The sequence below is a fragment of the Cavia porcellus genome, unplaced genomic scaffold (genome assembly GCF_034190915.1).
Source record: "Cavia porcellus strain 051 isolate PalLab524CR breed Dunkin Hartley unplaced genomic scaffold, mCavPor4.1 scaffold_15, whole genome shotgun sequence".
NCBI lineage: Eukaryota > Metazoa > Chordata > Mammalia > Rodentia > Caviidae > Cavia > Cavia porcellus.
The window spans coordinates 67,619,999-67,757,345 of NW_026947498.1; the positions used below are offsets into that span (position 1 = coordinate 67,619,999).

General features: G+C 35.7%; 2 protein-coding genes and 1 non-coding gene across 13 annotated transcripts; 1 reads left to right on the plus strand and 2 right to left on the minus strand.

The window, feature by feature from the left end:
- Window positions 1-7,707: 7,707 nt before the first annotated feature.
- On the minus strand, window positions 7,708-62,319 carry Iqcb1 (IQ motif containing B1). 7 transcript variants are annotated; one of them, XM_013151812.3, is made up of 15 exons: window positions 62,205-62,313; window positions 61,662-61,755; window positions 60,410-60,520; window positions 60,037-60,199; window positions 56,377-56,506; window positions 47,566-47,659; window positions 42,383-42,482; window positions 34,522-34,700; window positions 32,490-32,599; window positions 30,820-30,929; window positions 23,914-24,056; window positions 22,217-22,365; window positions 15,964-16,095; window positions 8,765-8,921; window positions 7,708-8,207 (listed from the first exon to the last, which is right to left on the minus strand). In XM_013151812.3, exons 3-15 carry the CDS (start codon window positions 60,507-60,509, stop codon window positions 7,978-7,980), a joined length of 1,797 nt encoding a protein of 598 aa, XP_013007266.1. In that variant the 5' UTR covers window positions 60,510-60,520; window positions 61,662-61,755; window positions 62,205-62,313; the 3' UTR covers window positions 7,708-7,977. The 7 variants fall into 7 exon arrangements, with proteins under 7 accessions (XP_013007266.1, XP_013007265.1, XP_013007267.1 ...); XM_013151811.3 differs by having other exon boundaries at window positions 62,195-62,304; XM_013151813.3 differs by having other exon boundaries at window positions 61,714-61,755; window positions 62,205-62,293.
- Window positions 47,030-47,135, minus strand: LOC111756654 (U6 spliceosomal RNA). The gene has a single exon (XR_002791080.1). It is a non-coding gene; the product is annotated as a U6 spliceosomal RNA (small nuclear RNA).
- A 101-nt stretch (window positions 62,320-62,420) lies between the features above and the next one.
- On the plus strand, window positions 62,421-103,290 carry Eaf2 (ELL associated factor 2). Of its 5 annotated transcripts, none has more exons than XM_003469235.4 (6): window positions 62,421-62,603; window positions 79,292-79,386; window positions 82,832-82,968; window positions 85,128-85,276; window positions 101,815-102,069; window positions 103,125-103,290. In XM_003469235.4, exons 1-6 carry the CDS (start codon window positions 62,498-62,500, stop codon window positions 103,169-103,171), a joined length of 789 nt encoding a protein of 262 aa, XP_003469283.1. In that variant the 5' UTR covers window positions 62,421-62,497; the 3' UTR covers window positions 103,172-103,290. The 5 variants fall into 5 exon arrangements, with proteins under 5 accessions (XP_003469283.1, XP_013007149.1, XP_063081141.1 ...); XM_013151696.3 differs by lacking the exon at window positions 62,421-62,603 and adding an exon at window positions 62,628-62,646; XM_013151695.3 differs by lacking the exon at window positions 82,832-82,968 and having other exon boundaries at window positions 62,502-62,646.
- Window positions 103,291-137,347: the final 34,057 nt, after the last annotated feature.

Below are 137,347 nucleotides of genomic sequence, written 5' to 3' on the forward strand. Positions count from 1 at the left end.
CTTAGACAATCCATGTTCCTGACTTCTTCAAACTTCTGGGGTCTCAACTGCACTTTTAGCTTTACATTCACAGCTTCACACACAGCCCTCTCAAGCGCATACTGCCCCGCCTCCCAAGCCTCCTCCTGAAATCTAAGTGGAAGCCTTTTAAACCCCAGAACTCTTGCATTCTGCATGTGCTTAAAATCAACACCATGAGGATGATACCAAACCCTGCTGCCAGCTGGAGCAGTAGCCAGCCTTTCCTCTTTTGGCTGAAGGGGTCGAGTGCCTGGATCCCTCAGCACTCTGAGATTGATTCTGAGGAACAAATTCTCTATGCCACTGCCATTGTGGAACCTGGTGCAGCTGCTGCCATTTTGAAACGTTGTGCAGCCACTGCTGTCATCCTGGAACATGGTGTGCCTGCTGCCATTCTGGAACATGGTGCTCTGCAGCTTTCTCCTCCAAAGTCTTTCACTTTTGTAGTTTTGAGACTGCAAAAGGTAGGGACTTGATGCTTTTTGCAATGACCTCAGGTCATCTTTTATATTCTCCTGTTCCTTGTCGGCAATTAGATCTTTCAGCTCTATCGTTGCAGTCCACAGCTCTACTGAAGCTTCCTTTCTGGCCAAACTTACATTTTAAATCATCCTGCTGGGCTCTGTGCTCTTGATTCAGAACATAAATCTAGCTAAAATCTCCTAACAATAGCCATGCCCTGTGCCCCAACATTAGACTGCCTTGAAATTTCCTCTGCAAGATTAATTAGTTTGCTGCCCTTAATTTTAGTGTTGGGAAAAGTCTCTGGACACAAATGAAATGCAGACAAACTTTCTGCCAAGCCATGACATACACAGTTTGAATTCCAGCTACCAATGCAGTCCTTCTTCCCATCAGACATCTCCCAACCCAGGTCTTTAGTGGCAGAAATTCTATCAGTTTTTGGTCCTCCTGAGCTCTGCCCAGAATCTACCTGTACAGAAAGGCTTAATACATTCCAGCGCTACTGTTTCAGACAATATCTCCAAACCTTTCCAAACTCTTCCCACAAGCCATTTCTAAAGGCTTTCACTCATTCGTTCTGTTTCTTCTTCTTCTTCTTTTTCTTTTTTTTTTAAATAGGATCTCATTACATAGTTTAGGCTGGCCTTGAGCTTACTTTGTAGCCCAAGATGGGTCTGGAACCTGGCAACCATCCTCCTGACTCAGGATTGTGCTGGGATTACAGGTGTGCATTACCATACCTGGCCTTCCCAAAGGCTTTTGAACCACATGGTTAGGCACTAGTCACAGCAATACCCCACTTCTGGTACCAAATCCTGTGTTGGTTTTCTCTTGTTGTTGAGACAATACCTGACATCCAAAATGAAGGAAAGAAAAGTTTATTTAGCTCACAGTTTGTGGAGGTGTCAGTCCACAATCAGCTGACTCTAAGGCATGGTGACTCATGGCAGAGGGTAACAGTTTGTGGCAGCAGAAAACAGCAAAAGCTATAAGACCAAAAATGGGGGACCATGGAGGGAAGACTCTGTTTCTTATATTGTAGATGGGTCACATCCACCCGTAGGTGGATATAGCACTCACACCCATAATCACAGCATTGGAGCATGAATCAATCACAAATTCTGTAAGCCTGCCCTATATGACTGCATGAGTCTTTGGGGGACATCCAGACTCAAACTATAACAGTAGGGGAGAAACGAGGAAGGAAAAACACTAAACCAGTGTTTTTCACAGATCAGAGAAAGAGAAACAAAACTGTCCAAAGGACTTTTCTTCCCAGATGGCTTTGCCAAAATGGTTACCAGGGTTCTTGGGGTGCTATGCACTTCTTCTAGAGATTATTTCAAGGTTTTTGTTCTAAACAAATTGGTAGGAAATGCAAAAAGATAGTGAAGTTTTATATTTATTAAAGGTAGAATTATTACACTGGGGAGAGTGAATGTGGGACAATTAAAGTAGGAAAAGAAATATGATCTGCAGGGTGTTATCATATCACTATTAAAGAGAGCACACAGGGGAAATAAAGTTAATGTAGGAGGTGTTTTGTATCCCTCATCCCTATGGCTGACATGAGATCTAGGTTGTCCTATCAAAAATTTGCTTGATCTCACCCCAGAATTTAAGATAGCATTTTCTGATTGGACCCAGGTTTAGGGCTTGGGAACTATTTTTCTGCACATGTCTCCTGGATCTTCACGAAGAACAGTCCATACCCACTAGCCATGCCCTGATCTTCTACATCAAGTATTAAATTGCCGCATGTTCTGCTCACTGTTCATCTTTTAGACCTTAATACTCTAGTCATTTGAGTGTTCTCTCTGATCTCTTTTCTTTCTATTTTTAATTTGCACTGGAACTTTCCAGAACGGGGTTACTATGGTACAGAACAAGAAGTTTGGTATTCTCAAAATTGAATGATACTAGCTGACAATTGATAGGAACCTTAGGATAGTATAGGAAGCAATCATACAACTAACACTAAGTGAATTTGTCTTTGAAAACCAGGGAAAAGGAGTTCACTAGTCAGATATTGCTGGAATACTAGTGTTGTAGTCAGGGGTTGTGAGGAAAACAATTGCAATCAGGACACAGAATTTATAACATTTTATGATGGCCACCCAGAGTTAAACACAAGAAAGTGCAGGAAAATCTACCCATAACACTAAAGACCCAAAAAATTCAGCCAAGGGCCTGGATCCCGCAGCAGTGTCCTGCATGAGTCCAGGTAAAAACCTAGAGCCTATGACAATGCTTTCCACGAGTCCAAATGGAGTTCTAGAGCCCATGAGAAGGACTCACACCAGTCTGTTTTATGGGTCTGCACTGGGAAGGCCCAAGGGTCAGCAGTGGAAGCTAGGAAGTCTGTGCCAGCGAGGTGAAGGAGCTGTGCTGGTAGGTTGAGGGTTCTACACTGGAGTCAAGAAGTCATGTACAAAATAGGGACCACAGCGTTCCTGAAAAATACCACAGGCACCCTCAGTGACATGGAGGTTCCGAGCTTCCCCGATGATAAGAACAGTCAAGTACATGTTCAACAGCCAGTGTGATGAGTTTCTCCTGGAGATTAAACAACACACATCTTCCCCTCCGGAGCCAGGAAGCAATGGTTGATGTAAGGTCCAGAGCTCCCCAAAGTGAACCACAGCCACTCTCACCAACAAGGTTCCGGGCTCCTCTGATGATAATGGTCAAACTCACATTGAGAAAGCTAGTCATGATGAGCTCCTCCAGGAGAACCAACGGCTCAAAACAGCAGAGAGCCCATAATGCCTAACTCTTCTTTTTCTCATCCCTATTTATGCTGGCAACTTTCCTCAGGTAGGCCATCTACACTCAGCACCATGCTGATTTCATTCAGCTGGCATTAAGCTGACCATCAGTTTTTATCTGTAACAACTGAGAACATAACTGACAGTGTGTTGGACATAACAAAATATAAAAACTCGTCTTTGCCCTCAAGTTGTTTGCAACTCAGTGACAGATATGCTATTGATATAAACAAAATACCTTAAAATAATTTCTAAGCAGTGTATGTGTAAGTTTAAAGAAATGTATATACATGCTCAAAGTATTATAGAATTAATAGTGAATCTATGTGCTTAAATGTAAGTGTAGTGAATCTATGTGCTTACATATAATGTAAAGAAATTTTCAAAAAGAAACATATGTGGGAAAGATGAGGAGGAAAGGGCACTAAGTATTGTGGAATAACTTAGACAAAGGAATTTGGCTGTTTGCCTCTTTTATAATTTTGAGGTCAATTTTGATTTAGCCCTGTGTTCAGGTCATGTATTTCCAGATTAGATGCTTCTTCATCTACTTGTAACTGAAGTTGGTTAGAGATAACTCAGCTTCCCATCTCATTACTTTAAGTTCGCTGAGATGTCAGAGATTTACTGAATTCTGACACGACCCCACCTCTGAAGGCTCTTGAGAAAGATTCAAAATTGAGGAAGCTCATTTATTTGTTTTTTAAGAGGCATGAAAAAGATTTATTTAGAAGAAAAATGTACATAATCAGAAGAGAGTGGGTTGAAGAATGAGATGCATAATCTTCTGGAGCTGGGAATATTTTTTGTTTTTCTTGAAGGTTTAGAATTACAGGTTTAGAATTAAATTATTAGTAAATCTATAAGAAGTAATATCTTGGCTTGTAGAAGAAAAAGATGGACCACCCACAGAAATATAATAGCTCATTTTACAGTTGAAAGGCACGAGCCCAATCTATTTTTGTAAAATTGATGATCTAAGATGCTTTGCCTAAAAAAAGTTCTTTGAGCTTTCTCAATTACTCCATTTTAATTTCTTCTGTTACCCTTTCAACTGTTTTGGGTATGTGGCTTGTGCTGTTTTACCCATCACTGTCCCCTGGATTGGCTTTAAAGGAATTGGGAGGAGTTTTGGGAGGCATTTTGTTGCCCTGTCTTCTATTGTTTTTCTTTTACTCGTTAGTTTTATTTTCTGCTTAAGTTTGTGGAGGCTTATAATGTAAAGACTTTGGTACTACTATAGAGATCTCTTTAGTTGCTTTTCAGTGTGTACTTTAGGCTTGGCTATAGTCCTTTGCCAAAGCCCCAAGATCTAATCACCTGGGTTAATATGGAAGAAGAGGATGTAGCATAATTAGTCCATAATTAGTCCAAGTTCTCTGGGAATGTACTCTACAGTGTTGCTAATGTTACAAAGGTAATCTGAATGCTGGCTTACAGAGAAATAGTGACAATTACATGACACTGGAAATATCAAGCAAATAGGCTATAGCATTGTCCTAGACATATTGAATAGGAACACACCATAAAAAGCAATTATGTACCACCTTTAACCCTAGAGAAGAAACCCACAATTGTGGCATAAACATTAAGATAATTCAGATAATGACTTACAACTCATATGTACTAAATGTGACAACTATATGTGTTAGTGGTAGACAAGAATTCAACTGCATTTTTACATAGTAAGCTATCAAAAGGTTAACCAACCAACAATGCTTTATGGTTTTACTATTAAAGATCCAGGGTTTGTAATGGGAGAATGCAAGAGGATGGATTTGAAACCTTAAACTATATGATAAGGGGGAGAAAAAGTGGTACAAAGGATCCTTCTGGGGAGGAGGAGGATGTTTATAGAATTAGGCAAAGGTAACAGAAAAAACTGATGAGAGATAGCTAAAAGAAAAAGAGGGAAAGAAGAAACTAATAGGGAATAAAAATGAGAAAATTAAAGGGAGAAAAATTTAAAGTGAGAATAAAAAGAAGAAAGAGATGAGCAAGGAAGAAAGACAAAGGAAAAGTTCCCCAAGACCAAATAAACTGATGAAGAAGAAATAAGGGAAGGAAAGAAGGAAAAAAGAAAGAAAGAGAACCAAACTAAAAAGACATCTCTCTGTGATTTTTTTTTTTTTGTCTTTTTCCTTTTTATCGGTACCCGGGATTGAACTCACAACTGCCTGCTTGTAAGGCAGGCGCTTATGCCGCTGAGCTAATTTCCCAGCCCCCTCTCTTGATTTTTATATGTGTGATTTTCTTCCTGGATCTACAACTTTGGAGCAGTGTCCAAATTGCTGGTAGATAAGGCAGTCAGATCCATGCTGAACGTGGTCAGCGGGCAGTAGGATTAATCAATTCTGTGGATTTCAAAACCAGAGCTACTCATGCTGAGTGTGGTCTCCAACTGAGGAGTTAGGCCTGTGACCTTTAGCTCAAACCCCTCGTGTGGCTTTCCAGCCTGACAGTAGCTCCCAGAGGATTCAGTTGCTGTGGGAATGTAACAATGGGAATCCTGAACGGAAGCTATCCAATAGCAGAGTGTCAGTTTCAAACAATCTTTCCTGGAATCATATTCAACCAAGCACTCTTCAGGATATACGGTAGGTGCTTGAACTGGAGTCACTCACCAGCTGTTACCTGTCATGGACTCACATGGGAGTGGAATCCTGTGCTGTCTGCAGCACACAGTACCCACTAGTTTGTTCCACTGCTGTTACTTCCTGAATTTCTATGGAGCCCCAGTTTTCGCTTTGTCTCTATACATTTATTTGGTCTCCTTTTCCTGTGCGCCACAAGCCAGGAGCCATGGAGGAAGTGCAGACTGTTCTTTCCCCAGAAGCGTTATGCCCTGTCTCTTCACTTTCTCTGTGTTTTTATTTGCCTGCTGGTGTTTTTTCTAGTTTCTAGGGATCTACTCCTGTTTTTTTACTTCTCCAAATTGTTATTTTCCAATGTCTGGATTCCAAATCTCAAAGAGGATGAACTGTTGTTCACTGCTCTGCTACTTGGCCCAGACTGCATTCGTCAGGCTTCATTATCCCAGCAGTGCTGTGGGTGCCTTGCTGTGGCTGCTCTCTGCTTTGTATGTTTCAGTTTATTCTTTTATCTTAACACCAGATTCCTGCCCTTACATCATCAAGTAAGCTAATTTATGGACTTAACATTATCTTTCAGGATGTTGCTGGGGATATAGCTCAGCAGCACAGCTCCTGTCAGGCAAGAGCAAGGTCCTGAGTCCGATTCCCTAGTACTAAAAAAAAAAAAAAGTTTAAGGGAATTTAAATAGGATCAGCTTGGAGAGAAAGAATGAACAAGTCTAGTGGGGAGATATGGGTGACCCTGGATAAACTTGATTTGTGTCCTGATGTTGATGTCTTTTTAAAAGTACAATTTTTAAGGTGGGCGTGGTGGCACATGCCTGTAATCCCAGCACCTGGGAGGCTGAGGCAGGGGGATCACCAAGAGTTTGAGGCCAGCTCAGGATACAAAGTGAGCTCGAGGCCAGCCTGAACCATATAGTGAAACCCTGCCTCAAATAAAGACCACCAAAAAAAGTAGTCTTTAAATTATGATTTCCATGTCTCCTTTCTATTTTAATTTTTTTCTCTCCCCTAGATTTGATTCTTTATTTTTAAAGGTTGGAGAGGGGCCAAAAGCCTATCTTGTGATGTATGCTTTAGGCTAGGTTGGTTGTGTCACTTAATCCTAGCCAGCCATCAGGAACCGAAAGGCTCCCTTTGACTGCTCTACAGAAGATACGAGAGGACAAGAACATTAACAAGGCATTGGCTTTTAAACTTCATCTTACAACCAGGTTAAACAAGCAAGGGCCAAAAACTGAAAGAATATTGGTGAACTATGGCTCCAAAAATGGTACAATTCAAAAAAAGTGAGGCAACATTTGTCATAAGCCTTTAACTTTTAATATTTATTGCTTTTTAGATGTTTACCCTGGTACAACAACTGGAATTTAATATTTTTGCCATACAGGCAGACCTTATACAAGAAACCAAATCTTCACCTGCAGGATACTTTAAAGCACACTAAAATAACGTAATGCCAATACACTCCACTAATGGAATTTTAGCTGGAGAAATTTTCTTACATTGAGTCCGAGAGTTAGATTTGTGTGTGTAGCTTCTTTTAAAAGTAATAGGATAGAATTAAGTTCAATTATTGTTATACGAAACAGTAAGTCCTTCAACAGACCTCTTTTCCCTCACCTTAATAATGATCAAAACATATCTATGAAAGTAATAATAATAATGATAATACAGGAATTTTAAGTAAAAAATGTGAAAAATTAAAATAATCCCACATTTTGCAGAATTGTTAAAAATATTTATTTAAAAATTTTTTCATGCTCAGTGGTATAAGCCTACCTAGAAAATATGAGGTCTTAAGTTCCATCCCCAGTACCAAAACAAAAAAACCCAAAAAAAACCTTTCACTGGAAGATAGTAAAATGAAATAACTTTATTATTTTATCAACAACACAATGCCATGATCAGTTTAGTTCCACAGCCAAAGCAGCATAGACTGTGTGTATGGCCAGAGACAGGGAGGCGGAGAAAAGAAAAAGAGACTTGAGAGGTAGGTGCTAACTTTGTGCTTACTCCCTGAAAGTCTTTTTTTGGGGGGAGAAATCTCTGGAAAAACATGAGGTAGGAAAGTCTTAGGCTACCAGTATAACGAGCAGAACCAATATAGTTTTCAGGGTAATTCCCTAAGGGGATTTGGTCCCACCAATGAATAAGGTTTCTAATTCTATAGTAAGCTCATCCTTGGGAACATCAATCTCATTGCCTGGTTCTTCCCCAAGCTTCTTCCACCAAGGTGCCTGAGTGTGCTTCAGAGTGATGAGGTGGGCCTGCTTGGCCTTGGCTGCCACAGGCCTGGATCTACTTAAGAAGAGCTCAGGTTCTTTCCCTTCTGCCTCCTTCAGACTTGGTGCCTCTGTAGGAAACAGATAGTAAACAGGTAACTGGAGGAGTCTCATGCCAAACATGTAGGAACTTAGAAACCACACAGCTACAAACTTCACTATAGCAGGAAGAGAGAGGATTCTAACTCCTTGGCCTGCCTGGCCAACTGCCTGGCCATTTCTGTGTTTAAAAGATACAATTTTTGTTAAACGGCTTAAAGAATAGAAAATTTTGTGAAAGTACTTTACTAAAAATTGTAAGACGCTTTACAAGTGAATGGCACTGTAACTACTTCTAAACTATGACTAAATGCTTTGGGGATTTTGTAGTAGAAACTGGTTAATGGATCACCATCTTTGAAATCTGTAATTCCAACCTAAAACATATGAGTGATAGCAAGGCTAGAGAAAGTACACAAGGAGCACAATGGAATCTGTATCATTTGAAAACAGGATTAGATGCAGAAAATCCTTTAGGATAGAAGTTGGAAAAGATTATTAGTAGTATCTTCCTTTTGAAGATTTTTAGATGTCATATATCTTGCAAAGATTATTCCTTTTATGAAACAAAAATGGAAGGAGTACATACTCATTAGCTGTTCAATATTTGTGCTGATTTGAGCCATCAGAGCCTCTCTGTGCTGCTGGGCTTTCTCTTCTAGGGCTCTGCTCATAAAGTAGTGTTGTAGCCGTTCTTGAGCTTGGGCATGGAGCTCCCTGCTGGCCTCATCTGACATCTGAGAGCTCTGGGAACACAGGACAAAATAGCTTGTCATACAAAGGACATACATAACAAGTATATTTTGCTTAACATTAGCAGAAATTTAAGGTACTTAGTGTCATTTTATCAATACAATCTTGTGATTGATGTCCACCTGATACTCTTGTGAATGTACTAAATAGTCTCCTAAAAACAGCCTTAGATAAAAACACAGAAAGAGAAGCTTATTTTGGCATGTTCCCATATATTGCTTCTTTAGATAGTATGAATTATGGGGAAAGGGGTAAGACTGAAAGACTACAGTGAAAATTATGAATTGTTTGATAAAGACAGTGCCCCGGAAGAGGAATAATAAGGCAGACCTGTTTTTCCTGGACCCATTTGAAAAAACTGTCTTACTTCTTAACCGATCCCCACTCCTAAACTTATCTAAGGGTTTCACAGAATGCGAGAGAAAATCAGCTAAAGGATCATATTTCACTTGGGAGTGGTGCATACCTGTAATCTCGGGACTCTGGGAGGATGAGGCAGAAGATCACAAGTGAAAGCTTAGCCTGGGAAACTTCCCTATTTAGCGAGGCCCTTCCTCAAAATAAAAATAATAATAGTAATGATGAAAAGGGCTGCGGATGTTGCTCAGTGTGAAGACTCTGGGTTAAATCTCCTGTACTACAACTAACTACCCATATTCCTTTGCTAGTCAGCTAATTTAAGAGAAAGTAAACTGATTAGATACTAAAGATGAACTATTCTTAGCTTGGGAGCTAACAGTTCTGATACTACAGCATTCTCAAATACTCAAGTTTCTGGATCTTTGCTGTAACTGTTTCTGCTAATGCCTTCCTTTTCAGTCACAGGTGCTTAAGCAAGTGCACTAAAGTATGGCTAAAGCAGCACTTAAAAGCAAAAACAAAAAACTAGAGTATGCATCAGAATCACAGTTGTCTCTTCCTGTCTGTGGGTACCCCTGCATTCAACTAACTGCAAATTGAAAGTACATATTAAAAAAACTGAAAACATACAAATTTTTTTCTTAGCATTGGTTCCTAAACAATATACCATGACAATATTTTATATACCTTTTATACAGTATTAGATATTAGAAATAAACTAGGGATGATTCATAGTACACAAAAGGAAGTATATAGCGTTTGAAATACTATGCCATTTTATATAAGGGCCATGCGCATTTGTGAATTTTGGTACACATGCAGGTCCTAGAGCTAATCTCCTGAAGGTAATGGGGACAACTGCATATATAGGTACTTGAGGAGGGGGGAAGGAGAGAGAGAGAGAAAGAAGAGAGAGAATACTAAACATAAGAGCTACACTGATAAAACTCTTGAAATAAAATGTAGGAGTAGACTCACAACACTGGTTTGTGGGTAATGTGTTTTTGGACCACAGGCCCAGGCAATGAGAAAAAAAATAGACAAATGACCATCAGAATAACTTTAGTGTATTAAAGGACATTATTAAATAAAAAGGCAGCTCACGGAATGGCATGAAATATTTGCAAATCATATATGCGCCAAGGGATTAGTATCTATAATATACTCCAAGAATTCTTAAAACTCAATGACAACAACAAAAAATAACCTAATTCAAACATAGGCGAAAGACTTGAGCAAATATTTCTGTAAAGCAGACATACAAATGATCAACTCACATATGAAAAAGATAATCGAAAAATCACTAGTCAGTCATTACAGAAATTCAAATGTAAACCACAATTAAATACCACGTCACATCTATTATCCATTAAAAAAGAACAGACAGTAAGTGGTAACAAGAACATGAAAAAATCAAAACCTCTGTATGCTGCTGCTAAATGGATGAACAAAATGTGGTATACATATACAGATATCCAACCTTTAAAAGAAGGATATTCTGATATAAATTAATTTTAATAAATCTTATAGCCATCATTCTAAGTGTTATACATCATATATCAAAGAACAAACACCACACATGAGGTACTTAAAGCAGTTAAATTCATAGACACAAATATAGAATAATGCTTTCCAGGAGTTGGGCAAAGGGAGAATGGAGAGTTTCTTGATTAATGAATATTGAGTGTCAGTTTTTCAAGATGCAAAAAGTTCTAAAGATGAACTAGAGTAAGGTTAAATGTTGTAATGACAGACACTATGTTTTACATATTTTCAGTTAAAATATTGATACAAGAAGCTGTGCTGATCTTACTGAATCAGAGTTTCTTGGAGTGTATTTATAATTTTAATAAAGATGATTAAACTTATAAATGATTAAAACTGCTAAAAGCAAGACTGTCTGCTCTCTACAGAGGTGAGGAACTGGTCATAGATTTGGTGGTATGGAGGAATGTTTCTGTGTCTCTTTACTGTTTTTGCTCACCAAGAACTGTCACTTGTACTTCTCCTACTCTTTCCAATTCAATTCCAGCTCCTGGTTAATTGAAGAGTTAATATGATTGATTAGAACCTAAAGGATCTTTTTTAGTCACCAGGCTAATTACATTTTAAAAGCTCAGGACTCTGAATTTCATTTAAATATTTAGGTTAAGTTTTTAAAAATAAAGTCATCCATAGGTAAAAGTGACATAACTTGCAAATATTAACAGGGAACAATATGTTAAGCTTTGACATACATCTGTGAAATAATCACCACAATCAAAATAATAAACACTTATCAAAATCCACTTCACTTGTGCCATTACTTTTTCCCCTTTCCTCATCTCCTAAGCAACCACTGATACTACAGTTTGTATTTCTAGGGCTTGTACAAACTGAATAATATAGTACATATACTACATTGTTTGGTCTATAGTAGTTAGCATAATCATTTTGAGGCTTATCTGTGTTGACATGAGCATAATTTATTCTTTTATATTGATGATATACAATGGTTGATACACTATTGGACATTTGGGTTGTTACTGATATACTGTTGGACATTTGGGTTGTTTCTAGTTTTTGGATGTTACAATTAATCTATAAGTGTTCATATGGAAGTATATTTGCTTCTTTCTTGGCCAAATACGTAGCGCTGAAATGACTGAATTGTGGTAGACATATATCTCACTTTTTAAGGAAATGCCAAGCTATTTTCCAAAGCAGTAGTACTATTGCACATTCCCACGAACAGTGTCAGTCACAGTTTCTCAATATTCTTGCTAATCTCTGATGTGTTCAACCTTTTATATTTTAGTCATTCTAGTAGATGTAGAATACCTTATTTCTATTTTAATTCATATTTCCTCCAAAGACTAATGCTGCATTTTTCCATGGGCTTATTTATTGTCTATTTCTTTGGGTCAAAAGGCTGTTTAAATCTTTTGTCCAAAACACTTGGTTCGTATGTTTTCTTATTATTGACTTTTAAAAGTTCTTTATGTATCATGAATAAAGAACTTTTATTAAATATATGCTTGGCAAAGATATTCTCCCAATCTGTCCCTTCTCTTTTTATTTCCTTAAACAGCATCTTTTGAAAGGAAGCTTAAATTTTGACAGTCAATTTATTAATTTCTGTCTTCTTTGCTTCTAGTGTTGTAATTAAGAAATCTTTGCCTAACTCAAAGTCACCATTTTTCTCCATGGTTTCTTCTATAAGTTTTATGCTTCAGGTTTAAACATTTATTTATTTGCAGTACTGGGGATTTAAACCTAGAGTCTTCACACATGGAATAGGTCCAGCTCCTTTTAAAATTCTGAGATACAGTCTCACTAAGTAGTTGATTTGCTCAAGCCGGGCTCAAACTTCTGATTCTTCTGCCTTTGCTTCAGGCATGTACCATCATACCGGGCTCTTATGATCCATTTTTGGTTAAATTTTGTACGTGCTGTGATGTATATATCCAGGTTCACCTTTTTTTAAACATATGGATCCAACTGCTTCTATTTCTTTACTGCTTTAATTACTACATGTACCTCTGGTCATGCAGTTTAATTATTTGGTTATGTATGTGAATTTATTTCAAATTATTTCTCCAACTTTCAGCTCCTAGAAATCATTATTCTACTCCTTACCTTCTTCTCTCTCTCTCTCTCTCTCTTTCTTTCTTTCTTTTTTTCTTTCTTTCTTTCTTTCAGACAGGCACCATGTCGCTGAGAGATATTCCTGACTCTACTCTTTCTAGCAATAAGACTATTTTAGTCTCTGATAAATGGAATCATACAAAATTTGTCTAGTTTATTTTACTTACTATTTCTTCAAGGTTCATCCATGTTAGCTTTATGTATTTTGAAGCTCTGTTACTAGGAACATAAACATTTAGAATACTTATAGCATCTTAATGACTCTTTTATCATGAAACTTATACTAAATTTTTACTTTTCATATAAATTTTTTTGATATCAACATATTCTCAGGTCTTTTTTTTGACATTGGTACAGAACTTCAAAGCAGGAAAATGGGATAGTAGTAACAGGTACTATCATATATCTTGTTATCTTCACAATAGTTGTCCAGTCAATTAGGTATAGCAAAATCAAACCAATAACAGAACATTGTAAAACCAATTGAAGGAGAATATTGAATAGAGCAAAACAATCATTACAAAACATAAGAGTGAAAATAACCTTTGCCTTCAAACAGAAGATAGAAGGAAATCCCCTTTATTTGCTATACTGCATATGGGCATCCTCCCAAGAGATGCTCAGAACTCTGACTCTGGTTGCTGACAGGGTGGGGGTAGGGGGATGTTTGATTCTCAGCCGCGCGTCCTGTAGGCTCACAGGAACAGCTGACTGGTTCTCCTCCCGGCTGGCGCCAGAGGTGCTTACCAAGAAGGTGAGCAGACTGCTTCCTTGTGCAGCCACCTAAGTCCCAACATGGCCGGGTCTTGGGTAGCCACTGGTTCTCCTCCGGGCCAGCCCCAGGGGCACTTACCAAGAGAGCGGGTCAGGTATTATTTTTAATTTGACTTTTTTTTTCATTATTAAAGAATGAACCCAAGGCCATCACATTGAGTTATAGCTTACTTGGAGACAAAGTTTTACTAAACTGCTAAATTGCAAAGGCTGGCTTATTTATGTGAATGCTCACATTAAGAAAAACTTGGCTGAAAAAATAAATCTAATCATACAGTTCAAGGTCCTAGAAAAACAAGAACACTTCAAATTCAGAATTATTGTAAGGGAAGAATTCATAAAGATCAAAAAAAAAATAATGAAACTGAGACAAAAGAATCAATGAATCAAAGAGCTAGTTCATTGAAAAAGTAAACTAAATAGACAATGTCTTGGCCAAACTTATTCAAAAAAGTGAAAGAAAAGAATCAAAAAGTACAATTAGAAGTGAAAAAATTGAAGTCACAATAGATACTGCTGAAATCTAGAAAATTATTAGTAACTGCTATGAAAAATTATACTTCAACAAATCAAGAGAATCTAGAAGAAACATTTTTCTAGACTCATAAAATTACCAGAACTGAAACAAGGAAGTATGAAAACTCCAAATAATTCAATAATAGGCAATGAAACTGAGGCAGTAATAAAAACTACACCAACTAAGAAAATTCCCAGGACCTGATGGCTTCACTGCTGAATTCTGCAAGAACTTCAGGGAGGATACACCACCAATGTTTATCAAACTCTTTAAAGAAATTGAAAGGGAAGGACTATTTTCAAACTCATTTCTGGAAGTTACAATATCCTACTTCTAAAATCAGACTAGAATTCAGCTTAAAAAAAAAAAAACTGTAGGCTTATCTCTTTAATGAATTTCCTGATCCTAAAATATGTCACATAAATAGAAGCAAGGATAAAATTAAGATTATCTTACTTAAAAGTCTTTTTTAAAAAAAATCTAACATCCATTCATGATAAAAACCCTGAAAAAGCTACTGTAGATATAGAAGGACTTTACCTCCATCTGACAAAAGCCATTTATGACAAACCTACTGTTAATATCATATTAAAAGGGGAAAAACTGAAAGGCTGACCCAAAAATCAGGAACAAGACAAAGATTTCCATTATTACAACTCCTGTTTCATATAGTACTCAAAACATCTGTCAGTAGAATCAGGCAAAAGAGAGGACAAAATCAAAACACAAAAGTCAGCTGCATTCCTGTACATCAATAAAGAATCCACTGAGAAGTGAATTAGGGAAACAGTACTGTTCACATCCACAGTTCTATGAAAAAGGAAATTGAAAAGGACATCAGAAAATGGAAAGATATCCCTGTTCTTGAACAGCCAGAACCAGTATTGTCAATATGGTAGAAAAGTGATACACAGACTTAATGCAATCATAATCAAAATGCCAACAGTATTTTTCATAGAATTAAGAAAAAAATATCCTAAGGTTTATACGGAACCAAAAGAGACCCTGAGTAGCAAAAGCAATCCTTGGTAACAAAAACAAGGCATGAGGCATAATAGTCCCAAGTTTCAAGTGATACTACAAAGCTACAGTGATTTAAAAAACAACAACAACAAAATGAAACAAAACAAAACAGTATGGCATTGGCACCAAAACAAACATACAGATCTAAGAAACAGAAGACAAGATGGAGAAACAACCCCAGGCACATTAAAAGTCATCTGACCATTATGAAGGGGCCAAAATTATATGCTGGAGAAAACACAGCCTCTTTAACAAATCGTGATGGGGAAATTAGTTATACTCACGCAGAAGATTGAATTTAGACTCCTATCTATCACTTTATGTCAAAGTAAAATGAAAATGGATAAAACGGTTACTAAAACAGAAACACTTTTAGATACAATAGCTGAACTCTTGAATACATGGCCACAGGAAAGGCCTTTCTAAACAGAATCCCAACTGCAGAAGAAATGCCATCAAAAATCAACAAATGTCATTGTATCAAATTAAAATGGTTAGTATTGTAAAATGAGCAAGTCTTTCTGAAGTATGAGAAGTGAAGTCCTCTTCACCATTGACTATACTTCAACAGTTACATTATAAAGAGACCCTAAATCATTAACTATATGGTAAAGCCACTGAATTATCTTATGTCAGCAATAAATAGGCTGAAGAATATGAGTTACTGCTTTGTTAGTGATTATCATGCAATTAAGTAATGTAATGTAGATATTATGGCACAGAAGCCTACATACTGGATGCCTTCTGACATAGTCATCCACTTGTTGCTTCAGTTGAACTCTGCGTGCATCTGTGAGTTCCTGGAGTCCTTGCCAAGGGACAAGTACTTTCCTTTTCTTACGGCACTTTGTTAGGAATTTAAGAACCTGAGGTGGGAGTGGAGGGAGAGAGAAAAGAAGGTTTGTGACTTTTCTCCCCAATACAGCTATTATTTCTCTACAATATACAGCAGTGACACTGTGGCAACAGTGATTCACAGAGTAAATGAGGAGGGGGACCGATGGAACTGTGGTAGAGTAAGAAAGGGCAGTCAGTGACTTTTTAACTTTACAGATGGGCCTCGGTTTATGAGGGGTTATCTCCTAATAAACCCCCTGTAAGTGAAAATACACTTACTATGTCTACCTCATCTCTCTTATACCTCTTATCATCACACTGTGGTTTCTGCTGCATGCCTATCACTTTAGCACCATGTAACACAGGGACCATCTGGCTATTCCTCTCTAGTGCTTTCATTTTTTTCTTTTATAAGAATTGTTATGGTATGAATCTTAAATGTTCCTAAAATGCTCATGTAGTAAAGGTTTAGCTCCCTGCTGATGACACTTGTGGGAGGAAGCACAACTTTTAAGACAAGGGACTTACTGAAAGGAAGTTAGGTCACTGCCAGTATGCCTTACCCTTTCCTTCTCCCTGCTTTCCATGGCTTGGAGGTGAGCAACTTTGCTATTGATGCTTTGATTTCCCACAGGCCCTGGACTGGAACCTCAGAAACTTGGGTCAAAATAAATCTTTCTTGTAAGCTTATATTTTAGGTATTTCTGTCACAGCAATGGGAATCTGACCACAAGGATACATTCACTTTTTTCTATACAGTAAGTAATAAAGATTGACAAAGGAATTAAGCATTGAGTTCTAATCTCAATTCTTTCTTATAAACTGTATGATTCTGGGCAAGTTACTTGATCCCTATAGAACTAATTCTATGTCTTTAGGAAATTTGGACCCTACTTCTACATGGCCAACAGTATTATAAACATCATAGAGTACCTAAAAAAGCACTGGTAAATGAGAAATTATTGTAAAACAAGGTGCAAGGCAGCTGACAACATATGAATGTACTTTATGTTTTTCAGAACAGACTTCTAGTAAAATTTTAAAAATCTCATAACAGCCTTGATTTGGGACATATTTGAAATTACTCTTCCCATTTTTTCACTCTTTTTCTTTCTTTGTAGTTTTTTGTTGTCATCAAAGTTGCACATTCATACTTTAGAGCAATGGTTGGTAAATTATGGCCCATAGACCAAATTAAGTCTACTGTCAGTTTTTCCACGGCTTGAGAGTTAAAAATGAAGTTTTTTAAAAACATGGTTAAAAAGTAAAGAATATTTTGTGACGTGAATCTATATGAAATTCAAATTCAGTGTCTGTAGCCAGGCATGGTGGTGTGCCTCTAATTCCAACACTCAGGAGACTGAGTGTCTTGGTTACTTTTACTTTCCTCCCCTTGCTAAAATAAAATACCCTATGCCCTAAATGAAGGAAGGGAAGGTTCATCTAGCTCACTGTTTGTAGAAGTTTCAGTCCATAATCAGCTGGCTCCCAGGCAGGGTGGACGGCACAGGGGCAACACTTCAAGGCAGCAGCCAGAGCAAAAAAGACAGCCAAAGCAAAATTGATTTGCTTGATATTGTACACAGGCCACCTCCCCCACTTCAGGGCAGGTGTAGCACTCATAAAAATCTCCTTGCCCTCCTTTGCACAGGATGGAGGGCATTTACAAAGTAAGAACTCTGTTTCCTGCTGAGTTTCTCAGCTAAATTTGTGAACCTCTCAAGTTGTCACAATGTATCAACCATAACACTGAGGCAGGAGGATCTCTGCAAGTTTAAGGCCAGCCTGGGTTACATACTGAGCAAGCCCGAACTATGCAGTGACACCCTATCTCAAAAACAAACACACAAACCCAAATTGAAGGTCTGCAAACAATGTTTTTTTGGAACATGGTTATGCTCAATTGTTTACTATTATTTATGGCTTTAATTTGAGCTGCAAGTGTTGAGGAACTCTAACAGACTACAGGGTCTGCAGAGCCTCAAATATTTTATATCTGACCCTTCCCATTGAAGTTTGCTGGTATAAAATTCTATTGTTTAAAGTTTATTATACAGAATTAGTATCAAAATAATTATACTGGTCCCCAGTTAACACCATTTCCAACCCCAAAGAGGACAAAATTAACTTTTTCAGGTTTTTCCACACTTAGCTTTTTGAATATATGATTTTCAAATATATGCATTATCTACTGATTTTCTCGAATTGAAAACAGGATTTAGCTCTTTCACTGCTTGTACTTTTTATATTCTAACCATCCAATATCACTGTATTATAGTTTTAGCTGGTTCCCTGTTTTTGGTACCGGGGATCAAACTCACGACTTTGCATTTGCCAAACAGGTACTTACGCCACTGAGCTAAATCCCTGGACCTGCCGGTTCACTGTTTACATAATTATTATTGTATGAAGACTTTAGAATCATATATTATGAGTGCTTTTCCTTCCCTGCATACTTATTTTCTCTGGAATTAATACTTATTCTTGTGCTTAGTGGAATTTTTTTGAGACAAGACCTTGCTATGTAGACCAGGTTGGCCTTGAACTCATGGCAATCCTCTGCCCTCACTCCCAAGTGCTGTGATTACAGGTGTGTACCACCAGCTCATTTGTATGTAGTTTCTGTATATTTAATACTGACTCTACTTCTTAAACTATGCCTTGTCAAGACAGTAGAAAATATCAGGCCTTCTACCAGACTAATTTTCCTAGATATCTGTTTTCTGGGGTTTTCTGATCTGACTATACTCTATGCATGTAGCTTAACTGTCTCCCTATGGTACATTTAACATCATCTAGTTAACTTCTTTGCATCTATTTGTTTCTTGGATTCCATGCTATCTTCTTTCCTGAGTCATTCCTAAGACATTTTTGTTGGGAGCTGTTGAAGCTTGAAGTTGACTATGTGTACAAGACAGGAGCATGCTCATTCCGAGAACAAAGAATGCCTGGGGCAAACCACATGAAGAAGCTGCTTCAGCCCAGAGAACACCTGGCCCCAAAACAATCTAAACAGTGGGTTGCTAGGACAACAGGGTGTCATGTGACATTAAGTTGCTAAAAGGTTTTAATAAACTGCCACTGCAGTGAGAAGCCAGCAGTTTGCTCCCATCAGGAGGATAAGGACTCCACCTGACCCCAGCTTTGTCTTTTCTTGTATTTCTCTCACTTTAACCCTAAGAACCTCGGGAGCCACCTGGGTTGTGGTAGATTTTTAATGCCTAAAAATGTCTTTGGTAAAGAGTAACATAAAAGATTATAGAAAACAAGGAGATAGATCTTTTGCAAATGGGAATGAGACTAAGAGATGGAGAAGGGTGATGGAAGAAGAGGGGAAAAGGATATAAAAAGAATAAATTTGTGCTATGTGGACATCCAGGAGTATGGCAGAATGATGAAAGCAGAGAAGAAGCCTCTGAGATCTGGTGTCCAGATGCTGGATTACAGTAATGTGAGGAAGAGGAGAGGGAGGGAAGTACGTCTTTGGGACAGGCAAAAGATCCGAAGCAAGAGTGGAAGACCACTTAGAGTGAAGAGAGACACTTCAACGCAGCAGGAGGAGGCAGCAAATGGCACTTTCTCCCTGAGCCCTGATTCACAGAGTGGGAGGGTGGCTCAGACCTAGAAATAAATGCTGACTATGGTGACCCACAGGCCATCTGATGTTTCTAAAATCTGGTGGGTATTTTACATTTAGAGCGCTTTCAATTTGGACTGGTTAACATGTCAAATACTCCATATTCACACGTGCTTAATGGCTACTGTATTAGTGCAGGTGCAGAGTGTGCTTAGAAAATAATGCTTTAATATGGCAAATTAAATGCTTTAATGTGGCAAAATGTGTCCTTTACTGAGCATTGCCCTGTTCTAATTTTCTCTACTACTTTTCTTCTTCTTCTCTCTACATGCTTACATTTTCTTTCTCTTTTCCTCCTTTGAAAGTAATCCTCGTATTTCCTTTTCCATTTTGCTAGCTTTGCTTTGACTTAACAGTTACTTCTACTAGTGAGAGGCAAAAATTATAAATAAGGCCTGTATCTTTTTGTTCTTACTTTGTGGACAAATACTCCCCTTTTGTGGATTTGTTTGAGTAGACATGAGGCAAATGCAACTAATTTTTTCCTTAGGTACCAATGTAAATTGTGGAAGTCAAAATAATTTTGCCATCATAGCCCCTGAAATATTGTTACAATGATCACTGCTCGTCTAGGGAATGATAGACAAACTGGGGTATCACAGAGGATGCCTTTTCCAAGTGTTGAGCTCATCTAAATCAGATAACGTGGTCAGTCAACATAATAAAGGCCCAGCTAATTCCCTGACAGGACAGTCTTTAGAAAGGAGGTAGCTAGCTGGGTACTGTGGTGCACACCAGTAATCCCAGCACTTGGGAGGCTGAGGCAGGGGGACTGCTGTGAGTTTAAGGCCAGCCTGGGCTACATAGTGAGTTTAAGGTCAGTCTGAACTACATAACAAAATCTTGTCTCAAAAAACAAAACAAGGCCTTCCTGTGAACCAGGCCCTGCCAGGCAGAACAGGAAGAGACTCAGCCAGAAGACAAAGCATGCCTTCCTACGAGCTATGGGGGATTTTCTCCTGTCTTATTTTTGAAACCCAGTATTTTATTCTGTTTTACTTTTGTTTTATTTCTGTATCTGGTAAGATAAGCAACTATTGTGAAGATAACAATGTTCAACCATTGTTAAAATCCTATCATCTGTTTTGAAAACCTATATAGCTGTTCTTGTTTTTTTTTTGTTATTACTGTTGTCGTTTTGCTTTTGTTGTTGTTGCTTCTTGATTTTTTTCCTCTTTAAAATAAAAAAAATCAAACAACAACAAAAAAGAGGTATCTGCAAAGTAAAAGTATTAGAAAGAAGGCAAAGGTCCCTCTACAGGAAGGAAAGTCGCCAATCTTGATATTAACGGGTCTTAAATATCCTTATTTGGTAAAGGGTAAATATCAGGAGTATGTGTGATTCAGTGATTGTGCAGCCCTTTTTGCTACCTTTATAGGCTAAGATTCTCAGAAGAGCCTGAAGCAGAAAGAGTCAGATATCTCTTCTAATTTTTCTAGTAGTTATTCTAATGTGTTGTTAGATGATTTTATTAATATACTATAAACTATGAACCCACAGAAAATATTTAAAAGCTACTATGAGGGCCGAGGATTTAGCTCAGCAGCGTAAGTGCCTGCTTGGCAAGTATGAAGTCATGAATTTGATCCCTGGTACCAAAAAATAAAAATAAAAGCTATTATAGTGAAAAACTGAAAACTGACCAAAAGTTCAACAATAACAGGTTGTTAAGCTAAATGCATGAATATCTGAAACATGTTATATTATACTACTTTATAGCCATATATAATAGAACAACTGAATATTGGAAAACTGGTCATTTAACTTGAAAAAAAGCAGCCTATACTATGCTTCACCAGGTCAATAAAATATTACTCTGCTATTTTGCTCATTTAAGAACAGTATTTCACAAGTCAAGAGTTATATACTTGTCTAATTATATCAAGTACTTAATTTATACAATTAAAATTTAATTTATACAATTAAAAAATTCAAAAATGATATGCTGCATTTACATAAGATGTTGGAATATTAAAAAAAAACTATTTCCACAGGTTAGGGCATCTGATCCACACAACTGAGTAAAACGATAGAGTCGACCTCTACTCATACATCAAGCACACCCTGAGAGCTGATGACAACATTAAATAAGAAATAGTTTCTTATTCTTATTGAGGAACTAGCAGCCCCAGTAGTAGAGGAATAAAGTTAACAGTAACAGTATTGCAATTTGGCAAATGATGTGGTGAAGGTTCTACAGTAGTCCTAAGGACTGAGTGCTTATGAGCTTTATTTTCCTGAGGAAAAAACTAATGCTTAAGAAATCTAATTAACTAGGGGCTGGGGATTTAGCTCAGCGGCATAAAGCACCTGCCTTGCAAGCAGGCAGTCGTGAGTACGATCCCTGGTACCGATAAAAAGGAAAAAGACAAAAAAAAAATAAATAAATAAATAAATAAATAAAAAGAAATCTAATTAACTTGACCAAGTTTTTCAACAGGTAAAGAGCAAATTCAGATCTGAACCCATGTTGGCTCCTTAGCTACAGCAGTTCTTGCTATAGCAGACTCACTGCTCTTTGAAGTATGACAGCTGCTTTATGCTCTGTGAGACATGGCCTTTGTTGGTGGAACTTTTTTCTTTGTCTGTACCCTCTCCAGTGCTTCTGGATTATCAGTGCTGATTTCTCTTCCAGCTTCTGATTGTATTTCTCCACTTGACCTAAACAAGATAACAGATGCTACTGTAACATTTTCACTGCTATGTTTTCTCAAGTTCTAGAATCAGGACAGAGGTAATAGTAACAACCTTGTCTTTTAAAAAAATTTTTAATACTATCTCTGATTTCCTCAATCTTATTATTTTATGGTTCTAAGATTTAAAAAAAAAAGTTTTCCTAGATTATGCAAACTTCTTTAGAGATAATAGTCCTAAAAACATTTTTGTGGTAGGGTGGTGTAAAAAGGACTGAAAATTCAATCGTAAGAACATTTTTGAGGAAAAAAGTCATTAGTATATCGTTAAGAAATCATTTGGTACCACCAGAAGGAAAGGGCAAGGTATGAATATGTTATTTATTCTACCTTGTATGCTTTTAAGTGTTTCTTTAGTTGGTTCCACCCATGACTTTCTTTTTACTTTCTGAGAGTTGGCTCATTTATAGCTCTAGGTTCACAGCTGCTAAGAAATACGGTAGTACCAGTGGAATTTAACAGGGATATATTTGAAAGACTATAAAAAACTGATAGTGGAGGTGAAAGGGAAAGCATTTTAGGGCCTTTCAGATGGAAAAAAGAGTAGATGGTTTGCACCACTGTCTGAAATGAGAAATAAAAAATCTGGGAGCAAGATGACTTTAATTTTAAGATGTCTTTGAATATTTAAATAAAACTATCCAACAGGCAGTTGGCTACAGAGCTGTGCTGACTAATAGAGTATACAGTGACAACCAGTGTCTACTTAGATTTACAAAAAAAAAGTAAAAGTCCAGGTCCTTAAATGCATTAGAGAAATTTGGAATACTGAATAGTGATCTTAGCCACTGGCTACTATATTACATGGTGCAGACCTTTTGTTTATGTAAAAGGTTCTATTCAGTGGTCCTTCTAGATGGAGCTTTAGGTGAGGGGGTGAGATATAAAATGCTAAGCACTCAGCTAACCAAATCTATGGCTATGGATGGGATATACCAGGCAGCATATGAGAATAACTGGATATGGAGGAACTCTGGAATGTAACTCGATTTAAAGTAAAGGAAGAGAAATAAGGGCCCAGTGAAGTGTTCTGAGAATGAATAATAAAGAAAAGAAGTAAAATACCAAGGAAAAAAATCTTGTAACCAACTAGCCATCCCAAATCACACTTTATTATTAATTTTAGCTTAGTCTTCACAGGAGGCAGGTGCTGCTGCAAGGCTTGTACTACAGAATAAGTAAAACTCTGATGGCAGAATGTAGCAATGCTCTAACTTTTCAACTAAATTCAAGAGTTTATGTCCCAGACACTAATTTTTAAGTATAAATTTTTGTTTCACTAATTTATACTTAAAAGAAGAAAAGAAAACATGGGAAATAGCTCATCATTAACTAATAGGTCTGACTTGGAAAAAATTGTAACTTGTTTTTTTTATTCAAGAAGTTTAATAAGCTTTATCTAGAGACAGAGAAAGAGAGAAAAGAACAAGGGAAAGATAAAAACAAACATCAAGTAGATAGGAAAAATGTTTATTTACATTCTTATACTTGTAAGGTTGATACTGCACTTACTCACCTGGATGAACTATTTCAAGCATACTCAGCCGTAATTCTCGGGAATGTCTCATGGCTCTCTGCCTTTCAAGTTGCAACTGCAATCTGAGATTCTTTTCTTCTTTCTGCCTATTTAGCTTTAGCAACGCCTTTGTTCGTTTAGATCTGTGATGGAAACAGTGATTTTTAAAGTTACATACAATGTCACAATCACATGTCCATTCAAGAAATGTAGGAAATGCTTATCTATATAAGTAATCAAATAAAAGTAGACAGAAAAAGTTTTAAAAAGATGATTCCTGATGTTGTTTGGGGTATAATGAAATATACCATCATGTACTTCAGCTGTGCAAGTTTTCTAGAGAAATACTTGGATATATCCTTCAAAAATCTGAAAAAATAGTTTAAATTTTCTAAGGAAATAATGAAATACATATTCACAGATTTATGTTCAAGGATCTCTCAGCATAGTTTTACAACAAGTTGAAAACAAATTACTTTTTCTATGACAAGCAGTTAGATATATACTGATTCATCATCTGGTGCAATTCTATGAACCATAACTAAATAAATTTTCAAAGAATATTTAGTGACATGCAATGGACTGTCAGGTGAAAAGTCAAGAATGAGATTCAAATTGTGTTAAAAACTTGTATTTTCTTACACAGAAAAATAAATGATTAAAAAATTAAAAATTTCAGTAGTCACTGCACGGTATTTATTTTCTTCTTATATTTATCTATCTCTCAATAGTGACTAATAATAAACATTTTTATCACTAGTTAGGAAACTTTTCATATGACCACATTTATCATTTTTATATTCTCTGCTATTACTAAGTTTTTTAAAACCATTCAAACTCAGTTTTTGTTTCTTACACCATTATTATAAGAACACAAAGAACCAACAGCATCAAAACACTTTGACTCTCCTTGGAAAGAAAAACCAGGAAGATGAGAGAACAGATTATACTACTTATTTTACTTTGATCCTTCATTCTTTTCTCCCTCCTCTTCTTCCTTTCCTTCACTCTTCTCTTTCTTCTCTCTCTCTCTCTCTCTCTCTCTCATTCTCGCTCTATTTCTCTCCTAATGCTAGGGATCAAACCCAGGGCCTGTGCCTCCTAGACATGTGCTTTACTATTGAGCTACACTCTCCTAGTCCCCATAGAATTAATTTGTATGTGTTTCCTTCAAGAGCATCTTCTTGTATCTTTTTCCTTTCCTTTTTCCAATCGTGGTAACTTGGTTAGATCTCATATAGTTGTAGTTAGGCTTTTGTTTAGAAAACAGAAACACAATGAAGTGCAATAATTCTAATAACAATTATAACTTAAAAAGAAACCTTTAAAAAAAACCAAAGCACCCATTTTGCAGCCCAATGTGGTGGGGCATGCCTGTCATCCCAGCACTTGCCAGGCTGAGGCAGGAGGATAGCTACAAGTTTGAGGCCAGCCTGGGCTACACAGTGAGTTTAAGGCTGGTCTGCCAGGCAGGTGCTGTGCCACTGAGCTACATCCTGGGCCTATGGGAAATAACTTAGGTACACAGGCTATGAAATGTAGAAAAAGGAAGGAAGGAAGGAAGGAAGGAAGGAAGGAAGGAAGGAAGAAAGAAAGAAGAAGAAAGCAAAAAAAAGAAAAGAAAGAAAAAAATGTAACATGAAGATGGATGTGAGATACAAACTAAGAAAATAAAAGCGGGGTCTATGATTGAAATAATAGCTGTAAATTGTGTGCTTCTTGGATCCATATACTTTAGTTTCATGCTTGAAAACATTTACTAGGAATTGAGGTGATTTAAAGAGTTGTTTCTTCCATTTAATTACATTCTAATTATTCTGCTATAAACTCCTATAATCACTCAAAACTGAAAAATTATTTTCCATCTGATTTCTCCATAAGAACAAGTAGATATCTGACCACATGGTTCATGTATTGCAATTCTAAAAAGGAAGTATGATGGGCAGTTAAGTTAGAAAAAAATTATCATAGTCTTGTTGGGGACTACAAATTCACAATGGTTAATTTTGCATATTTCCCTATGTGATAAAAGGGAGGTTTGGGATTATTGGTACAATCCATCTGAGATTTCCCATTAACTCTTCTAAGCATAAGGTTATCTATGCCTCCTTAAGTCATCTCAGGATTGTACTCCAGGACAAGGTATTTCTACCATAAGATCATCTATGAACTCTTACATCATCTCAGGATTATACTTCAGGACAAGATCCTTCTTAGCATATGATCATCTACACCCTTTTGAGTCTGAATCTTCTGATGAATTGCAATCTTTTACTAGCCCACTTACCACTGTACACACCTAATAAATAGTGGTGGCTCTGGGAGAGGAAAAAGTACAATCCAGGGGACACTGACTTCCCAGCCACTGATGCAATCCTACACTTGTCCCTGTTTTTTATTTTTCTTGTGATATTCTTAAGACAATTAGGACTCTTGGCTGGGCTCCTGAAATAGTTTGAGGGACTAGGCTTTCAAGGAAGTCAGTGGGAAAATGAAAACATCAGAATTGTGGTTGGAGCTGCATCCGAACAAAGCTGTGCCTCAAAATGAAGGCGCAATGGTTAGTCCTACATGCCTCCTAATGTATAAGCAGTAATTTGGAATTATACTGTAATTAGCACCAGGAAGTTCAGCTAGGAATCAGATACCTAGTTGACTGACCAGAGGATGCATTCCTTCCCCAAAACTCCATTGTTTTTGCTTTGTACCATTGCTATGTGTTTATTTCTCTATTGGATCAATATTAGCTAAGTAGCTATACTTGTAATCCTATAGATTGATTATAGTTTGACCAATGTTGTACCCACATTGTAATTTTGCTGTATACATTACCCCCCACAAAGGGGCTTGGTGGTAATTCACTTGCAGGACCCCTCCTATCTCTCAAGAGCTCTCTCTCAATAAATGTTTCCTATTCTTAATTTCTACTGTTCTTTTAAAATTCATTTTTTGATTTCATGGGACACGAACTCAGTACATCTGATACCTAACAGGTTGGGAGCTATATTTGCCCCACATCAGAAGGAAAAGATCAGATATTATATCAATAAATACTGAGTGACTGCTGCCTGCTCAGTACCATGCCTCTGTCAGAAAAGCACTACACTCTTAACAGTTTAGTTTCCAGGAGAAATCAAACAACTAAAATATCTAAATATCAGCAGCATGATAAAGGCAGGTAAATGAGGGGTTGTTTTCAAGATTAATGGATTTCATTTAGCTATTTCAGAAACAACTGCTAAGGAATAGAATGCTTAATAGAAAATAAAGTTTCTAATTGTAAGAAATGACTAAATAAAAAAGAACCTCCGAGAAAGTACCTTAGCAAGAATTTAACTATAAATGAGTGCCTGTTGCTCAATCTAAGGAACACTGATCAATCTTGTCACATAAATATGAGCGGTAGGTATTCTCTCTCCCCTAAGAAAGCAAAGAAAGAGAAATAACTCAGGCAATAACCTGTCAGACCACAAAGATGCAGAAAGCCCAATTTAAAAGGAAGTAAAAGAGATTTACATAAATTTTTAACTATAGATTCTAAGGATAGTAAAGTCTAGAGCAAACTTGCAATTAAAAAATTAAATATAGCCCAATAGATGAAACTGTACCACAGTGTACTCCAAACTCAAAAATACTGGACAGGAGACAAACATATAATGTGAAATAAATCACTGTGGATTTAGAGTTTATCTTTTAAAATGCAACAGCTAATAACCAGTCTGGTTTTGTTATAGGAAGAAGGAAATGAAATATCTGTTTTAACATAATGGGACATTAATTAGAATACCACAGATATATTTCTAAGTGGATAAAAGTTGTAAATCTGGAATACTGGTTCCTAGTCTCTCTTTTTCTGTGTGTGTGTATTTGTGTGTGTGTATGTGTTTGTTGAGTATTTAACAAAGGGCCTTATCTTGGTTACTTTTCTCTCATTGCTGAGACAAATTAGCCCATACCCAAAGTTAAAGGAGGAAAGATTTATTTAGCTCACAGTTTGTGGAGGTTTCAGTGCACAGTTAGTTGGCCCCAAGGCAGGATGGCATGGAAGAGGGCATTGCAAAGGAGAAACATTGCAAAGGAGAAACAGTTCACGGCAAGCAGGCAGGTGACAGCAAGTAGCAGGTCTAAGAGACTTCAGCAGCTTCTCTGTGCCCCTTTTAAGTTCCATCTAGGCTACTGAGATTAGGGCAGGTCTCACTGCCTATACACCTGGAATTCTTTTATTATTGTTGTATTGTTTTGGAAATAGGTCTCCTTATATAATTTACGTAGGCTTTGAACTCACTATGTAGTCCAAGCTGGCCACAAACTCACAGTGATCCTTAGGCTCAGCCTCCCAAGTGCTAGGGATATAGGCATGTACCACCATTCCTGGCTCTGGGATACTTTTAAATTGAAAGAGAAAGTAAACAAATTGGCAACTACTATAGGACTAAACATTAATGGTCTGAATTCTTGGTGTATGGGAACATTTAAATGTAAGAGGACAGACAGCTGAGGATGACAGCAACTAGAATTATAAGAAGGCAATACCCAGAACATCTCAGACTTGTTTTTGTAGTAGGGATCAAACTTATGATCTCATACTTACCAGGTAGGCACTTGAGCTGCTGAGCTAAAGCCTCGCCCTTTAGTCACTTTCTAATAAAGTAATATATACTTGTGGTTCTGAAATTATTCATTCTTTATTTGACCACAAAAATGCTTTTAAACATTTAAAAAAAAAATCTTGTTAAGATACGTGGCAAATTTCAAGCAATGCCAGATGTATAATATTTGCCTCTCATGGGTGCAATTTATTTAATGCTTCTATTTGTCTAGATTTGATATTCAAGGCAGAGAATGTATCAAATGCACTTTCATCTTCACATTTTCTAAGTTCTAGGTGATATGCTAAAAAACTACCATTTCAAACATCATCTCAATCTTGTAAGGCTAACAACCTACTATCTCCATTTTATAAATCATAAAGGTAACTAAGGCTGAGTGATGTGGAGCAACTTGTCCAAGGTCCCTGGGCCAATAAGCTGCTGAAGTTGGACACAAATGCAAGTGTCCTAAACTCTCCCCACACCTTGGTCTCTCCCTCCTCATTCATCCTTTTGGATGTATTAACCATTTGATACATGTTTAAAAAACTATACCAACCAGGGCCAGGGATTTAGCTCAGTGGCTCAAAGCACTTGCCTGGTAGATGTAAGGTCATGAGTTCGATCCCACGTACCAAAAACAAACAAACAAAAAACCTACACCAAAATCATATTCATGCCAAATAATATAAATAAGCAACTTTCAGTCTTCCCTGAAGAAAACTTTCATCAACAAATAGGACATCCACTAAGGGACATAGTCAAATGACTTCAGTGTTTTTAATTCTATGACAAAATAGTATTGTGAACCCCAAAGCTATTTTTAAAATGTTTTTGTAACTGAAAAATGCAGCTGCAGGTACCATAAAAGTAGTTTCTGTAACATACCAGTTTCATTTTAGTGAACTAAAACTTGACTACATGAAAATACCACCTTTGGGATGGCTCTTCTTTATCATAAATGACCTACAAGCTAATGCTGAATGTTGCATTCACTGTTTCCAAAACCTGTGAGAACTTGGATGAGTTACTTATATCAGAAAATGGGCCTGTGGTGACCATGAGAGTTTCTTTCAAGTGTCTTGGCAAGTTAGTCTCTTTGAAGCCTGGGGTGAGAGGAGGGATTGCCTTACTAAAGTCACTGTGAATCTCTCAGCTATTTCAAAGGGAGACCAAAGTGCTATCCCCAATGCCTAGACAGCTGGTTGGCCCTTGAGACTCCCTTTTAAACCACAGTGATAAGTCAATAGCTGCTATCCCATGGGGTTCCACTAGACAGAGCTTAGAGGACTTAACATTTGAGTGTTTCTTTCTACACTGTATTTTACTTTTTTAAATTTTAAAATGAAAGAAGAATAAAAACGATGACACAGAATTTCAAAACAACATAATTGGAACATAACTGGAGATTAACAATGGTTAATATATTACATATTGTTATCTTCAAAGTACTTGCTCAGATTACAAGATATAGGCATAAAAATGATCAAATAATTAAACATTGGAAGCACAAACCATTTTTTGATGAACTAACAGAGATTAGTAGTATAGTTATCTAACTGATATGTATATAATCTTTTCCCTTCTTTTTTTTTTTTTCTTCTTTCCCCTATCCCAGCTGTTCTTTCCTTTTGAGCAGTATTTTCCCTTTTAACTATTTGAATATTTTAATAATGTTAAATTCTGGACATTCTTTGAAAGTGCTGACTGCATTGAAAAAAATAGGACACTAATTTTAAAAAAGTAGGCCATAAATTCAGTATTTCATTTTCAGACAACTTAAAATAAATGACAAACTGTCATATCTCTAGGTCTATATCAATCTACACTATATGCACACAGGAAAATCAAGTTAGCACATTTAACTTTTACATATTCATACATTTTTTATAATAATTATATATGAACACACACAAATTATTGATTTTGAGTGTTTAATAACATAAAAATCATTGGCTTTGTCTATAGACTTAGCCCACAAACTAATCTTAAAAAGTAGACAGGAAGGGCCGGGGGTTTTGCTCAGGGGCAGAAGCACCTGTTTGGCAAGCTCAAGAATATGAGCTCAATCTCCAGAACCAAAAAAAAAAAAAAAAAAAAGTATACTGGACATGTCAGATGCCTGCTTTATATTATCCACTAGTTCTGACTGGAGTGCTGGTACTCTGGAACATATGGATTAGAATAAATGCAAGAAAAAAGGGGAACATTAGGAAGTTGAAAAGCAAAATGGAAAAAAAAACAACGAAAACTTAAGGTTTCAACTGTACTTCAGTAAGACTTACAGATCACCAGTCCCACCAAAAAATGTTTTTACCTAAAACTCCTCTGCAAAGCAATCACAGCAGATGGAAGCTTCTTAAGTCTCTTTCTAGTCTGGAAGCCCTTCCAATAAGCTTGAATCAAGCAAGCTGCTTGATGTAGTTTCTGAAATAATTCAACAGAAGTAAGTTAGAGGAATCTCTGGAAAAGCTTTTAAAATATATAGTTTACTTCTTAAAATATCAGGCAAGTATCAATCAAATCCCACCTCTAACAAGATGGGTAGGGAAGCAACACTAAGATCCCAGGCTCAGGACAGGGAAGGCCTAAGAACTACAGCTCGTCACCCAAGAGAGGTTTGTTAATGTTCAGTTAGACAACATCTAAAACATACTCAAAATATCATCATGTTAGCTCCAAATTCGGTCTAATTTTACTTCCTTTTCAAAGATTGAAGAGCTTTGCCTAATCTGTCATGGTTTTAGATAAATTTTTATCGCCTCAGCAACTCCGATGACCTTTTGTGGGTGGTTATTCAAATCTGTTTAGTTCTCTATATTTTTGGTATGCTGTTTTGTGTCTGTTCAGCCCTTGCACAGTGTGGAGATTAGTCTGAGCATTGTAAAGGATCACACAGGAGGGATCTCTTTCTCTGCTCTGTTCTTTCAGGTTGCCCCATCATTCTCCTGCCTAACTAGATTTCTTTCTTTCTTTTTTTTTTTTTGAGATATGGTCACACTGTGTAGTTGAGACTGGCCTTGCATTCACTATGCAGCACAGACTGGCCTCAAACTCATGGTGATCTTCCTGCCTCAGCCTTCCAAGTGACAGGATTACAGGCATGTGTCACCACACCCAGCTACCTAACGAGATTTTTTTCATGGTTTCTACTTATAGTCTTAATTGTATTAACTTTTTGGTTTGGGATTTTAGATAAACACCTTTTATTACCTTTGATAAATATCTTTTATTATTTTAGATTTAAATGTGTTTTTCCCTATACGTGTGGGAAAATAGTAACTTGCGGACTCAAACTTCTAATTTTTTTTCTTTTTTTTTTTTTTTTTTGTCTTTTTCCTTTTTATCGGTACTGGGGATCGAACTCATGACTGCCTGCTTGTAAGGCAGGCGCTTATGCCGCGAGCTAAATCTCCAGCCCCAAACTTCTAATTTTTATTAATACAGTTTCTTACATTGAGGCAAACCGCATTATTGTTGTACCTCAAAGAATAAGACAAGGCCATAAATACAGTTTTCTATAATTAGACATTTTTTTAAAGGATTGTTTTTGAGTTTTCTTTTTTTTCTTCTTTGAGACAAGGTTTCACTATACAGTCAGGCTGTCCTGGAACTTGCAGTGATCCTCAGCTTCCTGAGTGCTGCGACTATAGGCACATGCCATGACATCGGCTACATGTCTTATAGACAAAAGAAGAGAAATATCAGAGATGTGGATTTCATGAAAAATTCTAAAAATTGATGTGGTTGAATCTATAGTAGTTATAAAAGAAAGACTAAAATTATGGGAAGGTTGAATGGAAGAAAAATGAAAAATCTTATAGATGCTTTTCTAGGAAAGCATTTTGCTTAAGTATTAATAAAAAGGAATATTTAATGAAAAGTGAGGTTCAATACAATCAATTGGCAAGTACTGCATAAATCATGATTTTTAAACTTTCGCAGGTGTACTGCCAAAGCAAGCACATTATTTTTAAAATTTAATACCTGTTCTTCTACTTCCTGATAGATCTTAGGGTTTAAAAGGCCAATGAGCTGTTCAAATTCTTGACTGAATTCTGTCCTAATTCCTTGTGCGATTAGTTGATTTCTGAATCCTGAAATAGAATAATAAAAAGTACAATGATTAATAAAAAAATACCGTTTTCTCATCAAATCAGTATTAATTTGAACTTTAAGAAGTCTGGTTTAGAAATAAATGAACACAACAACAATCATATGATCTCTCTTTTTCTCTATAAAGACTTTGAGGTTGAGGTCCTTTGTATAATCCTCAGTCCTGAGAATTCTCATGTGCTTGCATGTAAGACTTGATATAAATACATATCTAAATAACCTCTTTAATAGAACAAAAACAAAAATATAAAAAACAAGAGAGGCAGTAGAATCACTGTAGTGAATTAAAGAGTACAGATAATTTTTTTCTTGACAATAAATACCTTAAACTGAAACATTTTTTAAAAGATAGATCCTTATGAACACATATACATACTCAGTATATGCCTACCCTATAAATGCATTTAAACAGGACAGTAGACATTTTAATTAAGATAAGCTACTATTAAATAAACAAATACACTAACATATAGTTTTGGGGCAAATCATTAGGTTTCTGAGCAAATACAGAAGTGCCCTAGAATCCTACATTTTTATCCCAAAATAACAGAGTAGTAAAGGAAGAAAGTAAGTACTATTTCTAAGACATGTTAGAACAGTATATGATAATATATTTATTAAATATAAATAAGTAGATAAAATGATCTTAATAGTGTACAGTTGGGAAAACTGCTATATGAGCTTTTCTACAATATCTTCTTTTTAAGATCCAAGCTCTTAACAGTATTGATAACCTCAAGAATCTTGAATAACCTGAGTAAGTTCTTCTATAGAGATATTAATCAAAGAAAGAAAGAAGGATTAGGTAAAAGTCCTTTGAAATGAACTCTTTTGGACATTTACCTTCAGTTGTAACTGCAGAACTGAAAAATGTTTATCTGGCATAATATCAAATAAGAGTCCTACTACTGGTATTTCTCTCCCTTTATTTCTAAATGTGTATGATAATCACTGATGCAATCTAAGTTACTAAAATGCCTTTAAATCATGAGAATGATTAAATGGCCATTCTCAATGTTTAGGTATTAAATATGTCATATAATTTTTTAAAGATATATAATATATTCCCTTAAGTATAAGAAATATATTTCCTGATAATGCTTAGTAAAAAATGTATTACAATTAATGCAAGGCTCCAGTCAGCAAATAAATAAAACAAATATATAATTTTGCTTACAAGTTGGAATAAATAACTACTTAAGTGATCTTGGGTAAGTTCTGTTTTTCCATGCCTCTTATTTTATATCTACTAAATCAGAGAGTCAGAAGTCAGAATATATGCCATAAGGGTTTTTATAAGCATTAAATATCTCAATACATGTACAGTATGGAGAACAGTGTTTTAATACATAGGAAAGGCTCGACTAAATAAAAGCTGTTGTATAATAGTAAAGCAATGGATCTTTTCATCCTCAAAATTTCTGACCTTTTTTGCATATGTGTTTGATTCTAAAGGCAAGGAACATTTTGTTAATTTTTACTTTTTTTAGGAAAGGCAATGAAGAATTAAAGAATAATTTAATTGATATAGACTGTAAGGTTACCCAACTCTTAAGCACAGTTTTATTTTAAACTATCTTGATAAGGTCACTGATCTGTTTGGTCCATGTTGTTTTTCCCTTTTGGTCAGTATTTTACTGTAACATATGGTATATTCATATACAACCTTTTTATCAAAGGGGGGTAAATATTTATTACAACTTCATCAACAAAGTACCACATGCTTTCTGTTGAGACATGAAGATAGATGTGCAGTCTTTTTTTAAAAAATGGTATCTGTTGTAATATGTTTTATCTCACAGTTCAGTGACTCACTCTTCAAAATATAACACTTTTGTGTCATAGAACACCAGTAAAATTTTTCTTTTGCGAACCCCAAGAAGAGAAAGTATGTGTATACTACCTTTGTAGCGGGTACTTAGTCTCAGCGCAACTAAAATGTCCTGATGGGATCGAGCTATCAACAGTAGCAGCTTCACAGCAGTGCTTCTTATGAACGGACTAGGGCTGAGTAAAAACTTGGAAATAACTTCATCTAAAATTGAATGCAGGATGTTCCCTTCTATTCTGAGTAGATCACCACTAATGGAACAAGGAAAAAAGTATCATTATTAATTATACAGTTATCACAACAAATTCAAAATAAAAGATTCAGCAACTTGATGCCTCCCTGTGGCCTGATCCAAAAAGGCAGCCACTTTTAAAAATACAGTTTGGTTGCAAAAATACATCATATTAAATAGTTAATACTTACTGAATTCATACTGTGTACAAGGTGCCATGCTAGGTACAACAGAGAATACAAAGCAGCCAAAGAAACTCCTCAGGAAAACTCTAAAGTATTAACAGCAAGTGATTTAAAGCGTCAAGGTGCTGACTGTGACACACATTTATAATCCCAGCACTTGGGAGGCTGAGGTAGGAGGATCGCTGCAAGTTTAAGGCCAGCCTGGGGAATATAGTAAATTCAAGGCCAGCTTGAACTACATAGTGAAATTCAGTCTTGAAAAAACAAAAACGAAACAAAAAGCTTCAAGGCAACAATAAGTAAAATCACAAGCAAATATAGAGTTGATTATTAACGATGTACAAAGATCATATGCTTAGTTTAGGAAGAACTTCACATTTTCTTCACTATTTTCTTCATTACATTAACAACTTTGTCTTACATTATTGAAGTCATAAAAAATTACCAAACACACAAACTGAGTGTTCTTTCACTAACTCCCTTACGAAGTTATGTGAGTGTACCTTTGGCTATTAAGATATCATACGTTAAGTTTGACAGTACTCAAATTAGTTACTGACAATGACAGGTAGAACAAATACAAATAGACCTACTCAACAGGAATGCAAATGATTTCTGTGCAGTAGAAAAGGTAATTCTAAAGGCTATTATAGGTTAGCCTTTTTTCTATGACTAAAATTTTAATGTCTATGAAAAAATTCATTTCTACAGTCCTATGATAAACCAACTCTATCAATCTCCCTTTTCAAATTCTTTTGCACCTGTATAAGTATCTTACCAGTCTCATTAACCAATAAATTGAATAAGAATTTTGACCAGTTAGATTTAGTATTTGCATGAGCCATACTGTTAGCTTTTTGAAAGTTATACCTTAGCAATGACCAACATGAATTTAAGAGAAAAAGAGATCAGTATCCTAACCTAAATTTAAACATCACAGAATTGAACGACTTTAAAAGTTATCTAATCAAAACACATGGGAAGCTCCACAACTGTTTCTAACACCTTAGTTTTAATGCTAGTCCACAGGCCACAGATTTTCCTGTCTTTTGCATGATTTTGTGTCATTATACTATTCAACACTCATGTAAAAAATATGTCCATTTCAGAAAGCCTTCCATACATATCCCTATCATATTACTTCTATTCTCCATATACTAGTTTATTTTATATTGTAATATATAATGTATATAATAATTAGCTTAAATATTTTTCAATGCCCTGCACTTCCTAATCCTTAAAAAAATATCCTCTTCAGGACACTAACTACCATCTTAATTGTTTGCTGTCTTCTGATACAAACTTCCCTGTCTTCATTTCCTTGCTTCTCATTCAGTTCTCAAATGACTGCATTCTTTATTACTATTTCATTTAACTGCCTTTAATAAGCTCACTTCCTTTATATATCTTCTCCAACATTAAGGCATCTACTTACCATTAAGTGCTAGTCTTCTGGGACCTGTTTCTACCAGATCTCTACCCACTCTGCTTTGTGATACACTGTTTTTTGGTTCCCTTTCATTCTCTGCCCATACATTTCTGACCATTCTTTTCAGTTTCCTTCATGGATGCCCCTTCTCTGGTACAATATTTAAAATTTATTCCCCAGCACTCTATTTTCAACATATGTATTTTCATATTCAATTCATATTTCCCATTGTTTATGTTCTTAACTATCAATAAGCTCCTAATTTGGAAATCTGTAACTCTAGTCCAGATGCCTTCTGTAAGTCAGTTACTAACTCACCTGCTGAGGGACATCTGAGTGATTTCCAGACTTTAGGTATTACAAATAAAGTGAAAATGAACATTTATGTACAAGTTTGTGTATATACTCTTATTTTACTGCCTGCTTGAGTGTCTTTCTCAACATGACACTGAATTCATCACCTGTCTCATAAAACCAAGTCTTTATACAAACTACATACTACAGTCTGTTGAATCACCTATAAAAAAACCTGCTGTCACTCTTGACTACACATTTCATCTTATTCCATATCAGGATGCCATTTTTAAAAATAGCTTTATTAAAGTATATATAACAAACTGAAGATATTTAAAGGATACAATTTGATCGGTTTGATATTTTAACCAAAATACACTAGAAAATGAATGTATCCAAAACATTCTTTAGGCTTCTGTGAAGTTCATTATAGTTTTTCCCTCTGTGCCCTAATACTCCCCTCCCCACTCAGGCAACCACTGACCTGCTTTTTTTCACAACAGTTTGTAATTTGAGGAATTTTACATAAAGGGAATAATACAATATGTATACTTTTTGTCTAGCTTCTTTCAATCAGCATTATTTTTATATTTATCTGTGTTGTCAAACAAATAGTTTACTTGTTTATTATTGGATAGTATTCCATGATATGGATATGTACACTTCATTCACCTACTGTTTGACATCTGAATTGTGTCTAGTACCTAAGCATTATGTAATAAATAAAGTTACCATGAACATTTGTGTGCAAGTCTTACGTGGCTATTTTCATTTCTCTGAGGCAAACATGTAAGAGGAGAACACAGATAATATGGTAGGAAACTGTAGGCTACTAATAAATGGCCAAGGTATTTCCCATAGTGACTGCACATCCCCACCAGCAATCCTTCATTTCCTAGTCAATAGTTGATTTGGTGTTATAAATGTTAGGCACTTAATGAATGTATAATGGTATTTCTTTACTAATGATCTTGCCAAAAATCTTTTCATGCTGAGTATTTACTATCCATGTATCTGCTTTTATTTAGTATCCAAATATTTTGCCCAGTTTTCAAATTGCCTTTTAGTAAATTTTGACAGTGCTGTATATTTTCTAGATTCAAGTACTTTCTGGTTCATTACAGTGTCTTGGAAGAACAGACTTTCAAAGTTTTGATGAAGTCTAATCATTTTTTTATTTTGTGAATTTTTACTCTGGTGTACTTTGGATATATATTCTTTCCTAAGAAGCCAAGAAATTTTGTTCAAAGATTACAAGGGTTTTTAGACTATTTTTCTGCAAAAACTTATATTTTATATTTTACATGTAGATCTTTGCATATTGATAGCCAATTGTTTCAACATCTTTTCTCCACTGATCTTTATACTTCTCTTGAAAACCACCTGTCTGTGTAAATGTGAGTCTATTTCTATATTTGGTTTCACCGATATATTTGTAAGCCTTTGTGCCAATAATACATTTAAAAATCTTTATGCCTTTATAAATAAGCATCAAAATTAGGTAGAGTTCTCTAACTTTGTTCTTAATTTCAAAGTTGGTTAGGCTATTTTAAAATCATTTGATTTTCATATGAATTATAGAATCTGCTTGTCAATTTTTATAAAAATGTGATTTTGATTGGGATCATGTTTATCATATACATTGTATCTTCCAATTTACATGTTATTTCATTCTATAAATGTCTTAGTTTCTAGTGAATAACTCATATTTTATACTATATATTTTATATTTCATTGTGTTAATTATAATTTTAAAAACTTTAATGTCTGAGTGTTAACTGATACAAAAATATTTCTGTATTGATCTTGCATGCTACTGCTCTTTTCAGATTCACTCACTTTTTTTAGTACTGAGAACTGAACTCAGAACCTTGTGCTTGCCAAGCAGGCACTTGTTCTGCTGAGCTATATTCCAAGCTGAACTCATTCACTTTTAGAAGTTTCTTTAAAAAAGAAAAAAAAAAAAAAGGAATGGATGTTAGAGTTTGTTAAGTTTCTTCCATCCCTAATGATACAATGATACGGCTCCTTTTATGATTTGTTGACATAATGAGTAACACTTACTTTAGGATATTAGACCAGACTGAATTCCTGAGATTATCCTACATTATTCATGATGTATTAACTTTTTAAAATATTGTTGGATTTGACCTGCTAAAATTTTGTTGAGAATGTTTTCATTTACATTCATCTGTATGCTATTTCTTACAATGTCTTTGATTTTGGTGTCAGTGGGCAATTTTAGAATCAGCCAAGTACTTTTTCCTCTTCAATTTTTCTAGAACAAAACATTAAATTATTTCTTCCTAAGTGATTGGTTGTACTCTTTTTTTTTCCCTATCATTCTCTCTATAGGTCTATTAATTTCATACATCTCCTCAAAGATTTATTTATCTCATTTATTTTTTGTAATTTTCATTTGCTATTCTGTATGCGAATTGATTTTAGTTTCTTCTTTGTATATGCTGGTTCTTGGGGTCTTTGGGGTATTCTACCAATGAGCTACATTCCCAGCCCTTTTAAAAATTCTTTTACTTGAGATAGGGTCTCAATAAATGCCTGAGCAGGCAAAATTCCAATTTATAAGCCTCTGATTCAGCCTTTCAAACTACTGGGATTACAGGTGTGCACCACTGGGATTGACTTCTGCTTTGATTTTTACCATTTTCTATGGTTTAGAATTTAATTTTTCCTTCTTTTCGTAGTTTCTTAAAGTAGAAGATGAAGTCAATGATTTGAGTTTTTAAAACTAGTTTAGTGATTAAAAAAAAGAAGTTCCCTTTGTTTTAATCAAAATGCATCCAAGAGGGCTGGGGATATAGCTCAGCAGCACAGCGCTTGCCTGGTAAGCAGGAGGTTGTCTGATCCCTGCTACAAAAAAAAAAAAAAAAAAAAAAAAAGATGCGTCTCTTGTTTTCTCCTGCTGTTTTCATTTCTGTCTACTTTCACTGCTGTTTTCATCTTTATCTTATTGGTTATGCAGATGTATGTTACTATTTTCCATATATCTGTAGGCAATTTCTATAACCCTGTTCAGTTGCGATACTTTGAAATGGTTTAATCCTTTCAGTCTCGCTTTTAGGATTGGTTTGCTCTGGAATGGGGCTTGGTTTAATGCTAATAATCCCCAGTACCAAAGTGAAACCTTCTTGAATATGCTAGCCAATGCCCCCATGATGTTTTCAAGTTTGGCAGTTGCCAACAGGCACTACCTCCCAGTCTCGTGTGAGCTGCTGGCACCGTTACTTTTATCCTTTCTGATGAATGTTCTCCTACATTGAATAGTTTTTTTTCACACATATGTGCTCATTTAGTACTCTACTGCATATATACTTCAAGTGAACCCTTTGAAGATCTCTGGTATAGTCCTCTCTTCTCTAGTATTTCATCTTGTGAGCTCTAGAGATCTTATTCTCCTAGATTCTCAGCTGTCTCTCTCCAATTTAAGCTGGGACATTCTTCACTATATCCTAGCCTAGAAATGCTTTCAATACTCTGTCAAGGCAATTGTGAGCTTCACTTTTGCTATAGTTTGGGTCTTGACTGTCCTTGGTTCCCAGGATGGTGCTATTGGGAAGTGTGGGAACTTCTGAGAGATCAACTCTGTTAGAGGTCCTCAGGTCTTTGTTCTTGAAGACAACTGTGGGACTTGGCTCTTTTTCTGTCTTTTGTTTCCTGACCATGAGGTGATTGGTTTTGTTCTATTATGTACTTCTGCCTTGATGTGCTTCTTACCACAGACTGAAAGCCATGGGGCCAACGGATCAGGGACCACAGCTTCTAAACTTTGAGCCAAAGTAAATCTTTTCTAAGTTTCTTATCTCAGGTATTTTGTTATAGTGCCAGAAAGCTGGCTAATACAACCTCATTCATATCTCTTCTCTGGGATCATTTTTATTCATTCATTGATATTCAGTACTTTGAAAACAGATATTTTTGGTTCCCGTGAGAGTAAATCCACCCCTATTATTACATCTTAATAAAAACTGGAAATCAGGGCTGGGGATTTAGCTCAGCCGCATAAGTACCTGCCTTGCAAGCAGGCAGTCGTGAGTTTCATCCCCGGTACCGGAAAAAAGAAAAAAGAAAAAAAAAAAAATTGGAAATCAAGTCATGATGATTTTAATTCATTGTTTAAAAAAAAATCCATTCCCCAGGTGCCTACCCGGGGCCAAGATTTCATTTCTTCATTTGCATTGTTATGGTTGCTTCCTCTAACTGCTGCTTTTGTCTAGAGTTCTGTTCTCCTTGCCTTTTCTCCACAATCACCACAGTAACAAAATTGAATGTAATCTGACCATTTTCAAATACTTAAAAAATCTCCAATGCCTACAGTGTAAGATGCTTTTTTGTTAATATGCACATAAATTCTTTATGACTTAAGTATCTGCAGAACTTGCTAGCCACCTCCAACACTGAACCTTTCACCCAAGCAATGGTAAACTATCTCTGCCTTTCACCAGAAGCTTGGTGTTTCCTATCTTTGTACTTTTATTTATATTATTGTTATGCTCTATGCTTATTGCCCTAGTAACCTGAAGCACTGACCACATTGTTATAAATTAGTTATAAATTAACTGAAGCTTCGCCATACTGTTCTGTATGCATCATCACCTTAGTAACCTGTTTGCTGTGTCAACCATTGTTCCCTTTGTGAGAGACAAATGTTCCTGGAATTAGCAGACCAAGGGCTGTAACTTAAAAAAAAAAGGGGGGGTGGGTGGGCTAACCACCAACTGCAAAACATCTCTGACCTCAAGCAAAGGGAAACAAAGGCCTTCCTAATTCCTGCTCTGTCACGTCACTCGGTTACTGTGCTATAAAAACCTGTCAAAATTCTGACTCAGATGCACAGCTTTGCAAACTCCATCTGCTCTGTGCCGCTGGGTACCAGCTAAAATAAAACACTCTTTTACAGATGTCTTGCCTCGTCCTCCCCCCCCCCCCCGCCTTCTTGGTAACAGACAACATCACAGGGCTTGTTTTTTTTGGGGGGGGTACAACAATTATTATTTCTGCCTAGAAATTATACTTTCCCTTCATCTTCTCTAGCTAATTTATCTTCCTTAAAGCTTCATCTCAGGTGTTACCTTTTCAAAGGAAGCACCTCCCCTCACTTTGGGTTGGAAGTTCCTGTAATACTTGTGGACAACTTTAGCACTGCAATGAGATATACTATAACTATGTTCATGTGCTTATCTCTTCCATTCTATTGTAGGATCTTTAAGGTTTATAGCACAATCTGCTTTGTAAGTGCAATGACAAACAGTGCTTGGCACTTAGTAATTACTTAATAAATCCATATTGAAGTGAAAAAATGAATTATTTCATCTGTGTACATTATATCTTTCAACTTTCATCTGAGCAAGTATTCTTTTATACTCTTCTTTAGTACTTATCATAATACTGAGCCTGTTGTCTGTTAAATAACTATGCAAGCGTTTTTATAGTGATCCCAGTATTTTTCTTCAGATATCATACCAGTTCACAAAGTCTCAGATTTAGCTTAAGATCTTTTTAATTTTACTGATATATGTTCACAATACATAATAATTACATTCATCCTGGGGAACTGTTATGGCTTTTTTATAAGATATGATATAAGATATCATATTTGAATAAGATATCAATTTGATATTTCTAACTCTTTTACAATATTTTACACAATTATTTTTTTCTGAAAGATAATGGTAATAGAACTTAAATACCATGTACAAGTCATATGCAATTGCTTTTAGCAAAATTAGAATAAAACTGCTTAGGTTTCTAAACAAAAATAAATAACCAAGTCACCTGTTGATTTGTAATATATTCTGTAGCAGAGTCATGACTGCAGATCCTATTTGAACATTGTCAGTTTGCAGTAAGTGTAAGAAATGATCACTCTGTAATACTAAAAGAGGAGATAAAAGAGATTAAAATAAAATTCCTATAATAACACAAGTGGGATTTTCTCCTTTTAAAACTAAACCAAAATATGACCATTTCTGCTAGATTTCCTTGTTTTGTATGCCATACAATTAAAGATTTTTAAGATATAGGCAGTTTTAAATAACTATCATTAAGAGTTATTCTATCTTACAAATGTAGTCAAACAAGCGTCTATAAATACCAAGGAAATAACTTATCTGTCTTTAAATTGAAAATAAAATAACTTATTCATCCAATCTCTAAATTTATCTAGCAATGAATTTTAGTGTAAAAATAATAATGAGCCAGACCCAAGCCTCACTCCGTGAGTCAGTGCCATCTGCGGACTGCAGAGGGAGAACCTGGCCCCACAGGACGGAGATCACACTCCAGAAATCATATTTTTATTTTTGGAGGGGGATTTGGATTTTTCTTTTTTTTTTGGTTATGTTAACTCTGATGGTACAAATAGCTAATTAAAAGATAGCAAGACACATTATGGAAGCCATTATGTAGTTACTACTGGCTTGTTTTTATCTTCTTTATTGCATTCATTATTTTGTTTTTATTGTTTGTATTCTATTCTGTTCTGTTCGACTTTAAAATGTCCAAAGGTGGTATCTGCAGCTATTTTGAAGACAACAAAGGAACTGTGGTAACTATTATTGATTTCATAAGGTTTGGAAGTCCTGTATCACTTATTCTGGTTTATTTCGATTGATTTTATTATTTTATTTTCCTTGTTTTCCTGTTTAAAAATTAAAAAAAATGAAAACATTAAATACAAAAATTTCATTCTAATGATTTATAGCTTGTATGCTTTGAGCAACCAAATATGAATACTTGCCATTGGCTGCTGAAGCAACTTGCTTAACCTCTCAGAATCTTCATTTCTTTAACTGGAAAACTAGAAATAAATGGCTCTTGCACAGCCCAATGCATAACTTCCTAGAATAGACTACATTCCCAATAAATGCCAGTGTTTATTTCCACCCTACCAACCAAATGAGATTAAAGTGCGATCAGGCATACTGGCAGCCCAGCTCTGTGGATCGTATCTTAGCTTCTAAAAAATCATTTTATTCTTTTTCCCTTTTTATCTCCTGAGAGAGTATAGTACTTGATTTCTTTTCCATAATTTCTGTTCTTCAATTTCTATGTATATAGTGCAACATTTCACTATACAATAGGTTTAAATGAAATAAATCAAACACGTGTAAATACTCGTCTCTCTGGTGTGAGAAACTGAAAGTATAAATTAGAGCTAAAAAATGGAGACTGGGGATTTAGCTCAGTGGCATAAGCGCCTGCCTTGCAAGCAGTAGTCGTGAATTTGATCCCTGGTACCGATAAAAAGGAAAAAGACAAAAAAAAAAAAAAATTAGAGCTAAAATATATAATAGGTATTATGAAATAGGAAGAAAGCCTTCAAAAGGAAACAGGAACTGGGGAGGGGAGTAAAATGAGAACAAAGCTTTGTAAATAAGGAGGGCAAGATGAGTTGAAGGGAGGGAAGAACAATAGGAAAAAAAAGAGGAACCAAGATATATCATTACAGGTACAAGCTCCTATGATGAATGTGATCATTATGTATATCTAAATTATATCAGTAAACTTAATTTAAAAACTCAAAAAAACCCATATCATTATTAAATATTTCTACAGCTTTTTATGTTCTGCTACTTTGGTAGGAAAAAACATTCTGTGCACTTACATGTATTTTCCATTTAAGACTGGGTACTCTTACAATTTTTTTAATCTATAGACTACTTTTCTGTATTTTTGAAATTTGCCTTGCAACCTCTTTGTTGAGAACTGTATCAATTGTCCTATGACAGGAGTGGCAAACCTATGGTACGTGTACCACAGCAGGCTATTTGTATCACTGAAAGCTCTAAAAGGTTCACCATCACTGCTCTATGAGATTCTCACAGTCTGGTTTTGTTAAATGCATTCCTAAGTATGAAGGGTTCCTCTGATTTTCTATAAATTGGCAGTTGGGGTTAGATGACTAAAATGATTCAGGTTTGAATTTCTGGCACGTATATTTTATCTGTTAAATTAATCCACCAGAAGAAACTTAATGTCTGGTTATCTTTTTTTGAGATGTTGACAGTCACAGTGAATCTATTCTTAAATCTGTTAATTCATGAAGAGTTATGAATACTACCCCATCATACATCTTTCACTTATTTTGCATAGAGAAAATTTTCCTCACCTATATGTAAGAAAATGCAGGTTAAATGGTTGGATTCTTTATTTACTAGTTTTAAGAAATGAAAACTAGTTCCCTAGCTGACACCAATGATGATTTATTTTTAAATCTCACTGTATTTGGTGTGTTTTAATCTACTATAGTTATTATCCTAATTACCATTCACATTGCCTTTATTTGTCTAATAGAATCATCCTTATTTTGGTTCCTGAGTTCCTGTGACAGAATGCTAACAGACTGAATATTTCTTTTATACTGGACATTTAAGACACTTCAGGTTCACCTTGTAAACTATGTATTCCATGCCAACATCTTGGCATTTCTCCAAGGAAGTGCTTCATTTTATAGGGAAAAGGTTGTAGGAAACCATGATTTTAATGTACTCATTTATTTTTTGCATATAAATTTTAGTCATTTAATATAATTTTAATACCTATTTTATGGATGCTTTACAGCTATAGATTAACTCCAAGAACAGTATTCCTTTTTCTATCACTCTTTTCAAAATGAAACATGGTATATTTCTGAAATTATTCAAGTAATTTTCTCTCTTTTTACTAGGTCTTTATAGACATAGTCCTAAGTACAAGGTTTAGTAAAGAATACTAAACCTTGGTTCACAAATGCTTCTATTCATGAAAAATTTGTGGAAAACCACTTGGATGGCTCTCCTTGAATGCAGAATAATTACCTCCACATTAGTTAAACCAGGCCCTATCTCCATGTACTGATATATATAGAGCTGGCTAAGCTATTTCCTAATCTCTTCAATTGGCTCTAAGCAATGTAAATAGGGTAGCTGAGGTAGCTAAGTGATCTTGAAGTCACCTGACAGTTTCTCATTTCCTTGCCTCATGTCTACCTATAAAGGGTTGAATGCATCAGGATAGCAGAGCCACACAGTCCCAGGAATGTCAACTGGGTTTGAGCTCAAGATGTGAGGCTATGACTTCCTAGGGTACTCCAGTTTACATATCAGGGGGCTGGGGATTGAGCTCAGCAGCTTAAGTGCCTGCCTAGAAAGTGCAAGGTCATGAGTTCGATCCCCAGTACCAAAAAAAAAAAGTTTATGTATCAGAAACTGAAGCAACAGCTTCCTAAACGTTCAAATGCTACCCCAGTTCCCAGTTGAGTTATACAAATTGATCTTTCTGCACACTTTACTCTCTGCATTACTGTAGAGGTGCTTTCTGGCCATCTCAGCTCACATTACTTACATAATTCCTGCCATTCTCACCAACATTCATCTTTGAGTCACTCCCTTCTTCATGAAGTAATAAATTCTGGGTGAGGCCTTGCGTTGAGGCCTTTGTCCCATGAATCCTTACCTAGATCAGACTCAGGACTCCTCTGCTGCCTGTTAACTATGAATATGTTTTAGTGTCTTCATTCTCCCCGTGGGTCACAATGGAGATGGTAGATTGGAATTAACTCACCAGAATTCCAATAACGTTTCCATCGAATTACAAATATAAACTTCCCAAACCATGAGGAGGACAGGAAAAGGGATTACAATATTTGAATTACAACACAATTCATTTCATAAACAAAATCACTGGGCACAATTTTGCTTTTGTTCTCCAACTCTGCATTGGGTAATGAATAAGACAATCTCCCCTGCCATGAATACAAATGCTGCCATCTTCCTAGAATTGTAGAACAAATTAAGTTTGTGAACTGAAGTAACACTCTACTTTATTATTGGTTAAATAGTCCTTTAGACTGGGAAGCTTATAATAATAATAATAATAATAATAATAATAATAATAATAATAGTACTTGTTCTATAATGAGAATCCAATAGAAAATGCTTTAAAAAGGTATTTAGGATTAATACTTAGATTTAACCACCCAGAGTATAAGTTATACTATTGAAAGCAGTAACCCTTAATAGGAATTGAAATAAGTCTGAGGGTCAGGATTGTTTTTCTTAATGATACTTATAGAAATATTTGACTCTTGCATGCATGCATGATTCTGAAAAAAAAAAGAATTAAAAACAGAAATTCAAGTGCTACTTCCTTTTTAAAAAGTTTTAGTTTTACATTTATGTTAGGAAAGATTTTTTAAAGAGAATAGGAGTTATACCATAATTATCATGAAAGATCTGTCTTTAAGAAATTAATATTAAAAACTAAAACATACTTATATTTCTCAGTGTAAATGTCATTATATAAAACTTACTCTTTTCTGTAACATCTTATTTAACATATTTAATACACTATTTCCTTCAACTGTTTTCATATTTGGAACATAGTTATTATATAAAAACCACAATTTTATAATTTTTCAGACTTACTTTGCAACTATTCACAAAAAATATGGAACACTGCCTGAATCTATATGTCATTTTTACACAGGGCTATGCTAATCTTCTCTGTATGGTTTTAATTTTAGTATATGTACTTTTGAAGCAACCACTGTATAAATCTAGTCTTACAGCTAGACTATGACTAAAATATTATTTACTCCATATACAGGGATTTCTCTCAGAGTTTACAGATTTATCTAAACCACTAAGTGTAATCTTTGAAACTTAAATTTTTCTTAGACTAAACTGTTCAGTTATTCCTTACTACAAATTGCTACATAGCAACAACTAAGAAGAAAGTTATGTCTTAGCAAATTCCTTTTCATACATCTATCATACTAATTCATGCTAATCAGTGCTAGTTATTTAAATCTGTGATACCCAAATGGTTTTTATTTTTTTTTCATGGGTTTATTCAAACATGGTTTTACTTCACAGTGGTATTGTGTATAATTTATAAGACACTTCTTTTTTCAAAAAAGGTCAAACTGTTAGCATTTGATTTTACAATGATTATCTGTTAAAAACTTTTCATCTTACCATTCTGTATGAGTTGAACATGACCTCCCAAAAGCCATAAGAAAGAGTCAGTCACAATTTGGAAAAAGTGCAGTAATTCATCTTTTTCTTCACCCTTAACACACACAAAAATCCAATTTACTTTTATGTAACTTGTTTAAATTTAGAAAAATAGACTTCTCTCTTGGGAGCCAGAGAGAAGAAACTTATTTCTAGACCTAACATAAAAGAACATAAGGCGGAACTAGATTTTATAGATTTTAGTGTTTTTATTTATGAAATTTGTGGTTATAGTATATTAATACTTACTCTACCTTTTATCTATGGTTGTCATTCAGATAAAATAAGTAGCTGACGCAATACCAGTTTACACAGTAGGAATTATTACCAATTGCCATGCATAAGAAATACCCATAGAGTTTTAAAATATACTTGTGCAGAAGTGTCAGTCAAATATGTTGAATTTGAATCTCCAAAGGTACAATGTAAACATCTGTATTGTCAGAAAGTAAGGTGTGTGATTTGATTATGTGACCAGGGCTGAAAACCACATGCAAATGTAGATGTCTCAAGAATTTCAGATAAAGTATACCTACTAATTAGATAACATATTAATATGTAATTTAACAACTGTAATATATGCTATATAAATGAAAAGAAATAATTATCAATGGCCTTAAAGGGGGAACATTAAGTACAAGTGCTTGGAAGAAAAGTTTATATAATAGTCTGCGCTATCCATGAAACAAGAATCATTTCATACATGACAAAAATAAGGTAAAGTTGGGGCTGGGGATTTAGCTCAGTGGCACAAGCATTTGCCTGGTAAGTGTGAGGTTGTGAGTTCAATCCCTGGTACCAAAAAATAAATAAATTAAATTAAATTAAATTGAAATAATGTGACTTGCCTAAAGGAATTTGAGTTAGTTTTCAGTACAGTTTAAAAAAAAAAAAGATTTTCCAAAAGAATTGATTGTTCAATACTATCTCTGATTGTTTATGTTGCTTCAATTGACCTGAATTAAATTAAATCTAAATAAATGTAAATGTTTATTTACTGCTAGTGTTCCTCAGATGCCAGTGGAGATGCCAAAAGTAGAATCTGTGACCAATGAGCTAAATTCTCTGCTAACAATATTTCTTATACTCAAATCAGCATGCTGTCCATGTTATTTGTTGCTCACTCAATCCTACTCATAATTAGCCTGGAAATTCCTTAAGTACAAGACAGTATCTATTCTCCATACAATCAAAGCTCACAAAATGGAGCATAACATAACATAGTGACTATAATGGACTGTTTGTGTCCTCAAAAATTCATGTGATGGTATTTGGAGGAGAACTGATCAAAAGACAAAGATAGCCAATACATACTGGTAAAGTGAACAATTCAACAGGAAGAGATAACAATTGTAACTATTTACACACCAAATATGGACACACACAATTTCATAAAATGAAATCTTCTGGAATTAAAAATAAAGATAGACATCAATACAATCATGGTAGGGGACTTCCATATTCCACTTTCACAACCACAAAGGTCCCAGACAAAAAAAACAGCAAAAAAAATCAGAGTTAAATCATGTTGACAAATGGAATTAACAGATACCTACAATGGTTCATCCAAAACCAACAATGTACATTTATCTCAATAGCACACAGAACTTTTTCCAAAAAAATACAAAAGAATCAAAACACCATCAAATCAGTGAAATCAATAGTATACAAAACCACAGAAATTATGCAAATATATGGAGAGTGAAAAATACATTTCTGAATAATCAATAGATCACAGAAGAAATCAAGGAATAAATAAATAAGTTCCCAGAATCAACTAATGAAAACACAACATACCAAAACCAGTGAGACACAATGAAATCAAAGGTTAAATCAAAGGTTATAGCTATAAATGTACATATTAAAAGAACAGAACAGGTCTGGGGATGTGGCTCAGTGGTAGAGCTCTTGCTTTGAATAAATAAGGCCCTGGGTTTGATCCTCAGAACTATAAAAATTTTTTAAAATTAAAAATAAAGTAAAAGAACACAGAAATCTCCAATAAATAATGATGCATCTTAAGGTCTAGAAAGACACGAACAATTCAGTTCTGAAGTTAATAGTAAGAAATAACGATCTATACAGAAGTAAATGAAATTGAGCCTTGAAAAAAGAATAGAAAGGGACAATAAATCAAAGAGTTGATACTTTAAAAAAGATCTGAGAGGACTTCCGGGAGAACATGGCGGACAAATAACAGCGGCCACGGAGGCTCTCTGAGATTACCAGTTTAGAATCCAGGAGTGGTGCCGCGTGAGGAGTCCTACGCGAGGGGATACGTACTCTGCCGACCCAGAAATGAACTAAGCTGAGAGAAACCAACTAGAAATGCAATCCTGATGCTATAACAGGAACAGATAAAATCTCAGTGCGGAAGCTGGATCCTGTGCCATTGGAAGCCGCGATTTGAATTTCCTGCTGCCGATACTGTGTCCCAATCCACACGGCAGGGAGAGAGACGTGCGAAAGCTCTGAGAGCTGGAATCAGCGAACCAAACGGCCTTGAGAGCGGGACTGGCAGGGAGCCCTGCATTGACCTGCGGTGAGTAAGAGAAATGGGGACCCTTTCATAGACTAGGAGGCTCCAACAGAGGACATTCTGGGAACGGGCAGACAAGCCGGAACAGGGCCCTGCAGTGACTTTAGTCGCATATTCCCCTCTCAAGCAGGAATGGTGGGGAGCACTTGACCTTGTGACACCACGGACTAAGATCCAGTAGGCTAGCCCAAATCAGGTCCCTGCGCCTGGCGGTGCACCCTAGCAGTGAAGCATTCAGTAGGTTGACTTGAAGGGGTGGGCCCAGCAGAGGCTGCCCAGGTCTGTGTCTCCCTAGTACACTGCAGTGGGCGGGAACAGCTAGCCGGCAGATTCAAACAAACTGTAACAGACAAAAGAGAAAAACAAAAAACAAAAAACAAAAAAAAACAACAAAACTGGGCCTCTTACATATGCTTGTATGGAAGGAACAAAAAGTATGGCAAAAGGGAGCAACAAGAAAGGGTCCTCAGTCCCCAATCCTGAGAACACTGATCCAGGAAAGGTAAATGCAAAAGAGAATGAAGACAGAAAACATGCAATATCAGACACGGCACCTATAGACATAGAGCGGTATCTCCAGAGCCTCATAGACGAGTTCAAAAATGAAGTATTTAATGAAATAAAGCAAGAAATAAGTAGAATAGTTAGAGAAATGCTAAGCACTGCCCAAGAAAAAAACAGATGGTGGAATGGAAGAACAGAAAAAAAGGGGATAATTGTTTGATGGAGAAAACAGAGAAAACACAGGATACGTGAAGCAGGTTCAAAGAGATTACCAGGTGGTAATCTCTTTGAATAGTTTTTAGGAAACTAAAAACTCTATTGAAAGCTGGCATAACAGCTGGAAAGAAACTAAGGATAGATTATCAGAACTGGAGGACAGATTTGTAATGTGGGAGCATGAAATGAAAAACTTCTTAAAAATAACAAGAAAACAAACAGCAATAATACAAAGACTAGAAGATGATAAGAGGATCTATAACTTAAGAATTAAGAACATAAAAGAAGAAGTAGGGACTCAAACAAATGAACTACAAAAGCTATTCACAGAAATAATCCAGGAGAATTTCCCTAATTTAGCAAAAGGTAAAGATACTCAGATGTATGAAGCATATAGGACTCCAGCTACCTACAACCCTAACAGAGCTACACCCAGGCATATAATAATCAAAATTCCAGAAATCCAATATAAGAACAGAATATTAAAAGCCGTCAAAGACAAGAAACAGATCACTTACAAGGGAACACCCATCAGAATTACAGCAGACTTCTTGGCACAAACCATCAAATCACAAAGAGCATGGGGGGAAATAATTCAAGCTTTGAAAGATAATAACCTCCAGCCAAGATTGATATATCCTGCACAACTGTCCCTAGAAATTGATGGAAAAACAAGGTGCTTCCAGGATAAAGAGGAACTAGGGGAATTTGCAACCACCAATTCAACTCTACAGAGATTACTGCAGGATATTCTAAAAATGAAAAATACCAAGATTCCAGAAACAGTGGCAGAGCGGCCACAATAAATGGAGCAGAAAGCGAAATGAAGAGGACAAACTGACAACTAATGACAGAAAAAGAGCTCAACAGAAATGAGGCAGAGAAGGTTGGATGGTAGGAACAGCCATTTTGGAGAAAACAAGACATCATAATAGGTAGTTTTTCATTTCATGCTCCCACATTACAAACCTGTCCTCCAGTTATGATTTAATATCCTCTTGTTTTGAAGTCCCATCAAGCTTTTGTTCTTTTGTCTCCATCGGTTTTAACGTGTTGTATCTTATTGGATTTTATTATATGTGATAATATAAATAAAAACTTTTATAGACAAGGAGATTATACAGAAACCATTGTTCATTTTCTGTTAGTTGACTCTAAATACCCTGTAATACTGTCATTCTCTTGAACGGTTTTACATTGTCTTGATACGTTTGACACTACAGTATACGAAGTTATACCCAAAGATTTTAAGGGAAGAGACACTATGGTAACTACTATTATGTTGAGATTATCTTGTGGTGAAACACTATTTTGCTTAAATGGCTTTGTTTTGACCTGTACTGTTTTGTTGTTATGCCCTCTTTTTTTTTAATCTCAATCTCCTTTTTATTATCTACTTTTTCATTTTTATCCTTTTAATTAAGGGAAAAATAAATAAAAAACAGCAGGATATATGATAGTAACCCACTTTGATTTCCTATTAACTTGATTTAAAACTCTATATTGCTCTCACCATCTTGTTTTGACTGATCTTCCTCTATTCTGTTATGCTTGATAGTACCAAGTTTGAAAGTATAGGCAACAACTATGAAGACAATAAGATTCATTGTGACACCCATTCTGGTTGACTATTATCTTCTTTTGAAATCCTCTAATGTCTCCAATGTTTTGGTTTTATTGGTCTTATTCTTTACTGTTTTGTTCAATTTTATTATAACTGATGATATAGGCAATTCTTTTTAAGATAACAAGAGGCATTGTGGTAACCACTGCTGATCACCTTGTATTTTGTTTTTACATTATGTATTATGTCCATCCTTTTGATTTGACTGACTCTGTCCTGGTATGTTACATTTGGTTTTACTTTCTTCAAAAAAAAAAAAAAAGTAGTAAGAACTGTGGGAGTAATAAAACCCAAAATGTGTAATTGTCATTGTACAAAAGAAAGGAAAAGTTCTCTAAAAGATATAACTGCATATATATTTAAGTGTATAACATAGATAAGATAGATAACCATATTACTGAGTTTTGTTGGATTATTGAACAAAACTGTTTGCAGTCTCACTGTTTGAAAGTCCCCTCTATATTCTTTAATTTTGTAACTTCAACAACTATTTCTAAGATGACAATATGTAATTAACTAGTGATTTCCTACTATTTTTTCTGAAATTCTGTATAACTTGTACCCTTTTTCTGTTTTTTTTTTTTTTTCTTTTTTCTCCTTAAATAAAATTAAAAAAAAAAAGATCTGAGAAAGAGAGAAATGGAAATGAGGTTAAGGAGAAATAAAAAAGATCTGGAAACAATATGTACCCATTCCCCCACAATGAATATGTTCACTGAATATTACAAAAAATATTTTAAAATGGGTAAAAAAACAAATTTTAGAATTATGAAAAAATTGAAAGTAAATAGAAATCATATAATCAATAAAATATGTGTAACAAAAGATTCACTATTTTTGGGTTTCAAGATAGATAGGGTTTCAAGAAGATAAGAGACAGCACAAGAAATGGTTAGTATCTTGAAGAGAAACCAACAGAAATTACACAAACTGAAGTAAACAGTAATAAGATAAATAGAGCCTTAACAACCGAAAGTCCTAGATAAAAAGGAGAAAGAAGGCAGGAAGAAAATATCTGAACAGACAGTGGCTAAAAATATTATTTTCTTTAAATTTATTGAGCCAGTAGCAGTCATGCATCCTCTGAAGAGAACCAAGAAGCCAACTCCTTCCTGTGAGACAGTGGCAGCTCCTCATCCCGGGAAGAGAACAAAAAAGAAGCCAATCCCATCTTGTGGACCAGCGACAGACATGGGCTGGGCTAAACCCCTTCCTGTGAGCCAGTCAGTGTGTGGCCTAGGAGACAAGAGATGCTAACACCCCCACCCCTGTGTAAGCAACCAGCTGATTTGGAGGAAAATAGCTGAGATGATAGCCACTGAATTAAAAAGAAACAACTTAATGCCTGCATTGTTTGATTGACTTTGCAGGCCTAAAACTGATAATATGAGTATCAATTTAGAGGATAACAATATGCAATATAGCAACTAAGGGGGATTTCCTTCTGAAGGTGGTAGCCTTGTATCTGGTTTAAAGTCCTGTACCATTTTCATTGTTTTGTTTTATTCTGTTTTGCATTGTTTGATTTTATTGTATCTGATGGGATGGGCAACTGTGTTGAAGATAACAAGCTATATTTATATTAGCTATTGCTGGTTTCCTTGTTTTGAAGTCCTGTTTTACTTTCTGTTTCGTTTTGATTGGCTTTATTCTGTTTTATTTTGTTTGGTTTTATTCTCTTTAAAATTAAATATATATACATTGGTACACACTTAGGTGTGCATAATGTAAATTCACTATAGGGAATTTGTACCTGTACAAGACACGTCTTAATTCTTTTTTCCCTATTCCCTACCTTCCCTTTAACTCCTATTCCCCTCCTTAGTTTCCTTTTTTTTTTTTCCTTCTTTTCTTTTTCCTTCCTTTCCTCCTTCCCTTTCCCAATTGACCTTCCCATTTGAACATTTTCTGCGTATTTCATAGAATCAGTCATACATTTGGGTCTTTATTTACACTTCTAGTTTCTCACAGAAGAGAAATAATGAGGTATGTACACATGTGTATCTGATTTATTTACTTAAAAGTATAGTCTCAAGGTACATCCATTTGATTAGAAATACCTCACATTCATCCTTCTCTATGGCTGAGTATTATTCCATTGCATAAAAACCCACATCTTTATCCATTCATTGGGTGATGGGCATTGGGCTGTTTCCAAGATTTAGCTATTACAAATGATGTGGCTATAAACATGGGTGTACATATATCATGGGTGTATCATATAATTCTTTCAGGAAGATACCAAGAAGGGGAATAGCTGGGTCAAACGGAATCTCTAGTTTTAGTTTTTTTAAGGACTCTCCACACTGTTTTTGACAGAAAAGCCTGGGTCTTGATGGATTCACTATTGACAAGAAATTTAGAAGGCCTACTGATACTACTTCTCAAAGTCTGTAATTAAACTGAATGAAAGCAATACTCCCAGATTTATTCCTGGAAGCAAGCACTGTGCTGATACCAAAACCAGAGAAGGATGCAACCTAAAAAGAGAAGTACTGGCTGATTTAATAAACATAGATATAAAGATTCTCAATAAAATTAAGGCAAACAAAACACAGCAAATTATCATGAAGATTATACACGATGACCAAGCAGGATTCATCCCAGGGATGCAGGGATGGATCAACATACACAAACCAATAAATGTAATATACCATATTATCAGAGCCAAGGACAAAAAATCATATGATCACCTCAATAGATGCAGACAAAGCATCTGAAAAAGTCAAACATCCCTTGATGAAATAAAAAACTCTATACAAAATTGGAACAGATATTCTTTATCTCAATCTGATAAAAGCCACCTACAACAAACCAACAGCCAACATTATACTAAAGGACAAAAATTGAAAGCTTTTACCTTAAAAATCAGGAACAGAGAAAGAAATAAAAGGGATAAGGATAGGAAAGGAAGAAGTTAAATTATCATATTTTGTAGATGACCTGATACTCTACATAGAAGACCTCAGAAACTCTAGATTTAGTAACTGTGTTTGGAAGCAAAGCTGAAAATATTCTTCATGCGAATAAATACATTAACTCAGTTAAATGAAGCAAAGTAAATATGAAGAAATTCGTACCATGGCTCATAAAGGAAAAACTGCTGTAAATCAAAGAGAATAGAAATGTGAGAGATAAATGTTATAAACAGATAAGAAGAATAAAGTCTGACAATACTAATGAAGACTGAATTTACAATAAAAACAATACATACAAGAAGACAATAAAACAAAATCTTTAAAGTACAGAAAGGAAAGATAAACCAAGATGAAATGCAGAAGGCCATAAAATGGATCTGAAAAAAATACACAAGATTTAAATGATTTAGAGAATGCTATATGACTACACTAAAACTAAACTGGAACTTAATGAAGTACCTGGATAATCTTCATGTATTTGAAAATTAAGCAACATATTTCTAAACTTATATGTCAAAAGAATGTATACAACACCTGGCACAATCCACCCAAGAAATACTTGGAGTCTAATATTTAAAATGAAACATGATGATTAGAGAAGAAATTTGAAAAATTAAATTGAAAAAATACTTTTATTTTTCTTCACCATTGGAACTACTAAGAAAACAAATTTTCCTCCAAATGTAGAAGGGAATGACAACATAATTTAAGGTGAAAATATGTCAGCAAGATGCTATGGACATAGTTATTATGGGTGATGTCCAAAGTTTAGTATGAAAGAGTCTTCAAAAAGTTTTATAGCATGATTCAGCTATCATTTAAAATTTTTGAAATGTAGAGATGTTTTTGCTGTAATTTTAAAAATGATTAAATTCATTTCTCTAATTATACTTTGTCACATACTGCACATGTGAAAAATAATGAATTTAAACAATTAGTTATAAAACATACAACACTAAATAAACACATACCTTAGCTGTATTGATAAAACATGCTTGCAATTTTTTCCCCAAAACTAAAAAATTTTCTGCAGCTGATGGAAGTATTTCCTTGTAAAATTCCTCTGCATCTTCTCCTGGCTCTAAGCCCACACAGCAATGGCTAAAACAAGAGCACAGGTTTGTGTTAATCATAAATTTCAACTGAATATTAAATTTATACAGACACAGTACCTTAATGAGCATCTCTGGCATTCATCTTTTGTTGCTAACCTAATAAAAATCTTGTTGGACAATCAAACTAACAACTTTCTAGAAAAGTAAACTGTGGTGTAGACCTCATATGTATTTTAGGTTCAGGATGTGTACTTTTTAAACATTTTTTTTCTTGCTTTTGTCTGATTTTTGTATTTATTTTTTTCCAAATCCTTTTTATTTAAAGGGTTAAAAGAAAACAACACTACATCCCATGCACCAGATGACTTGGGGAGAGCCAGACGTCAGCCCTTTCCTATGAGTTGGCACCATCTGTGGACTGCTGGGGAGGAGAACAATTCAATAAGAACCTAAGATCTTCCGTGAGTCAGTGCCATGCACAGGCTGACTGGGGGCCAGCCAGACCCCAGTCCCTTCAGGCACACAGGCAGGCAAACAAGAAGAGCCAATGTTCCCCCACCCACCCCATAAGCAACCAGCTGATCCAAAGAAACACAGGCTGTGATGATAGCTCAAGAGGTAAAATATAACTTAATGTTTGTAATGTTTAGTGTTCCACTGACTTTGCAGACCTAAGGACAATAGTCTGATCATCTCTTCAGAGGATAACAGTACACAATGTAGCACATATGGGGATCTCCTTCTAAGAGTGGTGGCCATTGTTTATTCCCTATTATCTTGTTTTTATAACCTGTATTATTCTCATTGTTTTGTTTGATTGGGTTTTATTCTGTTTTATCTAGTTTGATTTTATTGTATCTGATGACATGCGCAGCTATTTTGAAGATATATTATGGTAGCTATTTTTGATACACTATTATCTTGTTTTGAAGTCCTGCATTGCGTTCATTGTTTTGTTTTTATTTGTTCTATTCTGTTTCTGTATTGTTTGATTTTACTATGTGTGAAGGTATGGGGAGCTACTCTGAAGGCAACAAGAGGGACTATGATAGCCATTGTTGATTTCCTTGATTATCTTGTTTTGAAATCCTGTGTCACACTGTCTTGTTCTGACAGACTTTATTCTGTTTTATTTTGCTTGGTTTTATTCCCTCTAAAATCAAATTTACAACAAACTTTCAAAACACATCAATCAGGGGGCAACAATGGTACATACCTTGTGCATTGTCATCCCCAAATCATTCATCCAGAGCACAAGATATCTGCATTCAACTGTCTGAACAATAACAGCACAAATCTTTCTCTTCAGTGAACTCAGAGAAATCAGTAGTATAACTTAACTACTTTTTTAATATACATATTCATGTTTTTTCTTTCAGCTTCTCACACTATTGAAACAATAAAATATTTACATATGCATGTCTTATTTATTTCACTGAATATGTTTTCAAGTTGAGAATGTGCATATTTTAAAAATCAACATGCCAGCCCTTTGGGAAATGAAAGTCACTTGGCTCAAAAATAAACAGAAATGGATGGGGGTTTAGCTCAACGGCACAAGTGCCTGCTTAGCAATCGCAAAGTCTTGAGTTCAATCCCCGGTACAAAAAAAAAAGAAAAAAGGAATGAGTTAAGTTTTCAGAGAATTGAATATAATCACTCTAAAATCACTATATTTCAACTTCTTAATTCATGAATAGCATTTCTGTGAACCCAGGGCAAGATTAACAATCAAGGGACAGATAAAGAAATCAAACATTTTACTGTTACTTTATACCAATTCTACTTCCCAACAGATCTACTTTCCTAAGATCTGAAGATTACCTACCTGTGTATTCTTTATATTAAAAGGAAAACAACAAAAACATAACTCCTGAAAGTTTCCTTAGAATATACATTAAAAGAGAAAAGTCATTTAGAGAAATACATATTGAAATTGCACATAAAAGCTATTCCTTGGTTATAAGTTGAATACATTCAAAAGTCTCAATAAAAAGTATTTGCACAGTAGAATAATATCAAAAAGAGCTCCAGCCTAAGAATAGGTTGTAGTCCAAAGAGTAAGTACTGCTGTTTGAGTCATTTCAATAAAGTATGCAGACCCTGACAAGGAATAACAGCCATATATTAAACATACTGAAAACCAAATTGGCTAATGTTTTTATGTATCAGCTTTTATTTCCTCTTTGGTTCTTAAAATTTATTTAGGAATATCTTTTTATAAAGAATATTAAATATAAATATCAGTATAGTCATGAGCCAGTGTATGTACTCAAAACAAAAATGTAAGGCTTTATTTTCTTAAGAAAATCATTCATGTTGAAAACTAAAGATTAAAAAAAGTATTATGTATATTTGTTAGCAGTTCTTTGTAACTGTATAGTTTTAATTTGGACTTTATGTAGTAATAAAGTAGGAATAAACAGTTTAGAAAGTTAAGAGCATGACAAAGTATAAATGTGACAAGATCTCTGTAGTGGAGATAGTTCATTAAAATCTAATAGCTTGTTAAAATAAGAAAACAAGTTAGGGTATAGTCACAAAATACACATTTTCAATTACTTGATCAGGAAGTAGCTTATGCACTGAGACCATCTGGTTTATTTTATTGCCATCTTTTAAAAAATGATTTTGTTCTTCCAATTTTTATAGCATGGAAATAAAAAAGTAAATGTTGCTTTTAAATTGTATTGACAGAATTTGTGTTACCTAATGATTATAGCTGACAGCAAAATCAAGATGAAGTTTAGCATCTATTTTGCTGTTCACTTACAATAATTGTTATTCACTCTCTATTGTACATTTCTCAAGTAAAGAGCCAGTGCTTTAATTTCTATATTTCTTCAAATATTCCCAAGATAATAAAAATTATATTAGCCACATTAGATTCAGTGGTGAATAAGAAGAAATAATCACCATCTTCAAAACACTTATGGAGGGATATTTTATTTCATTTCATTTCATTTTTGGTACCAGGAATCAAACTCAAGACCTTGTGTTTGCCAGGAAGGTACAGAGGGAATTTTTAGACAATCGTGCATAGCATTACTAACAGTAACAGTAACATTAACATATACAGATTTACCAAAGAAAATGTACTCATACTTCTGGAAAATAAAAATAATCTGATGTTTTTCAACAGGTGGTATTACCCTCACGTGAGGGATGCTAAAAGATGTGATGTATCACAAAAAACCCATTATACTGCCTTGGTGAATAAATTGAAAATGTATGTATGGGCAGCAATCCCAATGATCAAGGTTACCCAAGCAGTAGTTCACCATACAAATAAATGTCTAATGGCCAACACTCTGAGCACTTCCTGTAAAAGGTAACTTGTATTACTCTCACGATATATCAATACATTTATTATTAATTATTAAACTATTCATAATTTTTTTCCTGCAGTGTTTATACATTTCTTTTGGTGGACTCTATAGTATGAAAGAAATACTGTAATATAATATCCTTCATAGGCGGTTCAAATTATTGTTAGAAAGATGAACAAAAAAGCAGAAAATGTTGAAAATTAGAAAAAATTCCTCAAGAACAGGCTGACTTATTGCTTCATTTTACCTTATTATCTGTGTAAGCTGGGAAATGGTAGTCCAACCACCCTGGATTCGAGAACAATCTTGCCTGAGGACCAAGAGGCAATACTGAATGAGGTCGTAACAATATATATCTTGTTTGATTTTCTTCAACTCTGAGCTTCCTAATGGCGTGCTGTTTATTATTTCTAAGGCAAAAGAAAAAAAAAGATACCTTTTTTTTGCTTAGTGTTAAGAGATACTTGATTTTTACATATGGATCACTTAAACTATATTCAAAAGGAAAAAACTACTGCTATACTGCAGTGTTAAGATTTATCTAAACAAATATTAAGATTATCAAAGATAGAACTGCTTTTACTTTATAGTGTTACTTAATCAGAGAATTATTTTCTTACCTTGTAACTTCAGCAAAATAACAGGCACATTCTGCTCAGGACTTTTGGCAACTTCAGCAGCTAGAGATAAGATCCTTGAGTCTGTACCTGCTGACTTCATTTCTCAATCACCTGTATTTTAATAGAATCAGAAAATAAAGATCAAAAAGCCCTCAAGTATTCCCTCCATAAATAACTCTTGAAATGTAAGATTAATATAAATGAAAACAGCTTTTTTTGCCTTGCTTGAAAGGGTAGATTTTGTTTGTTTTCCTTACAGGGAAACTTTTTTGGATAAGAGCAACTCTAAAAGAATTCTAGAGCAGCTAAGATTTAGCTCAGTGGCCTAGTAAACACGAGGTCGTGAGTTTGATCTCTGATACCCAAAAATATAAGAATTCTAGATCTCTTTAGCCACATGTAACAGTTACAGTTAGTACAGTTATTATGTTCTAGGAGTCAGGGACTGTGCTATGAGTTACACATTCACACTAATCTGCACAATTCTAGGATAGAATTCACATAGCATAAACTGAGTGCGCAAAAAGGGAATCATATGGCAGACCTAAGACTACTACCCTTTCAGAAGTCTGCTTAGAGAACGATCTTTGGCTGGCATCTAGAATGTGCATTTCATGAGCATTCTGCTATTTTGGCTTTTGTTTTTTCCTAAAACAGGATTTTACTATATAATCAAGCCAGTCTTGATCTTGCTACAGAGCATATTTCCTGCGAATGTGTGGGTTGGGAAAAAAAAGTGTGATCTGAGTACACATATACACACATAAATAAACACTTATAAAATTCTTAAGTATATAAAATATATGTTAACTGCTTGATAGATGACATAGGTAAGAATTTATACCATACAACCAAAGGATTCTAGTTCTCTGTACCAGTTTTCTTATCTGTATTATCTCCTACCAGAGAAAGTAGCCACTAATGGTAGTTTTAGGCTCCAGAGCTGATTGTTTACCTTCCCTATGAAACAGTGTACCTTAGAACAGTGGAAGTTATAAAAAATTTGAGGGAAGACACATGTGCTTACCTACCTGGGACAATAAACTGACAAATCTCCCTAAGATAGAAGACAGTACGTAAAGGTATGTAATTTGATTAAAGGATTACCCTAAAAAATAATCATCTAATATTGCAAGCATTTGTAAACTTTTCTTGCGTGTTTCTCCACTATACAGTGCTTCTCCCATTTGCACAATATTTTCATGAACACTGATAATAAAAGACAATTACTGGCGGTTATTAATGGTATTACCCTGTTGCCAAAACACCAGTTCTAGCCTCAGCCTTGATTTTTTAGGAATCACCTTTCCCTGGCCGGGCTTTCTTCAGCACTTCCACGAATCACTCTGATGAAAATAAAGAAAAAAATTGAACACTATGCAGTTAAAGTTGATCGTAATCCTCTGGCGTTAACTTCGACTCGTCTTTTTCCCCTCCTCCAGTCCTAATAACACTGACAACTTCCTCTGGCATCTCAGGGTTAGAAAACGATTGCCAAGGTAACGGCGTCGCTTTCAATGAGTTCACAGCGCCGTAGCCCTGGGGCCGCGGGCTCCTTTTTTCCCGAATTCCAGACCTGGCTCTGGCCGTAACAGACCTCGCACAAATCACCAGGCCTCATGTCCCAAAACACCGCCTTCCGCGGGCCTCCGCTTCTACCCCAGATCTCCACAGGAAGGCCACGAAGCAGCCAGTTCTCCGGGTTAGAAGTCACACAGGCGGTTCACTTGGTCTAAGAACCTGACCGCCCAGAACCCAACCGCCCGCTGAGTCCCCAGCCGCCACCTTTGTTCACCTATTCCTGGATTCTCATTCCTCGCCTTCCCGCAAAGCGCCCCGCTCCCACCTAAAGCGCGAGCAGGATTTTGCTAGGCAGCGTGCGTCACTACGCGGGAAGGGACTGAGGGGCGGGACCAGCAGCCTCCGGGCCAAGGGGCGGAACGCCCTTCGCCAGACAGCCAATCGGGGAGTGCGCGTCAGGAACGGGGCGGGGTCTGTAGTGGCTGCTCCGGCTGTCTGTCACAAGCACAGCTGTTTGGGGCTCAGGTGGCAGACGGTAGCGCAGGTAAAGTGCGAGCTGAAGGAGAGATGAACGGACCAGCAGGGCTTGTGCACTTGGGCCGTCGCGAGCGAGTTCTCAAGTTAGGCGAGAGTTTCGAGAAGCAGCCGCGCTACGCCTTCCACACTGTGCGCTGTGAGTGAGGACTGCACCAGGGACCTACGGGGGGCCTCCACGGGTGGGTTAAATTCTGTCCCTGCAGCCCCCTGGCTCTTTGGACGTGCGGTAGGGGCAGGTGATCTGCCGTGCTCTCTGGAGTCCTAGGGGCCCGTGGAGAGACTTGGCATGCAACAGGTGTGGGTAAACCCTGAGTAAGAGCCACAGACGGGAAGGGAATTTACAGGGACCTGCAGAAGTGATGGAAGGAAGGATGCCAAGTGGAGGATGTGCAGGTGGAAGGAAAAATGACATGATGAATGGAGCAAAGGACCGAAGGCAAGGCTGGTGGGGCAGCATTCTCTTTCTTCACTTTTTCTCTCCTCTGATGAGAGTTTTTATTTAGAGTGATCTTGGGATGAGATTCTCAACCATCCCAATAATCTATCGCGTCTGGACCCCAGACTTCATTGTCAACTGTCAAATTACAAACTGATTACCAAACTATGTATTGGTAGATGCGTTATTAATTTCTTTATGCAAAATATTTTACCTTTCTGTAGTTTCTACATTTGGTTTTCTTATTTTTTCTGGAACTAGTTTTAACTAGCTTATTCTTGAAATATTGATTAAAAAACTTGATTTAGCAATTGAATAACATAGGTTACAGGAAGAAAATAAGAGCATGTATTATTTTCTATGTAAAATATTTAATTTTTGCATAACAGCCTGGTAGAATTCTAGACAGGAAGGAAATTTTGAGATCATTGAAGCATAACCTCTTATTTTTCTGTGGCAAAATTATTAAGTAGGTATATTTTCACTTCCTTTCTCCAGTTCATTCCCCCTTTTCCTGTCTCATGGTTCCAGCTTCCTCATTTTGTCAGGTTAACCAGAGACCTTTATGATTTATGCTCGATTCAATCAAAACATTCAACTAAAAAATCACAGACTTCGGTCGGTCGATCGGGGATATAAAGCTCAGCGGCATAGTGTCTATCTGGCAAGTGTGAGGTCCTGAGTTTGATTCCTGGTACAAACACACACACACACACACACACACACACACACACACACAAAACAGGATTCCAATCTAATATAAAGGTCTGGAGAACTAATGGTTTGAGACCTTCGAGGATACATTTACATTTTATTAAAGGGTTTTATTAAGCAAAATTAACATCTATTTGGTTGAATATATGGGTAAGATAGATGCTAACAGATGTTCAGCAGTGCCCGTTATTTATTCTTCTTTGTGTGACCATACTGTCATCCAAAGTTTCCCACAGTGAGACAGCTAGTGCTGTGCTAACTCAGAGTTTCTCTTTCTTCATTAGTTTCATTCTCGAAGAGTAAGATATGATTCTCACCTGGTTTTTCCATGCCCTTTGCCCAGCTAGTATGTTCTGTTTTCCTCTTCCTTCTCAGGTATATAGTAATTTTAGTATTAATTTTTTTCAAGTTACAGCGTTTAAGATTATAACAGTTTGCTCGAGGATATATTTTTATATAATTTGGATAAACATACTGTTTTTAAGGGCTTAACTGAATAAAAAGTAGCCCTTGAAAAGTATCTTGCTAGTACTTAAAAATTTTTTCATTTGTAAAAAGTTTCTTTTCTTTCTTTCTTTCTTTTTTTTTTTTTTTTTTTTTTTTTTTTGTCTTTTTCCTTTTTATCGGTACCGGGGATCGAATTCACGACCGCCTGCTTGCAAGGCAGGTGCTTATGCCGCTGAGCTAAATCCCCAGCCCCTTGTAAGAAATTTCTTAACTACTGGAATTATCTTCAGTCAGAGTCAGATGACAGAGTTGGGAAATGATAATAAATTAAAACAACAACAGCAATAACCACAATAAATACACCTAGATGTTTGCATAATGAATTATAAAATAACAATAATAAAACTAGATGTTTAAATGCACACTTAGTCCTATGGAAGGAAGACTTCAGAAAGGTTTTTAGGCCTTTCTGTGTGGTTAAAAAGGCATACTAATGGCATAGAATCATTTCACATTTTTAAAAGTAAAACCTGTCATCCTCTTTAAGTATATTTCCAATGTGATCATTTCCATGGTGGTCCTCACTCTTAAGAACGTGGAGTAAGGGATGTAAACCTTAAAATAAACACTCTGACCTTTACACAGAGTAGGTAAGTCTTATACCAAGTATTTGGGCCAGTGTAATTTGAGAGAAATTGTATTCTGTCTTTGTGTACTGGAGTAGTTTTGCCTATCTAAAGTGCTAAAGCTTCAAGCACACCTGATTGTGATCTCTCTCTCTCTCTCTTTCTCTCTCTCTGCCTCCATATATATGAGTTTGGGAACATGCTAAAGTCTCAGGCCCAGGTTTCTTATGTGTAAAATGGTAATAATAATATCTGAATTTTGGTATGACTAAGTCATATAAAAAATCTAGTATTGTATTTGGCACATGGTATAACATAAGTAGTAGTCACAGTTATTTTTGCAGAGTTGTGGTCATATGTATGAGGAATACCAGTGAATGTAATTTACTTAAACTTAGAAATAAGACTTGTCAAAGATAGTCTGGCCTGTGGAAGGGAGAGCACAGGATAATGGTAAACTAAATGCTTAGCAACACATGATTCACTAGGAGGAAGAGCTGGAATAGCATGAATCACTAGAATTAGGCTTTAACCTAGTATGAACTTTGCAATTTATATCTGAATTACGGTTAATAAAACAGTAAACATAAGTTTTTTATGACACTAATTTTGGCTACCACAAAGTGATGAGCAGTGAATACAGAAACTTTTTGTAGTTCTTTAAGTGCACCCACTCTCTAAAAAGTAGTAAAGCTTTATTATGAGAAAATATCAGAAATTATAATGGAAAATAAGATTAAAATTATATTTATAGTCAATGTTCTCTAACAAGTCTGATATCTTGAAAAAAAGTATGGCATGTTAGAAAGTGAGTTTGGAAGTTATTTGAATTAGTTCAAATTGTACAAAATAAACATTCTATTTATGAATTCTTTTGTGAAATAGTGATTTTTATGCTTTACATCAAGAATGTCAACCCACAGCTGCTTATATTCCAGGAAGGGGCCTTTATTTTATTTTTTATTGAATTAAGTTTATTGCTACATTTTAGGTGTACATAGTGATCTCATTCATCACAGGGAATTTGTACCTGTAGATGATATATCTTCTTTTTTTCTCCCATTCCTCTATCTTCTCTTCAATGCCTCTTCCCCTCTCTATTTACAAAGGCTTTCCTCCACCTGGACCTTAAACCGTGTGGCTTCTGCCTTGAAGGCTGAAACACAGACTGAAACTATGAGACAAAAATAAACTTCTCCTTTAAGATGTGGGTGTTGGGTATTGGGTCTCAGCAGTGAGGAAAATAACTAAAACTGTGCCATGTTTTAATGCTCAGTTGAAATAATCAAAAAGATATTAAACATTACCAGAAGGGCTGGGGATTTAGCTCTGTAGCATAAGCACCTGCCTTGCAAGCAGGCAGTCGTGAGTTCGATCCCTGGTACCAATACAAAAAGAAAAAGACAAAAAAAAAAAAAAAAAATTACCAGAAAAGGGTTAAATATAAAGTAGAAAATACTATTTATTCTTCATGCAATATAACAAGTACATTATAACACTGAATTATAATAGAAATATTATTCAGAAGAGAATAAACTCAGAAGAGAATAAATAAATTCAGGGAGAATTTAAAAATGGTAAAATTAGTGGTAGGTTTCCCAAGGAGCAATAAAAAATAAACTAGACAACTTAGAAAATAATATTTAGAGCATATGGAAAGCATGAATATGAGATTATTCAGCAAATTCTTTAATTCTAGAAGTGTAACTTTCTGAAATTCAAACTTTGTATAATTAAAACTTGCTTAAAGGCAAATTGGTAGCATTATTTGAAAAAACAGATAATAAAAAGTAAAGTGTATTAATCCTTTTTTTTTTTTTTTTTTTTGTCTTTTTCCTTTTTATCCATACCGGGGATCGAACTCACGACTGCCTGCTTGCAAGGCAGGCGCTTATGCCGCTGAGCTAAATCCCTAGCCCCAAGTGTATTAATCCTAGCAGTAGAATAGAGATATAAATTGATTCAGAATAGTTTTGGTAGAGTTATTAATAATAAATTTGGGCTTTTAGTAAGTAAAGACATAGAACTTTTGAGTATATTTCTGTCTTGCAATTAAAGTATTGTATTATAAGTATTATAAGTATTTTTACATAAGTATAATAAGTATAATACATAAGTATAATTATGTATTATAAATATCTACATAGACTGCATGGGCTTGCAGATCTTTTGAAATTATACAGTATTTTATATGCATGTTCAAATGTGCAGTTTTGTGTGGAAATGATCTGTAACTCTATAATTTTCATTAGGTTCTCACAGGAACTTATACCTATCCCTTATTTTCTAAAACTGCTCCATATGAAAGTTAAGAACTATAGATTTAAAGCAAAGAGGTTAAATAATATGATGGGTAGAGTATATGGTTTAGACTCTTGACTTGATTACTTATTGACCTCATTACTTTAAAGGAGTTCTCCATTGGTAAAATTCAACATAAATATTTGTTGTGAAGATAAAGAGTGATAATATATAATAAAAAAGGAAGTTATTTTGTAAATCCTAAATAGTTAATTAACAGTATACAAGATGAATTTGACTTTACAGATGTTTTGTTTGGCCCACACAGTTGTGTAATTTTGAATTCCAAGTACATATAAAACCAGGGTATTTTATATAAAAATCTAGATTTCCAGCTTTTCTAAAAGTCAGAAGGAAACTTGGCAATACTGAGTCTGTATCTCTTCTGAGCAGCAGCTGATGGAGCAGAGCTAAGATTGCCTCCTAAGAAGGTAGATAATTATGGTTCCCACAGATCTGTGTCACCACCTGTGTTATGTGACTGGCCTCTCCTTTAAAGTATCATTTAGCTGAGTTAAATGACAGTCATATATCTCAGTATTGCCCTTTTGTCCCTGTCAAAAATATTGAGGGTCAGAAGCTCATGATGTTAGTCTAGGATGCATAGTTATCATATAGAATTCTAGTATTTTGCATAATTATCATATCAAATGCCTAGATAATACGCAATGAGTGTCTTCTTTGAGAATAGAAGTCTACTAAGAAAAGAGCAAAAGAAATAGAACAGTGTCTAAAGGACGTAAGAGTCTTGAAGCAGCAATGAATCTGATTCACAGGATATAATAAGAAAACAAGTATTTTACACATAATTTAGCACCTTATATACACTGAAAGTTTCTACGTGGTTTAGAAAAGAGTAAGCGATATCAACCCAAGTCAATTACAAAGATCTTTTATATATTTATTGTGTTAAAGACAGTATACAAGCAGTACTTCTGGGATAAAGTATAGGCACTGTGCTTAAAAAAAACCTACAACAGGACATGTTCACAAAGAAGTAATACTATGCCACTTCCATTAGTTTTTCATGCATAGTGTAGTAAATGCAACGGGAGGGAAAAAGAAATTGAGGTTCTGGACAATAGAGAAAAGGTTGCGCTCAGAAATGCTTTTGGGAACGAAGAGCGTTGAAATATGACTCAAATTCTAAGAACGTAAAAGCACAGAAAAAAGCACATAAAATATCTACACAGGGTGTAGATATTCTGATACTTTAGCCTTCAGTTTGAAAGCTAATTTGTCTTCAGCAAGATTGGAAGGAGATACCCTGAAGGTTATGAAAGATAATATAGTGATTACATGTGAGTAATAAAGGAGGTTGAGGAATAATTAGATTGATGCACAGACTTTGAAGGAGAATTAAAAGTGGAAAGTCTTTTCATGTGCCCACTGGGTACCCACTGTATGCATCCTTATGAAATGCCTTTGGTTCGCATACATTTGCTAGCTGAGATTTGAAGTTTCCTTACCTCTCCATTGACATTAATATGGCTTAGCATAACTTCACCTTTTTATTCTAAATGGTTTTGTGCTTCCTTATTCTATCTTTAGCAAATATTAATTGCATGATCTTTCTACTCTCACTTGTCTGTAAGTAGAGATATTCACCACTATATAGGATTGTTGTGAGGCTACGAGATAAACGTGATTAGGAAAAATTTTTCGCATTGGTTCACATGAAAATAATAGTTATTATTGTTTTTCACAATTATTGTTTTCTTACATTTTTCTGACTTTTTTCCTGCCTCCTACATTTTCATTATCTCTGTGAAGCTTAAATACTAATTTTTCTTCAATATCACTGTCTTTTCTTTAGATGAGATTAACATTTACTGAAGTCCAAATCCTTGTTCAACTATCTAAAATTTAACACCTTAATTATGTCTTTCATCCTTTTCAGTTTCCACTGCTAACATCCTCCCCACTTTATTTTCAGTCTACTCTTTATCCTCTAGTTCTTCAGTTGTCCTTTTTAGAGATACATCGTAAGTCAAAAGTCATATTTTTCAGTTTGCTTGTGTTTTTAGATTTTTTCTTAAAATCTAGGAGTCAACACTGACATTTTAAGAGATGACTATTATATATTGTATTGGGTAGGATTTTGTAAGGTAACAGAATCAGTAGCAAATATATATAATTATACGTTTATTCTATGTAAATAATGTATAGTTTATAGCACAGTACAAGGGGATTTATTAGATAGTCTTACAGGTTCAGAAGTGGGATAGTCCACAATGGCCATTTGCATAGAGGAATGCCAGAGATTTTAGCTGCTCAGCCAAAAAACTGGAAACCTCAGAGCAAGAGAGATCAAGGACACAGTGCCAGTCCAAGACTGAAGGCCTGAAACTTCCTGGAGAGTTGCTCATGGGAGTCTGTGTTAAAGGCCAAAGAAGCTGGAGTATGATATCCACAAGCCACAACACTAGCAAAAGATAGGCCCTAGAGCAGAACTGGAACTTTCTAAGGCAAACTGACTTGCTTTTTCTTCCCCTTTTCATTCCATTCAGGCTGTAAGTCTTTTCGATGGTGCCACCCACAGTCAGGGTGTATCTTCCCTCTCAGTCTGCTGTCTTACATGCCAGTCATCTCTGGAAACACTACCACCACCACTACCACTACCACACACACACACACACACACTCGTAAAATTGTGCTTCAGTAATGTGGTGGACACCTCTAAATCCATCAAGTTGATAATCAAGATGATAATCAACATGAACCATATATATTCACTTTTGAATTAAAGCAACATGAAGAATGCACTATGTTATTAAGAATAATTTGATGCATTTCCATTTATGTTTTTAAAGAAGGAACAAATTTTCCCCTCATAGAGTTATTATAAGAATTAAACATGAGATACTAGCATAATGCCTGACATGTAGGAAGTGTTCCATTAATGCCAGCCATAATAATTGTCAGTGTGAAGCAAGGGCCAGCCTTTGTTTATTGACAGTGATGATTTGTTAAGTATTGGAAGGTTCTCCTTTGAGAACATCTGCTTACAATATTTCTCTAAATGTACTAATAAATTTGAATTTAGACTTTTGCCTTTTAGGCTGTTCATATAAAAGATAAATCTTTGAGGCAAATGTAGTTATTTGGAGGGGCTTCAGAGAGGCAGGTAATGTTCCCTTTTCTTCTTCCTCATCCACCTACGTTCCTCTTCCTCCTCTTCTTCTGTTCCTTCCATCTCCCCCTTTTCATCATCCTCTTCATCTATCTTCCTTTTCCCCTTTAAGTTAATAAGGTGCTAACTTAAATATAAACTGAGGGATTATGCTTCAGAATCATCAGTCACTCATTTACTATATATATATATATATTGATGTGTTTATTTTATTTTATTTTAAAGATAGTAAAATCCAACAGAACAAAGCTGATCAAAACAAAGAAGCAAAATTGGTACAGAACGTGAAAGCAGGATATTAGGAAAATAACAATAGCTACCATAGTATATCTTGTTATCTTTACAATAGTTATCCATTCCATCAGGTATAGCAAAATCAAACTAAAACCAAAACACAATAAAACCAATCAAAATAGAATGCTGAATAAAGCAAAATAATTAATCAGAACAAAGCAAAACAGTGAGAACAATATTTGACTTCACAAACAAGCTAGAAAGAAATCCCCCATTTTGCTATATTGCATACTGTCATCCTCCCAAGAGATGCTTAGATTGCTGCAAAATCAACCAAACAATACAAGCATTTAGTTGCTTGATGTATCTTAGTTTCTATCAACTCAGTCTGTCCTCTGAACCCACCTGTTGCTTATGGGGGTGGGGGTGGGGTGTTTCGAGTCTCAGCCCTGCACAGGCAGGCTTATGGGAGGTACTATCAGACTTTTCTCTTTCTGGAACCCACACAGCTTGAGTGGCTTATCAGAAAGGCTCGCTAGGTGGCTTCTTATTGGGTCCTCCCAGTCACAGCACGACTGATTCTGGGGAGGCGCTGCCTTGTCTCTCCCTGGAACCTGAGCAGCTTACCAGAAAGGCTGGCTAGTTGGCTTCGTGTTAGATCCTCCCAGTCCCGGCATGGCTGATTCTCCTTGATATGAATTTTTAAAATAGCATCCATATCTTAGAAGTATTTAAATTTGTATAGAGTTATGACATCTTGGCACCCTAAATTCTTTTTAGATGATAGATTTTAATAGCCTTATTTGAGATATAATTTAATTCAGAATTAAAATTTCTTTTAAATTCTTATTAAGTGGAAAATTCAGATTTGGTTAAACTTATACAACTCTTTAATGATATCAAAGATTTGTTAAAATCAAGGAAAAAAACATGCTTGCAGAGTAAATTTGGGCCAAATAAAAGTAGGAAAAGTAGTATACACTACAGTGTGAAGGTGGGTCACTGCAAGAGAACACAGTGGCTTGTACATCCTTCAGTGGTATAATTATCCATAAAAAAATTCAAACTGTTAAAAAGATAACTTTTCATCGAGTCTCTATGAATATTTTGGAGAAATTTAAGAACAGTTTGTGTCCTCATGTATTTATTCTGCTCAAATGGCAGATAATGGTAGTAGGTGCTGAAGATTGTTTAAGAAAATTATGGGAAAAGGGAGGGGGGAGGAAAAAGAAAGGAAAAGAAAAACAAAAGAAAACATGGAAACAAAACTTTTGTAAATAAGGAGGGAAAGAAGAGTTAAAGGGAGGGGAAGGAATTGGGGAAAGAAATAAGAATCAAGATATATTATGTACAGGTACAAATTCCCTGTGATGAATGTGATCATTATATGTATATATCTAAAGTACCCCATTAAAATTAACTTGTGGCCTGCCTCCCAAATCATCAGAGGCCACACCAGAAGTCCTGCAGGTCTAACTGGGCCACATCCAGCAGCCCCGGGTGTTAGATAGCTGCCTGCATTCAGTGTCCTGCAAGAGGTGATTTCCAGGAAACAGGGAAGCTTTGTGACATAGCTCCAAGCCAGTAAGATCCCACCCAACCTCTGAAATCACAGGAGAGCATACCATAGGTCCCCAGGGTCCTACCTGGGTCATGCCCAGTGACTCCTAAGTGTGGACAGCTGCCTGCATTCAGTCTCTTATGTCAGGTAAGCTTTGGGACATTGCTCCTAGCCAGGAAGTCCCCGCCCAGCCTCCCAAATTACTGGAGGCCACACCAGAAGTCCCTGCAGACCTAAATGGGCCACACCCAGTGACCCTCTGACTGAGGGGAGCTACCTGCATTCCTCCTCCTGAGCTGAAAGTGAATGAGATGATTTCCAGTATATGGGGAAGCCTTGGAACATCCCTCAGAGCCCAGAAATATAGGAAAATGACAAAGCAAAGAGCAAAATGCAATCTCCAACCTCCATCTCATCCCAAGCAAGCTTAGGAGATATGAACGTAGAAGAAAATATACCAATCAAATATCAATCTATCCATTGATGATCTCTTGGCAAGAACTCTGAGAAAAGGCATTGTTATCATTTTTGACACACAAAAAAGAAAAAAGTCAGAGATAGTTTATTGATTGTTGTAGTTTGTGTTCTGCTCCAAACCGCTTGTAATCATAGATGCCATTTGTGATTGGCGTATTGTCTAGTGCTCAGATTGGTGGTATGGATGTTTCACCCACAAAGGGGTGGAGCTAGGGTATCATGCATTGGCCTGGAAGAAAGTTTGTCTCTCTCTTGTCTGTTGGGGACTTGCTCTTTGCAGCCAGACCATGAAGGATGGGCCACCATGCTATGCTGCCTTGCAGCTAGCTGAGTGTGGACTGAAACCTCCAACCTGTAAGAAATAAACCTAACCTTTCCTAAAAAAAAAAAAAGAAAGAAAGAAAAAAAGAAAATATAAGCCATACCTCTGAAATACCTGAAATGATTTCAACTGAAGTAAAGAAACAACTCTGAGAAGCTATAATTAATTTCCCAGGTAAAAGAAGAAATGATAAATGCAATGAAAGAAATGCTGAACACATTTAAAGAGGACATAGTTAAAAAATTAGAGGGACAATGCAAAAAGATGGAAACTTTGAATAAACAAACAGAATGCATGAAGCAGATTCAAAGAGATATATAGGAAATCAAAAATTCCATTGAAAATTGGCAAAACAACCTCAATGAAAGTGAAGACTTTCAGACCTCAAAGACAAGATTGCAGCTAGTGAATGGGAAAGGAAAGATCTTTTAAAAATAACAAGAATCAGGAAAAAGCAATTCAACAGCTGCAAGATGATGCAAAGAAGAACAACGTAAGACTGATAGGTATGAATGAAAAAGAAGGTGACAAATGATATCAAGAGGTTATTTACAGAAGTAATAGCTGAAAATTTCCCAAACATGAGAATGGAAACTGACATACAGATCAGTGAAGCATATAGAACTCCAAATAGCCATAATCAAAGTAAAACTACACCCAGACATATAATAATCAATGTCCCAGAAATCCAACATAAAAACAGACTATTAAAAGTTGTTAGAAGGGGCTGGGGATTTAGCTCAGCGGCATAAGCACCTGCCTTGTAAGCAGGTGGTCGTGAGTTCGATCCCTGGTACCGGTAAAAATGAAAAAGACAAAAAAAAAAAAAAAAGTTGTTAGAAGAGACAGATCACCTATAAAGGAAACTTAATCAGAATTACAGCAGACTTATCAACACAAAGAATGAAGCTGAGAAGAGCATGGAGAGAAGTATTCCATATCCTAAAGGAAAATGACTTCTAACCCAGATTGATGTACCCTGAAAAACAGTCCTTCAAAATGGATGGAGAAATAAGATACTTCCATAGCAAGGAACAGCTGAAGAGCTTCATGACCAGCAAACCAACCCTGCAAGGAATACTGAAAGACATTCTAGATAGATATAGGAAAAAAACACTAAGCAAGGCAAACAATTAAACAGACTGGAAAGGTAAAGAACAGCAGAAAGATAACGTTAAAAATAAAGCAAATATATCAATTATATTTTTATATAATTATATAAGTATAACCATTAATACAAATGGCCTCAATTCACCAATTAAAAGGAACAGACAGGCAGAATGGATAAAGAAATAACATCCAACCATATGCTGTATATAAGAAACCCATGTAACCCAAAAGGAAGCTCATAGACTGGATGTCAAAGATGGAAAACAATACTTCATGCAACAGGAGCCCCCTATAAAAGCAGGGGTAGTTATTCTGTTTGCAGACAATGTAGACTTCAAACCAAGAATGATCAAAAGAGATAAAGAAGGTCACCACATACTAGCTGGGGGAAAACTCCAAAAGGAAGAGATAACAATTTTAAATATCTATGCTCCAAATTTGGGAGCACCCCGCTATACAAAACAAATATTAACACAAATGAAAAATCAAATAAGCAATAACAATTATATCAGGAGACCTTAACCTTCCATTGACACTAAAGGACAGATCAACTAGACAGAAAATCAGCAAAAGAAATAACAAAACTGAATCACTCTTGTGAACAAATGGACTTAGTGGACATTTACAGAGATCAGAATATACATTATTCTCAGCAGCACATGGGACATTCTCTAAAGTGGACTATATTCTAGCCCAGAAAACATGCTTAAGTAAATGCAAAAGAATTGAAATTATCTTGTGCATGTTATCATAACATAGCACCATGAAACTTGAAATTAATGACAAAAGAAACTACAAAACCTCCACAAACACATGTAAATTGAGTAATACACTCCTGAGCAATCAGTGGGTCACAGAGGAAATTAAAGAAATTAAACAATACCTACAACATATGCAAAATTCAAATACAACTTAACAGAACCTGTGGGATGCAATGAAAGCAGTCCTTAGAGAAAAATTTATTGTGAATTCCCACATCAGGAAAACAGAATGAACACAAATAAACAACCTGATACTATACCTCAAACATCCAGAAAAATAAGATCAAAGACAAAAGAAGGGATGAAATTATAAAAATCAGAACAAAAATCAATGCAGTAGAGACTAAGAAAACAGTACAAAGAATCAATGAATCAGAGTTGGTTCTGTGAAAGAATAAATAAAATTGATAAGCCTCTAGCCAACCTTATTAAAAAAGGAAAGAAAAAAATTCAAATTCATGCAATAAGGAATGAAAAGGATGAAATCACTAAAGATCCTGTGGAAATACAGGAGATCATCAATACTTATTTTGAAAACTTCTACTTTCATAGGTTTCGTAGACACCTTTTGTGATTGGCTTATTAACACAGAAGAAATGGACAGATTCCTAGAAACATTTGAAATATCAAAGCTAGGTCAAGAAGATGTAAAACTGCTGAATAATCCAATTTCAATTAACGAAATTGAAAATGTAACTAACTAAATCCTTACCAATAAAAAAAAAGTCTAGGTCCAGATGGATTCACTGTGGAATTCTACAAGAAATTCAAAGAAGACTTAATGCCAACACTCTTCAAACTCTTCAGTGAAATTGAGAGGGAAGCAACTCTCCCTAACTCATTCCTGGAAGCAAACATTACTGTAATACCAAAACCTGAGAAAGACCCAAGCAAAAAGAGAACTACAGGCCAATCTCCCAATGAACATAGATTCAAAAATTCTCAGTAAAATATTGGCAAACAGAATTCAACAAATCATCAAGAAGATTATACACTATGACCAAGTGGGATTCATCCCAGGAATGCAGGAATGGTTCAACATATGCAAATCAATAAATGTAATCCATCATATCCATAGAACCAAAAATAAGAATCACATGATTGTTTCTATAGATGTAGAAAAAGCTTTTGATAAGGTCCAACACTTATTCATGATAAGATTCTTACAGAAAATTGGAATAGTTGGTCTTTACCTCAACAAAGGCCATTTACAACAAACCAACAGCCAGCATCATTTTAAATGGCCAAAAACTAAAAGCCTTTACCCTAAAATCAGGAACAAGACAAGGATGTCCATTATCACCACTTCTATTCAATATAGTGCTGGAAATACTAGCCAGAGCAATTAGATAAGAGAGAAATAGAAGGGGTAAAGATAGGAAAAGAAGCTAAATTATCATCATTTTCAGGTGACATGATACTCTACATAGAAACCTCCAAAACTCCATTGAAAGACTCCTGGGTATAATAAGTACATTCAGTAAGGTAGCTGGATACAAAGTCAACACTTAAAAATCAGTATCATTCCTTTACACAAATGACAAAATCACTGAGAGAGAAATGAGAAGCCACACCCTTCAAAATAGCATCCAAAAAATTGAAATACTTAGGAATCTAACAAAAGAAGTAAAAGACCTATTCAGGGAAAATTAAAATGCCCTGAAAAAGAAATCAAAGAGGACCTTAGAAAATGGAATGTCATCTCTTGTTCATGGATAGGAAAAACAAATATTGTAAAAATGGCTATTCTCCCAAAATTGTCATATAGATTTAATGTAATTCCAATCAGAATACCACTAATATATCTCACCAATTTAGAGAATCCTAAAATTCATCTGGAACCAGAAGACACCTAGAATAGTAAAGGCAGTTCTAAGCAGCAAGGGCAAGGCAGGAGGCCTCACAATCCCTCACTTGAAGTTACACTACAGAGCTACTGAAATAAAATCAGCATGGTACTGGAATAAAAACAGACTTGAACATCAATGGAATAGATTAGAAGATACAACTACAACTACAAATACAATCAGCCACCCTCTTTGATAAAGAGGCCAAACACATTCACTGGAAGAAAGATAGTCTCTTTAATACATAGTGCTGGAAAAATTGGCTCTCCATATGCTGAAAACTAAACTAGACTCATGTCTATCACAGTGCACTAAAGTCTAAATGAATCAAAGGTCTAAATATTAAAAAAGAAATACTAAATCTGTTGGAAGACAAAGTAGGTAGAAATCTTTAAGATATAGGGGTAGGTAGAGAATTCATGAACAAGAATCAAATCTCATGTGAAATACTTCACAGAATCAATAATTGGGATCACTCTTATTAAACAGTTTTTGCATGTCGAAAGAAATCTTTAGCATAGCGAAAAGAAAACCCACAAATTGGGTAAAAATCTTAGTGATTTTAGTATCCCTTAGACAAAGGACTTCTGTCTGGAACATATGAAGAATTAAAAAAAAAAATCAGACCTCGAAATTCAAAGACCCAACCCCAAAATGGGCATCTGAGATGAATATACAGTTCTCAGATGAAGAAATACAAAAGGCAAATAAATATATGAAAAAATGTTCAGCATGATTGATCATTAGAGAAATGCGGTATTTTTATACAATGAAGTACTACTCAGCCATAAAGAATGATGACATTGAGATATTTATAAATAAATGGATGCAACTTGAGACCATATTCATAAGTGAAATAAATCAAATTCACATATGTAAATACCATATTGTCTCCCTAGTGTAAGAAATGGCAAGAGTACATGTGATACAAAATCCTCAATAAATACAGTGAAAGGATAAAAATCTGCTCAAAAGAAAAAAAATACTGTGTCAGGGAGAAAAAGGAAAAAGAAAGAAGGGAAAAGGAAAAATATCTAAAATTGTACAATCTCACAGAATAGCTAAAATGATTGTTTTACAAATTTCATAAGTTCTTGGAACAAAACAGCTAGTATTCATGGGATTGGAACAGTTTTGCATGTTAGTGTCTGGCAATCTGAGGAGCTCTTAAAAAACATTATGTAAAATAACAACCCTAGTTATGCTCCAACCACCTTGTTTTGGAGGCCTATATCATCATTGTGTTGGGTTCTTTGCTATTGTTATTTATTTATCTTTTTTGTTTCATGTTTTTCTAGTAATTTGTTTGGTTTTGGTTTGTTTTTCTCTCTAATACAGAAAGGATAGGTATACATTAGAGACTCATACGTGCATAGAACTTCCCCTAAACAATATATGAGAATCAATTATATGTGATGAAATGAACAGCTGCTTTGAAGAAAAAGAGACACAAAGGTACCCAGTGCTGATTCCATAGAGTCATGCTTTGAAATCCAGCGATACTGTTATTCTTTGTTCAGAGTTATTTTAGTCTGTTTTGTATTGTTTAATTTCAACATACATGAAGGTATGGACGGCTAATTTGAACATTATGCAGCCATTATGATTTCCCTATTTTCTGGTTTTGAAGGCCTGTAATGCCTTCATCACTGTGTTCTGATCAGTTTAAGACTATTTTGTTTTGTATGAATTCATTGTGTATGAAGATATGGACAACTATTTGGAAGAAAACAAATGACATTATGGTAGCCATGATAGATCTCCTGTTATCTTGCTTTGAAATCTGTGTCACTTACATTGTTTTCTTTTGATCTACTTTGTTCTGTTTAGTTTTACCCTCTTTAAAATAAAAAAAAAAATAAAACTAATTTATGAAAAATAAAATTATGGGAGAAAAAGACTGAAAATTTAAAATGTCCTGCCTATGTTAATTTTTCAGCAAGTTGTGCCAACACCAGCATTACTTAGCTTTTAGCAGTAGAACTTTTTAGTCTAATTCACTTTAAACAGAACTCAAATGTGGTTTGAGGAATATTGTTTTAAAGCATAGCTATTTCTTTTTTTTAAAGAATTAAGCATATGAAATTAAACTGGGACCTATGTATAGTGGCACACAGTTGTGACTCCAGCACTCACAAGTTCAAGTCCAGCTGAGCAACAAGTAACTTAGACCCTGTCTCAAAGTTTAAAATTTAAAAAGGCTAGCACAACAGCCAAGTGTAAGGGCCCTGGTTTCAATGCCAGGTACGACAAAAAGAAAAAAGAGAAAAAAAACCATAATGAACTGTATTGTATTTTATTTTGTTTGTTTGTTTGAGACAGTGTCTTGCTATGCAGTTCAGGCTAGTTTTGAACTCACTATGTAGTCCAGACTTGCCTCAAACTCACAGCAACCTTCTTGCCTCAGCCTGCCAAATTCTGGGATTACAGGCAGGCACCACCAAGCCTGGCTTTGCATTTTATTTTTAATATGAAAACTCTTCTAAACCATTTTAACTGCTAACTTCTGGAAATAAGTTTACTACTCTGACATATGCTTATTTTTATATTCATTTATTCTATTTTATAAAAATTCATTTTAGAGAACCAGTAAAAGTTTGTAAGCAAAGAAACAATATGATGAGATTTGTAATTTCGGAAAAATTTCAGAGTGTGAGTTGAATATCCTTTTTCCTAAATGCTTGGAACCAGAAATGTTTCAGATTTCTTAAGTTTTGGAATTTTGGAATATTTTCATATGCATAATGTTTGGCAATGGGACCCCAAGTCTAAATATGAAATTTATTTATCATCCATATATACTTTATACATGTAGCCTGAAGGTAATTTCACATCAAATTTATGTCTGTTTTTAGATGACTTCAAACCTGCCTCTATTGACACTTCTTGTGAAGGACAGCTGGAGGTCGGCCAAGGTGAGCAGGTGACGATAACCCTGCCAAATATAGAAGTAAGTATTTCTATACGGTAAGACTAAAATGATCTTTTTTGCTGGATTTCCACTAAATTTAAATGAAAACATTTGCATAGTTCATGAAGTCATGCTTGGTTGTCATCAATAAGTATAGAATAGCAAAATCCAAAATTTCAACTATTTTGAATGAAGTCATCTTAAAGTCTGCTTATTCACTTAGTAATTTTAAGAACTATCGTAGTAAATAATTTGAAAACAATGGAGATCTAAACAAATATTTATTAAATTCTGATGATGAGCCAGATTTTATACTCTGAGTAAGGACAATAACATGTCCCTCACCTTTTAGTTCTAATTTATTGTGGTATGCAGACACAAAACATCTAGTGGTTTAAGCTAGTAAATACCAAAATTCCATGCAAGCACAAGAGTGGAATCAAATACTCTGCTTGATGGACTGCAAAAGGCTTTGCAAAGGAAAGAGTTACTGAGCTGAGCCTTTAAAGTACAAGTGGGATTTCAGCAGGGAGACGAGGAGCAGGCTTCTCCTGGTTAAAGCGTGTGCAAGACTAAAGCTGAAAGAACAAGGAGTTTGTGGAACAAATAACTTTATCTTAGTCACAGTGTGATGAAAAATGCTTAGCAGTCCTAGAAACTGGAACAGTAGGCTGGGATCAGATTGTGAAGGATCTTTTATGTATAATGTAGAATTTGATTGTATCTTATGGATATGTGAGAGCCATTAGAAGTTTTTAAGCAAAAAAGTAAAATGATTAGATTTGTGGTACTGGAGGAATTTCAGACTATCCCTTATCTAAAATGCTAAAGACCAAAAGTATTTCAGGTTTTTAAATGTTTGGATTTAGGAATATTTATATATGTATAATGAGTTATCTTGAGGCTGAGACCTAAGTCTATGTCACTTAGCTTCCATATAGATTATATACACATAACCTGAAAGTAATTTTATATAACATTTGTAATAATTTTGTGTATGAAACAGTTTCAGGCTACAGAATTTTCTACTTGTGTCACGTTAGTGTTCAAAACGTTATGGATTTTGGATTTTCAGACCAAAAAACCAAATGATCTGATGAAAAATAGCCGTTATATCTAAACAGATGCTTCTCAAAAGAAGCATCATGTGCCAGCGAGGCACATGAAAAAGATGGTCAGTATCACTAATCATCAGAGAAATGCAAATCAAAACCACAGTGAGATATCACCTTATTCAACTGAGGATGGCTGTTATCAAAAGACTAAAGAAAATAAATGCTGGCTAGGCTACGGAGAAAAATGAATCCTTGCACACTGTTGTTGGAAATATGAGCTAGTGTTGGCATTATGCAAAAACATTATAGAGATTATACAGAAAAATGTAAACAAAACTACTATGTGATCCAATAATATCACTCCTTGATCTATATGCAAAGGAAAGGCGGTCAGTATGTTGAAGAGACATACGCAAGCCTGTTCACTTCAGTATAATTCCTAACAGCCACGAAATGGAGATAGTGCCTACCAAATATTGAATGAATAAAGAAAATGTGCTACCCGTGCATAATGGAATACTATTCATCTGCAAATGTTGCTCTGCTGTGATGGGGGAAAGAGGAAAGGAGAGAAGGGAAAAAGAAAAAAAATATATTTACACACAAAATAAGATAGTTATCACCTAATTTCTCTTAGTTCATTGAAAAGGAAGATTTGTGCTAATACTGTATGGACAAGGTATCATGCCTATGTCTTATACTCTGAAAAACTACTATGAATACAACAATTTGCAATGTATTATTTAAGTTTCCTACTAACCTGTTTTGAAACTGTTTCGTGATTTTTATTTTTCCCCTCCTTAAAATAAAAGATAAATTTTTTTTTAAAAAATTTGAAAATTGATCTCATAACAGGTGAGAGAAGAATGATGGTTACCAAAGGTTGGTCAGAGTTTGGAGCAGGGATGGTCAACAGGTACTAAGGTGTAGAGTACATAAAGTTTCTTTCTAAGCACATAAAGATGTTTGAGAACAAATATGATTAGATTTCCTTGTCAACAGAAATTGAAGGTTAGGAACATTGCTCAGTTTAATGAGAAAGTTAGTTTAATTTCATAAAACTTGCTTAAAGGATAGAAGACAAGTATAGAAATTATGCAAACTTGTGACCTATGACCAGAAATTGTTCGTATTGTTTGAATTGAACATTCATTATGTTTTGGTGAAACTCATCTATACTCACTTTAAGAAAAACATATTGCACAAATCTCTTGTTAACTATAATTTGGAGTACTTAGGGTGCTGTTTAGGGATATTTTACTGATTTTCAGCTAAGACTTTCAGAGAATGAACTCACCAGCCCCAGAGTCAGTTTATTTTGTCATGATAGTGTTGCTAGCCCTCTGATTCATCAGAATTTCAATTAAGTGCCCTACCACACTAATCTTTCTAGAGTCACCCCGATGTCTTTATGTGCTGTGCATTCTTGATTTCTGGAAGATAACGTTAGTCTTAGGGAGAAGTTTTAACAAACCAAATAAACTTGTTCCTTTCTTTCACTTTCATCTTCTCTTCATACTGCTCACAAGTTGATAACCTGCCTCCTCCGTATGTGTCGGTCACTACGCTTATACTCCCTCTAGTGGTCATTTAGAAAACCTTTAAGAATTATTAATTTAATTAATGACATGGCTTTAATCTTTTAAGTCATCTATTTCTAATTTGATGTAATATTTTATCTGATAAAATTATCATAGCCAATGGCTTAAAATTTTGATACATATATGAAGTTCAAAATCAAGCAAAATCTTTTTTTTAGTTTTTTAGTACATGTGTGCGTACATGGGTTGTTTCATGTAGCTAGCACGTCCTAAGATCTTTATTCATCCCTTTTCCGCCCTCTCTCCCCCGTCCCTTGGCTGACTTCCTGTTTTGGGAGTGGGTGGTGGTATATATTTGTAGGACATAATTTTTATATTCCTCGTAGTTATAGATCTAGAGGGTTGAAGAGCATTATAGATTCTTTGGAGTTTGATGAGAATTAGATTCTTTGGAGGTTTAGTTTAGTTTGGTTTTTTTGTAAAAGTACTCGATATATGATGCAATGTAGTTTCTCTTATATCACAAAGCACAAGATGTGTGTTTTTCTCACTTTTAATGAAGCTAAAATTAATCGGTGCGTTTAGTTAACAGATGTTTCTTGTTAACATTAATTTTTCTTAATCTTTATAGGGACGTATCATTTTAAGAAAATGCCAGGTGTTTAAAATTAAATTTGTGACGCAAACAGGAAAAAAAAGAAATGTACCACCTGTGTTTGTTTTGTTTTGTTTTTTTACCAAGCTCCTTTGTTGCAGGGTAGTAAAGTTAACTACTTTATAAGTGATGTATAATATGAATTGGGAAACACAGTGCCAGAAGAACCCAAACCCAGCCCACCTGAATTTCTATAATAAGTTTCAAGTTATGATAATTAACTTTTTAAACAGGGTTCAACTACACCAGTAACTGTTTTCAAAGGTTCAAAGAAACAATACTTAAAAGAATGCATTTTGATTATTAACCATGACACTGGAGAATGTCGTCTAGAAAAACTAAGCAGCAACATCACTGTAAAAAAAACAAGGTAGGTGGTTTGATAAGATAAATTACTTTATCAACATATAAATTTTTAAGGAAATGTCAGGAAATAAATCAGATTAAAGTCTGGTTATTATGTAAGGTTATTTCTGCATGTTGAAACATCTTTTAAGCTTTCACTTTAAACTTGTTGAAGATCCTTACCCACAATTTACCACACTGCCCTGTGATATAGGAAAGCTTGTTTTGTTACCTAGTGCCTGCCATATGTATATCTTTTATTCTATTGTAGATGCTTTCACAGAATTGGACTGAAAGGAGCCATGTATGTGTTCCAAAATCATTTCATCTTTGCTGGTTAAAAATGTGGTTTGCTCCTAGATTATGTAAGGCACTGTAAAAATGAGTTTGTTATATAAACAGTAACCTCAAGATTTCTGTGTTTTAATCAGATTAACAGACCAATGAGCAAGACAGTAGAACCATCTCACATCATTTTTGGAAGTAGGTGATGAATTATTTACCTGTAATATAAGAGCAATTGGTGTAAAAACTGTACAAATAGTACAGAAAAAAATTGCTCTAGGAATTAAGAGAAGGGAGGCGTCGTAATTGATGAGGACGTTGAGGGAAGCCTGATTGATGATGTGTCTTGAGAGGATGTTAATTAGGATCATAAAAATTACTTTGAGTGTTTATTAAAAATAAGTCAAAGTGTAACCTCAGCTCACAGAGCTTGGAAAGATATTTATTAATTCCTCTCATCTCCCCTTCCCCTCAGCTTCTTTGATTCTTACTATTAAAGTTTGTGCCCAGCATTGTAGCACATGCCTGTTAACCCAGCTGAGAGGCTGATGCGGACAGATCTCAAGTTCCTGGCATGTTCATTATAGGTAACTTAGGACTTAATGAGGCCCTGTCTCAAAATAAAACATAAAAAATGACTGGGAATGTAACTCATGTGAAGCCCTGGGCTCAGTCTCCAAGTACCACACACACACACACACACACACACACACACACACACACACACACAGACAAACACACACACACAATTAAAATTGATCAGAAAGGATACAAGGTTAAAGGATATAAGTGAGGTTTGGAGGCAGGAATATATCCGACTTTTCAAGGCCAACAGAGAAAAGGTTTTCTCTTTACTTCTCTTTACTTGAGCCCAAATATTGGAAAGTAGGGGATAATGTTTATAGTCGTAAGGTTATTAGAGGTAAGGCTGTAAAAGTCAGTTGAAGTTAATGCCTTTAATATTAACTCAGAAATTAAGACGTTTTCTTGCAGGCAGTAGTTACATATTAAAAACTTTTTAACTAGGTATTGGCATGTATACAATTATGTTTTGAAACACTGATCCAACAAAGAAACTAAATGAAACAATGTGGAAAACAGGAAAATGTGTAAACTTGAATTTTTAAGAGCGAACATTAAAAGCTGTGAAATACTTGTGAAAAGAGCCAGGTGTAGTGGTGCATGTCTATCATCCCTGGGACTCAGGAGGCTGAGGCAGAATCATTGCAAGTTCGAGACCAGCCTGAGCTACAAAGTGAGTTCAAGGCCAGCCTGAACTGCATAGCAGGACCCTCTCTCAAAAAGAAAAAAACAAACAACAACAACAACAAAAATTCAACAACAAAAACTAAAAGAAATCACTTATGAAAGAAGCACTGACAGTATTTGGTGGCTGGAAATGGTAGAGGCAGAGGTCAAGCATAATTTTGTTATGTACTCTTATACTAAAGATGTTGGGAGAAAAGTATATAAATTTCATTTATTAATACGTCTGTCTTAAAATCATGAATGGGATTTAAGTTAAAATCATGAATGTGGAAGTTTTAGTTTTAACAAAAATGATAAATTTAGAACTTAGAGAACACATTTTCCTTACTGTATACTTACACTTTTCCTGTTATTAGTCATTAGTGAATGTCCATTTGAGCAGTGGTTTTGTTTTCATTCATGTTTTTATCTATCACCTGATCTGTATGCATGACATGTACATAGTTGGTACTTGGTCAAAACAAAACAAAGCAAGACAAAAACTTGTTCAATGAAGCTGCATTTTAATTTTTGAATATCATTTTAACAGTCTCTAAGGAAAACAGTAAATGGTCAAACTTAGTAAGTTTGTGAGTTGAGCTGTTACATTGCTGTCATGGTTGTTTTGATTTTGGACATTCTTAATTGCAGAGTTGAAGGAAGCACTAAAGTTCACCATAATATGGAACAACAGCAGCCGCAACATATGCGAAATTCAAGTAAGACTCCCGATTTTGCAAAGCATTCTCCACCTGAAGACAAGATGTCCCCAACATCTCTAATGGATGATATTGAAAGAGGTAAAATCTAAACATATGTTGTATTCCCTTTATAAGTGATAAGTAAGACATATTAAGAAAACATTTCATTTTGATTAAAAGGGAAATTAACTATAAGCTTTCAATTAAAGCGTAAATTTTATAACTATTTTTCTGTGACAAGGATGGAGCTTATGATTTAAAGTAGTGTATAAGGCTGGATCTATATAAAATAGTGTATCTTTTATTGTTTTTCTTGGCAAAATATAACTGTGTACTTGTCTGCAACTAGAGTTTTCTACTTTTCAGCAGCTGTGATTATTCACAATTCAGTTTTCCACAGCTTTTTCCTGTCAAAAGTTTATGTATAGCCAGAGTATGAATGTCTAAGATGCCACCAGCAAAACAGGGGAAATGAAATGTGGTAAGCAGAAGCGGCAGACTAGTTTTCTGAAGTGTTGCATAGTTTTTAACAGGAGGGCATTTCTAGGATGTACAATCTGTTTGAAAGCAAAAAAAAAAAAATTAGATCTCCATTTTTAAGCTAAAGGTAGGATATATTTGCTACTATGTTTTGCCTTTGTAATTAGCATGTAGCTGTCCAATTCCCTTTCTAGGATCAGTACAGTAGTCATTCTCTTACGGGTTAGTATCGCATACAAACAGTAAAGAGGTAATCAGCATAGAATCCTTGTCAAAATAGACCTTAAATTTTCTTTTTACACTATAATTGCTTCCAAGATGATTTTGAATCGTGATACAATATTCTCTCTCTCTCTCTCTTTCTCTCTCTGCCTCCCCAAAATTAGAATCTTTCATACTAAATCCTAAAAGGAATTCATTGTGTGGAACCTATTCTAGACAGCATTAAACTACATAGTGTCCTCAACACTAATTTTATAGTGCAAGTACAAGTTACGTCATGTGGCAGTTTTGTCACATGAACCTTAATTAAAGCATTGTTGAAGTAATGGAAAAGAGTTGCAGAGGGTAAATTAACATAATCTAATCATAAAGTTTTCTTGTTCTAACTGTATGAAAATGGAACATCATTTAATTTGATGTTATATAACATTCTTTAGACTGCAATCTACAAAATATTTTGCTCAACTTCACTGTGCCACTGATTACTGCGAGACAATGGTTGAATTATTCTTTCAAATTTACATTAGCAGTTGTACTATTACTTTTTTACCTTAATTTTTACATTTGTATCTTTGAGCTGTCTGTAATATCTAAGATCATGGTACAGTTGGGAGAGTCTGAGAAGGTAATCTCGTACCGATCTCAATTTTTCCCCCCTAAGGAATTCTCTGAGGGACCAATCTACAAAGATGTAATTAAATTTGCAGATAGCCCATCATGTCATGTGTCCCGTCAAGACTTCCAAGGGCCCAAACACCTTCCTCAAAATGAGTGGTGCAAGTTTATGGAGTACAGATAGGACTGGTAGGTTTAAAATCTTTTATGAGGTTAACATCTGAGGGACTAGAATTTAAGGTTAATAAGGCAAGTTGTCCTGTGGACAGTTGTACTTTCGAAGGCTGATCCACAGCTACATGCAAGGGCTAGAATCTTACACATAAAGGTGGATATACAAGATGAGAGGTAATATTAAGCTTAGCCTGTTCTTGTAAATTCATTAAAATTTGTGGGCAGGCAGTATATATAGGGTTGTTGCTCCCTTATAGAATGGAAAATCTCTGGAGGCCTATTCATCCATGTAAGGGTTCTAAGCAAGGGTAGATTAAGTAGGCTCAGTACTCTTCTCCCTGAACCACAGGAGTACATTCTGTAGCTGCTAGGAGAGCAAGCATTGCAAGGAAAAGATTTTCAGATGATTGAACCAAACTCTGTTAACTAGATGGCAAGTCTCACAAAGAGCCTGCTGCAGGCCTTCTGAGGACAATGGATGATGTGCTTGCAGGTTCATTGCTTGAGGTCTTGGCAGGGGGCTTGACATGTCATGCAGTGGGTTGATTTCTGGCCATGGAAAAGCTCTGATGGGTGTAATGTCTCTTGATTATCTGTGGAAATACAAGCATGCTGTCAGCCCCATTTTACAAGTGATGCTGGACTGTTTGAAACACCTGTTTGGAGGTCACATCAAGTAGAATGTGGAAAACTTAAATTTTCACTAATATAAACAGGACCAATATCAAGTTTTATTGTTTGTGACACCCCTAAGTTAGCAAAGGCTGATGCACAATGCTATATGACAAGTCGCCTTTGATTACCTGAATGATAAGAACATGAATCATATGTGAGAAGATATGTATAGAGGCATAAATATAGTTAAGTTTGGTAAAAAGTCTATATCAGTAACAGTCATTTGCATAAATGTTTCTAAAATCTCTGGGATTGCAACTAGGAATGAACTGACAGGTAGGACATGACATGATTTGTCTAGCTTGTGCTCTGGTCATTTTAAATTCCATTGCAGAGATTTAGAAATATGATGAAAAAATTTATAAGATTGTCTCAACTTATTAAAAATGGAAACCAGATTTGTCAGAGCATCTGCATTATAATCATATAATGACAATGAACCTGGAAGAGTAGAATAATTTCTAATATGATCAATAAAAAATGGAGCAGTTCTACTTAATATAGACCTTAGCAGTTTTAAAAATAATTACAATAGTGCAACCTTGAGATGATCCAATTGGACTGTTAATAAAATTCTTAACTTTTCATGCAGAAAAGTATCAATGACCTTTATTGTGAACCTAATTTTAGACTTATTTTATTTAATTAAGGGTGCAATTTGAAGAGTACAGTCCTGCCAAGTTTTGCTCAAACATTTGCTTTCTTGATATCTTATGTTAGCCATCATCTTGTTAGCTGGTGACTCACACCTGTGAAGGACAGAAGTAACTATGAGAGTATCCCTTTCTTTCATAGGGGTTATATCCCGTAGATTAAAAGAAACAGGCACAATTGGCTTTGTTCTGTCTATCATAGCTGACACAGGGGAGTGACAGTGTATTCTGTGAAGCAATCTGAGGAGCGCCTAAGCCTATCAAAGCTGTGGAGCCAGGTGTAGTCAACCAAGCAGACGTCCATGATTGGCTGTTTATTATGGTTACATCAGTTTCCATATCCATCAGTCCAGTAAAAATCTTTCCATTTAATTTAATAGTACAGTTAGGTCTATGAACCAAAATACCCTGGGAAAAATAAAGTTCCTTGCTTAAAGGTTCATCTCTACCAGGTTTATGAATGGGGCTAAGGGCAGGAATGGAAATTTCAGTGGAAGTTAAATTTGACTTTTCTCCCCCCAACAAATGAATGTGAGTAGCTCTTGGTAAATCTAATTCTATACTCTGATTGACCTGGTAGACTGGAAAACAAGGGAAGCAACATTTTGCTGTGCATCATACTGGCAGAGGGGCTGCAGCTCGTTTGATTTGGACTGGATATAACTGGCTTAACTGGTCCTGAGGCATTGGAGTACTGACTGACTGGTCTTTTTTGCTTTGTTTTGTTTTGTTTTATTTATTTATTTGTCTTTTTCATTTTTATCGGTACCGGGGATCGAACTCACGACTGCCTGCTTGCAAGGCAGGTGCTTATGCTGCTGAGCTAAACCCCCAGCTCCCCCCACCTTTTTTTGTCTTTTTCATTTTTTGTTTTGTTTTAAAGATAGTAAAATCCAACAAAACAGAACAAAACCAATCAAAAACAATGCAGCAAAATTGGTACAGAACCTGAAAGCAGGATACCAGGAAAACAACAATAGCTACCATAGTAGATCTTGTTATCTTCACAATAGTTGTCCATCCCATCAGATATAGCAAAATCAAACCAAAAATAAAACATAATAAAACCAATCAGAACAGAATGTTGAATAAAGCAAAACACTTAATCAGAACAAAACAAAACAGTGAAAACAATATTTGACTTCACAGACCAGACAGAAGGAAATCCCCATATTTGCTATATTGGAGACCATCATCCTGTCAAGAGATGCTCAGACTGCTGGCCCCAGGCCTACATAATCAAACAAATAATATGAACATGTAGTTGTTTTACTCTCAACTCAGCCTGTCCTCTGAACCATCTGGTTGCTTTTGGGGTGGAGGAGGACTGGAGCAGGGGACACATGGATGGTGTTTGATTTTCAGCCCACTTGCCAGTAGGCTCACAGGAGGAGCTCTCTGACTTCTGTCTCCCTGGAACAGCTTTAATGCCTTACCAGAAAGGCTGGCTAGTTATTTCTTGGTTAGTCTTCCAAATCCCAGCATGGCTGATTCTGATTTTTATTTTTATTGGGGCCGTTGGTTTGGGCACATGGTTTATTCCTCTGTCATTTTTATGAAGTTTAGGTTCACAGTGTTTCTTCTAATGTAAACCTTTCATGCAACATGGACATATCAGGCACAGCTTGAGTAGCCAAGGGGCTGGCATCTTTAGAGGTGCTAGGCAGTGTCAGCTAAGATGTCCTTGCTTTCCACAATTAAAACATTTAGCTAGATGGAATTTATTGTCGAGGTTTTGGGATATAACCTGTCCCTTGAATATAGAAACATGAGCAGTCTATCCAATATTTTGGAATGCATGAATGTAAACAGATATAGTATGAAGTACCAATGCTAAGACTCATTTACAGTCATGTTTGGCATTCTCGTGTTCTCATTGATGAATGAACATTTTAGCCACATTGTTGTGAGAAACCTGCCTATTTACAGTCTCTTGTAATCATGCTACAAACTGGGTATAGGTTTCTGTATGACCCTGGAGTATCTGAGTAAAGGATTTATTCAGTGTACCTTCCTCTGGGATAGAAATTCATGCATGGTGTGGAAGCTCTCTCACTATATGACAAGAAGGGGCAGGGCCCAGGCCTGAACTTTTAAGTCAACATACTGGTCCATGCCAGAAAACATTTCCTGCATAATAGTTTTAAGATTTTTGCCATTGCGATCTTGATTACTTTGTATGTGTTCTGATGGGAGCATCTTTAATTGTGATTCAAAACGTAGGAATTGTGCTGGGAACAGACATGTGTGAGTGAGAAGGGTCACATCACCTGGAACCATTTGAAAACCTTGAATTATGATATCCAAACAACCAAGAGGGTAAGGAGCCTGGACTCCTCTGTCCTCAATTCTTTCAAGAGCAAAAGGTTAAAAGCCATATACATACTGCATTTATGAGTAGGGCGTTCTGAATCTATCTCTTTAGTGACTGAAAAGCATTCTACCCGTGCACACAGTCTCAGATCACTGTACTTTGTCTTTTTTGAGTGATTCTGTGGTATGGCAGAGGGAGGGGCTGTGGGAAGTATTACTTTCTGAATTGGGTGTAGAGAATATGAATAAACTGAAAAAGGTTTGCATATCTTTACAAATACCTTACAAAAGTGAATTCATTTGATTAGCTGCACATTTTAAAACATGCTTCATTTTTCTCTAGCAGCCCATGCCTCTGATTCTTTTGTTATGTTGATATCAGTGCTTTTTTCTACTTTAATTACTTATTCATAATCGTTTTGCCAGCAGTTAGTGTTTTGTAATGGTAACCTAGTGTTTTGCTTTTTTTGCTAACTTATGTTGCAGTGATGAGAGGGCCACCTTCACTAGGTTATACTTGGTTACAGTTTGCATGTGGATTTTTTTATTTTGGATTTTAGCTACATAAAAGCTCTCACCTATTTTATGCCAAATTCTGATATCAAGTGTACCAGCTTTGGGAAAGGAAGCATAGAATGTAGCTGTCTGGTGGAGTAATCTAAAAACTTGCTTAGATGGCATATTAATGACTGTGTCATTTAATGGCTTTATAATCAGTAGGCTGAATTCTTTCTCTCCTGCAGATAAAGAATGTACTTTCCCCAATGTTACCTTTGATGAATAAACTTCTACTTGCTACTCCTGTCTGAGCACTATAAATACTAAAATGCTCTGCTTACCTTTAAATTGGTCACATAAGATCTAGTGGATTGACAGAACCTGATTCTGGATAGTGGTCATTGTGTTGAGAAGGTTGTGTATTCTCGCCCACATTGAGCACTAAATATAGAGAACCCTTTCCAAACCTCACTGTGGTCTGGGAAGTTTATATTTGTAATCTGTCTTAGTTACTTTTCTCTCTCGTTGTTGAGACAAAATACTTGATGCCCAAAGTTAGAGAAGGAAAGGTTTATTTCTTACAGGATAGAGGTTTCAGTCCATACTCAGCTGGCTCCAAGCGGCAGGGTAGCATGGCAGGGCCTCAGTAAACAGCAAGTGTGAACCAGAAAGAGACAGACACACACCTTCCTGCCCTTACACTGTATGTTGGCTCCACCCCCGGGCAGGTGTAGTACTCATACTACCAATTCAAGCACTAGTCAACAAGCCAATCATATATGCTACATTCAGTAGTGTCCATGATTGTGCAAGACCTGGGGGCCTATCTGATATAAACTATAACATAATCCCATGGAAAAGTTATTGGAATTCTAATAAATTAATTCCAATCTACCATTTTCAGTGCAGTCCATGGCAAGAATAAAGACATTAACACATATTTATAGTTATGGGGAACCAAGGAGGTCCTAAATCCAGCCAAGATGGTAGTTCACCAGAATAAAGGCCCCTATCCAGAGCCCAATGCAAATTTTAATAATTCATTAGGAAGAGAATGGCTTGAGGATGAGTGACTGCAAGAATGGCAGAAAATACTGAGTACTATGAACTGGGATAGGTAGGAGGCCAAAAATCACCTCTGCAGTATGCAGAGAGAAGAATATGTACAAAAACTAATCTGCATAATACAATTGAGGTAGCATATAACATTTTGGGGTTAGTGCTTCAGCTCTGCTTTGTAAACTTTTCTGCCCTCAGAAGTCATAGCCCTTTGATCACAGATAACAGAATGTAGTGGTGGCTTTTCATCCCATCCTGCCCAACCATGTTTTTGGGGGAGTTACAGGGCAGGGAAAGAGCATCTGTCACCCACCTTCAAAGATCACACATCAGCATCTCAGCTAGCCCTATTTACGTTGCTTAAAGCCAATTGTAGGAATAAAGAAATGGTGCAGCCAGCTCTATACATATCAGTACATGGAATTAGGGTCAGATTTAGCCAAAATGAGATCATTGTTTTTATTCCAGGAGAGTCATCCAGGTGGTCATCTAAACTTTTTCATAGCTAAGTAGTACTCCTTTTATAAAAATACCACATCTTAAAAATAATTCTTCAAGGAGGTTAAATTTGAATCTGGGAAAGAACTAGGCTTTCTGGGTATAGAATCTCATCACAGACACTTAATATAATAAGACACTTAACATAGTAAGAAAGTTAGCTACACACTAGAACAAACAGTGGAAAAATTCACAATTCTGACAATGCTCTAATACCCTGAAGAACTTACTATTAAAGAATGCTTTTGACGAGAGAAAAATAGCAAAATATGAAATAAAAGACTCAAATGAGTATTTCACAAAAAATAACCAAGTATCCAATGAGCACATGAAAAATTACTTCACATCATGGTTTATCAAAGAAACAAAAACTAAAACTGTGGATACCACTCTACATGGAAGTGACTTCCATATTAAGTGTGTATATGCCAAGGTGGAGGAAGATATAAATATCTATAACTCTTACACGTTACTAGTAAGAGTATAAAACCACTTTGAAAACTGGCAGTTTAAAATGAAATGAATCCTACTTTTATCTTAAAATGCAGTAATTTTTTTTCTTTCTGGGCTGGGGATTTAGCTCAGTGGCATAAGAACCTGCCTTGCAAGCAGGCAGACGTGAGTTCGATCCCCAGTACCGGAAAAAAGAAAAAAAAAAAAAAATAAGAACCTTCTTTCTGCCCAAAAGAAATGTAGGCACGTATTCACAAAAAGACTCACAGAAGAAATTTCTTAATAGCTTTATTTACACTGGGCCATGCATGGTGGTGCACTTCTGTAACCTCAGCACTCAGAAGACCGAGGCAGGAGGATCACTGTGAGTTTCAGGCCTGCCTAGGCTACATAGTGAGATCCTGAGTCAAACACACACACATACCCCAAAATAGCTTTCAAAAAACCCTGAAAAAGTAGGTATCCATAAATAGAAGATGGTTTCAGGAAGATGGCAGAACAGTAAGCAGCAGAATTAACAGCCTCCCTGAGAGAAACAGTCCAGACGCTGGAATATAGAATGTTGGGGAAGACAGAAGGAAGGAAGTGGGTCCTCTGGACCCAGAAGAATCTAAAGGGAGAATTGAAGCCCACAGAGAGTGTAAAAAAGAAAAACTTAAATGAAGAAGAAAGCAGTAGCTGGTGGTGCCCTCCCCCAGAGCCGGAGCCACTGTGCAAGAGTAGCTGTTGGAACCTGGAGACGCATGGTCACAGTGATGATGGTGGCTGGCAAGCCCAGAGGCCTCTGCAAAGAGAGCAGCAGTGCAGGGCAGCAGCAGATACAGAGGACTGCACTGGCTGGTGGGGAGTAGAGAACAGTGAGCCTCAAATTCATTCAATAACTGAATGAGTTGCCAAAGCCATTTTGTTAATGAAAGAAATCAGACACAAAAAAAGAACATGCCGAGTGATTCTTTTTAAATGAAGTTTAAGAACAGACAAAAATATTCAGAAATGGGAGTCAAAATGATATTGGCTGGAAAAATCCATAAGAGAATATTTGGGTTGGACATTGATCTCACTGGTTGGTACAGAACTTATACATACGCTAAAATTCATTGAACTGCATCTTGCTCTATGTAAAGTATGTATTAAACAACAAAGACCTGAATGAGGAATATTCCAACCAAAGTAAACAGCTATTGCAGAGAACTTAGGATGTATGAACTGGAAAAATAATGGTGGAGCGATGAACAGCAGCAAGTCAGCCTCTCTGAAATTCAGAATACAGACCCGGAAAAACAACAGCTTGAAGGAGAGAAAAAAAGAGAAAGGAAGAAGAAAAAAGAGGAGGAACAGGAGAAGGAGGAAGGAGAAGAGATAAGAAAAGAGGAAAAAAGAGGAGAGGAGAGAGAGAGAGGAGGGAAAAAAATAGATCTGCAGGAACCAGGAAGAAACTAAAAGCTGTAGAAGGAAGTTAAAAGCTTTAGAGAAATTAAAGAGACAGAACATACAAGGTGAAGAAGGGGATGGAACAGTCTGGACTTTCTCCCCAGCTCCCAGCTCCTACCTTGTGGGAAAGGGAGGCTGAACCTATGGAAATTACGTAAATCTTTGGGACTTTTAGAGGGCCCCAGGGAGAAATGAGGCAGTGGAGGGGACCAGTGGTTGTTGTGATCGTGGAAGTGTAGCACAGGATTCTGCTCCCACAAAAGTGCTTTCACAGGCAGCAACTCGTGAGTGATCCCAGTCCAGGTGCCCATTATACCCTTGTAGGAAATGCTTTGTAAGGAACAATTCTGGGGAGGAGTGTATTGTTTGAATTCAGGACTCACAGCAGCTATAGAGTGGCTTCACTTTAGGGTTCCCAGTGTTATCTTTCCACAGTGACTGAATGAGAAATAGCCATGGGAGACGGTCCGGAGAGCAGACTAGGAAGACCCCATGGCTGGAAAAGACACAGGTACCGCTCCATGTGGCCAGAGACTAGAACATCCTGAGTTGCTCTAGATTTGAAAATCTTGACATTAGAGCCTTCAAAAAGCAAAAATCACACAACCAAATTATTTGAAAGGATAATAAAAGGAGATTAAAAACAGATCAACAAGGTACTCAGGTGGCTCACAGAAAATACAACTTACTAGATAATGAAGGTAATAAGCAATATGAGACCGTGCAGGAGATACTAATGAAAACATAGCTAAGCTAAACAAAATGACACAAAACATGATAGTAAAGAATTAGAATTCCTTGAAAAGTTTCACCAGGGATTTAGCTCAGCGGCATAACGGCCTGGCTGACAAGCAGGAGATCATGAGTTTGATCCCCAGTTCCACACATACACACATACAAAAATAATTAAATAAATGTACATTATAAAGTTTCAAGCAGAAACCCAGGAGATTAAAATGTGTGGTCACCAGAAGTGATCGCTGTGAAAACAGAATTTCACAAGTAGAACACAGAAGTATCCTCAAGGTAAACTACACAAAGACACCTTAAAAGCAAGAAGAAAACATGAAGCATTGATTAAACTGCTGCTAAACAATGCAAAGAAAACTAGCCTGAGAATAATTGGAATACATCAAAAATCAAAAGATAGTACAAATGTCATAAAAAAAACCTATTCAAAGAAATACTATAATAGCATAAAATAGAAACATGCAAATAATTGGGGAATAAGCCAGATGTGGTGGTGCAATCTTGTAATGCCAGCACTCAGGAGACTGAAGCAGGAAGATTGCTGCAAGTTTGAGACCAGCCTGGGTTACAAAGTGAACCCAAGGCTAGCCTGAGCTGTATAGCAAGACTATGTCTCAAAAAGACAAAATAATAATAATGGAATATAGAACCCCAAATAACAGTGATCAGCAATATAATAACCATTTGTAAATTCCTATCATCTTGTTTTGAAATCCTGTATCACTATTGTTTTAGGGGTTTTTTTTGTCATTTGGCTTTTGTTGTTTTTGTTTGATTAATTGCTTTTTTTCTGTGCTTTTTTTTCTCTTTAAAAACAACAACAAAACAGTGATCAGAAGAGAAGTACTCCTTGTCACACCATAAGGTAATAGAACTCCATCATAGGACAAAACCTTAGAAATTCTTTGAGAAAAGCAGGAATCATATATTGCTCATTAGAATTGCAACAAACTTCTCAACACAAACCTTAAAGGCCAGAGGGGCTCAGTGTGAAGTATTTCAACACTTAAAAGACACCAACTTCCAGCCCTGACTTAAATATCCTAAAAACTTTCCTTCCAAATTAATGACAAAAGCCAAAAGATTGACTTGAACCCACCAGTTTCAAATGCCAGTGATATACACATGACTATGTGGGGAAAAAAATGTGTGCTGATGTGGCTACAAAAAAACAAAGCACTCTGAAAATATCAGCCATCTTTTGTATAAATATTTTAAAGAAATTAACAAATATAAATAAATTTGTTAATTTTTATAAATTTTAATTGATATAAATAGCATTAACTAATATTTATATTTGAGTAATAACTATTCAAATTCAATCAACTAAGTAGGTCCATTTATTGAATTTTTATTAATTTTATTACTAAAAAGACCAATGAAAGTTACTAGGTTCGTTTTATCACCAGTGGTACAAACCATCAAATGTGACCATCATCCAGATACTACCAGTGGTTCAAGCTAGCAGAAACATGTTAACAGCAACAACTGTGTTATCTTGGCTGTCATAGTGAAGTCAGTGAGAAAAAACACGTCAAACATATAAACTAAATACTAACCCTAAGAATCTCCCATGAATCAGAGAAAAGAGGTCTATGATTCTAGTGTAGACACTTAGGCAACCCAGATAATGACATACTGTAAATCAGGCCATTAGTTTCTGCTGGATGTAGGCAGTGGCCCAAGAGCTCAAATGGACCACTGGATTAAATGCCATTTCCTTTAGCCTACCCCTCAACATTACAACCTGTAAACCTGGCCTCCCATCACAGAACATAGGCCCCCTGATCTTCCTGACCTGAGCTTGAGCTCCTCGGGGTGTCTTAGAAGAGCTCTGTCTACCTCTCACCCTCTAAAATACTGCCTCCCAAAGGTGTCTGTGAAACTCTCTTTCTGGGAATTGGTCTCTTCCTCAGTCAGGTCAATGTTGTGGTTTTAACCACTGCTTCCCTGTGCTGAGAACCAAGGTACAGAGCTGGCTAGGGACTTGGTAGTTCAGATGCTCCCCTTCTCACCTAAGCAGGGTTCATGAGGCAACCAGTGTCAGTGGGGGAGGACTTAGGGCCTCTCTCCTGTGGGGTTCTCAAAGTGCCCAGTGTTGGTGGTGATAGAGATAGGGTGAGCCACTCTCTCCTGTCCTTCAGGGCACAGAAGGTCCCTGGTGTCATTGTCAACGGGTATGGGGCAGAGCCTCAAGGAATGCACTTAGTACAAAAAGAAATTCACAGGTTTAAAATCAAAGGATGGAAAAATAGTATTCCATGAAATAAGGACCCGTAAAAAAGGCAAAAGTAGCCTGTTTTCAGGTGAAGTGAATTTCAAGTTATAACTAATGAGCAGAGACAAAGAAGGTCACTATTATCAGTTAAGGAGGAGAAAACAATTATAAACATATATGCACAAACACTGGTGTACCCAGCTTCGTAAAACAAACACTATGCACATGAAAAATCAGATAACACCAACACGATTATAATGAGGGCTCTCAATACCTACTTTTTCAAATAGATCAACTAGATAAAAAAAAAATCCAAAAAGAAATACCAAAGTTAAACTAAATATTTGAACAAATGACTCAATAGATATTTGCTGAGTGTTCCACCCAACAAAATATACATTCTTCCCAGCACCACACAGAACTTTTTCCAAAATAGACAACATAGTAAAACATAAAGAACACTTAAGTACATGAAAATGAATCAGTTATCTCATTATATATCAGATCCTAGTGCAAGGAAGCTAGAAATCAATTGTACAAGAAATCATAAAAACTATGCGAATGCATAGAAATTAAATAATACTGTCTTGAATAATTAGTGGGTCACAGATGAAATTAAAAAGGAAATTAGATAGTTATGCCAGTGTGACATATTGGAACCTTTGGGACACAATGAAACCAGTCCTAGGAGCAGAGTTTATAGTTGCGGATATCTACATCAGAAAAACAGAGCAAGGTCAAATATATAATCTAACAATGTACATTAAGGTCCTAGAATAAGAAAAACAATTAAAATGCAAAGATAAGGGAAGAAATTACGAAAATGAGCAAAAATTAGTGAAATTGAGACTAAAAATACAGCTAATCAATGAATCAAATAGTTGGTCTTTTGAAAGAATAAAGAAAACAGACAAACGAAAGCCAAGCTTACCAAAAAAGAAAGAAAACACCAAATCTATGTAAAATTAGAAATAGGGATTTTGCTAAAATCCAGATCATTTTTAACTACGTTGAGAACCTGTACTATGATAAAATGGAAAAATCAGAGTCTATGAATAGTTTCTCAGACGCATATGACTTCCAAAGATAAATCCAAAAGATAAAAATATTCTGAATAATTCAATGTCTATGAAATTGAAGGATAAAAAAACATACCAACTAAGACTTAAAAGCCCAGGTCCTAGCAGAGTCACTGCCAAGTCCTACAAAAACTTTAGACGATATCTAACACCAATAATCCTCAAATTCCTTAACAAAATTGAAAGAAATCATTTGAGGAAACAAACATTACCTTGATTGCAAAATCAAAAGAAGACTCAACCAGAAAAGAGAACTACAAGCAAAGATGAATATAGTTACAAAATGCTTCCATAAGGTACTGGGAAACAGAAAACAATAAATCAAAAAGATCATAAATCACGACTGAATAGGATTTATTCTACAGATGCAGGAATAGTTTAACATATGCATGTCAACATATAAAGAGAAACAAGGATTGAAACCATCATGAACTCACCATAAAAGGGATTAGAGAAATAATACATTTGACAATAACACCAACAAAAATTAAATACTTAGGAATGAACCTAATCAAGGAAGTGAAAGACCTCTATGTTACTACAATACTCTGAAAAAAGAGATCAGGGAAGATATTAGAAAATGGAAAGATACCCCATGTTCCTTGATAGGCAGAACCAATATAGTCAAAATAGTCAATTTCCAAAACTGATATTCAGATTTAATACAATCCCAATCAAAATTTTGATAGCATTCCTCATAGAACTAGAGAAAACAATCCTAAAAGTTGATATGGAACTAGAAGAGACCTGGAATAGCAAAAGCAATCAAGGCAAAAAGCACAAGGCAGGAATCACAATCTGAGATTTGACGTTACATTACAAAGCTGAAATTTAAAGAACTCAAAAGGAGGGGCTGGGGATTTAGCTCAGCGTCATAAGCGCCTGCCTTGTAAGCAGGTGGTCGTGAGTTAGATCCCTGGTACAGATTAAAAAAAAAAAAGAAGAACTCAAAAGGATTAGATCTCCCCACCAGATTTAATGACCCAATCAAAAAATGAGTTCTGAAGTTAATAGATACTTCTCAGGGGACAAAGTATAAATGATCAGTAAATACATGAAATAATATTCAACATTGCTGGCCATTCAAGAAATGCAAATTAAAACAACACTGGGATTACATCTCACTCTGGAAAAAAGTGACTACCTTTAAGAAATCAAACAACCACTCTTGGAGAAGCTGTGGGAAAAAAGGAACATTTCTTCATTGTTGGAATGTAAAGTGGTATAGCCACTATGGAGTTCAGTACAGAGATTCTTCAAAAATGTAAAATTAGAAATTTCATTTAACCCATCTATTCCCCTAAGTATTGTCTACATTGAGTTAAAGACATTATATTACAGCGATACAAGCCTTCCCAAGTTTATGGCAGCACAATTCATAATATCTTGGAAGCAGCCTATATATCCATCAATAGGTGAATGAAGAAATACAGTATTTATACACAATTATAGAAGTACTATTATTCTACCATGAAGGAAGATAAATTTGCATCATTTATAGGAAAATGAATATGTGTTGACGCTATAATGTTAAGTGAAGTTAGACTCACAATCTTATCTGTCACATGGTTTCTCTTACATGGGAACCCATAAAGTGAAAAATAAAGATACAAAATAGGCAACAGTGAGAGGCATGAAGGAGGGAGGGAAGGGGGAGGAAAGAGATAAAAACGGGGAAGTTGTGAAGTGTTGTGTACATGTACCATATCATTGTAGAGAATGTAATCATCATATATATCCCGAGACAGGCAGGGTGGAAGAGGGGAGGAGCAGCTTCAAAAACTCTGAATGTTATCATCATGTACTACAAACATGTACCAATTAATAAAAAGAATTTAGGATGTAAGTGGATTAGACATAGTGAAGTAATGTGAAAGCAGAGTATCTAGGAGAATGAGAAAGTACGTTAAAAATTATCAATTAATATGGGAGTGTATGAAGGAGGATATTAAATGATAGTGTATTAATTGAGTGTATGACTCATTTTTTCTCAGGGTTTTTTTGGAATTAAAATTTTCTATTCAATTATTTGACATTTGTATCAAATACTGATCTGAAGTCAGTAGACTTGGCTCCACTGAGTAGCCAGCAAGTTTTTGCCATTCCACAGCTATATGATATGAAAAGTTTGAATAATTACTCAGCTAAAATCTTTCCCACCATGTTTTGTGCATCTTACTAAACCTAAGAAAATTTCATCACTATTCATCTTTTTGTCTATAGAAATATTTACAACCAAAGTTAAAACGGGAGCTGGCTTTTCAAAAATTTTTAGAATATTTTAAATTCTCATTAAGGAAATGAGAGAAATCTAAAATGGTGCTTCATCAAAATGTTATTCAGGGCAACTAGAGAAAGAATGAAATTCATCTGTGTGTATCATTTACATTGTGTATAGTAATGGAATAAGAAATGGAAGACAGTTTCTGCAGAAATAAATTTTCATTTTCAGTTTTATTTGTTTTTCCCTAACCCTAGCACTGTATTTTCACAGTTTTAGTTGTTTACATCATGATATATTTTTGAGTTACATGTATATTAAGAACAGTGGTATAATTACATGAGGAGTTTAAATTTAAACACTGCCTATGTGATGTAGGGAAAAAAACTCAGCCTACTAAATGTCCAGTACAAGTTTGTTTTCTCTAAAATCAAAGAATGAATTTTAGAAACAATGGAGGTTAAGAGCAGAATATATTTATAAGAGAAAGAAGAACAGAGAGACCCAAGAGGTCTTGTGTAGCTTGCTAAGACTTTGTCTTTTCTAGGGACTTTTATAGAACAAAATCACAAAGTGAGGCAGGTCTTAGGTGGGGGAAAAATGGGAAATTGTAAGATAGGCATCCGGTGGGATGGAACTATGGCCAACTAAGATTATTAATATAATTTCTCAGGTAAAATGAATTAAATGGGGGCTGGGAAGTGAGTCACTTAGCAAATGGGCATGAATACAGAGCAGGGCCTTTGGTTGTAGGGGTTGGGGTAGTGACTCTTGGCTTCCTCAGAGTGATGAAGACCTATTTTGAATATCAATCCCTGATGTTTATCCTTCAGATGGGGTATATTTGTTTGATCTTTGTCTTGATATCTGGGCCACAGCAGAGATGTCTGTCTTCCCCCACAGTTGCATGGTATCTGGTCTTCTGCACTGGCTCCTTTGAGCTCCTAGCCCTATCTGGCTGCTTATATTTTTTTTTACTAATTCAGTTGCCTGTAACATTAAATCTTATAGTCTCATCAGTGAAGTGTGGATTAGTGGTTTAGGAGTTCTTTTTTAAAAAATGCTTTAGGGCCAGGGTATAGATCAGTGGCACAGTGGCTACCTGGCAAATGCAAGACCCTGAGTTTGATTCCTGGTACCACAGAACAAAACAAAAATGTTAAAATGCTTTAGATGGGATAAATGTATTTGGTTTTCTTTGTTTTTCATGAAGGATTTCTTAGAAACTAATGCTGTCAAACTTTATTACCTTTAATCAGTATTATTTATTTAATGTACCTAGTTCTCTTTTTTCCCAGAACTGAAGGCAGAAGCTAGTCTAATGGACCAGATGAGCAGTTGTGATAGCTCGTCAGATTCCACAAGTTCATCATCATCAAGTAGTGAAGATAGTTCTAGTGACTCAGATGATGAAGAGGGCAGATCTTCTACTCCAAGGAGTTGTGTCTCAGGACATCCTACCATGTCCGACATATCTCAGTACAGGATTTCTGATACAGCTACTGGTCATAATCGATTTCCTGACAACAGTGCCATTCTGATGAACACTTTACGTAAGTATACATAAACGTGAGTACTTAGAAAAGAATGCATGGGTAGTCATACTGTTTGTAATCCAAACTTCAGGTGAGGGGGCTGGGGATTTTGCTCAGTGGCTCAAGCGCTTGCCTGGTTAAGCACGAGGTCATGAGTTCAATCCCTGGTGCCCTGAAAAACAAACAAACAAAAACCTCATTTAAACTTCGGGTGAAAAGAATATTTTATAGTATCTAGAAAGACAACAGAAAAATCCAGAAGGCAGTTTGTCATAATCAAAAACTATGAACAATATACTAAAAAGATAATGTAAGTTCTATAACTCAACATACAAAAGAGTTACAAAGCAACAGATGATGACATACTTGTTTTCTTGACATCATAATGATTTTGACCATACTTTAAGTAAAACATTATACAACGTATTTTCATTTTATTTAATTTATTTATTTATTTATTGGTCTTTTTCGTTTTTATTGGTATCAGGGATCAAACTCGGGACTGCCTGCTTGCAAGGCAGGCGCTTATGCCGCTAAGCTAAATCCCCAGCCCCCACGACGTGTTTTCATTTTCCAAAATGATAGCCTGAGCCTGCTGGTATGGTGGCACTCAGAAGGCTGAGGCAAGAGGATCACTGCGAGTTCAAAGCCAGCCTAGACTATATATAGTGAGTTTAGTATCAGCCTAAACTGCATAGTGAGACCCTGTCTCAAAAACAAATAATAATAACAAAAGAGACAAGCCCAATCTTCTAATTCCCAATGTTCTCTCATTTCCTGATGTAATAAGTGAATAGTATATAAAGAAAGATGTTGTTGATATGTGAAAAAAACTTAAAATAAATGCTAGATGATACTAAAATTATCCTGAAGTTTGATAGTATATAGTTTTTCTTTCCAGATAGTATTGAGCTGCTAATTATGTAACAATTTACTGGATAAACAGTCTTATTATTAATTACAAAATGCTAGCTAGACAATCCCTTCATTATATGTTGTATACTTATTATAAAAATTTGTGTACTTTAATATTTGAAATATTTAATTACAGTTTTGATCTTTTTTTACTTCAGGTAATGATTTGCAGCTGAGTGACTCAGGAAGTGATAGTGATGACTGAAGACATATTTACCTATAAATATAACATTTACAAGATATATGTTTATTTTGTATTAAAATAAGAACTCCTAAAAGTGTGAATAATATGAAACTTTTGATAATAAAAGAAATTAAATCTGATTGAGACTTTTAAACTTTTATTGAGTTCGACTTACGAGATATTATCTTCATTTAATCTTAACAAAACTTTTATGACAGTGATAGACATTGTTAAGAAGAGAGCCAGAGATGGGCAGGTGGTTACAGCTCAGCGGCTTAAATGCCTGCCTGGCAAGCATGAGGTCATGAGTCTGAACTGTGGCACCAAAAAACAAAACAAAACAAAACAAACAAAGAAAAAGAGCCAGACTGTCAGAGTCAGTGACTTGCCTCAGGCATCGTTAGTAAACAAGTGGTAGATCAGGTGGCCTAGAACCTAAACTCAGTGCTCTGTCTTACCACACAGCTGTTTCCAGCTGTGAAACATCAAAACTATTCATTTATAATAAATGTCCATCATTTTAGTTGTATCCCTGAGCCTTTTCTAGCTGATGTTCTTTAAATCATGATTGAAAATATTTTAACTCCTGACAAGCTATAATTTAGGAGAAAGTTAAGTAATTATATTATAGGCAGCTAAATTAGATAAAAATATTACATGCAATCAGATAGGGCTAGGCCAGTGCAGAAGACCAGATACCTTGCAACTATGGGAGAGACAGACACCTCCTGCTGAGGGCCAGACAAAAGATAAAACAAATGCATCCACATACTTTCTAAGGATAAACATTGGGGACTGATACTCTAAATAGGTATCACTACCCTGAGAAGCCAGAAGGAGCCACTAACCCAATCTCCCACCCCTCATTCTGTATTCCTGCCTCTTGTTATGTGACTCCCTTTCCCATTTGATCACGATTTAATCAGTTTCACCCTCAATCTTATTGGTTGGCCATAGTTTTGCACTACCTAGTGCCCGCTTTGCAATTTCCCATTTTTCTGCACCTTAGACCTGCCTCACCTTGTGGTTTTGTACTATAAAATCCCTAGAAAATGCAGGGGTTTTGGTAACCCACAAGACCCCTTTCTCAGACAGCTTTCTTTCTCTTAAATATATTTTGTTGTTAACCTCCAATGTTCCTAAAATTCATTCTTTGAGTTTAGAGAGCATGACCTCACACCAGACATCTAGCAGGTTGGGAGTTTCTTTCCCCTATATCAATTATTTCAGTGAAGCAATTTGTTTTGTTATCATTTTCTTTAGCTTTCCAGAAAAACACAGCTAAGTGTTCAGATAATTAATATTTATAATATCTTCAAATTTGGAAGAAATGATAAATATTTAATCATAATTGGATGCCAAAACCTACAATTTCTTTTTAAACGTTTTGGAACAGTTTTAGGTTCACAACATAAATGCTCAGAAAGTTTAAAGTGTTTCTATGTCCTCCGACCCCACCATGAGGGCCTCACACCAGAATAGCTGTATATTTGTTATAATTGATGAGCCTGGATTATCATTATCTGAAGTTCATAGTTGATATCAGAACTCGCTCTTGATGTTGCACGTACTATGATTTTTGACAAATATGTGTAGGAGTGACATGTACCTACGATTATAGTAGCGTCAGAATAGTTTCACCACCCTAGAAATCTGTGATCTGCCTATTCATTTCTCTTTTCTTTTTATCCTCTGCTATTACTTATGTATTTCTATGATTTTGCCTTTTCCTGAATGTCAAGTAAACTAAAATCATTTAATATATTAGTCAGCTTTCCTGTTGCTGGGTTGACATAACTTGATACCTACAACTTAAAGAAGGAGATGGTGGGGCTGGGGATTTAGTTCAGTGGCATAAGCGTCTGCCTTGCAAGTGCGTGATCGTGAGTTCGATCCTGGGTACCGATTAAAAAGAAAAAAAGAAAGATAGTTTAATTTGGCTTTCAGTTTCAGAAGTTTCATTTAAGTACATGATTGGCTGAGTCTAAGGCAGAAATGTCATGACAGAAGGCAGGGTGAAGTTTCTCATTCCATGGCAGCTGGGAAGCAGAGCACAAGCGAAGAGCTGCCGTGAGAGAAAGACCCCCCAAAGGCACATCCCCAGTGAGCCCACCTTCCAAAAGCACAGTCAGCTGTGCACATCACTGACCTAAATCCACTAATGAGTTTAACCCCCTATGATCCAGTCATCTCTCCAGGAGCCAATGAATCCAGTCAAATTGATAATGAATAATAAATGGCAAGGCTGGTCCGATGGCAGTGGGTTATCAGAACTTATTAACATTAGCATCACTAAAGTTACCACCCCCCCACTGCTAAATCTGACTGGCTTTAAAAAAAATAAATAATAATAATACTAATAATAAATGGCACATATAACATAGAGCCTTTTCAGATTGGCCTCATTAACTTACTGTGTACTATCCATTTCCTCCGTGTCTTTCATGGCTTGCTAACCCGTATTTTTCAGGCTAACTAATGTTCCACACCTGGATCTATCACTCACCTGCAAAACCTTGTTTGCTTCAAGTTTTGGAAATTATGGAAAACATTTTTAGTTTACTTCCCCCCAACCCTGTTCCTGCACCCTTCGTTTACTTCTTGCACTGAAATTTCTGTAGTTTGCTTTTTGAAGGTTTTATATGGATTTTGGCTTTATTCTCTGCTACTTTCTCTTCTTTTTTCTCCAGCCTACCTTCTGTTCATCTCTCTTCATTTTTGTTCTACTCATCAGTACTTAGCTAAGACCTACAACTATGTCATTCATTATTTAACAAAATCAAACTCATACATTGAGTAGCTAGTGAAACACGCTGATTATTTTTATATAATACAATTATAGTGGTTTTGACTGAAAGTTGTACTGGGATTTCTTTTATTAGAGTTAACTCTACAAGAAATGAGAACATGATGGGTTGGAATGCTGGCTATAAAAAATACATTATATTCTCAAAGTTCTTGCTATGCAAACTGCTCAGATATCCTCCTTGTTCTTTCCTCTGTAAATTACACATTTCTAAAGACTTTTTAATGGATTCATCATTATCTTTTTTTTCATTTTTACTACATCATCATTTTCTATACCTCCCAAAGGTATATACAGTGTAATTCTCATGTTTTTGTATCTCATCTGATATGTTTTCAGATGTAGAGATTGAAAATTTAACCTCTCTACCCCCCAAAATGTACAGAACTTGTGCATTATAAAATTTCTCATATACAAGGTTCTCTGCCAAAAAAACTAAAACCAAAACAAAAAAATAGCTGATAATCCTAACATGATTCTAACCTCACCTGTTCTGAATGGTTTTATTAAACTCATAATGATACCTTAAGGATACAATCAGGAAAAGTAAGTTGATTACAAAGGAACAAAATTCAAAGGGCTTTGAACTATTCTAAAACTTTTAACGATAATGCTATATCTGTTGATGGATGAGTGTGATCTACAAATTATGTATTCGTAAAGTATCAGTCATAGTTTGGTAATATATGTCAGAGTTCAGCAATATATCACTTGATACTATTCCTATAATAATTATATTAGTAATTTCCAACTCATTAATAGATTAATTGGCCAGGTGTGGTGGTGCATGCCTATAATCCTAGCATTCAACAGGCCAAAGCAGGAAGATTGTTGTGAGTTTGAGGCCAGCCTGAGCTTCAAAGTGAGCTCAAAGCCAGCGTAAATTGCATAGTGAGACCCTGTATCAAAAAATTCAAAACAAAAACAAAAATCTAATAGATGAATTGAAAAGACTTAAGAATAAAAATATTTAAAATATAATTTCTTTTAAAAAAATTGTTAAGAGAATAAAACCAAACAAAACAAAACAGAATAAAGCCAATCAAAATAAAACAGTGAAACTAATGCAGGACTCCAAAATAAGATAATGGAAAATCAACAATGGCTACCATTATATATCTTGTTGCCTTTAAAATACCTTTCCTATACCATCAGATATAATAAAATCAAACAAAACAAAACAGTGAAAATGATACAGGACTTTAAAATAAGATCATAAGGAATTAATTAATGGCCACTACTTTCCATTTTTAGATGTTTCCTCCCTGTTCACTTTCACCATATCTATTGTATGTTTTGGATCCCACTAGCTCCTTCAGTTTTTTATACAAGGGATACAATATGATGTTCAAATTATTTCACCCAAAAGCATAATCACAAGTTGCATCCATTTACTTACAATAGTCTCGTGATTATCTTTCTTTATAGATGAATAGCTTTTCATTGTATAAAAATGTGATATCTTCCTTATCCATTCTGCAATTGATGGGCAAGCTACCCCTGCTTTTTTCTGCTTCTCTGTCACATGAAGCATTGTTTTCACTCCTTTGACTTTCAGTCTATGAATTTCCTTTTGATTCAGTGTGTTTCTTGTGTATCACATATTGATGTATCTTACTTCTTGATCTACTCTGCCTGTGTTTCTTCTAATTGGTGAATTGAGGCCATCTATATTAATGGTTATGGCCAAAATGCACTGGTTCATCTCCTCTATGCTTTTGTCCTACCTTGGCCCCCTACTTTTCTTCTCCATTCAATTGTCTGCCCTGCCTCGTAGTTTCTTTCTGTTGTTATTCTTGGACTTGTGATCATTTTTGTCTATCTAGAATATTTTTCAGTACACTCTGTAGTACTGTATTGGTGGTTACGAATCCAGTTGTTCTTTTTCATGGAAGTATCTTGTTTTTCCATTGATTTTTGAAAGATACTTTTTGAGAATACATCAGTCTGTTATATCGTTTAGAGCACTTTCTTTTCCTCTCTTTTGTACAATGACTATTACACATTTTGGGTTTTATTGCTTCCACAGTTCTTATTACTTTTTTTGAGAGAGAGTAAAATCAAATGTGACAGAACAGAGTTGGTCAAATCAAAAGGTGGATATAATAGATAATGTAAAAAACATAATACAAGGTGATCAACAATGGTTACCATAATGCTTCCCACTATCTCTAATAGAATTGCCTATATCATCAGTTATAATAAAATTGAACAAAACAGTAAAGAATGAAGCGAACAAAACCAAAACATGGGAAACATTACAGGTCTTCAAAAGTAGATAATAGTCAACCAGAATGGGCATCATAATGAATCCCACTATCTTCACAGCTGTTGCCTAAACTTTCGAATCTGGTACTAGTAAGCAAAACAGAATAGAGGAACATCAGTCAAAACAAGATGGTGAGAGCAATACAGGGCTTCAAATCAAGTTAATAGAAAATCGAAGTGGGTTACTATAATATATCCTGCTATTTTTAAATTTATTTTTCCCTTAATTAAAAGGATAAAAATAAAAAAGTAAATAATAAAATGGAGATTGAGATAAAAGAGGGCATAACAACAAAACAGTGCAGATCAAAACATAACCATTTAAGCAAAATAGTGTTTCACCACAAGATAAACCTGACATAAAAGTAGTTACCATATTGTCTCTTTCCTTGAAATTTTTGAGTATAACTTGGTATACTGTAGCATCAAATATATCAAAACAATGTAAAACCAAGAGAATGACAGTATTACAGGGTATTTAGAATCAACTAACAGAAAATGAACAATGGTTTCTGTATAATCTCCTTGTCTATAAGTTTTTGTTTATACTATCACATATAATAAAATCCAATAAGATACATGTTAAGACCAATGGAGACAGAAGAACAAAAGCCTGATGAGACTTCAAAACAAGATGATACTAAATCAGCATTACCTATTATGATGTCTTGTTTTCTCTAAAATGGCTGTTCCTACCATCCAACCTTCTCTGCCTCATTTCTGTTGAGCTCTTTTTCTGTCATTAGTTGTCAGTTTGTCCTCTTCATTTCGCTTTCTCTTCCATTCATTGTGGCTGCTCTGCCACTATTTCTGGAATCTTGGTATTTTCCTTTTTTAGAATATCCTGCAGTATTCTCTGTAGAGTTGAATTGGTGGTTGCATATTCCCCTAGTTCCTTTTTATCCTGGAAGCACCTTGTTTTTCCATCAATTTCCAGGGATAGTTATGCAGGATATATCAATCTTGGCTGGAGGTTATTGTCTTTCAAAGCCTGAATTATTTCCCCCCACGCTCTTTGGGATTTCATGGTTTGTGCCAAGAAGTCTGCTGTAATTCTGATGGGTGATCCCTTGTAAGTGATCTGTATCTTGTCTCTGACAGCTTGTAATATTCTGTTCTTATATTGGATTTCTGGTATTTTGATTATTATATGCCTGGGTGTGGCTCTGTTTGGGTTGTAGGTGGCTGGGGTCCTGTATGCCTTATACATCTGAGTATCTTTACCTTTTGCTAAATTAGGAAAATTCTCCTGGATTATTTCTGTGAGTAGCTTTTGTAGCTCATTTGTTTGTGTCCCTACTTCTTCTTTTATGTTCTTAATTCTTAAGTTATAGATCCTCTTATCATCTTCTAGTCTTTATATTATTGCTGTTTGTTTCTTTGTTATTTTTAAGAAGTTTTTCATTTGATGCTCCCACATTACAAATCTGCCCTCCAGTTCAGATAATCTATCCTTAATTTCTTTCAAGCTGTTATACCAGTTTTCGATAGAGTTTTTAGTTTTCTGGTAATCTCTTTGAACCTGCTTCACGTATTCTATGTTTTCTCTATTTTCTCCATCAAACAATTCTCCCCTCTTTTTCTGTCCTTCCATTCCACCATCTGCTTTTTCTTGGGTAGTGCTTAGCATTTCTCTAACTATTCTACTTATGTCTAGCTTCAGGTGATTAATAACTTCATTCCTGAACTCATCTATGAGGCTCTGGAGATAGCGCTTTATGTCTGTTGGTGCCGTGTGTGCTATTGCCTGTTTCTCAGGATTGGGGGCCGAGGAGCCTTTCTTGTTGCTCCCTCTTCCCATATTCTTTGTTCCTTATATATGCAAGCGTATATAGGAGGCCCAGCTTCCTTCCCTGTTGGCCACAGTCTGTTTGAATTGTGCCGGCTAGGTGTTCCTGCCCACCACAGCGCACCAGGGAGTTACAGACTGGGCAGCCTATGCGGGGCCCACCCCTCCAGGTCAACCTATTGAAGGCTTCACTGCTAGGGTGCACCTCCAGGCGCTGGGACCTGGGTTGTGCTAGCCTACTGGGTCTCAGCCAGCAGTGTCACATAGGCTAGGCACTGCTCACCAATCCTGCTTGGGAGGGGAATATGTGACTGAAGTCACTACAGTGCTCTGTTCTGGCAAGTCTGCCCAGTCCCAGAATGTCCTCTGTTGGAGCTTCCTAGACCATGGAAGAGTCCCAGTTTCTCTCACTATCCGCAGGTCGATGCATGGCTCCCCGCCCGTCCTGCTCTCAACTCCGTTCACCGATTCCTGTTCTCAGAGCTTTCACATGTCTCTCTCTCTCCCAAGCTGATTCAGATGCAGCAGCGGTGGCAGGAAACCCAAATCGCAGTTTCCAATGGCGCGGGCACCAGCTTCCATGCTGAGGCTTTATCTGTTCCTGTTATAGCACCAGGATTGCATTCCCAGTTGGTTTCTCTCAGCCCAGTTCATTCTTGGGTCAGCAGGGCATATCTCCTCTTGCTTAGGATTCCTCACTCCACACCATTCCTGGATTCTAAGCTGGGTCTCTCAGAGAGCCTCGGTAGCTGCTGTTATCTGTCCGCCATGTTCTCCCAGCTAGCTCCTCTTTTTTTTTTTTTTAAATCTATGTCTTCTTAAATATGCTCAGCAACCCTTTTATTGTGTTCATCATTTCTTATTTTATCTGAGATATTATTTCTGATCTGATTTCTTTTACAGCCTCATGAAGTAGTTTTTTAACTTCAGTTTCCATCATCCCCAAAATTTCAACTGTTCAACTTCCATTTTCTTCCATGTCCACGACTCCTGGAGGCCAGAGATTGCCTTTTGTTCCTGCATCTGGACATTTTCCTGGGTTTCTCTGGATGAGCAGGTTGTAGGTTCCCAGCTGCTTCCCACATGGGCTACCCATATATGATGTACAGAAATGGGTCAGGCACCTGCTTTTTTCCTAGCCCAGGTTTCCAGGAGGTGGTGGGGTACAGGGCAGGGTTCTACAGACACTAGCATCTTCTCCAAGATGGGTGTGTCTAATTCTCTTGGCCTACACTGGCTACCTGCAGGAGAGTCTTGATGCCATGGAAAACTGTAAAATCATTTTATTTTATTTTATTGGCTTTTTAAGACAGGGTCTCTGTATACAGTTCAAGCTGGCCCTTACCTAGCTTTGTGGCCCAGGATAGTCTCAAATTTTAAAAAATCTTCTTGCTGTAGCCTCCCAAGTGTAAAATGTAACTTTATTTTTTTTTAATTTTACTTTAAAGAGAGTAAAACTAAACATAACAAAACAGAATAAAGCAGATCAGAAAAAAGCAATGTAACACAGATTTCAAAACAAGGCAACAGGAGATCATCATTGGTTATCATATTGTCTCTTGTTTTCTCTAAATAGTCGTCCATATCTTCACACATAATGAATTCATTCACAAAAAAAATAGTATTAAACTGATCAAAACAGGATGATGAAGGCATTTTAGGTCTTCAAAACCAGGCAATAGGGAAATCAACAATGGCTTTCATAGTATCTCTCATTCTCTTCCAAACAGCTGTCCATACCTTCATATATATTGAAATTAAATAATACAAACCAGACTACAATCTCTCTGAACAAAGAATAATAGTATTTATGGATTTCACAGTATGATGCTATGGAATCACACTGTATACCATAGTGTTTCTTTTTCTTCAAAGTAGCTATTCATTTCATCGTGTATTATATAATCGATTCTCATAAACTGTTTAGGAGAAGTTCTACACATGGATGAGTTTCTACATGTATCCCTATCCTTTCTGTATTAGCGGGAAAAATAAAACAAAACAAAATAAATTCCTAGAAAAACATGAAACAGGCTGGGGATTTAGCTCAGTGGCATAAGCACCTGCCTTGTAAGCCCGAGGTCATGAATTCAATCCCTGATACCAAAAAACAAAACAAAAAGTGAAAACACGAAACAAAAAAGACAAATAAATAACAATAGCAAAAAGCCCAAAACAATGTCAATATAGGCCTTCCAAGCAAGGTGGTAGGAGCATAACTAGGGCTGTTATTTTACATAATGATCTTCAAGAATACCTCAGATCACCATACACTATGTACAACTGTTCCAATCCTATGAATGTTAATTTTTTTGTTCTAAGAACTTAAAGAATTTGTAGCATAATCATCTCAGCTATCCTAAATGTGTTTATATAATTTTAGATATTTTTTATTTTTCCACATTTTCCCTGACATATCATTTTTCCCCTTTAAGCAAATTCTTATCTTTTCACTGTATTTGTTGAATTTTTTGTATCTTATGTACTCTTATCATTTCTTACACTAGGGAGACTATACAGTACTTACACATGTGAGTTTGATTTATTTCACTTATGAGTATGGTCTCAAGTTGTGTCCATTTACTTATAAATATCTCAGTATGATCATTCTTTATAACTGAGTAGTACTCCATTGCATAAAAATACCACATCTTTTTTTATGCATTCCTCAGTTGATGGTAATTTAGGTTGTTTCCAATATCTCACTATTACAAATTGTGCTGCTATAATCATGCACATATATCACTGTGGTATGATGTTTTCATTTCTTCTGGGAATATGCCCAGAAGTGGAATAGCTGGGTCCAATGGGACTTCCAATCCTAGCTTTTTGATGATCCTCCAGACTGACCTCCACAGTGGTTGCACCAGTCTACAATCCCACCAACAGTGCAGAAGAGCTCCTTTTTCCTCAGTAGCCTCTCCAACATTTGTTGTTGGTAGTTTTCTTTATCCTGGCCGAATTCTGGAATGAGATGGAATCTCAGTGTGGTTTTAATTTGCTTTTCTCTAATGACCAATGATGCTGAACATTATTTCATGTATTTATTTGCTTTTTATATGTCTTCATCTGAGAACTGTGTATTTATCTCAGATGCCCATTTTTGGATTGGTCTTTGAATTTCAGGGACCTGATGTTTTAAAAATTCTTTATATGTTCTAGACAGAAGTCCTTTGTCTGAGGAACAGTTGACTAAGATTTTTTCCCAATTTGTGGGTTTTCTTTTCGCTATGCCAGAGATTTTTTTTGACATGCAAAAACTCCTTAATAAGAGTGATCCCAGTTATTGATTCTGTGAAGTATTTCACGTGTGATTTGATTCTTGTTCATGAATTCTCTATCTACCCCTATATCTTCAAGATTTCTGCTTACTTTGTCTTCTAACAGATTTAGTGTTTCTGTTTTAAAATAAAATATAACTTTAAACAGTTGAAAAACTTCAATGTTTTGGGCTAGGGATATAGCTCAGTGGCATAAGTGCCTGCCTGGCAAGTAACAGGTGCTAAGTTTGATTTCTGGTGCCAACCCCCCACCCTGCCTCCCCAAAAAAAACAAAAACAAAACTTCAATGTTTTTTTTTTAAATTTTTTTTTGTCTTTTTCTTTTTTATTGGTACCAGGGATCGAACTCACGACTGCCTGCTTACAAGGCAGGCCCTTATGCCGCTGAGCTAAATCCCCAGCCCCTAAACTTCAATGTTTTAAGGATTGACTGCTTCTCTATCTCCGTGGAAGACTCCCTCAATTTAAAGAAGTAGGTAACGCTCATACCTGAAACATTCTAAACAGAAATGCCATCCTGGATGCTGACCAGAAAGAGAATGTCAAGAGCGTTGACCTCCTATACTAGCAATCCTAGTTGAGCAACCATGTTTTCAACTAAGGTTATACAGCAGAGGCCAGATATGCCCCCAAGCAATTCAGGAGTTCCTGATTACCTCTGAAATTATGTGCATGTGCTTAAGACACTGAATTGGGAAAAAGAAATTTTTTATTTGTTTTTTTGTTTTACCTGTACTCCCACATCACAATAATCAACAAAGAAAACTTTTGTGATTCCAAAATATGTGTCAATTACTTCCCACTAGTGAGCAAACAAGAATTTTACAGGGACATAGGCTGAGTAACTTCCAGGTCAAGGTAATTCCAACACTACCTGGAGATAGCATCAAACTCCAAAAGTACAGTACTCAGTCTCTGAGAATGCTTCACCACCACCACTTCTGATGCTAATCACGAGCCTTAGGTTGTTTTACCTGTGCATTTGAGCTGGGATTCTTATATCTCTCCTTGATTTATTTGCTTGAGTGGCTTACAGATATTAGAAACATGTTTACTGGTTTATTATAAAGAATATTACAAAGAATGCAGAAAAAGAAATATGTAGGCCAAGATATGGGAGGAGAAGCACAGAACTTTCATGCCCTCACCAGGCATACCACCTTAGAGGAATATTCATATGTTCAGCTATCAGGAAATGCACTATATTCTATTCTTCAGGGTTCTTATGAAGACTTCATTGTATAAGCAGGATTGCTAAGGGATTGCAGGAGGATACTCAGTAAGGCTGTCCTAATTCTTTAGAATTTCTGACTCATGGGTATGATGAAAAACCCTTCTGGAATAAGAGTTTCATAACCTACTGTCAGAGAAAGTAGATCAGAAAATTTCTTTATAGCCAGCTTTAAGAAAAACAGGGAAAGAGAGATCCCTGTGTACCCACCACCACCAGCGGAAGGCTTACTTCCTGTGGGAAGCCAGCATGTTCAGGGAGACACAGATAGCTCTGCCTCTGCATGCCTACTACCACTATCAGAAGGCTTGCTTTCTGGGGGCAGCCAGTGCAGGCAGGGAGATGCAGCCAGATCCTCCCTGTGTGCCCACCACCCCCATCAGAAAGCTTGCTTCCTGTGGGCAACCAGTGTGTGCAGGGAGATGCAGCCAGATATACCCTATGCACCTGCAGGCCACCATTGGAAACCCTTACTTCCTTCAGGCAGCAAGCACCCACTCAGAAAATCAGACAAACATACTTCTCTGTGTCTGCTGCCACCAGGGGAGTCCCAGTATAAACACACAGGCTAAGAGAAGCAACCCTACCACTATGCACTTTGGCCATCAGGGAAGACTCAGTGCAGCTGCATGGGTGGAGAAGCCCATCTCATGCTGCTACCTCCCTGGGAACCTGGGTTCAGAGAAACCCAGGTGCTTGTCCCATTTCCCTACACCATGGAGGGACAGCCAACGTAAGAAGGGCCTGAGACCCCACGACTGACTTATTGGGGAAAACCCAGGAGAGTGTCAAGACAAGCCAAACACAATCTCAGACCTACAGCCCACACAGAACAAGTTTGAAGTGTCTCAAATTCTGAAAGAAAACAACTTGCAAACCAGGTTGATGTACCCTGCAAAACTATCTTTCAAAATTCATAGAAAAATAAGATATGCCCACGATGAAGAACAACTGAAGGAATTCATGACCACCAAACCAACCTTACAAAGAGTGCTGAAGGATATTCTAGAAAGAGATAAAGATGACCATGGTTCCAGGAACAGCAGCAGAGGAGGATCACCAAACCGAACAGGCAATTGAACAAAGCAGGAAAGCAGATGGCCAACAGCAGAAGAACAGCTTGGCAGAGATGTACCAATGCATGCAGGTTATAACCATTAAGGTTGATGGCCTCAATTCAACAATAAAAAGAAACAGAGGGAAAGTGGCTTGAGAAACAAGATCCATCAATATACTGTATATACAAGAAATCTATTTAACTTGAAAAGAAATTCATAGACTGAAAATCAAAGGAGAGAAAGCAATAGTTCGACATCACAAGACACCAGAAAAAAGAAAGGATAACTTGCCCATCAATTGCAGAATGGATAAGAAAGATATGGTTTTTCTTACAATGGAAACTACTCAGCTATAAAGTAGGATAATCTCCAGGCTCATATAGGTAAATGGATGCAACTGGATACTGTGCTCATGGGTGACATGGTCTGGACTCATATAGGCAAACCCCAAGTTATATTCCTAGCACAAAAAGCCGAAGGAGTTAGTAGGATCCAAAAACCACAATAGATATTACAAAAATAATAGGGGAGGAAATATCTAAAAAGAGAAAATGGTAATCACTATTAATTTCCTACTATATTGTTTGAAACCTTGTACCATTTTCATAATTTTGGTTAGGTTTAGTTTTATTCTGTCTTGTTTATTCTGTTTGATTTTACTGTGTCTGATGGTATGGGCAGCTATTTTAAAGATAACAAACAGTATGTATTATAGTAACCATACTTGATTTCCTATTATTTTGTTTTGAAGTGCTAGAATGCTTTCATCCTTTTGTTTTAATTTGTTTTTTATTTTATGTGTGATAATATACACAGCTATTTAAAGAAAACAAGAGACCTTATATCAGCCATTGCTGATTTCCCATTATCTTGTTTTCAAGTCCTATAATGATTTCATTATTTTTAATTGGTTTTAGTCTGTTTTGTATTGTTTGATTTTATTATGTGTGAAAGTTTGGTCAGCTATTTTGAAGAAAACAAAAGACATTATGCTAGCCATTGTTGATTTCTTGTTGTCTTGTTTTGAAGTCCTATAATGCTTTCATTCTTTTGTTTTGATTGGCTTTTTTTCTGTTTTATTTTATTGAGTGTGAGGGTATGGACATCTATTTTGAAGGAAATAAGAGACATTATGGTAGCCATTGTTGATTTTCTGTTATCTTGTTTGAAGTCACGTATTGCTTGTATTTTTCTGTTCTGCTTTGCTTTATTCTATTAAAAAAAATTCTCAGCTTGAGGGCGGGCGTGCAGCCAAGCTGGGATCTTTGCCTTGTTGGTCCCACCGACCCACACTCTCCTCCCTCATCCAGGGACCATGGCCAATCCTCAAAAAAGAAGCATAAGAAGAAGAAAAAATGAAAGCTGAGGGTGGTGAAAATTATGCCATAAAAAAGCAGGCAAAGATCCTGCAAGAGTCCTTGATGATGATCCCTGATTGCCAACTCAGGTTAGAGGCAGCATACACTGATCTTCAGCAAATATTAGAAGGTGAAAAAGACTTGGAAGAAGCTAAAGAATACAAAGAAGCACGTGTATTTTTGGATTCAGTGAAGTTAGAAGCCTGACTTTTCTGTACAGAGTGTTTTGCATTAAATCCTGGGGGCCATTCTACAATTCATTATTTTTACCATCGCTATGTGTTTGAGAAGTATGAGAATGTAACTTTTTATGGAGTTGCAAATATTTTTCTTTGCATAATTTAGTGTATCAAATAATGAGTTCATCTAATAAAATAAATAAAATCTTTTAAAAATAAAACAACAAAAAAAAGAAAAAAGTAGGGGAAGATTATAATTTCAATGGTCTACCTTGGGGAAAAGAAATTCTAGTTTCTGTTTCCTGCCTCATGAAGAAAAAGGAAAAGGTAAAAGTAGTGAAGAAGAAAGGAAGGATGGAGAGAGACACATACAGAGAGGAGGAGGAGGAGGAGGAGGAGAGAGAGAGAGAGAGAGAGAGAGAGAGAGAAGCTTTCTGAGGGCTGCATCTGAGGCCTAAAGTGCATCTAATGACTTGAAAAATGACAAACATCATGGAAGCAGTGAACCAGGAACTATAGATGAAAACCAAACTCAAAAGAACCTAATATAAAATAAAACCTGGGAAGACTTGAAAACAGTGTAAAATTTGCATGCATTGTCCTACCCATATAATTCCATCAGCAAAGGATAAAACCTTATTGGTTCAAGGTTTTAGAACACAATCTCTTTGCAGTTTTTTTTATTTAAAGAGAAAGAAAAATACATGGAGATAAAAAAGGGTAGAAATAATATAGAATTACAGAAAAATAAACGGTAAGGAATCGCCAGTTGATAAGTTACATATTGTCATCTTAGACATAGCTGTTCAGGTTACAAAATTAAAGTATGTAAAATGACATTCAAATAGTGACACTGCAAAAAGTTCTGCTCAATGATCTAACAAAAACTTAGTAATATGGTTATCAGTCCTACACACTTGTCTTATATCTTAAAGAGGGTAAGATTAAACATAGCAAAACAGAACAAAACAGTTAAAAAAAAACAATTTAAAGAAATACAGATTTCAAAGCAAGTCCACAGGAGATCTTCACTGTTTATCTAATTATCTCTAGTTTCTTCCAAATAGTTGTCCCCATCTTCACGCACATTAAATACATACTGCATATTATAGAACTAATCAAATCATTCATTACAAGATGATAAAGGCTTTTTAGGTCTTCAAGATCTGACATTGGGGAAGACAATAATAAATACCATCACATCTCTCATTTTCTTCGTAGTACTCTTTGCAGTTATTGACCATTCAGAGAAATGTCCACTGTTTCACTTCTTCTAAAATATTGGTATAAGAGAAACACAACTCCCAGCCTGCTAGATGTCAGATGTGCCAAGTTCATGTTCCCTGAATTCGAAGAACGAATTCCAAAGACCAAAGGAGATTAAGAATAGTACAGAGTAGGATAGCTCTTGAGAGATAGAAGGGGTCCTGAAAGTGAGTTACCACTTTGTCAGGGGTAATTTATACAGCAAAGTCACAACATGGGTACAATGTGGATCAAACTATAATCAACATGCAGGTTTACAATAATATTAGCTTTTTAGCTCATACTGGTCCAATAGGGAAACCAGTCACACATAGCAAGGGTACATGGAAAGACCAATGGCATTTGAAGGAAGGGATGGGTCCAGATGCTCTGGTCACCCTGAGTTCCTGGATTTTCTGGATTAGGTGGTGCTAATTATAGTATAATTCCAGGTTATTGCTTATCCCTTAGGGAGGCATGTAGGTCTGTCTGTTGCATCTTTATCTCTCTCTCTTTGTGTGTGTGTGTGTGTGTGTGTGTGTGTGTGTGTGTGTGCGTATGTGTATGTGTGTGTGCACACACTGGGGATCAAACCCAAGGCCTTATGCACACAAGGTAAGAGCTCTGTCTCTGAGCCACATGTCCAACTCCTGCATCTTATCATGAGGCCTGGTGTTCTTCAGATGTGCCTCCAACCACAATTCTGATCTTTATTCTTTTTGCTGACCTCTTTGAGAGTTCAGTCTCTAACAATACATTAATTTCTGCCTAACGTAGCTGCCTATAATAATATCAAACAAAAATAACTTAAATAAAAATAACACTAAAACTAAAAACAACTTTAAGTGTCTACCATTGAAGAATGGGAACTAATTACTGGCCTATTTCTTTTCTTTTTTTTTTTTTTTTTGTCTTTTCCTTTTTTATCGGTACCAGGGACTGAACTCACGACTGCCTGCTTGCAAGGCAGGTGCTTATGCTGCTGAGCTAAATCCCCAGCCCCCATTACTGGCCTATTTATGTGGTGAGTTCTACTAAATGATCAGGAAAAATCTGTTACAGGCAACTACATGAATGAATCTCATGGATATTGTATTGCAAAATAAAAATCAAATACAAAAAATGAACAATATTATTCCATTTTCATAAAGTTCAGAAGAGGCAATATAAATTTTTGGTGATGAATTTAGAGCATTGAAGCATTAGAAATTTTTAAAAATCTTATCTGTGTGCTTGTGTAATTGACATCTAAAATTTAATGAGGTATTACACTTAAGATTTGTGTACTTTTTTTTTTTTTGTCTTTTTCTTTTTATTGGTACCAGGGATCGAACTCACGACTGCCTGCTCACTAGATTTGTGTACTTTATTTTAAGTTATGTTTTTCTAAATTATGTTTTTATCCTTTTTACTTCTTTTCCCCTCCTTTCATTGTAAGTTAGACTTAGTTTTAAAAGTGTGTAAACAAAATCAATAAGAAAAATATGTGGAGGATTGCAGACCATTGGTATCAATAATATGCCAATACTTCTTACACATTTACAAGAAGACGGCTCAATAGAAAAATGGACAAATATGCGGTTGGACTATTTGTCAAAGATCAAATAGTTGAGTATGTCTGGAAAAGCTTCTATATCCTCAGTTCTGTTCCTTGATCCACATATCTGTTTCTGTTTCGGAACTATGCCATTTTTAACCAATATTACTTGTAGTGTATCTTGAAATCAGGTATTGCTGTGCCACCTGCTTTGTTCTTATTGCCCAAAATTACCTTTGCTATTTTGGGTCTCTTCTGGCTCCATATGAATTTAGATTGTTTTCTCTAGATCTGTAAAGTATGGTGTTGGTATTTTAATTGGGACTACAGAGAATCTGTATAACAGTTTTAGAAGAACAGCCGTTTTGACAATATTGGTTCTACATATCCAGACGTAAGGGTCATCTTTCAAATTGCTGATGTCCTCTTCAGTCTTTTTCAGTGTACTGTAGTTTTATTTGTAGAGGTCTTCCACTTTTGCAAGTAATTCCTAGATATTTCATTTTTCTTAAAGTGACTGTGAATGGCATTGTTTTCATAATTTCCTTCTTATTTTGTTCATTGTTGATATAACAAATGTTGATGATTTTTTGTGTTGACCACATTGTGTCTTGTTTTCTTGCTGCTATTAGTTATTAATTATAACAGTTTTTTAATGAAATCCTTTTGGTCATCTATGTATTGTGTCATCCGCAAGTAATTTGAGGTCTTCCTTTCCTGTATGTATCATATATGATACATGATATATGACATATGATATGTATCCTATATTATACATATATATTTGAAACACATACAGTTCTTTAAAATTTGCTAATTTGTTGGAATATAATTCTTTTTAAAATTTATTTTAAAAAGGATAAGATTAAACATAACAAAACAGACCATAAGGAAACAATTTTAAGAAACACAGATTTCAAAGCAAGTCCACTGGAGATCTTCACTGTCTATCTTATTGTCTCTAGTTTTCTTCCAAATAGTTGTCCCCATCTTTGCACACACTGAATACATACTGCATATTATAGAACTAATCAAATCATTACAGGATGATGGAGGCTTTTTACGTCTTCAAGGCCTAACATAGGGGAAGTCAATAATGACTGCCATAATGTCTCTCATTCTTTTCGTAGTAGCTGTCCTTATCTTTACATATGCTGAAATTGAACATAAGAGACTAGACTAATATCACTCTGAACAGTGAATAATAGTATTGCTAGATTTTATATCATAATGCTACAGAATTAGCACTGGGTTTCTTAGTGTCTCTTCTTCAGAGTATCTGTTCATTACATCGTGCATTATATAATCTGTTCCCGTAAACAGTTTAGAAATTCTCCCCATGAGTGACTCTCTATCCATTCTGTATTATAGGGAAAAACAGATCATAACAACAAAACAAATTCCTAGAAAAACATGAAACGAAAAAGACATATAAAACCACAATATTAGGTGATCTACAGTAGTTACTATGCTTTCTCTTGTTATTTTCAATACAGTTATCCACATCATCAGGCATAATATAATGGAACATAACATTACATAGCTATTTTAATAAAAACACAACTTTGGAGACATTGTAGGACTTCAAAAGCAGTTAATAATCAAACTTGAATAGGTATCTTATTACATCTTGTCATCTTCAGAGTAGTTGCCTCTACTCCTAGACTTGATACTACCAAGCATGCCAAATTCAAATAAAATTAGTAAGGCAAAACAGCGGTCTAACAAAACAGTTTCAAATAAGATCAGTCCTCGTAAGACAATGTAAGTCATACAGGGCTTCAGTTTAAGTTAGTAGGAAATTAAGGATAGTTGCCATGGTATAGTCTGCTATTTTTGGGATGCTGTCTGTGCCCTCAAATCTAATATGAGTAGACAGACCAGAACAAAATAAGATCAAACTAAACAGAGCGATAAGACTTCTATGACTTTTAAATCCTGATACACTATTAACAATGTTCTCTGCTTTCCTTTTTCAGGCAGTTCATCACCTTTCCCCTTCTCAGGATCCTTTGTATATTTTGGGTCCTACTAGCTCCTTTAGTTTTTAGATTAGGGCGGCAACCTGTTATCTATCTGAGTGGTGCTGAACCTTTTTACCCCTGAGCTTGATCTTGAGCGTACTCCTTTACTTACTAAAGCCACAAGGTTTTCCTTCCTTCCAGCTGTGTAGCTCTACACTGCGCAAAAGTGTCATAACCTTCCAGCCTATCTGCAGCTGCTGGACGAGTTGTCCCTATTTCTCTCTGGTTCCCTGTCACATAGAGTGTCATTTTTCTCATCTTTGACTTTCAGTTTATTAGCCTTCTTTCAGGTTGAGTATATTTCCTATTCAGAGCATCTCAGTAGATCCTGCCTCCTAATCTACTCTGCCTGTGTTTCTTTTTGTTAGTGTATCAAGGCTATCTATATTAAAGATTATAGCCTACTTTCTCTGCCTCATCTGTGCTATTCTATTTTTCAATATTTGTCCACTTTTCTCCTTCATTCCCCTATCTGCCCCATTCATTGAGACCTCTCTGCCACTGTTGCTGGAATCTTGGTATTTTTTTTTTCTCTCTCTCTCTAGAAAGTCCTTCAGTATTTTTTGTAAAGTTGGATTGGTGGCCATGAACTCCCACAGTTCCTCCTTGTCTTGGAAACATCTTATTTCACCATTAATTTTGAGAGAGAGTTTTTCAGGGTACATCAATCTGGGTTGGAGGTCATTTTCTTTCAGGGCTTAGATTATTTCCCCTCAGGTTCTTCTTGATTTGAGAGTTTGTGTTGATAAGTCTGTCATTATTTTGATGATTTTTCCTTTGTAGGTGATCTTTTCTATTCTCTGACCACTTTTAATATTCTGTTCTTGTGGTAGGTTTCTGGTATCTTGATTATTATATGTCTGGGTGTAGATCTCTTCTGGTTATAATTGTTTGGAGTTCTATATACCTCATTTATCTGGATATGATTTCTTTTTTGTATGCTTGGGAAGTTTTCCTTAATTATTTCTGTGAGCAGTCTTTGTAATTCATTTGTGGTTACTCCTGCTTCTTCGCTGACATTTTTTATTCTTAAGTTATAGATCCTCTTGTCATCTTCTAGCCTTTGAATTGTTTCTTCCTGGTTACTTGTTATTTTTAAGAGATCTTTTCTTTCATGATCATGCATTATAAATCTCTCTTCAAGTTTCTAAAGGCTAACTTTAGTTTCTGTCAAGGCATTCTGCCAGCTTTCAATGGAGTATTTAGTGTCCTGGTAATCTCTTAGGACCTGTTTCATTGTAGATTTTGTTTATTTTCTTCACCAAAGGCTTCTCTTCCTTTTCTGGGTTCCTCCATTCTTCCATCTGTGTTTTCTTGGGCAGGGCTTAGCATTTTTTTAATTAATATTTTTATATCTTGCCTCACTTGGATTAGAATTTCAGTTTTAAGTTTGTCTATGAGGTCACGAAGGTATTTCTTTATGTCCACTGATGTTGTGGCTAATACTGCATGATTGCTGCACTGTTTCTCTTCTGTATTTACCCCTCCCGGGCTTATTTTCCCAGGGTCAGCGGCTGAAAGTTTTTTCTTATTTCTACCTCTTGTCATGTTTCTGGTTTCTTTCAGACAGCTGTGTTGTGAAGGTCTCTTGCCCTTTCCTTATTGCTTAGTTTTTCCAAAGCATGCTGACTGGGGTTTTGCTGCCTTCTCCAATTTGCTGTTATCTGAGATGCATGCAGGGACAATGTAGGCTAGCCCTTCACCTCTGAGCCAGTCAACCAGAAAGTGCCTTCAGCAACTTAGGCTGTGCTGTGGCAGACATCACAGGTTCAGGACAGTTTCATCCCTAGCTATTGAGTCCCAACCAGGGGTATGGCTCAGCTCAAGCAGGTCCCACCAATCCTCTCTGGGCTGGGGCAGCTGACTGATGCTACTGTGGTGCCGGGCTATGCCCCACTCCAAGATGTCTTCCAGCCAGCAATACCAGTGGCAGGACCCAATTTCCAGCACTCACCGTGAACTATTACAGTTCTCCACGTTGGCTCCACTCCACGCTGTACTGCATCTTCCAGCCAAGGGCCCAGGACTCACCAATTCCAGTTATCAGTGGCCATGACTTCAGCACGACCTTGAATCGCCTGACTCCTCGGCCTCCCAGCACAGCATGGATGGGTCTCAGTCAGGATGTCAGGCTCCAGTCCTCCACTTGCATTTTTCCTTCCTCTTCCTGTTTTTCTTTTTCCTTCAGTTTCCTCCTGGATGCGTGAGAGTCCCTCTCCACTTGTCTGGCCCTCTCCTTGTTGTCAAATTCCAGCATCTGAGCTGTTTCTCCCAGAGACACTCTCCACTCAGCTACCTATCAAGTTGCTATCTTCTCTCCCTTCTCCATCGGAATATAATTCTTCAAAGTAGTTACTATCCTCTGGATTTTGACAGCGTCTGTTGTGATTTCACCTGTTTCTTTTTCTTTTCTTTTCTTTCTTTCTTTCTTTCTTTCTTTTTTTTTTTTTTTTTTTGGTACTGGGGATCAAACTCTTATCCTCACACTTGGCAGGCAGGAGATTATGCCACTGAGCTAAATCCCTGGCCCTCACATTTTTCATTTCTAATTGCATTGGTGTGAATCTTTTTTCTCTTTCCCTTGGTGAGTTTTCTTAAGAATTTATTGATTTTATTTATTCTTTCAAAGAACCAGTTCTTCAATCCATGGATTTTTTTCTTTTTTTAAATATTTTTTAGCATCAATTTCATTAGACATATTTTGAAAGAAAGAAAGCCTATTGAACAAGTGGTGTTGCGAAAACTGGTGATCTATTTGTAGAAAAATAAAGCTGGACCCTTATCTTTTGCCATATACTCAATTAAAATCAAAATGAATCAAAGTTCTAAACATTAGTACAGAAACATTAAACTTTCTGCAAAATAAAATAGGTAAAACACTTGAAAACAGTTGTGGGAAAGGATTTTCTAAACAGAACCTCAATCTCACAAGAAATAGTAGCAAGCATCAACAAATTGGATTGTATCAGATTAAAAACTTCTGTACAGCAAAGGAATCAATCAACAGAGTAAAACACAAGGTTGTGAGTTCAATCCCTGGTACCAAAAAACAAACAAACAAAAACCAGAATAAAGACAACCTACACAATGGGAAAAATTTTTTGCCAGCTACTCCTCAAACAGGAGATTAGTATCTAGAATATATAAAGAACTCAAAAAAACTAAGCCACCTTAAATTAAAGACCCAGTCAAGAAATGAGCTAGAGAAATGAAAAGATGTTTCATAGAGGAAGAAATATAAATGGCCAATAAGTATATAAAAAATGTTCAACATCTCTTCCCAGTAGAGAAATGTTAATTAAAGCAACACTAAGATTCCATCTAAATCTGGAAAAGATGGCAGTCATTATGAAATTAAGCAATAACAAATGCTGGCATAAACTTGAGAACATACTCATTAGTGAAATAAATAACACACATGTAAACATTGGATTGTTTCATTTGTGTGAAAAGCTGAAAGAAACATGTATGTGTGTATGTACATGTATATATAAGATACTTTAAGATTTAAAAAACAAAAAACAAATTCTGGAATGGCTGTGACATAAAAGGAACTCTCCTGCATTGTAGGAGAAATGCAAACTAGTACAATCATTATGGAAATCACTACAGAGACTTCCCAAAGAACTGAAATTAGAACTTGCATGTGACCCAGCTATCACCTCACTAGATATCTTCCCCAATAAGCTTAAGTCATAACACAGTAGTATATGCATATCAATGTTTATAGCAGCAAAATTCATAATAGCTAAATCCTGAAAGCAGTCTGTACACCCATCAACAGACTGTTGGACAAAGAATATGTGGTATCTATATATAATGCAATACTATTCAGGTATAAAGAACTATACATTTGAGACATTTGTGGGAAAGTGCATGCACCTGGGAAACATAGTGTTAAGTGAAATAAACCAGACACACAAGCTTAAATGCCATATGATGTCTCTCATTTGAGTGAGGCAAAGGACAAACAAAGAAAATAATAAAGGATAGAAGGGAATAGGGGATGGAGCACTTGCATTAGGAAAGCAGTCCAAGGGAGCAATGGTGAAGGGAGGGAGGGGAAATAAGAGGAATAAATACGTGCCATGTACGGGAGCTCAGTATTCACAATTAATGTAAACACTATGTGCCATAACATGAGCTAAGACAAATAACAACATTTACAAAAAAGGGGGTAGGGAAGCATGAGGAGGATGGGGACAGGGAGAAGGAAAGGAGAAGGATTAATAAATAAAAGACACAAGCTATGTAACCACTCCCCAAGATGACTGTAAACTGCCTGAATTGCAAGCATACTAATAAAATAAAAACATTTTATTTTTTTATTTTAAAAGAAAGATTAAGATCAAAGAGGAGGGGCTGGGGATTTAGCTCAGCGGCATAAGCACCGGCCTTGCAAGCAGGCAGTTGTGAGTTCAAACCCCGGTACCAATTAAAAAAAAAAAAAAGATAAAAGAGGACATAACAACACAGGTCAGAACAGAACAATTTAAGCAACATAGTGTTTCCTCACAAAACAACCCAACATAACAGTAGCTAGTGTCTCTTTCCTTGAAATATTTGAATATACCTTCATATACTACAGTATCAAACATAACAAGGCAGTGTAAAACCACTCAAGAGAATGAAAGTACAGGGTATTCAGATCCAACTAACAGAAAACTAATAATGGTTACTATATTATCTCCTTGTCCTTAAAAATTTGTTTATACTATCACTTATTTTTTTTAATTTTTTTTTATTTTTTATTTAAGGAGAAAAGAAAAAAAAACATTGAAGGGGTACAAGTTATACAGATTTACAGAAGAAAAAAATGCGCAGTAGGAAATCACTAGTTAATGGATTACATATTGCCATCTTAGAAATAATTGTTCAAGTCACAAAATTAAAGCTTGTAGAGTGGACATTCCAACATTGATACTGCAAACAGTTCTGTTCAATGATCCAATAAAACTCTGTGATATCATTTTCTATCTTATACACTTAAATATACATGCAGTTATATAGTTTAGAGCACTTTCTTTTCCTCTCTTTTGTACAATGACTATTACACATTTTGGGTTTCATTGCTCCCACGGTTCTTACTGCTTTTTTGGAAGAGAGTAAAACCAAATGTGACATAACAGAACAGAATCGGTCAAGTCAAAAGGGTGGACATAATAGATAATAGATAATAGATAATAGATAGTAGATAATAGATAATAGATAATATAAAAACATAATAGATAATATAAAAACATAATACAAGGTGATCAACAATGGTTACCATAATGCCTCCCGCTAACTCTAATAGTATTGCCTATATCATTAGTTGTAATACAATTGAACAAAACAGTAAAGAACAAAACCGACAAAACCAAAACATTGGAGACATTGTAGGTCTTCAAAAGTAGATAAAAGTCAACGAGAATCACTTATAATAAAATCCAATAAAATACAACATGATAAAACCGATGGAGACAGAAGAAAAAAAGTTTGGTGGGATTTCAAAACAAGATATTAAATCAGCACTAGCTATTATTATGTTTTGTTTTCTTCAAATAGCTGTTCATACATCATAGACAATATAATCAAACAACCCAGAATAAAACCATTCCAACTAATGAATGAAAACATTATAAGGCTTCAAAGCAATATAATGGGGAATCATGATTACCACATACTTTTATATATTCTTACCATTTCTTACACTAGGGAAACTATTCAGTATTCATACATGTGAGTTTGATTTATTTCACTTATGAGTACGGTCTCAAGCTGTACCCATTTATTTATAAATATCTCAGTGTAATCATTCTTTATAGCTGAGTAGTACTCAATTGTATAAAAATACCACAACTTTTTTATCCATTCCTCAGTTGATGGACACTTAGGTTGTTTCCAAGATCTGGCTATTACAAATTGTGCTGCTATAAACATGGGTGCACATATATCATTGTGGTATGATGTTTTCAGTTCTTCTGGGAATATGCCCAGAAGTGGAATAGCTGGAATAAATGGGACTTCGAATCCCAGCTTTTAGAGAAATCTCCAGACTGACCTCCACAATGGTTGCACCAGCCTACACTCCCACCAACAGTGCAGGAGAGTTCCTTTTCCCCCACAGCCTCTCCAGCATTTGTTGTTGGTAGTTTTCTTGATCCTGGTCATTCTTTCAGGAGTGAGATGGAATCTCAGTGTGGTTTTACTTTGCATTTCTCTAATGAGTAATGATGATGAACATTTTTTCATGTATTTATTTGCCATTTGTATTTCTTTATCTGAGAATTTTGTATTCATCTCAGATGCCCATTTTTTGATTGGATCTTTGAATTTTGGGGGTCTTTTTTTTTAATTCTTTATATGTTTTAGACAGAAGTCCTTTGTCTGAGGGACAGTTCACTAAGATTTTTTCCCAATTTGTGGGTTTTCTTTTCACTATGCTGGAGATTTCTTTTGATATGCAGAAACTTTTTAATAAGATGTGATCCCAGTTATTGATTCTGGGAAGTATTTCCCATGCGATTTGATTTCTGTTCATGAGTTCTCTACCTTCCCCTATGTTTTCAAGGTTTTTACCCAATTTGGCTTCCAATAGATTTAGTGTTTTTGTTTTAATATTCAGATCTTTGATCCATTTAGATTTTAATTTAGTACATGGTGATAGGCATAGTTCTAGTTTTAGTTTTCAGCATATGGAGAGCCAGTTTTTCCAACACCATTTATTAAAGAGACTATCATTCTTCCAGTGAACATGTTTGACCCCATTATCAAAGATAAGGTGGTTGAGTGTGTTTGTAGTTGTGGTTGTATCTTCTAATCTATTCCATTGATCTTCAGATCTGTTTTTATTCCAGTACCATGTTGATTTTACTACAGTTGCTTTGCAGTATAAGTTCAAGTCAGGGATTGTGATGCCTCCTGCCTTGCCTTTGCTGCTTAGAACTGTCTTTGCTATTCTAGGTCTCTTCTAGTTCCAGGTAAACTTTAGGAGTGATTTCTCTAGATCTATGAGGTATGTTGATGGTATTTTTATTGGGATTGCATTGAATCTGTATAACAGTTTTGGGAGAATGGCCATTTTCACAATATTTATTCTTCCTATCCAAGAGCAAGGGATGTCTTTCCATTTTCTGAGATCTCTTCAATTTCCTTTTCAGGATATTATAATTTTCCCTATATAGATCTTTCACTTCTTTCATGAGAATAATTCCTAAATATTTCATTTTTTCGGTTGCTAGTGTGAAGGGTGTGGCTTCTCTTATTTTTCTTTCTGTGATTTTGTTGTTAGTGTATAGGAATGCTATTGATTTCTCATTATTGATTTTGTATCCAGCTATGTTGCTGAATTTATTTATTATATCTAGGAGTCTTTCAATGGAGTATTGGGAGTCCTCTATTTAGACTATCATGTCATCTGCAAATAATAATTTAACTTCCTATTTTCCTATCTTTACCCCTTTTATTTCTCTCTCTTGTCTAATTGCCCTGGTGAGTATTTCCAGTGCTATATTAAATAGGAGCAGTGACAGGGGACATCCTTGTCTTGTGCCTGATTTTAAGGTAAAGGCCTTTAGTTTTTGGCCATTTAGTATGATACTGGCTGTTGGTTTGTCATAGAGGGCCTTTATCATATTGAGGTCAAGACTATTCCAATTTTCTGTGAGTTTCTTATCATGAATGAATGTTGAACCTTATCAAAAGCTTTTTCTGCATCTATAGAAATGATCATGTGGTTCTTACTTTTGGCTTTATTGATATGGTAGATTACATCTATTGATTTATGTATATTGAACCATCCATGCATGCCTGGGATGAATCCCAGTTGGTCGTGGTGTATAATCTTCTTGATGATTTGCTGCATCCTATTTGCCAATATTTTATTGGGGATTTTTGCATCTGTGTTCATTAGGGTGATTGGCCTGTAGTTCTCTTTTTAAATTGGGTTTTTCTCAGGTTTTGGTACTAGGGTAATATTTGCTTCCAGGAATGACCTAGGAAGGATTGCTTCCCTTTCAGTTTCATTGAAGAGTTTGAGGAGAGTAGGTATTAAGTCTTCTTTGTATTTCTTGTAGAATTCCACAGTGAATCTGTCTGGGCCTGGGCTCTTCTTTGTGGGTAAGGACTTAATTACATTTTCAGTTTCATTAAGGAAATTGGGTTATTTAGCAGTTTTACTTCTTCTTGACCTAGCTTTGGTACTTCATATGTTTCTAGGAATCTGTCTATTTCTTCTGTGTTATCAAACCTATAGAGTAGAGGTTTTTGCAATAGGTTTTGATCATCTTCTGTATTTCTACAGAGTCTGTAAATGATTTCACTTTTTCATTCCTTATTGCCTGAATTTGAGCTTTTTCTTCCCTTTTTAAAAATAAGGTTGGTTAGGGGCTTATCAGTTTTATTTTTTCTTTCACAGAACCAACTCTTTGATTCATTAATTCTTTGGATTGTTTTCTTGGTCTCTATTGCATTAATCTCTGCTCTGATTTTTATAATTTCCTCCCTTCTTTTGGCTTTGGGGTTGACTTGCTCTTCTTTTTCTAAATGTTTAAGGTGTAACATCAGGTTATTTATTTGTATTTGTTCTGTTTTCCTGATGTGGGAACTCAGTGCAATACATTTTCCTCTGAGGATAGCTTTCACTGCATACCACAGATTCTGGTAAGTGGTATTTGTATTTTCATTTGCTTGTAGGTATTGTTTAATTTCTTCTTTAATTTCCCCTGTGACCCACTGGTTGCTCAAGAGTGTGTTATTCAGTTTCCATGTGTTTGTGGGAATTTAGCAGTTTCTTTTATCATTAATTTATAGTTTCATGGCACTATGATCTGATAACATGCATGGGATAATTTCAACTCCTTTGCATGTATTTAAATATGTTCTGTGGGATAATATGTAGTTTATTTTAGAGAATGTCCCATGTATTGCTGAGAGGAATGTGTATTCTGATGTTGTTGGATGGAACACTCTGTATATGTCTATCAAGCCCATTTGTTAACAGGTGTGATTAAGTTCTGTTATTTCTTTGCTCATTTTCTATCTGGTTGATCTGCCTCTTGGTGTCAACGGTGTGTTAAGGTCTCCTGTTATATTTGTGTTATTGCTAATTTGGTTTTTCATTTCTGTTAATACTTGCTTTATGTAACTGGGTGCTCTGGAATTTGGTGCATATATATTTAAGATTGTTATCTCTTCCTCTCGAAGTTTTCCCCTAACCAGTATGTAATGACCTTCTTTATCTCTTCTGATCATTATTGGTTTGAAGTTCACATTGTCTGTAAATAGAATAGCTACCCCCACTTTTTTTGGGTTCCTGTTGCATGAAGTATTGTTTTCCATCCTTTGACTTTCTGTCTGTGAGTATCCTTTTGGGTTAGATGGGAAACTTGTAGACAGCATATGGTTGGATTTTATTTCTTGGTCCATTCTGCCAGTCTGTTTCTTTTAGGTGGTGAATTGAGATCATTTACATTAATGGTTATAACTGTTATATATTGGTTTATTGTTGACATGTTATCTTTCTGCTGTTGCATCTTAATCTTTCCATTCTGTTTAATTGTCTGCTTTGCTTAGTGGTTTTTTCCTAAGTATATCTTACCTGTCTTTCAGTATTCTTTGTAGGGTTGGCTTGGTGATCATGAAGTTCTTCAGCTGTTCTTTGTCATGGAAGTATCTTATTTCTTCATCCATTTTGAAGGATAATTTTTCAGGGTACATCAGTCTAGGTTGGAAATAATTTTCCTTTAGGATCTGAAATACTTCATTCCATGCTCTTCTTGGCTTTATTGTTTGTGCTGAGAAGTATGCTCTGATTCTGATAGGTTTTCCTTTATAGGTGATCTGTCTTTTCTCTCTGAAAGCTTTTAATGTTCTATTCTTATGTTGAATTTCTGGGATGGTCATTATTATGTGTCTTGGTGTAGTTTTATTTTTATTTTGGCTATTTTGAGTTCTATATGCTTCACTGATCCTGATGTCAGTTTCCATTCTCATGTTTGGGAAATTTTCAGCTATTACTTCTCTAAATATCCTCTTGACATCTTTTATGTTGTTTCCTTCTTTTTCATTTATCCCTATCAATCTTATGCTCTTTTTCTTTGCATCATCTTGCAGCTGTTGAATTGTTATTTCCTGATTCCTTGTTATTTTTAAAAGATCTTTCATTTTTCTGTTCACTAGCTGCAATCTTGTCTTTGAGGTCTGAAATTCTATCTTCACTTTCATTGAGGTGATTTTTACAATTTTCAATGGAATTTTTGATTTCCTATATATCTCTGCATCTGTTTCATGTATTGTTTGTTTCTTATATTATTCATCCAAGGATTGTATCTTTTTGTTTAGTTCCTCCAATTTTTAAACTGTGTCTTCTTAGGTATGTTCAGCATCTCTTTCATTTCTTCTTTTTCCTGGGAGATTATTTCTAGTTTGAATACCTTTAAAGCTTCCCAGATTTGCTTCTTTATCAGTTGGTATTATTTCAGGTATTTCAGGTGTATGGCATATATTTTCTTCTATTTACATAGCTCCTAAGGTTTCTTGGGATGGGCTTGAGGCTTGAGATTACATTTTGGACTTTTGTTTTGTCATTTTCCCATATTTCTGGGTTTCAAGTATTATTCCAAGGCTTTCCCTGGTCCTATTGCAAATCCTCTTCTATGCCCTCAGCTCCTGGGACTCTGGCTCCTCTGTTCCCCAGATTGAGAGAGGGTTAGTGGGGGTGGGGCCAGGAGGCACATGCTAGTATGGTAGGAGTGTGGCAGGAAGCTGCGATGTTCCCTGGTCTTAATGATCTTAAACTCCTGGGGCTCAGGATGGTTCAGAGACACTCACCCCAGGCTACCCAGTCTGCAGAATTGAGGTGCAGGCAGGTCCAAGATCCCCAGAGCCAGTGGAGCACGGCAGGAAGCCGGGAAGTTGGTGCAGGCAGGCTCAAGACCTGCTGAGCTGGTTGAATGCAGCAGGAAGCCGTGAACCTCCCTGGCCAGTGGGAGCAATGATCTTAAAACTCCCGGGGCTCAGGATAGTGCAGGGACACTACAATAAAAACATCTTAAAGTTAGAAAAAAAGGGCAAGAAAATTATTGGCAGTTTGAAAGCTTACAAAAGCATGTACTTTGACTCAACAGTTTCACTTCTTGAAGTTTATCTTACAAAGAAATTTATCTTACGTGTCATGTTATTATTGTATTATACTATCACAAGACAAAAGCTGTATATGCATCAATTGAAAACTACTTAAATAACCTATATCTACATTCATAAAGCAGTTAATCCATTCATAGATTTATGGGATAGTTAGGTATCCTCATTGTGAAATACCTGTTTATATCCTTTGAACTTTTTTCCATTCACCTATCCATCCTTTTATTACTGACTTTGGGGGCAATTTTGACATTGTGGACACAGATCCTTTATTCACAATGAAAATATTTTTTTACATTTTGTAGCACTGAAGGGCTCGGGATATAGCAGCGGCACAAGCACCTGCCTGGCAAGCATGATGTCATAAGTTCAATCCCCAGTGATAAGATTATATCCAAAAGATGAGAAGTATAAAACAAAAGAGGCCTTTATTCTGAGAACACGGAGAGAGAAAAACCAACACCTCCGACCACTGGAGTCGGCTTTCTCTCTGGCGGATATGTGGTGTGAGGGGGTATATAAGTAGCCTAAGCTTAGGGTAGCACTGTAGGGCCATTAGAGATGCACAGGTATCTCATTGGCACACGTTTGGCGCCAGGGGCAGATTCCTAAGGGTGGGGGGAGATAGAGTCACGGGTGAATCCCTACAGTTGGGGGAGATAGGAGCTCCCTGGTGGCTGAGATTTTTCTGGCTACAGAGTCCTGTCTGGGCCAAAACTCTTTCACCCAGTACCAAAACCAAAACAAAAAGTAAGATTGTGTGTGTGGGTGATACTGAGAATTGAAGCAAGATCCTTGTGCATGCTAGACAAGCACTCTACCAATCAGCTACATCTCCAGCCCTCCTTTCATTATCAGTAATGTTTTGGTAAACAAATTCTTAATTTTAATATTGTTCAACACACCAAATTTTCTTTTATGGTTATCCTATTTTATGTTTTAAGAAATTTTGTCATACTGCATAGATATTAAGATATTGTTTTTTATGGTTTTCTCTAAAAACTTTAATATTTAGATCCATAATTTATATAGACTTGATTTGCATGTATCATAAAAGTGTCCAAATAAGTTTTCTCATAGGGATATGCAGAGGGTGCTTATTGACAACATCATTATTTTTTCATTCTGCACCAGAGTGTCACCTTTGTTATAAAGAGCATGTGTGGATTTTTCTCTGAACTCTGTTTTGTTACACTGATTGCTTTGGTTGTCTTTATGTTGTTTCTGTTCTAATTACTTTTTTTTTTTTTTGCCTTTTTCATTTTTATTGGTACCGGGGATCGAACTCACGACCGCCTGCTTGCAAGGCAGGTGCTTATACCACTGAGCTAAATCCCCAGCCCCTCTAATTACTTTTGTTTTTGAACAGGTCACAAATTGCAAAGTACAAGTCCTTCACAATTGTTCTTCAAGTTTGACTTTGCTATTCTTGGACTTTTATATTTCTATATGATTTTTAAAAGTCAAATTGTCAGGGGCTGGGGATCTAGCTCAGTGGCATAAGCACCTGCTTTGCAAGCAGGCGGTCGTTCAATCCCCGGTACCGATAAAAAGAAAAAAGAAAAATAAAAAAGTGTAAAAAAGTCAAATTGTCATTTTCTATAGTCACAAAGCTTGCTGGGGTTCTGTGTGGAAACTGTAGGTTGAACTGGAGAAAACTGATGTCTTTATAATACAGTCCTTCCAAATCATAAGTATATATGTCTCTGTTTACTGGGATCTTCTTCAGTAAATGGAATAATTTTCTTCAGTACCATTTTATAGATTTTAGTGTTGAGTTCTTAAATGTTTTTCACCACACTTATTTTTAGGTGTTTTTATACTATTAAAAGTGGCATCATTTTAAAATTTCCTTTTCTATGTCTTTGTTGCTTGTATTTAAGTATACTTTTATATTTCCTGATTTTATAGTCAAGGGCCTTGTTAATCATACATTCTTTTTTAATTTCATGTTTTTGTCTTCTTTCTATTGATATCTATCATTTTAGAGCTTCAATCTCCTTTCTACATAAAACTAATCAAGTGCTCACTTTGGCAGTACACATAAGTATAACTAATCATTAGGCTGGAAATATTCTTTTGTCACTGATATTTGATTAAAATATTTAGATTCTTCCACTTTCGTGTATCTAAAGAGTTTATACTCATTCCTACATGAGATATCTGTCTTTTGTCTTTTTTAAAAATACTACTTATGTCAGCTACTAGCAAAATAATAAAGTATCAAAGGCATGTTGATGTAGTATAGAAAGTTTTAGATTATGTTTTGGGAGCATAGAGTTCTAGTTTTTGCTCTGTCCTATTTGAGCTTCTCTGAAACATTCTTCAGGCTAGAATAAGAGTGTTTTCTAAATTCCTCTAGTAAAAACCAGTAGAAGTGCTTATTAAAAATACAGATTCTTTATACTCAAGTGAAATAAATCAGACTCACATGTGTAAATATCTCATTGTTTCTCTGTATGATACTGAATATGTAAATAAGGAGCAAAATGAATAACAGGTCTTGTGAAACAGGAAAAAAATTGTTCAAAAGAAAAGAGAACTAGGGAGGGAGGGAGAGGAAGGGAAAAAGGCAAAAAAAATGCATACTCTTAAATGAAATAAATCTGAGGCACATGTTTAAATATATTGTTTCTCTGGTGGGAGAAACTGAAAGGGTAAATGAGAACAAAAATATATAACACATACTAGGAAATAGGAAGAAAATATTCATATGGGAAGGACAGGGAAGGAAAAGTAAAGAAAGGAAAAGAAAAAAGACTCAAAGGAAGAAAATGGAAATAAAGATTTTATAAATAAGGAGGTGAAGAGGAGTTGAAGGGAGGAGAGACATTTGGGACAAAAGAATCAAGAAATATGTACAGGTACAAACTTCCTCAAATGAATGTGTTCATCATGTATGTGTAAAATACACCACAAAATTAATTTTAAAATGCTGATTCTTAGGTCCCTAGTGAGATTTACTGAATTGGAATTTTCAAGGGAAAGGCTTTGCCCCAAATTATTCTTCTCAGTGAAGTTTTGTTTATGTAAGATAAAAATCAAGATCCCTTTTATCTCCCATATTCCTTGTTTGTGTGAATACTATCACTCTATTGCCAGAATGGAAAGAATTTCAAACAAACAAAGGAATGTTAGAAATGAACATGTGTACTCTGCGGTTTGGCATTTGAGGCACCTATGACTACAAATGAGTGCTGCATGGCATACACGAGCTATTACCTCTCCTCTGCCAGCTCAAGAGCCAAAAGGTACAAGAACTGCACAGGAGGAATCACTGGCCTACGTATCTGTATCTTTACTAGCTAGGTTGACTAGTAATCTCTGCTTGTTTGTTTTGCATTCAGAGTCATTAAACAAAATAAGTCAGAAAAGGAAATATTTCTTAGAAGAAAAACCACAGATTAATCATTAATGCTACAGTCAGGGATGAAGCTGGATTATTCTTTGGGTAAAGGTTGGCGAGGGAGAGAAATGAGTTTAAGAAAAGCTGAGAAAACATGGTCAAAATCTGAGTTAAAGTTTAGGGAAGAAAAGTTTCATGTGTTGATAAATTATTTAGGTAGAAAATGTAAGAATTTTGCAAAGGTCAGGGTTAGAGATTTTTCTCTCTTGTTGCAAATAAAATGATACATTTTAGTGTTGCCTGGCCTCTTTGTGGTTCAGCCTTCACGAATGTTAGCCATTTTTCTCTTTTTCTTTTGATTGAAAACACATTCTTTTGTCATTCTCTTTGACTTAGTAAAAATAACGCAGCATAAAATCCATCTATTGTCATCATGCTTGTTCTTGTTTCTCTTCTGATGGGACTAAATATGATATTCTAGAGTCATAAAGGAGTTCATCCACTAAAAACCAAGGAAAATGTTTGCAAAGGTACCTAGAAAGTGACTCACTGATAATTTTTGCACAAATTAAAATTTCTGTTTTACGTGAAAAGATGGATCGGTTTATCTTGAAATGAAAAAAAAATGAAACAATAAGTGATGTTAGCAAAGCAAAAAAATTATTTCTCAAGTATATATCACCAACACTTTTCTGAGTCCCATCTTTTAAATTGCTTTTTAGGCTCTTTCTTGCTGAGTTTAATGATGAAGAAAACCAAAATAAACACCTTTTTTTGTCTTTCAAATTTAGTTTTGTGGCGACTTTCTCTCTTCAAATCATTTCAACTACCCTAAATTCCTACATTTCCATTTACATAGTTTCCATACCTGAATAATTATCAAAGTAGTTACTGATGTTAATCTCTGTCTTTCACATCTGCTATCTGGCCATGTGATTTGGGGTAAGTTAT

Bases quoted from the DNA above. Each gene is read 5' to 3' on its own strand.
- Iqcb1 (XM_003469304.5), bottom strand. From the start codon at position 60,509: ATGAAGTCAGCAGGTACAGACTCAAGGATCTTATCTCTAGCTGCTGAA. The intron at 34,701-42,382 runs GTGACTTGGTTA...TTGTTCCATTAG, and splicing joins AATATATTACAAATCAACAG to TGGTGATCTACTCAGAATAG. The intron at 8,922-15,963 runs GTATGTAGGCTT...CTGTGTTCCCAG, and splicing joins ACTATGTCAGAAGGCATCCA to AGCTCTCAGATGTCAGATGA.
- Eaf2 (XM_003469235.4), top strand. From the start codon at position 62,498: ATGAACGGACCAGCAGGGCTTGTGCACTTGGGCCGTCGCGAGCGAGTT. The intron at 85,277-101,814 runs GTAAAATCTAAA...CTTTTTTCCCAG, and splicing joins AATGGATGATATTGAAAGAG to AACTGAAGGCAGAAGCTAGT. The intron at 102,070-103,124 runs GTAAGTATACAT...TTTTTACTTCAG, and splicing joins CATTCTGATGAACACTTTAC to GTAATGATTTGCAGCTGAGT.